Raw genomic sequence first — 121,896 nt, forward strand, 5'->3', positions numbered from 1 at the left:
CAAACCTAAAAATGCGGAAATCTCTTCATAAGTCGTTGCCTTGTATAACTCGTCGTGCTGGTGTGAGGTCCTTTCGTTATGATCTTCGGAAATGGCTTTGTTTGTATTTTTCACAATCATATTTATCATGGCTGGGGAGAAAAATAAATTCCATGCCTTCATTTCGTTATTAGCATGTTGAGAACATGATGTAACACTAGCACTTTTAACTGGTGAACAACACTTTCGATTATCTGGAGGATTTTTTGTCCAAAATACTTCACAGTTTTTCTTCGTGGCATCCTTTTTACTTTTAGGGAATTCCGATGCAAATTTACTCTTCTTGGACTTCGGGCTTCTACAGCCGGAATCGTCTCCGTGACGTTTTGATGGCCACAACTCTGACAAACAACTGTCTTCATCAAGCTTTTCTTTAATAATTTTTATTGGGGCAGTCATTTTATTTAAAATTCTTGTGGTTGAATAATTTTTCGAATATCATGGAATCAATTCCCTATTTATTCTGCAAACGAAAGAAACACTTGATTGACCACATTTGTGTTAAATTAAACGTGTATCACATGGCTATTTCATAGGCTATACCATATCGAAAAGCACTGAACAACAAAAGTAGACATGACACTCGAACTTGCAAATCGTCCCAGTGACCGTGCCTGTGAGTGGTGCAATGCCTTAAAAGGTATGTGAAAGTGCCAAGTCTAAGATGCACAAAAAGGCTCTTTCAGTTGGATAAAAGGCACTTGCTCAATCAACAATTTATTGGGTAATACTTCTCGTGCTAGCAGCCAACTATAAATATACAAATAACAAAAAAACTATGTGGAAATAAAATCGGCATGGCGCATAAAAATTGAAGCATTATTGCAGAAAGGCAGAAAATTTCATAATTCAGTCTTAATCTGCTAAAAAATTGGCAATACCAAACAATATTTAAACAAACGACGTTAAGCATTATTAAGTGGCATTAAAAATTTTGCAAGACCAATGTGTTAAAATGAAAAGCGGCATAATCTTCAATAAAATTTACAGAAGTGAGCAAGCCTTTGAAATAATAAGCCAGGATGTTTTATACAAAGTAATTGAATTGCTTAGTCTACATGAAGAACTTACAATGCAAAAATTAATCATTCAATTTCAAGGACTCAACATAAACAAACGTTTACAATTGTTTGTTAGACACAAATTTAATTTCTGGGTTTTGGGATCTGTCCTTGTTTTTCAAATTGACATGGACATTGGATAGGCCCCTTTCAAAATTCAACTGTGTTGAGTGAGTGTCAAAACGTAGTTTGTAAAGATTCCAAGGATAACTACGAAAAAAATTCGCAAACGAAAGAAAAGATGCTGGAATTTTATTCTTATTTCAATACAACCAGCATGACTAAACAGTAGAGATGTACCGATACCAATATCTTGGCCGATACCGATCCCGATATCACTTTTTTAGGCCGATACCGATATTTTGGCCGATACTTTGGTGTTACAAAAAGAAGCAATTTTGGTATTTGCAAGGAATTATATCAAATGCTAAGTTTTACCTTATTTGCATAAAACTATTAAAAAAAGCTTTCAATTGGCATAATTTATTAAAGATTCATGAATCAAGTCTCAACTGCATTGTTGTGTCATAATAGTAGGTTTTAGTAATGAAAGGCCAGCGTAATTGGGGTATAAGGGAAGAAACATTACATCACAATTGGGGTTTCTGAAAAATTAATAAAGTGTTTGCGCAAACTCTCCAAATAGGCTATCATATGATAATAAGATGTAAAATGTAAACCAAGTGATTTGTGTAGTCGTACAAAAACTATTCGACAAGTAATGTGCAACCTAAGGGCACTTGTCGTTTGGTTGAAAAGCTTTTTGCCAGGCCAAGACTACCCAGGTAGCAAAAATGCACAATTCTGCATCGCTCCCACCCCGCCAAACGCTCAAAAAACCCGTGCAACTCGGCTGCCCCCAGCAAGCCGGCTCCACCAGTCGGCAATTCAACTTCCACCCTTAGCCGCAACAAACTCACCAAGCCCAAAAAATGTCACGGCAGAATAAGTAGGCCCAAAAAGAAAGCAATGGGACCACGAATCCTCACTAAGCCAATCAAAATTGTCCCGTTGCGCCCAAGATGACAACCTCATTGCAAAAAAAGGAGCGTTCCCCCCGGCCACCAGCACAAGGCTGAGCACTCACCAGCACAGCGAGCTGCCGCGACCCGCCAACCACAACGGTGCAGCTTCCACACTAGCCATTTCAATTCTTGTCGATGTCAATTCTTGCTACAAAACGGCTGCCGAGAAACATATAGTTGATTGGATGATCTAAATGGCTAGCGTGGAAGCTACACCGTTATGGCCAGCGAATCGCAACAGCCCGCCGCACCAGTGAGCGCCCAGCCCCGTGCCAACAGCAGGGAAGGACACCCCCCACAATGAAGCCGCCATCCCAGGCGCAACAAGACCACTTATCGATTAGTTCAGTGAGGATTCGCAGTCTCACCGCCCCCACCCCGAGCCCACCCACTCCGCCACATCATTGTTCAAGCCTGGTGAGTCCACCACAACGAAAGGCGGAAACCAAATCACAAACTGACAGAACCAGCCCACAAAAAACAACCAAGCCACACGGGTCCCTCAAACGTCCAGCAACGCAAAAACGATGCAAAACTACACATTCCCGCTACCTGGGTAGTGTCTTGGCCTGGTTTTATCCTCTGCTGAGAGTAAAAAACACAAATGATAAATATTGGAGAAATTGAGTCTCCTTAACAACTTAAGAATCGAACAACGCAAAACTGCTGAAACAAAACGTTTTGTTTGAGTGAAAGAATCACTGTAAGCAAACAATGCCAAAAAGTGCGCGCATGAAGTCATGGGAGTGTGAGGTACGGTATCAAAAATTTGAACAGGTTGTTATTTTTCTACTTCAATGTGACGTTAGTTACTACTTTAAAAAATCTATATCTTTACTTCTGCAGAAAATTGGCAGCAAACACCTTTTTATTACATGTTTAGTATCGGCCACAGTATCGGCCAAATTTTACCGATACCGATACTCAAAAAATGGCCGATATCACCGATACCGATATATCGGTACATCTCTACACCAAAGTATCGGCCAAAATATCGGTATCAGTATCAGTATCGGTATCGGCCTAAAAAAGTAATATCGGTATCAGCATTCTCAGTAACCTTTATCAAAATCGGGAAATACGGTAGGGCAGTCGTTCTTGTAGTTTAAATGTAAAGATATTACTGGTCAACAGCAAGTTTTAATCAAAGACCCGATTAGGCGATTTTGAAGGGTTTTTGACGTGATAAGTGATATCAAAAATGTATTTTTTTTTCAGTACTCAAGGTTTTGAGATATTTGAATTTTTGTTGTTTAAATTTGACCTATAGCGACGCAAATGTGACGCAATTTGACATAAGAGTGACCATTTTGACCACAAGCTTGCTCAAAGCGAATTTCACTATGTATTATGACTACCAGTTGCACTTTAGAAACGTATTTTACATAACTAAATACGTAAAAATACTTAACATATTAAAATGCCAAACTGAGGTGTTTTAATTTGGCCTGTGATATCAAACTAACTTGCAAACAGATTACGAAACGTCAAACGAAACATTATTATCAACAAAGGTATATATCAACGCAGGCCCGCAACCAGCAAATATTTTCGGGGGGGGCATTTAATTTTTATCAAATAACAAACATTAAAATGATGCATTGTGACATTTTTATGTTAATGTCTACGCCTATTGATAAGGGACAAGAGTGTGTGGCACTACCATGTTACGGTTCAGTGGTCATAACTTATGTCAATCACGTTTTTGTTTAGTACAGCATTAAAGAAAACTAGCCTTTGTAACCTTTTCTCATTTAGCTATGACTACCCAAGGAAGAAAATTACGATATACAGTAATGTGTTCAGTCGATTACAAATAAAATACAACATCTGTAGGCTACGAACTGCATTGGCACGACTGGAGTCATAAATTTATCAATAACATATATTTACATCAAACAAACAGATAGCCTACATATGAATAAACTCAACACGGTAATTCCAAACTACAATCCTGAAACATTTTGTTGGCTCAACAAGTTTTTATGTTTGTAGGCCCAAAGAAGTTGACTTTGCAAATGCAATATGACATTTTAATTTAGAGCATAATGTCTAACTTTTTACTTGATTTGGCAAGTTCGTTTAACACCAATTCCGCGCTTGGAATTTGAGTACGATGGATTTGCATGAGAGCTAGTCCAGAAAGCCTGTCCTGCCCCATAGTGCTTCTAAGGTAACTTTTCAAGCGTCGTAGACAGCTAAATGTTCTTTCTGCAGAAGCGGTTGTGACTGGAAGTGTAGCCAAAATTATCAAGAGTTTGTAAATGTTTGGATAAAACTCTTTTTGGGATTCTATTGCTGACACCGCATCAATCGCACTTGCTGGCCTTTCACTTTCAAGAATTCGTTCCCACTTAATTTTCAACCTGGCAAGTTCATCTATCATGGCTTCGCAGTCAATGTCTCCTTTGTAAAATTGTACTGTATTGTCAATGTCACTATACCTCGTTGAAGCGACATTTCTAGTCACAATGAGTTGAATTTGGGCAGCTGTTTTAAAATGCTCATGAAATGTTCCTTGCAATTCTTGTAGAAGGCCATCTACATAGGCTACGGTATGTATACAGAGCTTATTCACCACGCTATCGCAGCTGCTTTTGATCTCGAATTATTTAGTTGTTTTTAAACGCTTTGTGTGGTGATGATGGATGCTGACATTATGTATACGCTAACGAAACAGATAATGAGGATGCCAGCCTAATTTATCGAACAAAATCGTTAGCATGGCTTCCAACCAGCGTAGCCTACTTTCGGTTTCGATAGTCTACACTCTACAGTATGGCTGTACCTGTGATAGGCTAGTACATTTCATACTGCATAGAACGCTTAACATTTTTTCAAAAAATTTCGGGGGGGGCAAATGCCCCCAATGCCCCCCCCTGGTTGCGGGCTTGTATCAACGTTATAAATGGTACTGTATATCGATCTTGAATTTTCAACAAAAAATTCATGGCCGCGTGTATTGGCAACATGGAACGCGTTGAATAGATGACATTTCTACATAGAAGCAGATCGATTTGAAGAACCGGGTAAACTAAACTGTTAAAATAATCGATATGCATCAGAAAAAACAAAATTTTTGAAAAATGATGCTCAACATCAAATGGAAATGAACATACACTCAAAATATTACTTTAAGGTCTACCATCACATCAATACCAATACAATAAGTAGTAAACCGCTCGTTGAGTTCGAGTTTACATCGGAAACTTATAAAGCAATCCAGGATTGCTTTGCATTTATGTTAAAGCAAAGGTTACCAAACTATTTTGAGAAAGGGCCCGATGACTGGAAAAAAATACTCTCGCGGGCCGGATTACCATCTTGTTCAACAGTCTGTAAGTTGTGGTAGTGATTCAATAGAGTAGGTGTGATTTATTCAGCTATATGCAAGAATTAACACGTTCGGTTGTCGCAGGCGAATAGGTTATGGAGAAAATAATGATTGTTATTACAAATTCCAAACTCACATATACCTAATCTTTCAGAAGCAGCCACTTTTAAGATGTTTTAACACAAAATAAGGACGAGAAACGGAAATTCATCACAAAAACACTTCCCACAGCGTCAACTCTTGATAGGATTTTTGTGTAGGCTTTAGCTTACCACATTCTTCGCACAGTGCGAGATGCCGGGTGGACGAACCTTGTGAGCAGGATTACGTGGGCCATAGTTTAATGACCCCTGTTTTAAAGCATCCTACAAAATATTCGATTAGTGTCAATGAATACCAAAAGTCAGGTTTATTCACATGAACAGCTGAAGCAGTGTTGTATGCAGTGCGAGGGGCAAGTAGGGTTGCCACATATTTGACATTGACTGCTAGTTTTAGGGATATTGTTACGTTTAAGCCGACAGTTGGGAGATGAGATGGCTTCTCGACATTGCAAACACCGCTTTCTGTGGGAACTTTTTTGTGAATGTGGCAACTGCATAGAACTAACAGGAGAGTTTTCATTGAACAGATTCAAAGGGTGCGAGCAAAATGATAAATCATCTGGTTGCCCATCCAAAATAATTGCAATCTTGTGTTTCAATCCAATACTTAATCCTTGTTTTGTTTTCTTTTTAACTTGGGGCGTTACCAGCTCCAGTGCCAACTTGTAACCGAAGTTAACAGCATATTCCATGGATGGCTCAGCATTTAACTGCAATGCTAACATAGTCGAAGCGTTGATTCGACATACGTCGAGAATATATGCTAAAAGCACTTGTGTCCAGTTTTGAGTCGGGTAACATGCCGAATAAAAATTTTCTCGTTGCATAACATCGTCATTTCTTCCTTTGGTACAATCGTATATGTTGTACAATGCTGGTTGCTTTGATGTTTCACAACCATCTGGATTTGAAATGTCGAATTTCGACTGCAGTGTGTCTAATAGAAACTTGTTGTATTCCAATTCACCGTCTTCTTCATTGTAAGAATTGAGAACCACTTTTTGATTGGTGGATTCGAAAAGACGTTTGTATGAATCTGCACGCCCACGTTTCAACGATTTCATTTCATCTGGTATGATCGGATCGCATTCTTGCACTGGTCCAATTGAAGTTATCTCTCGATCCAAAAGCCAGTTAGCAGTTGCAATACTTGTGCAAGACGCATTCAGCGTAATATTTCTACCTGTTAGGTCAACAATGTCCTTCATTGTTGTTACCAATGACATCACACTTGCATCAACGTCAAAGCTATCGTATGGAAGTGGTCTTATATAGTTTCCTTGAGAAGATTTTTCCACAGATGCTAAACTTACAAACGTATATGGGAATTCACTAGCGTTGAGAGACTTGAAAGTTAACCCTGGCCTCCCAACCATTTTCTCATCTACTTCCATCAGTTTTGCTGTATCTTTTATGCTAGCAGGATACAATGTTTGATTTAAAGATAAATATTGTCCAGGATTAAAATAACGAAGACAATTGTCATTAAAAACTTTTAAAAAATTTCCAACCCCACTCAGTTTTTCATTTCCAATTTTACTACTAATATCTTCTATATCACCGCATCTAAGCATTGTTTTAAGATAAGTAAATCGTTCGATCGACATTGTAGAAGAAAATACCGGATGACCAATCCTGGAACTGTACAAAGTTTTAATGTGAAACTGTGTCTGATTGAAAAATCCCCTGAAATACAGTAAACCTAAAACTGCTGAAATCTCTTCATAAGTGGTTTCTTTGTATAATGTGTTGTGTTTGCGATACGCCCATCGTTCATGATCTTTGGAAATGGCTTTGTTTGTATTTTCAACAAGCATGTTTATCATGGCTGGAGAAAAAAACATATTCCATGCCTTCATTTCGTTGTTTTCATGTTGTGCACATGATTTAACACTAGCATTTTGAACTTGTGAACAACACTTTGGGTTATCTGGAGAATTTTTTGTCCAAAATACTTGACAGTTTTGCTTTATGACATTCTTCTTACTTTTAGGAAATTCCCATGCTACTTTGCGCTTTTTTGAATTCGAGCTTGTACAGAACTCATCATCACGGCGTCTTGCTTGAAACAACTCTGAAAAACAGCTGTCTTCATCAAGCTCTTCTTTGATTGGTATCGGGGCAGTCATTTTGTTACCGATTCTTGTGGCTCAATGATATTTTAATTATCATTCTATCAACACTTTTTACGCTAATCTGTAAAAAACAAATAACACTTTTATTCGGCACATCTAACTACTGTACAATGCAACAGTTAAGAAATACTGTTTTTTAAAAAAGACACTCCAGTGTTGGATCCTGTGGAGGTGGGCGATTGGGGCTATGATTGTAAAGACGACAACATTTCGTGTACATTAGTAACATTATAACCACGCAGCTTGACACTTTGCACATATATTTCAAGGCTTTAAATTGAAAAACAAACAACTGTCATATCTTTTTTATTCGCACCCAAATAATGCAGTGCCGAAAGTAATTTTTATGTAGGGTGACGCAAAACAATGCGATCATGACATAATAGCATCTGCCTGGTACCAGGTAGTATCACACACCTGTGGTGCAACTCTGGTCTATCTCGAAGATATTTCTCTAAATTTCATTAAAAAAGATGAATGACCTCCTCCATCTCATGGATTATAGTATCTGGAATTAGCTTTCTGAGAAACTTTACAGAGAAAGGACTTCTGGATACAATTAAACTACCGTATAAAGAAAATTGTTAATTGTTAAGGTAAGCTTTTTTATGGTTGCAAACACTTCAAACTAGAGTGGTAAACAATTAGGACAAGCTGGTTTTTTTTTCGGTTATTGACCGTTTTTTAGCAAAATGTCCGAAAAAATATATAGTTAATTCGGTCAAAATGTCCGTTGTTGAACGTTGAAGCAACGTTTGTCTGTTCTAACTTTCTTAGATAAAACACGACAACGTTTCTCAGCGAAACTTAATGTTGTAGCTAGTCAGGAAATGCAAATTTTGGTTTGTATCAGCTACTTGAAAGGAAATGTTTTCATTAGAAAAAATGACCGAAATAAATAAAAAATGACCGAATTTTTTCAAGTCATTTCGGAAAAATGACCGAAAAGTCTCAGCGAAAAAAAAACCCAGAGGACAAGTCATACAAAAAATGGCATCAGAAATTCAGGTGTATTTTAAAGTGAATGGCGTAGTAAACAGCACCCTTTGTTACAGTATCGCTTTACAGTACCTAGTAAAATGACTTGTTTGTTCATAACGTATAATTTAGTTTAAATTTATGAATAGTGAGTACCTTATTAACGCATCGATCAAGTTGAATCACACCATGGGAACATACGCTAGTGCAGGGGTCACCAAACTACGGCCCGCGGGCCGGGCTTTGATAACAGCTGCTGCACTACAACTGTTAAGGAAAAAAGTTGCCCAACTTTTTGTAAAGGAGTGACGTTGCTGTTGAGCTACACGCAACCTGCTAATGATTTTTTCCATATTGTTTCTTCTAATCTTGTGACATCACAAACGTTGCTGTTCAAAACACCAATGTTTAATCAGCGCGATATCTCTGTTTAGCAGTGGTGCCACGGCTTGTGTTTCAGCACAAGATCTTGTGTTTTTTCTTTTGATCTTGTGCTCTTGTGCTTTCCGATCGATTTTTGGCTGAACCTTGTGTTTTTTAATCAAAGTCAAATTAATCCTTGCTGCCATGGTTTGAGTTTGGTAGAGAATTAAGGACTGGTACTAAAAGGTTTTGGTAACTAGGTTTCTGGTACCGTACTTAGACATATTGACGAATTTTACGCATTGAGTTATCAAGCCTGACAAGTTTAGCTAAAATATTGATCTGAAGAGAGTACGATATGTGCTCGTTGCCAGACTCAGAGGTTGAGTTGCTGGATAACAAGAGCAGCGAAAAGAGTACATCAGCATCAAACAATGACAATCATTCACCAAGTCCCAAAACAAAAAGTGGTATAAACAGCCTTTCAATCGTCAATGGTTGAGTGATCCTGATTTTAAAAGTTCGATACCAAAAGACAAAACTGATCGATATTTAGCCTTTTGTAAGATTTGTGATATTAAATTAAAGACCACGAATTGAAAGAGAACAGTAATTTAGTAAGCATGTACGGTATCTTCTCTAAACTGTTGATTTCAAAGTCATGTTATTCTTCAAATTGGCACAAAATGGGTCGCAAAGTTCAATTTTGCAATCTTGTGCTTTGTATCCAAATCTTGTCCTTTTTTTTTTCTTGAATCTTTTGCTTTTTCCAAATTTGCTGTGACAGCATTGCTGTTTAGGCAAATCATACCAGCCAGACTAGACATCAAAGGGGACAGACCACAAATGGGGACAGCCTAGGCCAAATTTGGAAAGATGTAATGTTTTTTCAAGAGCAGGATGCCCTGTAGTGTATCACAGCAGGGGATAACTTTTCCAGCAACCTTTCGATTTTCATCAAAACTTTGCTATTCCACCGCTGACTTTGTTATTTATTGTGTTCAATTCAAGTCAATGGAGATTCTAAATAGTTGTATATCTATTCGCAATTTGCATCCGGCCCGCAGCTGTTAATCTCGCAGCAATCCGGCCCTCAGAGAAAAAAGTTTGGCGACCCCTGCGCTAGTGTATGCTACCATTCGAACGCTTGGAAATTTGGTATGGGAGTTACGAATCACATCAAACAAATACAGTTGCGGCGTAAATTGTTAATCTCGTATCTAAGAAAAGATACAAGCATAAGCATGGTCACTTGCACATGCAAGAAATACAGTGTTGGATGGAGTGCTTTGAACATATATTTTTTCTGCATACTTGACACTGTTTCTTCAAGCGAGCTAGTGAACCTTTTTGTGATTTGCCAGCATTTAAATTGTTCAACCTACAATATACACATCTTCCCAGAGTACCAAACCTTGAGTAATTTGTTTGTGAATCACAAACAGGTTGACCTGGAAATCGCAAATCAGCAGGTTGTTTTCCTAAAATCACCACCATTTTGTGGTGAACATCTAATGGCAGCGATACCTTTTTTCTAGTCTCAATGTGCGGACACACTAGGTCCAAAGCCAGTTTCAAACCAAAATTTGCAGCGTATTCCAGGGATGGTTCTCGCTTTAAGTTTAAAGCTAAAATGGTGGAAGCGTTTACCCTGCAAACATCAAGCACTTGATTTAAAGCTGCAACTTTCCAACTTTTAGATGAAAAGTGACAAGTGAAACAGTCTGTTCGTTCATCAATGACATCACAATAGCCTTTTGATGAATAGTAAATGTCATAAACGACAGGTCGATGCTTACTTTTGCAATTTTCGCTCTTTGTAAGATTAGTAACAGGCTGTATGGTGTCGAGTAATAGAAGGTTAACTCTTCCTTGTTTGGTGTATTTTGGTACATAAGAATTGAGAACGTGATTTCCTTTTGATGCTTCGTATCTGCATTTATATGTAAAGATCTTTCTGTATTGCGGTGTCCTTATTTCGTGAGGTATCATCGGATCATCGGGATGTAATCGCCCAATAAAAGTAGCATCGTGGTCCAACAACCAATTGGCCATTGACATACTTGTACAAGATGAATCCAATATGAAGTTTCGTCCACTTGTTTCAGTAAACTTTCGAAGCTCCATCACCAGCTCTTTGACTACAGTTTCTGCTCCATCATCATGGTTCTGAAATTCAGTTGGTTGAAGTGATTGGTCGGCAGTCATGCGTGTCACATGCGTGTACGGATAGTTGCCCGCTGTAAGAGATTTGAAGATTAAGCCTCGCTTTTCTATCTGTTCAGACTTAATGCCAAGAAAATTATCCTTGTATATTTTGCTGCTGGGATACAAAGTTTGACTCAATGCTATGTGATGTCCAGGTATGACGGAGGATGCACAATTTTCATTAAAAAGCTCGTAAAAGTTTTTCATGCACGCAAAGTCCTTAGTTTGTGAGTCTGCATTTGAATCGCAACAAACATGACGTTGAAGAAATTGAAATCGTTCAGCATGCATCGTGGCGCCAAACACAGGATGTCCAATTATAGGATTAAATAAGCACTCAAGTGGAATTTGTGTTTGATTTAAAAGACCTCTCATGTATAATAAACCAAAGTAAGCAAGGAGTTCTTCACTTGTAGTTTCACCAAAATTGCTATGATCTTCAATGGTAGAGTTTGGTGGAACAAATTTCGCAATGGCTTTGTTTGTGCTACAAACAACACTTTCTGTCATAGCCGAAGAGAAAAATAGATTCCAAGCTTGTTTTTCCGTAGCCACGTGTTTGGCCGTGTGAGAAACTTCGACTTGGCTAAACAAAACAGTAGATTTCGGTTTGTCAAACGGAATTTCTGTCCATAAGCCTTCAGAACAGTTGTTGTGCTCAATGTCGTTAGATTTTCTTACACTACCAATAGATTTTCGCCTCTTGTTTTTCGGTTGCACGTCAGGATCGTACTCGTCATCATCGTCAGATTGGGGTTGGTATTGATCACTGCTTGCATCAGATTCTGAGGAATCCGAGAAAAGTACATCACAAATATCATTCAGCTCTTTTTCCGCGTCGTTGCTGTTTGCAGTTGAAACCGGGTCACTAGCCATTTTCACAGACACTTCTGTCACAACAAAAACGAATCTACAATTCGTTGCCAACAACAAAAACTTTGTACATAAAAACAAAGAGATAACCTAAGAGCTAGATAATGAGATAAAAATTGCCTGGTTACTATGCAAATATAGCTATTTAACAATATATTGTGTTGCAACAGAAAATGACAAACTTGAACTGACGAGTACATTCGTCAACTATCGTCTGCGAGACAATGTCTTTCCAAATTGCTCTCCTGATTGCTCAACTGACGAAACGTACAAAATCATAGTAAATAAAAACCTGACTTGGCCATTATACACGTTCTTTGTGTTTAACATGCTACCGTAAAACGAATTGGAATGAAGTTTGGCCCCATTGCGGTCTGATCACCATTCCGCGCGTGTTTTTTTCCGAGCTTTCAAAACGGAAATGGGCGTGAGCAGCGAAGCGTGCGATTATACAATCTAGGTCACCAGCGACTAGCAATCAGCTGATCGGGCAATAGTTTTTACTGCGGGCGATTTAATTGTTTGTGTTTTCTCATTAACCGTATTCAGTCTGGGTTCTCAAGGGATTTCTTGAGTTGGGAGGGAGGCATAAAGCGCCCGCGGTTTTTGAACGTTTGTTACACCTTTGATACGCATGCTGTCAGTTAGATCAGAAAATTTATCTGACTTTCCAACAAATTCAAACTTGTCTTCGTATCATGTGTATATCTATAGCTGCAATGGATTTATTAGACAGCAGTCAAATTGCCAAAGTTAGATGTAATATATAATAAAGAAACAAGGCTTGCTCTGCTTGAGATAATGACGTCACTGTAATCCCGCGTCACACTTTGCGTTCTGTCTCTCACACTAACAATCGTAACGGCTCATCAACTGACGAGAATCTATTTATTCTGTAATTATCCAGCCGGCAAAAGTGCGACATTATTATATCGACTCAACGTTTGACCACAGTGCTTAGACGTGAAAATTAATTATTTGACTTGAGTTTGTTTGGAAAGATGCGAAGATTGGAAACAACTGTTGCTTGAGATGTAGGCAGATTTCTGTCGATATTTGCTTCATTTCCCTAACTTCACATTAGAGGTACATCTAAAGACGAAAAACTGATATAGGCCAAGCAACCAAACTTTGAAGTAGCCAAAGTTACTGCAAGAAGAATATGTCCGCCGACAAAATCGGTTCTATTTAACGTAACTTCAACAACTGAGGACGTTGAAATCTGGCAATGTTGAGCATTACCAGCCACCTAGAATCAAGGCCCATTGAACTTGAATAATAAATTATATTTGCTTACAGCTTGACAATGCCACAATGCTTAGTCACTGATGATACCCGTCAGCCGATCTTCATGTTTTTACGCCTAATAGCTATCGCTAATCGTCGAATCGACAAAATAACAGCGCAGTTTTGTCGGCTAGAAAATTACTGAATAAAAATAGTTGCCGCTGCTGTATAAATTGTGGAAAAAAACATCAAAAATCGACTTATAAATATTCGACTTATAAAGTTGAACGATTGCAAAATGAAACAATTTTACTATCAAAAATGTCATCAATTTCGTCTATCCGGTTTTATCCATGTAAACTACTCTATTCCCAGCTTGTAATGCCACACTTTTCGCGTTGATTTATTGTGCAATGATGTTCCATCAGCGTAAAATAAATGGTTTTGTTTCAGTCTGAGACAGAAGCAAATCGGTAATTGATATCATGCAGTGTCTTCTTCAAGACTAATCAATTACACGCGCGATAAGCTCATTAGGCGACTGCGCTTGGCGGCTTGGCGCCTTTGGATAAACAATCATTGATCTGTCATTCTTTTTATAAAAGAAACCAACCAGGCGCGATCTGCTCTCACTCCAGGAGCAAATCAATGAAACTTTAAATACGTTTAGCCAAGTGATATTTAGAAAAAGTCAAAAAATTTCAGCTTAATAGCAGGTATGCTCATTAAACTACAATCGTTTGAAATTGGGGCGGGCACATTATACCAACCCCAGTCTTAATACGGTTAACCAGAGTTTCAAATGGAAGATTTTGTTCTTCAAATAGTAAATGAGCCTCTTTTACATGGATTCAACGTGTCCAGGCCTTGAATCAATGTGAAAATTTTTGGAACGCAACATGTCTAAACTTTCCAACCCAACGCGCAAAAAGACTTTTGATATTTCTACTGCTAGTCGCTGGTGACGTAATCTCGAGCAGTGTTTCCACTTTTTGGTCATTTTGCAAAAGTAAAAGAAACAATACAAGAAACATTGGTCATTTTGCAGGAAATAAAAGAAAACAATTTTTTTTCAGTAATTTTTGATGAAATGTATTCTTGAATGTTCAATTTACGCATTTTAATGCTTAATTCCCGTTTGAAATTTTCATTTAGTAAGCCATTAAAGCAGCGCTTGTTTAAAAAAAAACTTGTTTTGTGCTTGTGACGAACAACTAAAGCTTGCAAAGATTTCCCTGTGTTGATTTTAGCATCAAAACGGACGTTCTGGTTTGTCAAACCAGAAAAATGGCTGAATGATTGCAAGCTATTGGTAGTCGATCCATTTCATTTATAGCACCCATCCTCATTTATCAAATGGCTGAAAAAGAATGAAGTTACGTAGTTTGCTCTAAACCAACAATTTTTGTGTTGTGACGTAATCTATCAGCTAACAGTTTCTGTGTCGTTCAGTTTAGCGTACACTTGAATGACAAAAAATTGGCTTTTGTTGTAACCCCTCAAACCTGCACTTTTTGACTGCATATAAAGGGCGCTTTCAAACTCAAAAACGTTTTTGACGCGTGCGTGCAACTATTGCATAGCCAAGAAAATACGCCAAAACTATTCTTTGCATTGAACGTTTTGTTTTCTGATTTTATTTCTAACTGAATGATGCGGTTACTGGACTTTGAAATCGGTGCAACTGCAGCAACATTGCAGTTTTAGTAGCGTTGCAGTAATGTGCATTCATCAGGTTAGTGCAAAAACGCATATTTTACTTAGGAAAAATCTGCAGACGTTGAATCAATGCAAAAAGGACGAAATTTTAGCGGAGTACTGTTCGGCAAGTGTGTCTGGACTTCAAAACTTACATTTTCCTTCAGCATATTTTTTAATTTTCGTATTTCTGTAGAAACTTCGACATGTTACAATCTACCTTGTAACAAACGGTCCGATTCGATACAGTTTTTTAAAGTGAAACAAAACAACACAATAGAATGAAACTACATTTAAAGAACTTTGAATACAAAACAAGAATTTGGATTACAATTATGCAATATTGACTGCAAATCAAACCAAGCACTACAGTCGTTAAAATATTCAATAAAATCAAAAAAATTCTCCTTCTCGTGACTGGACAAAAACGATACAAAGGTTTTGATAAAAAAATGTTTGAGTGTCTTTAAGACTCGTTTCACTCGAACAGAACAACTTACTGTAGAGCAATTCAAAATTGTAAACCATACATAGATAAAACTGTTTCAATTATTTATTACACACATTCATCAACTACTTTAAAAAAAAGCAACTGTGAATTGTTTTCAGAAAAAAAAAAAAAAACAATTATCAACTGCATTACTCAAAATCGGGCTAACGTCCGGACTTTCTCAAATCAACAGCACTTTCTGGCTGTGCGTATAGACCGGGAGCCCGCGACGTCCACCCTAGGTGAAAAAGTTACCAATTTCTATTCATACAGCGATGTCCGGTGGTATGTGGGTACTCGTAATCTGGAAGTCTGCCGGGCCGCCGGTGGTGGGTATGGGAATGGGGGGCATTTTTCATGGCCCAAAAAATGCGCTAGGTCAGCTGAAATAGTTACCGCTTGAAACTTAGTTGGCTGTAAAGTAAATTGTTTCTAAATGATTGTCTGGTATGTGACAGACATTTTCGGTGGTGGGGGGGCTCTGACAGACAAGTTTTATACCCCCCAAAATTTGCGCTAGGTCAGCTGAAAAAGTTACCGGATAAAACCAACTGATTATTAATCGGTGAGTGTTAAGCTTCACAAAAATATATGTGACAGACAAATTTTCTGGTGGGTGTCCCCTGACAGACGACCTAAAGTAGGTGACCCCCCTAACTGAGCTAGGTCAGCTGAAATAGTTACCGGATAAAACCAATTGAAAATTAATGTGTGAGTGTTAAGCTTCACAAAAATATATGTGACAGACAAATTTGGTGGTGGGTGTCCCCTGACAGACGACCTGAAGTAGGTGACCCCCCTAACTTGAGCTAGGTCAGCTGAAATAGTTACCGGATAAAACCAATTGAAAATTAATGTGTGACTGTTAAGCTTCACAAAAATGTATGTGACAGACAAATTTGGTGGTGGGTGTCCCCTGACAGACGACCTGAAGTAAGCCTAGGTAACCCCCAGGTTTGCACTAAGTCAACTGATAGGAGGGATTTGTTAGCTGTGCTTTTGAAGTACGGTATACTAAGTAACAGAACGTGATTTATCTACTTCATTTGTCTACACAAATAAAAATAGTTTCAGTGCAAGGAACTATATCAAGCGTTTTTGCATCTGCTTGGCTCACTACAATCTCAGCCAGTAAATCAACCGTATTCTACATTGGTTTAAGGTCACCAGACGTTGAATCAATTTAAAAAAGGGTTGATTTGCTGTCTGAGATAGAGAAATGCGGTTGTCTTACTTTTAGCGAGTTTGGTGATTGGAATTTTACAGCCCTAGTGCAAGCTGTTAAATTAGTTTGAAAGGGATCATTTGCTTTTGTGTCACAGTGGGCAACGACACATTACTAACAATTCACTCCTTAAAGCGCTTGATCATTTGACTATTACCCTAACCATTTAGCTATGTGATAACACTTTTTTCGAAACTCCCTACAATAAGCTACTATATGACATTACAATGATAAATAATCATGTAGCCTACTCTACGTTTTTTATTCCTCCAGCTCCAAACCGTTATTCCATGAACAAGACTTTTCAAAGAGGCAGTCAGTGACAATTCAGTTTAAGCTACGCAACAAATCAGTGATCTAACGAGTATGGATAAATATTAGTAGGCTAAGTTGAAGAATATGATACAAAAACAGTGTAAAAAGCATCCTTTCGAAGAAAACATTAACAGCAAATCAACCGTTTTTTACATCAATTCAACGTCTGCACACGTTGAATCAATGAAAAAAACGGTTGTACTCCTAACTTTACAAGAGTTATCAGGTGGCTTGGCTACTTTATTATTTTCAAGCCAGTAATGTTTCGCTCGCCTATCACACCAAGGTTTCATTTACCCATAATTCTAGGAGTTACTCAAAAGATTGGCAAGATTTTTTGTAACAAGCATGTTGGAAAAGCAGCAGTAACTTAACTGGACAGACTTCAAAAGAGTGTCCGAATTTCGGAGTGATATTTTACAGACAAACAACTACCAAATGGAGGAGTGTGTCATTGATCAGTTGCCTACAATCATCGTAACTCCGCCAACCGATGAGGATGCGGCTAAGGTACCGTATAGAAGAGAGAGAAGAGAGAGAAGTTCTTTTATTTGCATCAACAGCACATGTGGAAAAAACAATACAAGATTACAATGTGAACTAGGTTGTTTTAATGTTTGCTGACGATGATGGGAGTGGCAGAAGGACCGAACTGGTCATCAAGTCTGCCACACCCGTGTGGTGTCATAGCTTATTTGACATGGAACGGTGTCGGAGTTGAACGCAAATATATATTGTATACATTACAAAATAAAAAACAATACACACACGAAATTTAACAGTACAATATAAAACAGGAATACAAGAAGCGATGCAGAAATACAAAATGGCATAGGCTATACATACAACACAGCATAGGATACTGGTAAGGAAAAAGCGAATATACAGTAATTAGCGAGATACGGTGAGAATAAGTAAAAACAGTTTGATGGCACTATATCAGTTACTTAATTTATACCCAGACATTAAGTGCAGTTTTAATTTTTTAGAAAACATACTAATTGTTTGAATTTTTCTTAGCTGTTCCGGTAATTTGTTCCAAGTGTTTGTTCCAAGAAATTTAATTGAGCGTTGACCAAGCTTTGTATGCATTCTTGGTTTAAAAAGTATATCTTTCTTAGCACCTCTGGTATTATAGTTATGAGTTTCATTACAAGGACGAAAGTACTCAGAAAAAATTGCTGGTAGATGTCCTTTGTTGCTTTTATAAACAAACTTACATACTTCTATTAAAAACATGTCTTCGACTTGTAGCAAGTTGCTTTTATTGAACAGAGATTTGGTGGGAATTCTGTCCTTAATCTTGGTGAAGTTTAAACAGCGAATTATGCGATTGTGTACCAGATTTAAAGGATACAGTTCCGTTTTAGAAGCACGACCCCAACAGATGATACCATACATTAGGTGGGAGTGAACTAGAGCATAGTAAACTGCTTTTAATGTCTGGGAATTTACGCACTTTCTTAATCGATATAGAGCACCACAGCTTTGAGAAAGTTTTGTTGAGATTATATTGATGTGCTGTTTCCATGATAACGACTCATCAAATGTTATTCCTAAGTATTTGTAGGTGTTTGTGCGTTGCAAACTGGTATTTTGAAAATTTATTTCTAGATTTAAATTTTCTCGAACAAACTTTGACCCAAACAACATGTATTTGGTTTTGCTTACATTAATTGTTAACTTGTTTGTATGCATCCAGTTTTGAATCATTAGGAGGTTAGAATTCACTTTTTCTTGCAATCTAGTAGGGCTTTTATCCTTAATACATAGTAGTGTATCATCAGCAAACAAACGAGTCTCAAATTCAGAAGCGTGATTAAGGTCATTAATGTAGATAATGAACAACAGTGGACCAAGAACTGAGCCTTGGGGTACACCACATTTGATTTCTTCATATTTAGAATTTGTAGTACCAATCTGCACAACTTATAGTAACTATCATCATAAAGAAAGGATGGTACTACGTACGCGACATGGAAGCGCTTGATTTGAGATTAACTCGTACACAATTATATCACGATTGGCAACGCAAAACTATAGATTAGTAACCAACATGTTGCTAATTTAACTTTACGTTGACATACGTCAAACTCTTTAGGCTCACACATATTTTTTTCAGGTCAACTATGAAAGACCTGGAGAACATCAACTATGTTTTATTTGCTGTAGCACGACTTCAGACGATGCAAAATGTAAAGTTGTGAATGTAACAATCTGGACTTCATGGAAAAACATTGCAAGCATTCGACTACAATTATTATCATCCGATTGCTTTTCTGTCACCACACGTAAAATCATTCAGACAAGTTCCTCTGCGTTATCCATAGGTGTCTATCATCAGTCATGTCACAAAAGTTTACCTGTACAGCAGTTAAAAGAACATTTCAACCTAAGGCAGTTGCTTTATCTTCTGCTAAAGTCGCTAAAGTTGAAACAAGATGCAGAAGCTCGCTCCCTAAGTCGGACAAAATAGGTTTATAGAAATGATCCTGCATATTTTGCTGTCGTAAGCGAAAGAAGTACAAAAACAAAGAAGAAAATACCGTTAAGGTCGCAATGATGGATGGATGCGAATCACTTAAGTCAAGAGCAGTGTTTTCTAAAAACGAAAGGAATAAATCACTAATTCGTAGTGGTGTGGACTTAATTGCCAAAGAAGCAGAGTATCACAAGTCTTGCCTGGTTCATTTTGATAGAGACTAAAAGCAATCCCCAAACCACCACAAACTGGAATATTCATCTCGCCAAACTCACAACCTTCCTTTCCTAACAATATGCGAATTTGTTGAGGAAGAGATGCAAAGGCCAATGCTATTTTCAATATTATTTAATCTTTACAAAGATGAGTATTTGGTAAATGGAAGATATGATGTTGAGCTATGGTCTAACACCACACAGAAATTTGCTCTGATAGGTGATTATAGTGCCAATCAAGATGATCAGATTACTTCTCTTACGATCAGGCACTTCTCTTACGAGGTGAAATATTGACTTGCTTACGAGCTACTCAAAACCAAAACCCCAAATCCAACAATCATAGAGAACTTGAAGGAAATGGCCCCAAGACTTCCCGAATGATTGCAACTCTTCTATACCACGCTATTATGCGGGTTGAAATCCACATTCAGTGATTCTCACACAGACACAATGGAAAGAAAAGTAGAATCAATGTCGTCAGATGCTGTGTATAACGTCAGTCGAGGTCATGTAAAGGCATGGAAGCACACAATACTTGGTTTAAGAGCAATGACAGGTTCCAAGTTAACTTTACAGATACCTAACAGGGAAGGCCACACAATTAACTACAATGATGTGAAAAGTTTAAAGCCGGAATTTGCATACTCCGCTTTAGCACAGGAAGAAAGTAAGAATCACGTTCTGTGGGAGAAGCATCTGATCATATTCAGGAAAGAATGGATAAAGAGTCCATCTTGACATGCAAAATGAAGCCGCTAGATATGTATTGGTTCAGCAAAAGTAGGGATTTTGCAACTCCACTCTATGCTGGTTTCATGAGCAATAACAGAGACAGAGTGGATTGTCTACCGCTACAGTGAATATGTTACATGTACCCAACAACAAGATTACCAACCAACAATGACGTTGTTAAAGGAACACTGATTAGAACGATGAAGGTTGCAACTGAAACTCACCAACAATATGCCGTGGTGACGTATGATGTAGCTGTTGCACACCCCTGGTTGCACAAAAAGCTTACTCCATTGAAGCTCCATTGAAGCCCCTCTTTTTGACAATCTCCTCATTATGCTTGGGAATTTCCACATGGATCTTGCATTTTTCGGAGCAGAAGGAACCTTCATAAATGATTGCGGGGTAGAGTCCATATTGTCGGAGTCAAAGATCCTTGCCGGGGGATCATTACAAGGGTTCATTATAGGAAATTTTACAACAGGTGTACTGTGCTCATGTGCACGAAATTGCAGCCAAGGTCATGGAAAGAAAGCTATACGATCGATTCTTGACAACTTTAGATGCAGATGAAATTGACAACTTCTAGCAAGTCATGTCCACTATTCCAACTGACCCTGATAAAGTAGAAGTATGCTTGGCCAATCCAGTCGTCACCGAACATCGGGAAAAGTATGAATAATGCTTTAACAGGTCCATGAATGGAGTGTTTGGTGAAACCTGTCAGTTCTGGACACTATACGTGTTCTTAATAAACCGACTCTATCGAGAAGTGCAGAGATGCGTCAGGATGAACGACGTAAGTGGTTACATGGCTATTGTACCAATACTTCTAGAAATATATTTCGCTCTAAATTGTCTAAATTATGCAAGATGAGGATCGTTGTTCTACAACAAACTAAAAAACGCGGATCCGAAACTGAGGGCTATATAGCCTACTGGATAATGGTGCTTTCTCAGTTAGGCGTAAGTTACCAAAAAGGATTACTCTAGGACGGCAGTCAACCTGTCTTTAGAGCAAACTGCGAATAGGGACGCTGCGTCGCAGGTAAAAGGAATAATTGGCTTTCGGAACTCAATAAGTGCCATAAAAAGATGTTGTGTCACAGTTACACAGAGACGTGCTTCTGCAACAGAGTTAAGATATCTTGCAGGTTTAGAACAAGCCGAAGATGCCGGCATGCCGCGAAACAATTACGCAATCACAGAATTGTTGAAGAAAACGAGCAAATGTCACTATTATGGCTGGTCGAAAACAAACGAAGTTATCATTCCAGGTTGGTTTGAAGGCGCAGCTATACCATCTGAGCTATTTAGTAAATCGGAGGAAAGAAGTGATGAGAATGAATTGAGAGTTGTGATGAACAGTGGAGCGGAGATTCCGACTCGAAAGATGAATCTGACTTGGAATTATTTTTTTAGTCAATGACTCACCACCATTGCCAAACATTTTTTCTTATATAGGCTAGACTGTTCAGTGTTGACGAAAAATTCGGACAAAAACTTTTCAAGTATTAATAGGCCTCCCTTAATTGTGATTGTTATTATTGATCTAACTAACCCTAACCCAAATTGGGTAATTGCTCAATTTGCATCATTTTTATTTTGGTATTCCATTAGTAGTTAAATTGTCTGTTATACGTAATACTTATTTTCTGTTGTGCACACATAAAACAAAACACTTTTTCAAGTTTTTTTGAGCGGCAACTCCTGTCATTGATTTAGCGCAAACCTGGGGGTTGCCTAGGCCTACTTCAGGTCGTCTGTCAGGGGACACCCACCATCAAATTTGTCTGTCACATACATTTTTGTGAAGCTTAACACTCACACATTAATTTTCAATTGGTTTTATCCGGTAACCATTTCAGCTGACCTAGCTCAGTTAGGGGGGTCACCTACTTCAGGTCGTCTGTCAGGGGACACCCACCACCAAATTTGTCTGTCACATACATTTTTGTGAAGCTTAACAGTCACACATTAATTTTCAATTGGTTTTATCCGGTAACTATTTCAGCTGACCTAGCTCAAGTTAGGGGGGTCACCTACTTCAGGTCGTCTGTCAGGGGACACCCACCACCAAATTTGTCTGTCACATATATTTTAGTGAAGCTTAACACTCACACATTAATTTTCAATTGGTTTTATCCGGTAACTATTTCAGCTGACCTAGCTCAAGTTAGGGGGGTCACCTACTTTAGGTCGTCTGTCAGGGGACACCCACCAGAAAATTTGTCTGTCACATATATTTTTGTGAAGCTTAACACTCACCGATTAATAATCAGTTGGTTTTATCCGGTAACTTTTTCAGCTGACCTAGCGCAAATTTTGGGGGTATAAAACTTGTCTGTCAGAGCCCCCCCACCACCAAAAATGTCTGTCACATACCAGACAATCATTTAGAAACAATTTACTTTACAGCCAACTAAGTTTCAAGCGGTAACTATTTCAGCTGACCTAGCGCATTTTTTGGGCCATGAAAAATGCCCCCCATTCCCATACCCACCACCGGCGGCCCGGCAGACTTCCAGATTATGAGTACCCACATACCACCGGACATCGCTGTATGAATAGAAATTGGTAACTTTTTCACCTAGGGTGGACGTCGCGGGCTCCCGGTCTAGTAGGGCGTGGGTTACTAACTAATTTACTAATAAGTTAGCATGAAAAACCGCAGACACTAAAATCAGAGGCGTAGTCAATGGGGGGGAGCAAAGAGGAAATTGTCCCGTCCCCTGAAATATTTCAAATAAAAATATTGCACTCTGTTACAGCAGTATTAAACAAAGTTTTACTATTGATTTAGGGTCAAACTACTCTCAGAATGCGCAATTTTAAGGTATTTTGTTTAAAATTTTCTGGGGGAGGTCCCCCAGACCCTCCTGCGAGTGTCCTCCTTTGGTGACTCGTTGCCGGGCCCAATCATATGTGCAGAAAATACTTATTTGCCCCTCAAAATGTTTTTTGGCTAAGCCTCTGACTGAAATCTAAAAATCATATAATAGCTTTCAACCTCCCGAGCCATAATTCCACACACACTGATGACATCAGAGTGAGAAAACAAACATCGCAAAGGTTTCTTCATTTTAAATATGTTAAAAAACACTGATTGTGTATTGCTTTAAATCAGGGCTTCTCAAACTATGGGTTGCGACCACAAATGGGGTCGAAAATTGTAATTTTAGGGTCGCCAAACAAAATAAAAATGGGCCTACAGTAAGCATAGTTTACAGTTACACTGTAACACCACTTGGGAATTCAGTTGAAATAATAACCGAGAGATGATGGGCCAAACAGCCGTCTGTTGCCATGGTTGATAGTTTTTATAAGATGTGGAAACTTGGTAGACGTGGGTCGCTTGCGGCCTGTATAATACCTCGTACAAGGCCGTGACAGTCTCGTTGTGTTGAGGAAGTCATGGCATAAACACAAGATAAATGGACGCATTATACAGTACGCGATATTACATCACAAATTATAAATATTTCTGTACAATTAGGCCTATTAGTGAATCGACTCAAGTTGAGGTTGATATAACAAATCATGGCTGAGTAGGGTTGTAGGTGGTTTTCTTTGTGTAGGGCCACGTGGAAGACTTATTGCGTATGGGAAGGAAATGGCATGGAGACATGAAAGGTTACCAAAGATACCGCAAGATTAGAGTTCAGATGTAAGCTTAATCAAAAGATGCCATGTCGCGGTGTCACAACACATACTAATCCCTTGTGAATCACTGCACATGTGCCGCGAAAACAAAACTCCTGACTGATACACTGGAAAACCTACCAACAGTGCTTCTTGGAAGTTTAGTAGTTTCAAAATAATTTTGACTTGAGTCAATTAAAAGATTCATTCATTCATACTTTGTCATGCTAGTGTGGGAGCCAGATAAGAGCATTGTCTGCAATGTTTTTTAGAGCATTGTCACACCAGGGACATTTGGTGAGGACGTGCTTCATCGTCTGACTGTCTAAACCACAATTACACAATTAAAATTAAAAGATTAATCGACAGAACGGAAAATTGGAGTTTGGAAACAAAAGACGTAATCGTTACGGTTGATGGCTTTGAAATGAAGCTAATCCATGAGCCAGTGAGCCACCCTTTCGCTGTTTGATGCTCATAATTCTGTTAGTTTTACGTCATTTGAAAACGACAAAAAAACTAGCAAAACCTCAACATATAATCTACACATGACGGCCACATTATTTAAACGCGATTTCCAGTGACGTTTTTTGGCCAGTTGACTTGCAGACTGGGGGATCGGTTCGACACTAGCACTTTGAGCTCGTTTAACTCCAAAACTACGCAAGATAGATCAATCAATTTTTCACTTGATGCGAATAATTTATCTGACAACACAGCATCGAAAATCCTTTGCAGTTTGTTCAACAACACAACTCGAAAAGTCAAATAATTTGATGGTTGGTCATATTGTTTTATTTGACTTGAGAAATCGCTTTTTAACTACCTGATAATTGAGTGTGACGGGTCAATTCTTTTGTGTTCAATGAAATCGTAATTGTCGTCCCACTAGTGTTTGCTTGTTGTTTTGCCGGAGGCATATGATTGTAAAAATCTTTTGCTTTGTTTTAACATTTGCAGAGAATGAGAAAATCATCGCAAAAAAATCTGTTTCAAGTTATTTTTGAAGTACATGTTATACTTTTTAGTCTACACTTTTTAAACGTACTGTCACCACTTGATATTAGACCTAAATCAAGCAATGAGCTTAGTAAACATTTCATTTGTGTCAATTGTGTTCAGTTCAGTTTTCTTTTCACACTCACACTGTCCAATTTGGTTATATATGATCAAGAAACACTTTGTATTTTGCATTACATCCCAGGGAGTGTCTGATTTGCTGTCTGGCTAGCGGTTGAATACAAAAAAGTAAGGTAGCCTAATGGTGTCACATGGCATTTGAACAACCTATCCAAAGGTAGTTAGTCAGTTACTTGCTTCGATAGGAGCTCGTTCCAACTTAGGCCTCCATGCACTCCAAAAATAAAAGCGTCTAAAACTCCTAACTGATAGACTATGTCACAATACATTACAAAAGTGATATGTTTCCATACCGACAATGATCACTTTGAATGAATTAATTTTGCAAACAGTTTTGATAAAGTGTAGTAATAATAATCGTTTAGTCAAATCGTATTGGTAGGCTATATTAGAAGAGGTCGTTTGTACATAGCCAAATGGAACTCCCGTTCTGCGTGACAAACTCAAAGTGTGGCATACCGATACGAAAAATAAATACATTTGGCAAGATATCAAATCTTGCAAAAAAAAATTCTTTTTTAGGCTGATTGCTATTGTCGTACAAAAAAAATAACTATATACAGTTTTGAGCTTTTCCATCGGCAAAACTGAAGGTCATTGATATTTTAAAAATGCACGTTTGTGTCTAAACCAGGGGTCACCAAACTTTTTTCTCTGAGGGCCGGACTGCTGCGAGATTAACGGCTGCGGGCCGGATGCAAATTGCGAAAAGATATACAACTATTTAGAATCTCCATTGACTTGAATTAAGCACAATAAATAACAAGGTCAGCGGTGGAATAGCAAAGTTGTGATGAAAATCGAAAGGTTGCTGGAAAAGTTATCCCCTGCTGTGATACACTACAGGGCATCGTGCTCTTGAAAAAACATTACATCTTTCCAAATTTGGCCTAGGCCCTAGGCTGTCCCCATTTGTGGTGGCCTAATGATAAAAACAGAACACCAACATGTAGGCTGCCTGGTGGAAAAATGTGCAAATTCAACATACAACAACGAACTATAAGAACGAACAATTTTAACAAATAAGTCTCTATTACACAAAAAGGCAAAACCAAAGACGGTTGCTAATGCCAAGGGAAGCACATTTCTTTTTTATAACTTTTTTTCTTAACAGTTGCAGCGCAGCTGCTTTTTCCCCAGCACGTGACGGGCCGGTTCCGGCCCGCGGGCCGTAGTTTGGTGACCCCTGGTCTAAACGATTGAAATGACTTTTTTCATGTTGTCAACTAGATTTGCAAGATAACGTTTTCTACATTTTGTGTCAAGCTATTTCTTACGCAATAGAAGATTTCTTTCTCTTCAAATTGTGAAATAGCATTTTAGATGCAGTTTGCGGTTGACGGCGTTACTGTAAAAGCCACCTTTTGTAATTGATACACACCCAAAAACAAAAGGCGCATAAAGTACTGCTGGCTGATAGACCAGTAGACCACGTCACAATACATCGTAATGATGTTTTTCCGAACCAAAGATTGTCACAGAACACACCAAAGAACCCAGTAAACTAATTTTGTTGTATACTGTATTAGTTCAGACGTCTGCAAACGTTGAAGCAATGTCAAAAAGTGATTTGCTGATTTGAAACAAAGTGATTGCTGTTCCCAATGTGCAAACATTTTTTTTTAAAAAGTAATCAAGTTTTGGCCACAGCTTTCTAATCCACTTATGCTACTCTGGTCAATCGACTCACGTTGCAAATAACTTATCGACATTACTGGGTAGGCTCACACTAAAGTTGTTTTGTCACTTTTTGAAAAGTCTTGCTTGTGAAAAAGTCGAAGTAATAACACAAAAGTGAAGTAGCCTAAGTTATAGGCTACTTATTACTTACAAAGTGTTATATTCTTGAATGAACTATAGTTTTAAAAAAAAACGGTTTGAACAGGTTTCATCTGATAGAAACTATAATAATTGATATCATTGCGAAGGATCAAATAACTGTGAAAATCACTTGGAGGAATTCTTTGTTGTGATTTTCATTTTTCTTTTCGCAAACCAAGGTGAACTTCAATATACAATATACATATTTTTACGCCAAACAATAAAAATCGTTTTTCCTTTTTTTAATTAGATTTATGAGACAAGGAAAACGATCCGTATAAAAAATATAGACGAGTCAATATACGGAAAAAAGGCACCTAACCCCAAAAAAATTGATACAAAAGGTTTTTCAACGGATTCTGTTACCAATGGGCATACTAAATAACATACTAAAAGTCTACCAAAATCGGACCCCCAGAAAGGGGTCATTTTCAAGGAAATGTACGGCATATTTCTAAATAATTTTGCGTATTGGGTAGATGGTGGTATTCAAGTTTTTATTGTTCTTGTGTTTGTGACATCATAATCACATGAATGCGTGCATAGTCGCATCACAATGCAAGCAAAGTTATCCTTGTTAAAGTCGAAAAGATTTATTCCACCAGCACTTATAAAAGAAGTACCGGTACTAGGGACTCTGAGGGTCTGTTCAATACCAAGACTGATTGCCTTTTCTGCGGAAATAATGTTCATGATGGAAGTGAAGACATAGTTATGTGAAAACTAATATCTTCGCAAAGGCAATATTGGATTGCAGTGAAAACCGCCATGATGAGTGGTCTTTGAAAGTCAAAGGTAGAATTGAATACTATTGTGGTGATCTACATGCTGCAGACTGCGTATATCACAAAATATGTAGCCGCCATTTCAGGTGTAGCCGTGATGTCCCCTTGCAGTTTCAGACTGATCGCGATTCAAAGCGTAGGAAAGCTGGAAGGCCAAAGAATGAGGATCAAGAGCAAGCCTTCACAAAGATGTGTGCGTACCTAGCCATGAATGATGAAGAACAGCTGACTGTTTCTGATTTAAGGTGTAAAATGACAGAGTATTTATCTGAGGACGGTTCCCTCCCTTATGGCAATCTTTTATTTGTTTTGTTTTGTTTGTTTATCTTTATCCTGCATTGCGGGAAAGCGGACTTGAGCGCTATGCATCGGTGTACGCCTTCCGACATACACCTGACCCACGCTGCAGCCGACGGCAATGTCTGTTTCCGGTTGTCTACTCTACTTATGACGTAAATTTGGTACTACCCATTACTCGAAATCGATCACTAGGTAGAGGCAATTATCGTAAAGTTTCTTGCCCAGAGAAACAACAGCAAGTGCGGGTGGCTGGAGTCGAACATGCAGGCTCTCGACTGCGAGCCCAACGCGCTAACCACTCGGCCACGGCTGCCGCGATCAATCAATACCTAAAAAGTCACCTGAAGAAACGGTATGGAAACTCCATAATTATTGCAGAAGGAAAAGGTTTAGAGGACATAGTGACGCTAAGAGAGAAAACGGGAAGCATTCTCAGGTCATACTTCGCAAGCACAAACCAAGAAGGTGATGAAGAGTCACAGAAGAGAGCATTACTTGAAGCAGCTGCCAGGCTCATAAAGAGTGACATCAAGACAAATGTGCCATCCGTTAACGATCAGTACCCGACTACAGAGACACTTAAAATCCAGGCGGCTCTTGATTATATTCCAAAATCACTCTACGTTGTGTTCAATGCCTTGTTTGTAGGTAAAGGCACACAGCGAAAAGTTGCTATTATTGGTCATGCAATCATACAGGCAGTCCGACCACGAGCTGTTATTGCCCCTTTGCAAATTGGCCTTTCAGTGCAACTGCACCATCTAAATCGATCGCGGTTTCTTTTGGATAGCTTGTGTCAGATGGGGTTCTGCTCTTCGTATGACGAAATGCAGAGGTTTGAAATGAATGCCGCAAATTGTTCTGCACCAAACATGCTTGGTAAGGATATTGATGTGTTGGACAACAACTTGCTATTCGCAGCAGACAATGTAGATCATAACATTCTCACAATTGATGGGAAAGGAACGTTTCACGGGATGGGCATGATAGCCGCCTTGACTCCAGGACAGGAAACAGGCCAGATTATCCCAAGGCACGAAACGTTAAAACTGAACATTGTAGAGACGTCCAAGGTTGCGATAATTGAGCATCGTTTTGCAAAACATATTCGACAAGACATCACATTCAGAGAACTTCCGATTCTCACTGCATGTGCCAACATGGTTGATCTGCTTTGGGAGTTGTCATTCAACTTCAAGCAGGCCACGCCAGGCTGGCAGGGGATGATTCACACTATTTATCAGGGAAAGGAACACCCAGGCCAGTCTTTAGTAAGGTATCTGCTAATGATAGACATGTACTCCGGGGACAAGACAGTATAAGGGCCTTTATTTCAGGTCAGACAAGTCCAAAGCTGATGGCAGTACCAAAGTATACAACATCAACCGTTTGAAAAAAATCTTTGGACATGACATGTGTTCTGAGTTGATATTTATCCATGCCATGACTGGTTGTGACACTACGTCTCGGATATTCGGTGTTTGCAAAAAGACTGCTTTTCGGAAACTTGTGCATGGAGATCCTGTTCTTCGGTCTTGTGCTAAAGCACTCACTGCCCCAAACCAGACCACAGAGATAATCGATGACCTTGGGTGCCAAGTTTCAATAAGTAATGGCTGTCTTCTTTGATGGCCAGAGCACAGATTCCCTTGCGACAATGCGATACAACACCTTCAGCAAGAAAGTTGTCTCTGCTTCATCATTTGTAACACCCGAGAGTCTGCCACCAACTGAATCTGCTACCCAATTTCACTGTCGTCGAGTTTACTACCAGATTATGGTCTGGATGGGAAAAGCAGAGAGTATGGATGTCATGAATTGGGGGTGGAACCTGCAAAAGAATCGGCTCATCCCACTTATGTCAAAAATGAAGGCTGCTCCAGACAGTCTCTTGAAGGTCATTCATTGCAACTGCTCCACTGCCTGTAAGACACTCCGCTGCTCCTGTAGAGGATACGGATTACCATGTACCGCTGCATGTGGACCATGCAAACTGCAAGAATGTGACAATCCACATAACAAGTTTCTTCTAGACGAGTCGGAAGATGATGAATAGAGACAGCCGTAGGCAATAAGACAACAAACCGGTAGATTACCCTGGTTTACGATTTACCTTTGTAGCCTACTGTTATAATTCCGATAATTTTCTGAATGTGTCTGTGTCCAGACTTTAATGGTACGCCATTCTTTAGAACAGATTAATCCCCTGTATTCATCTGCTGTAGGAGGCCAAGTATGAGCCTCCTGTTGGTTGCAGTTTTTCTTAGATGCCTGTATTGATAGTACCTGTTATGCCGCATGTGATATGCTGTTATGATAATTCCATCTTATTAGGGGAGATTGGGGATACTACGGACGGGTTTTCGAGTGTTTTGTTTTCGAAAAAACGTTTTATTTTAAAGTTTACTGGAAACCGTTTTGCACCAATACATATGGAATTTATTCAGATGAAAAGTGAGGAGTTGTCTCTGAAAATTTTACCACTATTCGGCTTATCAAGCTGCCAAAAGTATAGAAACTGGAATGTTGGAAAACCACTTTTCCCAAGCTTGTGTTACATAATGGAAGTCAAGATGATTTTGTTTGCGGTTTATCTCAAGCCTCAAGTGAATTTGCTAATATCGTGCTCTGCTCTGTCTGATGTTGGCTTATCGCTGCGTCCGAAATGTCCCCGGGCTCCTCCAGGCATAGGCGTAGCCAGGGGGGGGGGGCGAAAGGGGCCATGGCCCCCCCCAAATTTTCCAAGTTTAGATTCCAAAGTTGATTCCTTTGTTGAAAATATAATAAAATTTGTAGAAATTTATAACGTTTTCCAAGACATCTGGCTATTAACACCCCCAACGACTTGTTTTAGACACACAGAAAGACACCAATAAATTTTGCAAATCGTAAATCGCGCAAAATTTACGCGATTTACGTTTCTTTTAACTAATTTGTAAAAGCAATTTCAGAATGGCTTACTCTGTTGGGTTTTTTGTAGTTATTGAGTTTTTGTGTAGCTGAGTTTTGGTGCTCTCTAATTTTAGCCGCAGTTTTTGCCCGTTCGTGTGTAAGTTAACAAGTTTTTGCCCGTTCGTGTGTAAGTTTCTACCTTTAATAAGTTAATAGCTGTTTATCTGCTAATAAATTTCATACAAATATTACCTTAAAAGTGTTTTCAGAAAGCGCTATTAATCCATTATTTGAGTGTAATTTTGCAAAAATTTAACCTCTAACGGCACGCTCTAACCCCCACCAGCTTTATTGCTTTCCTTGCTCAACCCACCAGGATACACCACTGCACATCAGGTGGCGATGGCTCAAATTAAACACTTTGTCGTTCTCTTCAATTCATCAAATATTTGGCCCCCCCCAAAATTTTTTCCTGGCTACGCCACTGCCTCCAGGTCGTATATTATATACAAATCATACGTATCTCAGTAGATAATCAGTCTATCGTAATTTAACCTACTTAATTCGATTGATTGACCCCGAAAACCTAGGGATAGACACCTAAACCGCCTTTCTAGCTTAAATAACAATTGAGATATAGGCAATATAACATCTCGGCGGCCATCTTGGACGCCATCTTGAAAATTACCCCTTTCTGGAGGTCCGATTTTGGTAGACTTTTAGTATGTTATTTAGTAGGCCCATAGGTAACAGAATCCGTTGAAAAACCTTTTGTATCAATTTTTTTGGGGTTCAACCTTATATTGACTCGTCTAATAATTCAACAACATATTTCCCTTATTTTGTCAGATATGTATTTTGTGCAACAATACTTTAGAAAAATTGCTAAGTATCGTATAGCGTTTGCGATGCAGTCAGAGAATGCAAACTAAGTTATATGGTTGATGGCGTTTGTTACAAAAGCCAATCTTTTGTCACGGAAATGTATTCGAAAACAAAAACGCACAAAAGCGGTTGACTGATAGATTACGCTGCAATACGGTACAAAAACGAGGCATTGATTTCAGATTCTTTCAACCCAACAAACAACTCTGCTCCAAATGACATAAACGTCCAAATTTTTTGAGAAAAAGATATAGGCTTACATCGTTTTGAGGTGAGCTTTTGTGAAAATAAGCTAAGACCAACATTTGAATAAAAAGTTTGAATTTATTGAGTTGGTCCTAATAGTGTTTCTGCTGAGATCATCAGAACTTTTGAATCCTCGTAGGGAAAAAAATAATTTTGTAATCTCTCAAGCAACTGCAAAATTACCATTTAGGTAAAGATTCTGTGCTGATACAATATGTGCAATATTTGTCACAGCACCATAATTTAGCTGCGCTTGTTTTTCCACAAAAGCAGAGCATAGATGTCTAGTTCTTTTCAGTATCCTTCCATCTCTCGCTATTATAAAAAAATAACAACATCCATAAATATTTATGTGAATAATAAGTGTACCGGTACATGTAGGCTAGAAGTTTATTGGCGGGTCAAGAACTCACTCCTTGTTGCTTTTCGACAAGAAATCAACTAAAAAATTTACCAATCAGTCTGTTTGTTTTATCAGATAAACTGAGTTTTGTCAAGAATTATCCTACTGCTTCTTGTTATAACTTAGAAACAAAACGTATTGGCCACAGAAAACGATGTAAAATGACATCTTTTCAGCATGGCTTATCGTATGCTCTCTGATAATTTCAAAGAAACTGAGATGTAATTAAAAGATTAATCAAAGCAACTCAAAACTCTAGTTTGCAAACAAAAGGCGGGATCATTACGGTTGAATGCTTTACATTTTACAACAAAGCCAACTCATGAGATATCTGCGTCGCCGTTCCACACACGGCGGCGCTCAGTAATCCTATTAATCCGTATAAGTTGAAAACAAAAGGACTAGATTCTAGAAGTAGCAAGCTAAAATATCAGAGTGTGTTATGAAAATCATGTCATATCTCTAACACTATAGACAATAGTAGCGTCATTTAAAGCGAAATAAATACTTGAATAATTTTTAGGAAAAGTCAAGAAATTTCAAAAATGTGGATCGCGTAATTCTTTAGTGATATTGCTTTGAAAGCAACCAAGTCCCCACCGACCCCCCCACAGGACAAACGTTTAAACAACAATAAGTTTTTAAAAATTCATAAAATTTCAAAGAGTTAATTATTTATCCTATTTCAGTAATAAGCATTTTGAAACTACCTTTGTCAAACCAACTCCCACAGAATAAACGGTTTGGAAGGCAAACATGTTCCTTTACAGTAAATCTGGAAGCATTTGTCACCAAATCAACGGGTTGTGAAAAAGAACTAAACAGCATTCATTATACTGATGACGTCAGAAAAACACGTAAAATGAGTAGCTTATTTCTTCAACCCTATGTTGTTTGAGTGGCGCTGATTTAGCGTCTTTAAACTTTTAGACTTTAAAGTTTGATATTTCCAGTTACAATGACATTTACACTACTTGTTGTTGCTTTTTTACCTTTAGCTCCATAAATCCAGTTTTTTCTGACTTTTCCAAAATATTATAGAATTTAGTGGCTATAAATTTCGCCCCGCTTTCCTCATGGTTTATACTTTCCATGCAAACACAAGCACTTGCAAAACTTCGCTAAATCACTCTTTTTGGAGATTGTGTGTGTTCTTCAGTGATCCTTATGGAGCACATAACATGAAGCGCTAGAAATACTTTCTGACTATGTAACTTCACAATAAATTGTGTTACTTAAAATCAGACTGACGTCAAAGTTTCTGACTCAGTAGCTCTTTCTAACCTACAAACGTGTCAGCAAGAAAATCCGCAGACACTGAATTATCAAAATCATTTATCAACTTTCAATTCCCAAAAAGAAGATAGAAAACCACAAACGCTGATGAAGCAGAACAGTGAGGGGTCACCAAACTACAGCCTGCGGGCCGGTTCCAAAAAAAAAGAACAGTGAGACGAACTAAACAGTGTTCTTCATTTCAAACATCTCCACGGGTAACGGTTTAGAGAAATTTTTTTAAGCAATTAAATGAAGATTTTACATTTTTAAAAATCTTAGATAAATTTTGTACCTCTTGTCAAAACACGAAAATTGTACGAGTTATAGATGTTTAAATTTGACGCTCTAGTCTATAAGCACAACCTGAACATTCTGTTAGAATAAAACCCTTGGCATGATAGACTTTATTAACCCTTTACTGCCCAAGTGGTGATTTTTGACCATTAAGCAATTCATTAGTCTACTTGTCGCTGCTCAACTACTGACTCTACAAATCGCAAGTTCATTGACTTACCATATTAACTTTGTTGTGAAGAAACAGTTAATGGACTTCTGAGACAGTTAGCCGACTTAAAAACGATGTTTCATACTTATCTTGCTCTGAAAAATTCTATAAACTAATTCGTGATAGCCCTGCTAAAGCAAAACAATCCTTCATCAACTATGCAGCTATCACGTTTACTCACAGCACGAGCAGATTTATAAAAAAGAAACAATTTTTCTAGAGTTCTCGAATGCCGCTCGTTCCGCTCTACTAAACAACGTAAAAAGAAATAGCATTGTGTGTGTGAATGACTGAACATGTGATTGCGTCAATGGTCAATCTGCTTCCAGCACAGTGGCGACAAGGCAGTGAAAAAAGCACATTGCTATACCGATCGCATTTTGGTGCAAAACGCTACGAGGTTTCTTTTTTCGCGAGTTATTCAATTGACAAATTGGTCAAAATATTAAGTGGACACGCTGCGCATACTCTACCAGTTTTTTGTTATTACATTTTTACGAAAAGTAGTCAGTTTTTCTTTAAATTTGTCTGATGTCTCCGCCATAATTTCCTTGAAATCGCTTATGTCTGCGCTGATGGCACACACGGTCCAGTCATGCATGCAATTCGAAATGGTCAGTTGTCATAAATGTTTGCTACCTTGCTTGTACAAAGTGATAAAGTTTTCCAGAACACCAGCAAAAAAATTCTCACCAAACAAATATTATGATTCGAAAAACATCTGTTGTTTAGTATAAAAAATTAATTACTTAATTATTAACTACACTGCATTTACAAGTAATATTTTAACTTTCAGCATATGCACACACTGCACAGTTATTGGCTTTGGTTATTTATTTTCTTGTGACTTTGTAAGGGATAAGTTACCGTACTTGAAATGTAATTATTGTGGACTTGTGTTGAAACGTATAAACGTTGAAGAGTTGTCTTTGAAGAGTTGATTTTGAAGAGAAAGTACAGCGTAAACAAACATCTCGATAACTGTTTAACTTAAAAATATTATTTTGAATATAATTCATTTAGTTTCATAGTAAATTGCTCATTTTAGGGGATGCTGAAAGTAATTATCAGTTTTTGCTCTGCCTAAATCTGTTTTTGGAGAGTTCATGCTAAAATGCTCATTATTCCATTGTTTATGAGACTTGCGGAATGTGGCCATTACTGGCCAATCTGCTTTGCGAACAAAACAAAATGTCTCGAGCACATGCAAACAATCAGAGTGTTTCGGTTGACTGAATACTGTAGAAGGGTGCAATCTAAAATCACACAAAAGACTTTTCGAACAGTTTGGTTCAACTTCAATCCATGCTTCACAATGAAACTTACTTAAAATTTAAAGTGTAGATTAGTGTGGTAGCAAAAGCGCAATTATGTAAAATTCCTACAGCCTGAAGCAATCAGTATAACATCAGTTTGCGATGATCTTTCAACGTAAAACAATGTTTCTATGGCAAAAATATAAGCCAAAAAGAAATTGGTTTCATCGATACAAAGTTTTTTAGTTTTGAATCCAAATTTCTAATATTTTTCTGAATTATCGCTAAATTGCAAAAATAAATGTATTTACACGGCGTACTGCTTTATTGCATTTGTGTGTTTCATATTTAAATGTGCTCCAAATTATTCTGCAAACACAACTTCTAGCTTGATATATCAAATTTCAACTGCAGTTGTTTAGTTTAGGGGTATGCACTATGCAACCTTTATTAGGCTACAGGAGGGCCAGATATACTGTAAGTAACTGGGTGAAACCGTAGCACTGGATACTGCGCTCTTATCAACGTTATACAAAGAAAATGCAATAAAACAATCAAGATCAAAGTGTCATTCCATCCCTTGAGCAGCAAAGTCATTAAAAATTCGATTAATTCATCAACTCAATGTAGCCTATATTATGATGTACTGAGTGGTTTTGGCGCTGTGATGGTGGAATGACACTTTGATCCCGAGTTGCTACATTGGCGTTTTTATCCAACTAAAAAAAGATATGTGACAACTGCGTCCAACTACAGTAATATCAATGTATTTGTAATTTAAATTCTACTTTAGTTTGTGAAAACTTGGGTAGCTCTAATTCTAATCCTAGTCTAATTTGTAAAAGCTTAAATTACTCTAATTCTAATCTAATTTCAAAAGACTACAAAAATTGTAGTTGTCGAAGTCTGGTTCCAACGCAAATCCACAATTTCATTTCAAGTAACTTGTCCCTTACAAAGTCACAAGAAAATAAATAACCAAAGCCAATAACTATGCATATTGCATATGCTCTTATGCTGAAAGTTGAAATATTACCTGTAAATGCAGTGTAGTTAATAAATAAGTAATTAGTTTTTTTATACTAAACAACAGATGTTTTTCGAATCACAATATTTGTTTTGTGAAAATTTTTTTGCTGATTTTCTGGAAAACTTTATCACTTTGTACAAGCAAGGTAGTGCTGTCAGCGCAGACATAAGCGATTTCAAGGAAATTATGGCGGAGACATCAGACGAATCGTAGACAAAATGAAGACAAAATTCGATCGGTATAGCAATGTGCTTTTTTCACTGCCTTTTCAAAACTTCACTTCAGCACTCGCCACTGTGCTGGAAGCAGATTGACCATTGACGCAATCACAGTTCAGTCATTTACACACACAATGTTATTCCTTTATACATTGTTTAGTAGAGCGGAACGAGCGGCATTCGAGAACTCTAGAAAAATTGTTTCTTTTTTATAAATCTGCTCGTGCTGTGAGTAAACGTGATGGCTGCATAGTTGATAAAGGATTGTTTGGCTTTAGCAGTCAATTCCAGTCACCAGAAGGCTATCACGAATTAGTTTATAGAATTTTTCAGAGCAAGATAAGTATGAAACATCGTTTTTAAGTCGGCTAACCGTCTCAGGAGTCTATTAACTGTTTCTTCACAACAAAGTTAATAGATAAGTCAATGAACTTGCGATTTGTAGAGTCAGTAGTTGAGCAACGACAAGTAGACTAATGAATTGCTTAATGGTCAAAAATCACCACTTGGGCAGTAAAGGGTTAATAAAGTCTATCATGCCAAGGGTTTTATTTCAACAGAATATTCAGTTTGTGCTTGTAGACTAAAGCGTTAAATTTAAACATCTATAACTCGTACAATTTTCATGTTTTGACAAGAGGTACAAAATTTATCTGATTTTTTGAAATTTGAAAAGTCTTCATTTCATTGCTTAAAAAAATTTCTCTGAACCGTTACCCTTGGAGATATTGGAAATGAAGAACAGTGTTTAGTTCGTCTCACTGAGTCACTGTTCTGCTTCATCAGCGTTTGTGGTTTTTTATCTTCTTTTTGGGAAATGAAAGTTGATAAATGATTTTGATAATTCAGTGTCTGCGGTTTTTCTTGCTGACACGTTGCCAGCTCAGCCTATGAACAAGTTAGAAAGAGCTACTGAGTCAGAAACTTTGGCGTCTGAAGACGTCAGTCTGATTTTAAGTAACACTATTTATTGTGAAGTTACATAGTCAGAAAGTATTTCTAGCGCTTCATGTTATGTGCTCCATAAGGATCACTGAAGAACACACACAATCTCCAAAAAGAGTGATTTAGCGAAGTTTTGCAAGTGCTTGTGTTTGCATGGAAAGTATAAACCATGAGGGAAGTGGGGCGAAATTCATAGCCACTAAATTCTATAATATTTTGGAAAAGTCAGAAAAATCTGCATTTATTGAGCTAAAGGTAAAAAACCAACAACAAGTTTAAAGTGTAGGCCAAAATGCCATTGTAGCCTAACTGGAAATATCAAACTTTAAAGTCTATAAAGTTTAAAGACGCTAAATCAGCACCACTCAAACAACACAGGGTTGAAGAATATAGGCTACGGTACTGGTTTTGTGCGTTTTTCTGACGTCATCAGCATGATGAATGCTTTTTAGTTCTATTCGCTAACAACCCGTTGATTTGATGATAATTGCTTCCAGATTTACAATAAAGAAACATGTTTTCCTTCCAAACCGTTTATTCTGTGGGAGTTAGTTTGACAAAGGTACTTTCAAAAAGCTTATTATTGAAATAGGACAAATCAACTCTTTGAAATTTTATGACTTTTTAAACACTTATTGCTGTTTTAACGATGTGGCCATCGTATGTAGATTATATGTTGAGGTTTTGCTAGTTTTTTTTGTTGTTGTTTTCAAATGACGAAAAACTAGCAGAATCATGAACATCATACAGAGTGATTCACAAGGGATTAGTATGTGTTGTGACACCGCGACATGGCATCTTTTTGTTTACATCAGTTGTTTGCATCCCGCCTTGTTGCCAAGGAAGTATCTGCCCTGCGGCGAGTGGAAAGATCACAAGAAAAAACAATCTCTGGAGATTTCACTCCAGAGAAATTCGCCACCGCCCTCCGCCTAGTGAAACCACACAAGTCTCCAGGGCCGGATAAGATCTGCCCTGAGCTTGTGCTCCATACTGGCCATGCCCTAAAGTCCTGGTTACGTAGATTTCTCTCTTCCTGACTGCACCACCTCATAATCGCAAAAATCTGGAGAAGAGCTTTAGTAGTTGCGATCCCTAAGCCTCACAAGCCACCAGAGGACCCAAGGAGTTATCGTCCGATATCCCTCCTCCGTGTTCCTCTCAAGACCTCGAAAGACTGATCTATGCCCGCGTCAACCCAAATATCGACCGGCTCCTTCCAAAAGAGCAAGCTGGGTTTCGGCGCGGAAAATCCACCGTAAATCAGGTCACACTCTTAACCCAAGACATCGAGGATTGCTTTGAGGCAAAAAAGAAGGCCGGCGCTGTCTTTCTAGATCTCACAGCTGCCTATGACACCGTATGGCATCGCGGCCTTACTTGCAAGCTGCTTCGCCTGCTTCCTGACCGACATATGGTTCATATGATTATGGAACTAGTCAGGAATCGAAGCTTTACCAAACCAAAACCACTCGGAAGCAGTGGCCGAGTGGTTAGCGCGTTGGGCACGCAGTCGAGAGCCTGCATGTTCGACTCCAGCCAGCCGTACCTGCTGTTGTTTCTCTGGGCAAGAAACTTAACGATAATTGTCTCTACCCAGTGATCGATTTGGAGTAATGGGTAGTACCAAATTTAAGTCATAAGTAGAGTAGACAACCGGAAACAGACATTGCCGTCGGCTGCAGCGTGGGTCAGGTGTATGTCGGAAGGCGTACACCGATGCATAGCGCTAAAGTCCGCTTTCTCGCAATGCAGGATAAAGATAAACAAACAAACCACCGGTAGCTCACGGCGAAGCAGACTGAGACGCCTGAAAAACGGCGTCCCACAGGGATCGGTCCTGGCTCCACTTCTTTTCAACATCTACACCCACGAACTGCCAGCTACGGTCTCCGCAAAATACGCTTATGCGGACGACCTGGCAATTCTCCACTCCACAAAGTCGTGGGAAAATCTAGAAGACACCTTGAGCCAGGACATGAAAACTCTCTCAGCTTATCTCCAGAACTGGCGATTGAAACTCAGCGAAACCAAAACTGTGGCAGCAGTTTTCCACCTCCACAATCGGGAAGCTGATCGTGAGCTACACGTCCAGAATAACGGAAAATCTCTGTCCTTCTGCCCCGAACCAAGATATCTTGGGGTGACACTGGACAGATCGCTCACATACCGCCACCATTTGGTGTCACTGCGCAAGAAACTCACATCCCGCGCTGCGCTACTCAAGCGCCTGGCAGGCTCTAGCTGGGAGGCGAGGGCTGATACTTTGCGTATAGCAGCCTTATAGCCCTTGTCTACTCTTCAGCAGAGTACTATGTGCCTGTTTGGTGCCGCAGTACTCACTGCCATAACATCGACACTGCCATAAACAGCGCTCTGCGCACAGTGACCGGATGCCTGCGTCCCACACCATTGGACATTCTCGCTGGCATCCAACCCGCTGAGCTTCGTCTCGAAGAAGCCACTCTGTCCCTCTGTCGACGGTCACTGGAGCCTAACCACCTTTTCCACAACAAGATTTCTGCTCCAAACGAGCACCCCCGTCGACTGAAATCAAGACACCCATTCGTGCCAGCCGCTCAACTTCTGATCAACGAAGCTAATGAACAAGACATCTCTGCGGCTGCTTGGGCGGACCATAAATGGAGGTTTGAATGGAAGTCAACCGCCACCAGACTCTATTCGTTCATCCCGACGCCGACACACGCCCCATCGGCCTGCCACTACCAAGACAGGCATGAGTGCCCCTCAATCGTCTCCGTACGGGCGTCGGGCTTTTCCGCTCAACCCTGCACCAATGGGGAATGGCCTCTTCTTCTTTCTGTAAATGTGGTGCCAAGGAACAGACCGCAGACCACATCACATGCCGTAGCCAGCCGGGGGCCAGAGGAGCCTCGCCCCCCCTGAAAAAAATTTTGCCTCCCCTGGCAAAATCTCAACATTCTCGAGCAACAGCTACAATTATAATGATTTTGCCCATCTTTCCCGTTGCAGAGCTCCAACCTAGGCCCAATTAACTACAATTGTTTTGTTTAGTTAACAGCTAAGATGATTAAACAATTTCGCCCCCCCCTACCCCCTCATCCTTTGGCAACTTCAACATGTTCAATTCAACCAAGGCCAACACGTGTTAGGTTGGTAGAAAAATTGTCAGAAACTGTGCAAAATGAAAATGTTTTGGAAAAGAATGATAACCTAACAAAGAGGGAATGGTTTTCCAGCAGGCCTACAAATAAATAGAAATTAGGCTATTTGATATCAGCTGTCGCTATTCTCGGTACCATACCTAATTCTAAGGGTCAGTGATAACCAATTTGTGCAGTGATAAACCAAATTTGTGCAGTGATAAATCGCAAAATATGCAGTGGTAAAGCACGTGGTTTTTGAAGACAACGCATACAAAATATAAACCCTTAATCTTTTAAGCAGTGTTTATTTTTTCTCTTCAATTCAATCAGTGTAAATAAATTTTGTTTCTAGTTTTCTGATCTGTGAAGTGTTCAACCTTGCAGCAGATATTGCTACATTTGGATCTAGCACTGCCGTTTGTGAGTGTGATTCTCAGTGTTAACAAGGGTTGACGCTCCCACTAGGGGTGACAAACCTTTTTGCGGTCGCGGGCCACTTTGTCAATTACACATGAGTTATCGGGCCACACAACTTTTTAATCGTAACCTACTATGAAATCTTCTATAAGCGACTCAAGATATTATTCATGAAAACTAACGAACGACAGATGAAAGTAATAAAACCCACACAGTTGAAATTATTTTACGCAGAATCGAAACATAAAACAGTAAAAAATAAAAACAAATCAACTTGAGCAAAAAGGATAGAGCAACAGTAGCCTACTTGCACTGATAATGAAGACAGTTTAATTTTCGAAGCGTTTGCTTTCATATGAGTATGATTTCCTCTTTTTTTGGCTCTATCCTTTTTGCTCAAGTTGACTAAATGTTTCGACCATTATGCTCCGAAACAACAAATCAGTTAATGAAATTTCTTTTTCAAACAACAAACAAAAGCCCATCCGAATCATACAGCTGAAGCTATCTAATGCAGCATTGAAGCATAAAATATTAAAAAATAACGTTATAGCATTGAATTTTTTTGCTTAGTGGAATTTTTGGAAAGATTTTTTGCTTGACTAAGCGTTCAATATTAGGTCGAATAGGTGATGTGGTAACTCGCAACTGCATACTAAGATTTTCATCTGTCAGCCTCGACCTGTAACGACTTTTTGTAAAGTGCATTTTAGAAAAGAATTGCTCGCATAGGTAGCCTACGTGCTGCCGAAAACAGATGACTATTTGAGAGCGTGAGCGGCAAGAAAATAGCAAAGGAAAGGTGTACCAGTGAAGGCATAAAACAGCTTTGAGATGTCTTTTGTCTTGCATGAGAGATTGTCAAATTGTTTTGCGGGCCGCACAAATTTTTTTGACGGGCCGCAGGTTCGTCACCTCTGCACTAGACGGAGCATGTTACGACCAAGACAGGCAAACTTGGTGCTTATGGCCTTTGAACATTCTGTATCGAAATCTATCGATTTAGACTTGTTTGTGAGACGGTTTGCATCCAAACATCCGCCACTGCAATTGCAATAGACTAGCTCACGGGTGTATAGGCGGAATGTAATCATATATATCAAAATCCTCGGCACTAGCATCTTCGAGCCAGTTAAAGCTTCTGCTCATAACAAGTAGGCTACCGCTATTTATACAACAAGTCAACAATTGCTGTGTTATGTTGATCATTGTAATGGTTGCCGTGATTTAACTAGCGGATAAAATAAGAGACCAGTGTTGGTCTTAACACTAATCTGATATATTGCATTTCTGTGGATACCGGTATTTAAGAGGTTAAAATGCCAAAATCGTTTAAATTTTTTCGGCCTCCCCCCCTAACAAAAAGTTGCCCCCCCTTGCTCTGCGGTCTGGCTACGGCCCTGCCACATCATCAATGACTGTTCCATCTTCAAGCCACCCAACGGAGTGGAAGGTCTGCGTGTCATGGATAATGAAACCAAAGACTGGCTGCTCTCTAGTAGCCTTCCGGTGTAGCCCGGGAACATCGTGAATCTGGGGTGGTAAATGGATAAACCCTCGGCCCCAGAGGCTCACACGACGACGATGAGGAATGTAGTTGATAAATTGTTTTTTTTCCTGAAAACATTTCACAGTTGCTTTTTTATGGTACCGTAGTTAATGAACGTATGTAATAAATAGGGCCATTTAAAGTCATATTTTTTTCTATGCATCAGTAAGTCGTGAAACCAATTTTAACGCAAAAACCGCATCCCTATGAGGTATATTAAGAAAGTTATGAAGTCATATAAAGTCATATTTTCCTGGTTAGGTCATGTCACAATCAATGTGCGAGGTCTTGCGACGGGCTGCTTGTATCTCGATCGAGCGTGCTGTTTTGATTGTAAAATTCTTATGCTATAGGTTATCATCGGTCATTATCCTGAGGTAACCTCTGATTACGAAATCTGTATTATGTAACGTGTATTCTAGGTTATTCAATTGCTACGTGCAGATCTAGAGTTTTCTTTAAACTTGCTTGTTTACGCCGCTCAGTGCAACGTGACCGAACGATGAGTTCGTGTGATGCAACATTACGTAACCTTCTCGAAGTTACTAGACCGAACAAATCTTTTATAAATAGTGGTGTAATTTGCGTAATGATTATTATGGAGTTGTATTATTGATGATGATGATTATGAGTTGATTATGAGAGTTGTGTTATGAGTTGTGGATTGGTAGTTGGTGCAGAAATTATTGTTGATTGAGAGTTGAAGAAATCGAATACAAGTAGATGAGAATTGGTGCTGATATAAATTGTGTTCGAAATTAGAGTTATTTGAGAAGCCGTTCGTTAAAGTCCTTCAAGAAGTTAGATTATCATTTCACTAGTAGAACCATTCGACATTTAATTGACTGCTTTTCGGTTACAACCCATTAAACTACGTCATTGAACCTTTCCAAGTCTTTTTCCTGGTAAGAGATAGAAAGAAATCGTGACAGGTCACAGGTGATAAATCTGCTTTTTAAGTTATATAGTCATATTTTTGAGTTATAAAGTCATACTGTTGTATACTTTAAATCAGGGGTGTGCGGCCCGCGGGCCAAATGTGGCCCGCAAAGAAAAATTATGTGGCCCGCGAAGATGTGCCAATTTTGAATTGTGTGCGGCCCGCAAAACATGTTTATACAATAACTTAGTTTAGTCTGGTACGTTTGAACAATTCATTGTGGAGTGGAATATTGTAAATTTCGCACCTTCTGTTAACCATTTTAGAAGTCTCCCACCGGCCACCGCCAATCCATTGTATTTAATTTTCTATTCTGATGTCTCTGGATTTATTAATATTCAATTGAACACTGAGAATATGTCCTTATAATGTTTGTAATGTATTGTATTGAGTTTAAAGTTAACCGCTGTTATTGCGTTCATAAACGTAGTTGCACTGATGAGAATTTAATATTCGAAAACGCGTTCTGCAACACTGTTTTTTGCACTCTGTAATGCCAGATGCAGATTTATCTGTAGCTTTCCATCACGCATTGAAGCGGTGATCTGATCATGAAATTTTCTACGGTTCGAGAAAAAGTTTTCTCTGCCTATAAAACATTGAATGGTAGTTTAATCAATTATTTCTAAAAATGTATGGTCACATAAAAGGCATTATGAACAAAGTATGACTTTGGAAAGCTCACATACAGACAGGACATCTTTTCCACTTTCCAACTTTAAGAGACTATGGAATGCATCCGGAGAAGAAAACTAAATTTGAAAAATTGTTGTATGAATTTTTGGCTCGTTTCAAGGACTTCAAATCTCATGAACATTTGTTTGATATATTCTCTTCGCCATTTAACACGGACATTGACAAAGCACCAGCTGATATCCAACTTGAACTGATTGATCTTCAAGAGAAAACGGATTTGAAAGCAAAGTATTTAAAAATGAATCTTGGCGATTTTTACCGAAAACATTTCAACTAAGATGACTTTCCACATTTCAAAAATCCATGGCTTCAAAAATGGCACTTTTTGGCTCAACGTATTTGTGCGAACATTTTTTTCTTAAACGGGCGTCATGAAATCTCTCTATTGATCGGTTCTGACAGACCAACACTTGGAAAATGGACTTCGAATTGCGATCACTTCCATTAAAGTAAATTTGGAAAAAGCCGTCAGGAAAAGAAGCCAGCTGCAAACTTCTCACTGAGCTCGTTTAAAGACAGTGTGACAATAAATTTGAATAGCAGTTTTCTTCAAAAATTTATGCGTCCTAACTTATTATTTCTGGAAAGAGATAACCCCTAATATAAGAATAACACGAATAACAAGAAAAACTACTCTTTTGTGCCAGCAACTACTAGAAATCATATGTTAAATAAACGTGCGGCCCGCGGTTTCACCCAATTATTTATGTCTGGCCCTCCTGTAACAAAGGTTGCACACCCCTGCTTTAAATAAAAAGTACCAATTTAAGCGATGAAGCAATTAAGCACTAAGAAAGTAAGGCAATTTCTGATTGAACGAAGGCAAACTGTAGGATTAGCCTACATAACACTTGCAATCACAGACCTGTATTTTATGAGGACAAGCCTGAATCTTGTTTTCTGGTTACCGTAAATCAGGGGTCGGCAACCTTTTTGAGCCGCGGGCCAATTTGATAAAATAAAATATACTGGCGGGCCGTAACTGCCGGGACAGCTTTTCTGAAACGCGAATATCTTATCCTTAAATTGCACGGCGTTTTACACTCCTATTCATGCTTATATGAACATTGATATGATAAAAGGAATTTATTACTTTGAAACCGATTATTAAAAGAACAAATGTGTGTAACAATTTAATGTGAATGTTGATGTTGTTTGCATTTTTTTGCCAAATTGCCAAAGTCAGTTTTGATATTGGAACAAGAAATTTGTAAAACATCATTAACATGTTCATCAGATAAACGTGATCGAAGTTTATTTTGTGCAAAGTTCATCTTGGAAAATAATTGTTCACAAAGATAAGTGTTCCCAAACATGGATGCAATTTTTTTCGCATTATCTCGTAATTTTGGAAATAGGGTTGCAGATACATGTTCTTTGTAAAACACTTCCGGAGAAGTAACGTGAAACTTCGACTTTAACGTTGTATTATTCTGAAGTTCAATCAGTGCCATCTGCACGCTATTGTCCGCATCGGCTGGATCCACATCAAAAGGTGTTGCCAGTATCGCGAATTCGTGTTTGTGCCTTCGCATGTCCTGGAACCGCGAAGCAAACTGCTGTTTGATGTCAACAATAAATTCCACATATTTCAACGTACTTGATGGACTGTTGTTACCAAGATTGGAAAAATGTGCAAAATTAGAATTACGAAGTTGGTGTTCCCAAAGTCGCAGCTTACATTCAAATGCAGCAATAGAATCATAAAGAGAACTTATCAGGTGTCCGTGCGTTTTGCCATTGTTACTCCTACGTCCTACCAACTGTTGGAAGCTAAATTTTGAAATATATCAAACCAGTTGCAATCACAGTCGTGTGATTCCCTTTTTCTTTTTCTTGATTTCCAGCAAAAATTTCCTTTTTCTTGATTACCAGCATTGTGATGTCATCTGGCTGGTTCAAAATTGCATCGTCTTATTGAATCAGTCTAGTTAAACTTTTGCACAAAAATGAAACGTGTGCAATGAAGCATATAATTTGTAGCACGAGGTAGTATCCGTGGTTTTGTTGCACTATGATTTTAGCATAGATATCTTACATTATAGATATGCAACTCAGCAATCGTGGAATTATCGTCACGCTCGACTGACTTTATGGACACAATCAACAATCAAGGTTGCCAGCTTGGCTAGCGTATCTATGGTAGGCTATTATTGTACGGTTTGGGCTTGGCGAGTGGTGGCTTTTGAGCTCCTTTGGAATATTTTGTTTGGCGTATATTTCAAGTTTTCACAGAATAGCCTACTATGAAAAATCAAGACAATAATCTTTCTTCACGTAGGTTATGCAACTTCTGTTTCATGATCGTTGGAACTTTCATTTAAGCTTATTTCCAGTGACTCATTAAAGCTTGTTGTAGGCAGTTTACAAACCTGAGATAGAGGGGCGCCGGAACAATTTTAGGACGAGAGTTTTAGAATGAGATATAGCGATAATGCTGGGCAACTCATTCGTTTTCCCGCTATTAGTCATGAAAGTCGAAATGTGAGACAGATGAATAATTGCAATAGCTTGAACAAGAAACGAAAGGTAAATTTCACATTCATAGCATCACAATCTGCTGCAAAGTATAAAATGTGTCCACGGGATAATTTGTGTGGGCCTACTGTAGGCTATAGGCCCTATAATTTGGCTATTTGCAGTAGCTTACATGACCTTAAAAGGGCACCATTGCCCCCATCCAGAGAAAATTTGAGGGCAGGAGGGCATCCTCCCCCCTGCTGAGACAGCTTCATTAGCATCACGGATCCAACCACCAAACCAAGACAATTTTAATGTTTGGTACACACCATAACTAGGCTACCAAATGCTGTAGCACAGCTTTCAGTAGCCAGCAGTAACTTTCATTTTGGTAACACTCAGTAGATTAATTGAATAAAACTTCAGCTTGTCCTGGAACTACAGCTCCAAAAAAGGTCTTTACTTACTTATCAATGGTTGACAGCCTTTTTGTTAGGCATTGTCGGAAATTTTCAGGGGTTGTCAGGCATTGTAGAGTAGCTACTTTCAGGCATTGTCTAGGATTTCCAGGCATTGTCGAACATTATCAGTGGTTGACGGGGTTATTAGGCATTATAGAACATTTTCAGGCATTGCCAAACATTTTCAAGGGTTGTCGAGAATTTTCAGGGGTTGTCAGGCATTGTAGAGTAGCTACTTTCAGGCATTGTTGGGAATTTCCAGGCATTGTCTAGGATTTCCAGGCATTGTCGATCAATATCAGTGGTTGACAGGTTTGGTAGTCATTATGGAACATTTTCAGGCATTGTCGAACATTTTCAGGGATTGTCGAACATTTTCAGGGGTTGTCGAGCATTTTCAGGGATTGTCAGGCATTGTCGGTAATTTCAAGGCATTGTTTAGGATTTCCAGGCATTGTCAATGCTAGACAACCCCTGAAAATGTTCGACAATGCCTGACAAACCCGTCAACCACTAATAATGATCAACAATGCCTGGAAATCCTAAACAATGCCTGGAAATTCCCAAAAATGCCTGAAAGTAGCTACTCTACAATGCCTGACAACCCCTGAAAATGCTCGACAATCTCTGAAAATGCTCGACAATGCCTAAAAATGTTCCATAATGACTACCAAACCTGTCAAACACTGATATTGATCGACAATGCCTGGAAGTCTTAGACAATGCCTGGAAATTCCCAACAAATGTCTGAAAGTAGCTACTCTACAATGCCTGACAACCCCTGAAAATGCTCGACAATCCCTGAAAATGTTCCATAATGACTACCAAACCTGTCAAACACTGATATTGATCGACAATGCCTGGAAATCCTAGACAATGCCTGGAAATTCCCAACAAATGTCTGAAAGTAGCTACTCTACAATGCCTGACAACCCCTGAAAATGCTCGACAATCCCTGAAAATGTTCGACAATTTCTGAAAATGTTCCATAATGACTACGTACCAAACCTGTCAAACACTGATATTGATCGACAATGCCTGGAAATCCTAGACAATGCCTGGAAATTCCCAACAATGCCTGAAAGTAGCTACTCTACAATGCCCGACAACCCCTGAAAATGCTCGACAACCCCTGAATATGTTCGATAATGCCTGAAAATGTTCGACAATGCCTCACAAGCCTGTAAACCACTGATAATGATCGACAATGCCTGGAAATCCTACACAATGCCTAGAAATTCCCAACAATGCCTGAAAGTAGTTAGCCTACTCTACAATACCTGAAACCCCTGAAAATGTTCGACAACCCCTGAAAATGCTCCACAACCCCCCAAAAATCCGACAATGCCCGACAATGCCTGACAATGCCCGACAATGCCTGACAATGGGTATTTAGAGGTACCCTCTGTGACTGTGATTTGTTTTCAATCGCCAGAATCTCCATAAAGCAGTCCATGCGGAACGAGAATGTGACGTCATCACAAGCAATCCATACGTCAACTTGAAAACGAAGAAAGTTTTATTTAAACAAAAACCAAAAAAATATATTAAAAATAAAGTTGTTTTGCTGTGCCAAGTTTGAAGTCAATGCATACAGCCATAGCTACGCTGTTAGCCTTCAAACATCGTTACGCACCACTGAGTTGCATATCTATATATCTATGATTTTAGCATGCGAAAAACAACTTATTTATCGTCGCGGGCCGAATTGCGTGCTTTTGCTTGGAACTGCTCGCGGGCCGGAACGAAGCGCCTGGCGGGCCGAACCTGGCCCGCGGGCCGTAGGTTGCCGACCCCTGCCGTAAATGCTCTGTGCTAGACAGATCTCCAAATAGTCAGAAGATAATACATGAACTTGACGATGTGGTGAAAGAACTCAAAATTAACAGAGAGCAAGTAAATTTATTGATATCTGACGCAGCAGCTTATATGTGCTGCGCTGGAAAAGTCTTAAAAGAGGTATATCCTAAACTGCTGCATGTAACATGTGTTGCGCATCTACTGCACAATTGCGCCTTGAAAATAAAAGCCTCCTATCCCGAAGTAGACAATTTGATTGCAAAAGTGAAAGCAAATATCTCCAAGAACAGAAGCAGAGCTGCCGATTTCCATTCATGTGGCATACCACCACAGCCCATAGTTACTCGTTGGGGTAGCTGGTTGAATGCTGCTCAATATTATGCCGAGAGACTTCCACAAGTGAAAGAAATAGTCAATGCATGGGAAGGTGAAGGAGTTATTGTAAAGAGCGTCAAAAATTCAGTCAACGATCCAAAGTTGACTGGTCAGTTAACAGAAATATGCCTCCACTACAACAATATTTCAAACTTAATACTCAAAATGGAAAGTTGTACGTACACCATCAAAGAGGCCCATGCTGATCTAAATGCCCTTGATTTCGAAAAAGATCCGCTTGAGCTCAAAAATTACATTAAGAAGCGATTGGACAAAAACGATGTGAAACAAATTATGGAACTACAAAGAAGACATTTCACCAGCGCTTTATGCAAAACTGCAGAAGTGTCACCCCACATCAGCGTCTGTGGAGCGTTCATTTTCCTTACTAAAGTCATTTTTACGTCCAAATCGTAACTTCAAAGACTCTAACATTCCACACTACAATCACTACATGAAACTGTACTACAACAGTGGTTTAAAATAAAAATGAATGTGTATTACTGTTATGTTGCGTATGTTTTACTCTTTAGTTCCGTGAGTAACGTTGTTCGCATGTAAAAATAAACGATTTACACATAAAGTCATATTTTCCAAAAAATAAAGTCATATTATTGATTTTTTCAGGTCATATAAAAATGGCCCTAGTAATAAATAATTGAAACAGTTTTGTCAATGTATGGTTCACAATTTTGTATCGCTCTAAACTTCTAAAGTGTGTTGTTCTGTTCGCGTGAAACGAGTCTTCAAGACACTCAAACACTTTTTTATCAAAACCTTTGTATCGTTTTTGTCCAGTCACCAGAATTTTTTTGAATATTTTAACGACTGTAGTGCTTGGTCTGATTTGCAGTCAATATTGCATAATTGCAATCCAAATTCTCGTTTTGTGTTCAAAATTCTTTATATGTAGTTTCATTCTATTGTGTTGTTTTGTTTCACTTTAAAAAACTGTATTGAATCGGACCGTTTGTTACAAAGTAGATTGTAAAATGTTGAAGCTTCTACAGAAACACGAAAATTAGAAAAGTTACATACCGGTAAGGAAAACATTATAAGTTTTGAAGTCCAGACACACTTGCCGAACAATACCCCGCTAAAATTTCGTCGTTTTTGCATTTATTCAACGTCTGCAGATTTTTCTTCATAAAATATGCGTTTTTTGCACTAACTTGATGAATGCACATTACTGCAACGCTACTAAAACGCTAAAACTGCAATGTTACTGCTGTTGCACCGATTTCAAAGTCCAGTAAAATCAGAAAACAAAACGTTCAATGCAAAGAATAGTTTTGGCGTATTTTCTTGGCTATGCAATAGTTTGCAAGCACGCGTCAAAAACGTTTTTGAGTTTGAAAGCGCCCATTATATGCAGTCAAAAAGTGCAGGTTTGAGGGGTTACAACAAAAGCCAATCTTTTGTCATTCAAGTGTGCGCTAAACTGAACGACACAGAAACTGTTAGCTGATAGATTACGTCACAACACAAAAATTGTTGGTTTAGTGCAAACTACGTAACTTCATTCTTTTTCAGCCATTTGATAAATGAGGATGGGTGCTATAAATGAAATGACTACCAATAGATTGCAATCATTCAGCCATTTTTCTGGTTTGACAAACCAGAACGTCCGTTTCAATGCTAAAATCAACACAGGGAAATCTTCGCAAGCTTTAATTGTTCGTAACAAGCACGGCTTGTACGTTTCTTCAACATTGTCAGGTTTCGTCGGTTGAGCAATCAGGAGAGCAATTTGGAAAGACATTGTTTCGCAGACGATAGTTGACGAATGTACTCGTCATTTCAAGTTTGTCATCTTCTGTTGCAATACAATATATTGTTAAATGGCTATATTTGCATAGTAACCAGGCAATTTTTATCTCATTATATACCTCTTAGGTTATCTCTTTGTTTTTATGTACCAAGTTTTTGTTGTTGGCAGCGAATTGTAGATTCGTTTTTGTTGTGACAGAAGAGTCTGTGAAAATGGCTAGTGACCCGGTTTTAACTGCAAACAGCAACGACGCGGAAAAACAGCTGAATGACATTTGTGACATACTTTTCTCGGATTCCTCAGAATCTGATGCAAGCAGTGATCAATACCAACACCAATCTGAAGATTTATGGACAGAAATTCCGTTTGACAAACCGAAATCTACTGTTTTGTTCAGCCAAGTCGAAGTTTCTCACACGGCCAAACACGTGGCTACGGAAAAACAAGCTTGGAATCTATTTTTCTCTTCGGCTATGGCAGAAAGTGTTGTGTGTAGCACAAACAAAGCCATTGCGAAATTTGTTCCACCAAACTCTACCATTGAAGATCATAGCAATTTCGGTGAAACTACAAGTGAAGAACTCCTTGCTTACTTTGGTTTATTATACATGAGAGGTCTTTTAAATCAAACACAAATTCCACTTGAGTGCTTGTTTAATCCTATAATTGGACATCCAGTGTTTGGCGCCACGATGCATGCTGAACGATTTCAATTTCTTCAACGTCATGTATGTTGCGATTCAAATGCAGACTCACAAACGAAGGACTTTGCGTGCATGAAAAACTTTTACGAGCTTTTTAATGAAAATTGTGCATCCTCCGTCATACCTGGACATCACATAGCATTGAGTCAAACTTTGTATCCCAGCAGCAAAATATACAAGGATAATTTTCTTGGCATAAAGTCTGAACAGATAGAAAAGCGAGGCTTAATCTTCAAATCTCTTACAGCGGGCAAGTATCCGTACACGCATGTGACACGCATGACTGCCGACCAATCACTTCAACCAACTGAATGTCAGAACCATGATGATGGAGCAGAAGCTTTAGTCAAAGAGCTGGTGATGGAGCTTCGAAAGTTTACTGAAACAAGTGGACGAAACTTCATATTCGATTCATCTTGTACAAGTATGTTAATGGCCAATTGGTTGTTGGACCACGATGCTACTTTTATTGGGCGATTGCATCCCGATGATCCGATGATACCTCACGAAATAAGGACACCGCAATACAGAAAGATCTTTACATACAAATGCAGATACGAAGCATCAAAAGGAAATCACGTTCTCAATTCTTATGTACCAAAATACACCAAACAAGGAAGAGTTAACCTTCTATTACTCGACACCATACAGCCTGTTACTAACCTTTCAAAGAGCGAGAATTGCAAAAGTAAGCATCAGCCTGTCGTTTATGATATTTACTATTCATCAAAAGGCCATTGTGATGTCATTGATGAACGAACAGACTTCTTCACTTGTCACTTTTCATCTAAAAGTTGGAAAGTTGCAGCTTTAAATCAAGTGCTTGATGTTTGCAGGGTAAACGCTTCCACCATTTTAGCTTTAAACTTAAAGCGAGAACCATCCCTGGAATACGCTGCAAATTTTGGTTTGAAACTGGCTTTGGACCTAGTGTGTCCGCACATTGAGACTAGAAAAAAGGCATCGCTGCCATTAGATGTTCACCACAAAATGGTGGTGATATTAGGAAAACAACCTGCTGATTTGCGATTTCCAGGTCAAGCTGTTCGTGATTCACAAACAAATTACCCAAGGTTTGGCACTCGGGGAAGATGTGTATATTGTAGGTTGAACAATTTAAATGCTGGTAAATCACAAAAAAGTTCAATAGCTCGCTTGAAGAAACAGTGCCAAGTATGCGGAAAATATATATGTCCAAAGCACTCGATCCAACACTGTATTTCTTGCATGTGCAAGTGAGTCAAGTGACCAAACTGACCATACTTGTATCTTTTCCTAGATACGAGATTTACAATTTACGCCGCAACTGTATTTGTTTGATGTGATTCGCAACTTTCATACCAAATTTCCAAGCGCTCGAATGGTAGGATACACTACAGAGGTCACCAAACTTTTTTCTCTGAGGGCCGGATTGCTGCGAGATTAACAGCTGCGGGCCGGATGCAAATTGAAATTGCCCGAGGGCCGTAGTTTGGTGACTCCTGCACTAGCGTGTGTCCCCATGGTGTGTTTCAACCTGATGGATGCGTTAATAAGGTATTCACTATTCATAAAGTTTAACTAAATTGTACGTTATGAAGAAACAAATCACTTTATTAGATACTGTAAAGCGATACTGTAACAAAGGGTGCTGTTTACTACGCCATTCACTTTAAAATACACCTGAATTTCTGATGTCATTTTCTTGTATAACCTGTCCTAATTGTGTACTACTCTAGTTTGAAGTGTTTGCAACCATGGAAAAGCATACCTTAACATACATGCCGACTAGCAAAATTGTTGGTGAATGTTGTGTTTTGATCAAGACTCTTTTGCAAGTTGTCTGAAAATTTTAACGTTTTAAATAAAAACACAAACGAACGCCATGATTTTAAAAATCAATAGCCAAAAATTGCAATGCTACAGTGGCATACGTAATTTGTAAATCCAATGATAATTTTTACTCAGAAGGTGTTCGATATGAGTGCCGAATTCACTGCAAGAGCTTTTTTATCATTTTCTTTTATCGGCTTCGGAACTTTAGCTCGAGGTATTTCTCTTTATACGGTAGTGTAGCCTAATTGTATCCAGTGGTCCTTTCTCTGTAAAGTTTCTCAGAAAGCTAATTCCAGATATTATGATCCATGAGATGGAGGAGGTGTTTTTTTTAATGAAATTTAGAGAAATATCTTCGAGATAGACCAGAGTTGCACCATAGGTGTGTGATACTACCTGGTACCAGGCAGACGCTATTATGTCATGATCGCATTGTTTTGCGTCACCGTACATAAAAATTACTTTCGGCACTGCATTATTTGGGTGTGAATAAACAAAATATGACAGTTGTTTGTTTTTCAATTTAAAGCCTTGAAATATATGTGCAAAGTGTCAAGCTGCGTAGTTATAATGTACACGAAATGTTACAATCATTGTGTTTGTAGTCTTTACAATCATAGCCCCAATCGCCCACCTCCACAGGAGCCAACACTGGAGTGTCTTTTTTAAAAAACAGTATTCCTTAACTGTTGCATTGTACAGTAGTTAGATGTGCCGAATAAAACTGTTATTTGTTTTTTACAGATTAGCGTAAAAAGTGTTGATAGAATGATAATAATTAAGAAATCATTGAGCCACAAGAATCGGTAACAAAATGACTGCCCCGATACCAATCAAAGAAGAGCTTGATGAAGACAGCTGTTTTTCAGAGTTGTTTCAAGCAAGACGCCGTGATGATGAGTTCTGTACAAGCTCGAATTCAAAAAAGCGCAAAGTAGCATGGGAATTTCCTAAAAGTAAAAAGAATGCTATGAAACAAAACTGTGAAGTATTTTGGACAAAAAATTCTCCAGATAACCCAAAGTGTTGTTCACAAGTTCAAAATGCTAGTGTTAAATCATGTGCACAACATGCAAACAACGAAATGAAGGCATGGAATATGTTTTTTTCTCCAGCCATGATGAACATGCTTGTTGAAAATACAAACAAAGCCATTTCCAAAGATCATGAGCGATGGGCGTCACGCAAACACAACACGTTATATAAAGAAACCACTTATGAAGAGATTTCAGCAGTTTTAGGTTTGCTGTATTTCAGGGGATTTTTCAATCAAACACAGTTTCACATAAGAACTTTATACAGTTCCAGGATTGGTCATCCGGTATTTTCTTCTACAATGTCGATCGACCGATTTACTTATCTTAAAACAATGCTTAGATGCGGTGACATAGAAGATATTAGTAGTAAAATTGGAAGTGAAAAACTGAGTGGGGTTGGAAATTTTTTAAAAGTTTTTAATGACAATTGTCTTCGTTATTTTAATCCTGGACAATATTTATCTTTAAATGAAACATTGTATCCTGCTAGCGTAAGAGAAACAGCTGAACTGATGGAAGTAGATGAGAAAATGGTTGGAAGGCCAGGATTAACTTTCAAGTCTCTCAACGCTAGTGAATTCCCATATACGTTTGTAAGTTTAGCATCTGTGGAAAAATCTTCTCAAGGAAACTATATAAGACCGCTTCCATACGATAGCTTTGACGTTGATGCAAGTGTGATGTCATTGGTAACAACAATGAAAGACAATGTTGACATCACAGGTAGAAATATTACGCTGAATGCGTCTTGCACAAGTATTGCAACGGCTAACTGGCTTTTGGATGGAGAGATAACTTCAATTGGACCAGTGCAAGAATGCGATCCGATCATACCAGATGAAATGAAATTGTTGAAACGTGGGCCTACTGATCCGTACAAATGTCTTTTTGAATCCACCAATCAAAAAGTGGTTCTCAATTCTTACAATGAAGAAGACAGTGGATTGGAATGCGTTAACAAGTTTCTATTAGATACACTACAGCCAATGTACGACATTTCAAATCCTGGTGGTTGTAAAACATCAAAGCAACCAGCATTGTACAACATATACGATTGTACCAAAGGAAGAAATGACGATGTTATGCAACGAGAAAATTTTTATTCGGCATGTTACCCGACTCAAAACTGGACACAAGTGCTTTTAGCATATATTCTCGACGTATGTCGAATCAACGCTTCGACTATTTTAGCATTGCAGTTAGATGCTGAGCCATCCATGGAATATGCTGTTACCTTTGGTTACAAGTTGGCACTGGAACTGGTAACGCCCCAAGTTAAAAAGAAAAAAAAACAAGGATTAAGTATTGGATTGAAACACAAGATTGCAATTGTTTTGGATGGGCAACCAAATGATTTGACATTTTGCTCTCACCCTTTAAATCTGTTTAACCAAATGTCTCCTGTTATTTCTATGCAGTTGCCTCATTCACAAAAAAGTTCCCACAAAAAGCGGTGTTTGCAATGTCGAGAAGCCATCTCATCTCCCAACTGTCGGCTTAAACGTGACAATATCCCTATAACTAGCAGTCAATGCCAAATATGTGGCAACCCTACTTGCCCCTCGCACTGCATACGACACTGCTTCAGCTGTTCATGTGAATAAACCTGACTTTTGGTATTCATTGACACTAATGGAATATTTTTTTAGGATGCTTTAAAACAGGGGTCATTAATCTACGGCCCACGGGCGTAATCCTGCTCACAAAGTTGGTTCATCCGGCATCTCGCACTGTACGAAGATGTGGTAAGATAAAGCCTATGCAAAAATTCTATCAAGAGTTGACGCTGTGGGAAGTGTTTTTGTGATGAATTTATGTTTCTCGTCCTTATTTTGTGTTAAAACATCTTAAAAGTGGCTGCTTCTGAAAGATTAGGTGTATGTGAGTTTGGAATTTGTAATAACAATCATTTTTTTCTCCATAACCTATTCGCCTGCGACAACCGAACGTGTTAATTCTTGCATATACCTTAATAAATCATACCCATTCTATTGAATCATAACCCCAACTTGCAGACTGTTGAGCAAGATGGTAATCCGGCCCGCGAGAGTATTTTTTTCCAGTCACCGGGCCCTTTCTCAAAACAGTTTGGTAACCTTTGCTTTAACATAAATGCAAAGCAATCCTGGATTGCTTTATAAGTTTCCGATGTAAACTCGAACTCAACGAGCGGCTTACTACTTATTGTATTGGTATTGATGTGATGGTAGACCCTAAAGTAATATTTTGAGTGTATGTTCATTTCCATTTGATGTTGAGCATCATTTTTCAAAAACTTTGTTTTTTCTGATGCGTATCGACTATTTCAACAATTTAGGTTACCCGGTTCTTGAAATCGATCTGCATTTACAGAATGTAGAAATGTTATCTATTCGAAGGGTTCCATGTAGACTTAGTACGCGTTCCATGTTGCCAATACACGCGGCCATGAATTGTTTGTTGTTGATAAATTTAAGATCGATATATATACAATTAATAAAGTTGATATATACCTTTGTTGATAATAATGTTTCGTTTGACGTTTCGTAATCTGTTTGTAAGTTAATTTGATATCACAGGCCAAATTACAACATAACTCAGTTTGGCATTTTCATATGTTAAGTATTTTTACGTATTTAGTTATGTAAAATACGTTTCTAAAGTGCAACTGGTAATCGCAATACATAGTGAATCCGCTTTGAGCAAGCTTGAGGTCAAAATTGTCACTATTATGTCAAAATTGCGTCACATTTGCGTCGCTATAGCTCAAATTTAAACAACAAAAGTTCAAATATCTCAAAAACCTGGTGTGCTGGAAAAAAAACACATTTTTGGAATCACTTATCACGTCAAAAACCCTCAAAATCGCCTAATCGGGTCTTTGACTAAAACTTGCTGTTGACCAGTAATATCTTTACATTTAAACTACAAGAACGACTGCCCTACCGTATTTTCCGATTTTGATAAAGGTGACTGAGAATGCTGTAGTGTTTAGTCATGCTGGTTGTATTGAAATAAGAATAAAATTCCAGCATCTTTTCTTTCGTTTGCAAGTTTTTTTTCGTAGTTACCTTCGGAATCTTTACATTAAACTACGTTTTGACACTCACTCAACACAGTTGAACTTTGAAAGGTTCCTATCCAATGTCCATGTCAATTTGAAAAACAAGGACAGATCCCAAAACCCAGAAACTAACTTTGTGTCTGACAAACAATTGTAAACGTTTGTTTATCTTCATTGCTTGAAATTGAATGATTAATTTTTGCATTGTAAGTTCTTTATTAATTTTTGCATTGATTAGTTTTTGCATTGTAACTAAGCAATTCAGTTATTTTGTATAAAACATCCTGGATTATCATTTCAAAGGCTTGGTCACTTCTGTAGATTTTATTGAAGATTATGCCGCTTTTCATTTTAACACATTGGCCTTGCAAAATTTTTAATGCCACTTAATAATGCTTAACGTCGTTTGTTTAAATATTGTTTGGTTATGTCAGTTTTTCAGCAGATTAAGACTGTATTATGAAAGTTTTGCTTTTCTGCAATAATGCTTCAATTTTTATTCGCCATGCCGACTTTATTTCCCCATAGTTTTTTGTGATTTTTATATTTATAGTTGACTGCCAGCACGAGAAATATTACCCAATAAATTGTTGATTAAGCAAGTGTCTTTTAGCCAACTGAAAGAGCCTTTTTGTACATCTTAAACTTACCACTTTCACATACCTTTTAAGGCATTGCAGCACTCACAGGCCCGGTCACTGGATCGATTTGAAACATTAGACCAGGGTTTCCCAAACTTTTTTAGCCCACGGACCACTATTTGTGAATCTGTTTATTTGCGGACCCCCAATACAAAGGTAAAAGTGAATAAAACCGAATTTTGTTTATTAAAAAAACTGACAACATCAATAGGACGGATGGGATTGCTTCTTATTGCATAAGTCATCAATTATTATCGGAGTTATTTGTGAAAGGCAAACTCGTAGCCTAAGTCAGGGTCCACGGAAAGTCTTGACCTGTATTTTGTCTTCATGTTGGTATAAGAGCTGAAAATGCTGTCTCACACATGTAGGTGTGGAAAAAGGCAATAAGTTAAAATTTTAGTTGCCTTTTGAGATAGCAATGGGTATTCCTCCACTACACTCAACCAGAAAGATGCAATAGCTGTTTGATTGAAACTAAGCATTAAAGTTCGATCAGATGATAATTCGGCTAATTCTTCTTCTTCGCGTCCAGACAGATCAGTCTTTGTAACAACAAAAGGGTTTAAAATCCAGTCAAAATTCTCATATGTCTCTTTTAAAAAGTACTTCTTGAAATGTGTAGAAAGCAATTTCAAGTGTTGTGTAACGTCAGAGAAAATTAACTCAGTATTAATTAAGGATTTGTTGGTAATGTAGTCACACAGAACAGGAAACATATCCACAACATTATCATTTATCCTTGTTTTCCATATGTTGAGTTTCTTTATGAATGCTGTTATTTTGTATTTTTTTGAGTAAGTAAAATTTTCGCATCTCATCCCTGAAGTGACAAGTTCAATTGGTTTAGTTAGAAGGTTAAAAATGCCTGCCAGGTATGCAAGTTTCCTCTCTTGTCAAGCCCACCTTGCTGCTTTCCTCCTCAACTTGCCTTTTCCACGTTTTCTTGGGTCTTCCTTGTTTTATAACACCCTCCACTCGCAACTCCAGCGCTCTTCTCAAAACATCATCTTCATCCCTTCTCAAAACATGCCCATACCACCTCACTCTAACAAGTTAAATGAGAATGTTAAATACGAGAATTTTTCGTAACCAGCTTTTTAACTAAAGGTGCAACAAATAAGATTTACGATAGGCCTACTGGATAGCAAAAGCTTTCGAAATTATATAAGTTGTAAAGAACTGCGGCAATTATCTTTCACAAAGTACGTACTGTACAATGTATATGTGTGACTTTCTAATTTCTAGTCATATCGCCACGGACCACCTGTGCAGTCGTCGCTGACCACCAGTGGTCCGCGGGCCACAGTTTGGGAATCTGCATTAGATAACATCATTAGACAACATCAGAGGAACTGGATATTCCAAAAAAAGAAATAATCTGGCAAAGTTTCTCGTCGTTGTTCCAAATGCAATATGTCTTTGTGCACAAAGCACATGTTGAAACTATGTAGATTATGTCATGCCATTCATGACATGACGTGTTTGTCAGAAAATGCTTGTAAACTGAATTTTTCATAATTTCACGATCATTCGATGTGTGTTGATCCAGAATTGTGGTACATTTCATTTTGAATCTTGAAAAGTAAAATTAACTATTTTTACATTGTTTCGACATTGCCAGACTCAAGTTAAACAAATTTAGCAAAAAGCAGCAGCCCAGGTAGCAAAAGTTGGCTTTCATATTGTTTCAACGTTTAGCTACATTGAAAAGTATCAAAAAGAAATTTTTTCCCTGATTTTAAAACATTTTGGCAGGTTGAAATGTAAGCTACACTCTATGAAACGTCAGACAAAACAGCTGACTGGAAATCGGTTTACATACACTTCTAACCCAGCCAGCAAATCAACCACTTTCAACAATGATTTGACGTCTGCAGACGTTGAATCAATGTAAAAAAGACCAATTTTGCCTGCTCGGAAAGAATGTGATAAACTAGAGTTTTTTTTCACCAGAAAGTCAATTTGTAAACGTTGAATCAATGTAAAAAAACTGATTTGCTGGCTGGGATCGCGACAGCTACTTTATGTTTTGATTCATCTTGATTTGTCCTGAGAGATACCACAATTACCACAATGCTTAGCAGCTATAACCGCCCGAGGAGAACCTATGCTATTCATCACAATAACCTCAAAACCGCTTGATGTAGTGATAGTATGAATATGAAAAATACTGTATTTATTGTAGGAAAAAACAATTTGTTTCAAAATATTGTTTTTGAATGTTCGCAAATCATTAAAATTCGAACGAACAAAATCGAACATAAAATGACTAAATGCCAGCAAAATGCGTGTTTTGACTTTGTACTGTAATTGTAACGACACTCCAGACTGAAAAGCACAAACTGAACGAGTGACAAAGGAATGATTACAAGTAAATTATACCGTGAAAAACAGATCACATGAGGTGTAAACTACAGGCATTTGACAAACAATTAGAACACACACAAGAGGAACGATGAGCCACAGGCGAATAACTACCGGTTGAGAGATGGATTATTACGTTTGATTCAAGGCTTCCATGATCTTAGTCTGACATTCAGATCTGCCTCGAGAGATGATTTTAAATTGGTCGATCGAGACGTTGTCAGTGCACGTTTCACAAGAGGCGATGTGCTCTTTAATTGCACTTTTGGTTGTTAAGTTTGGGTTTAAGTGCTCCCCGGCCGCGAAAATTTTTTTCCCACCAGATTTCTGTCTTATTTACATATTTTGGTAAAAGTTTGTATTAAAACCGTGTGAATGCAACATTTTCTCGTTGGCACGGTTGGGTCAGTGGTTTCATCCTCTGCTTACTGATCGAGAGAACGGGGGTTCGACGCCCGTCGTAGTCAAACTTTTTTTTTCTTTAAATTAATTTTTGCGGTGCACAAGAGCTTTTCAAAAAAGTAGAGTTAGGGAAAGCTTATATTTTATTATCATTGCACAATTTCATTGGCAAATAGTTATTTCGCAATCTGAATCAACTAATCTCTCAAAACACTTTCGGAAAATCTTGCTTTTAGAGTGACTAGAATCAATGAGACAAAAATCTCGTGGGAAAAAAAATTTCGCTCCCCGGCCCTTATCAACAAATGTTTGGTTGACATACGGTACCAATGTATGTCTGGTTTGCGTCACGCAAACAACTAAATTTATACACAACATTCGAAGAAAGAGCAAAGGGGGTAGGCGACTTCAGTTGAAGATATTGGTGCACTTTAAATGTTTTATATACAGGATGAATGTCACATGAAAATTTATTTTTATTTATTTATTATAGTTATATTTGTGTATGTAATACATCATGTGAAACCCGCTGAAGTTACTTTGTTTTATTTCCCTATGGTTCAACAAAGCAAACTCTCTACCAAAGCTTTAAAATAAAAGCATTTGACTATGTGCATGTCGTTGTGGTTGATATAGAGCCACAACCCTCTTGTTGTAGCTCTATGAACCATCGGTTGGCTACTGCTTGGTGTCATCGTGAAACAATGGTTCCCAACCGGCAGTGGTGCCGAAGTTAGTTGAGGATTGGGGGGGATAAATCAAAATTTTATCAAATTTTAGACAATTTTAAACATTGGGGGGGATGCATACTTTTATACACAATTTTAGTAATTGTGGCAGGCCTATTAGGTTTATTAAACAATCACCGGACCTCGGTAAATTAGCTGCTAACAGCATAATACACAGACAAGAAATAGTGGAGATAAAAGCGCTACCTGTGCTCTTGTGAATGACTGCTGCAAGATTAAGAAACAAGCAAAGAAAAATTGGTACCTCCAGCTGGATTCGAAGCTATGACCTTCCAATGAATACTTAGTTTTTCCAAAAAAAACAACAGAAGTTATAGGCTACTTTTCTTTTTACCCTCTCCTTCACTAGAATCACTACACTTAGTGCGCTGTAGGACAAAGTCACTAGTCAGGAGACTGAAAACAATCGAAGCTACAGAAGAACATTTGCAAATTTATGACAAAAATGCTAACTTTCAAACACATCACAAGAACTTGTTACAACCAAATTGCGTTTTACGGTAGTGCTCATTGAAAATACATTAGCACTGTCATTTATACTGATGTCATTAAGAATATTTTGGTCAATGTTGCAAACAATGCTAGCATTTAACCTTTCCTGTCCCAAAGTATTTCTCAGTCAGGTTTTCAATCTACGAAGATTGGAAAACGACCTCTCACAAGCAGCAAAGCTTACCGGGCAAAAAGAGGTTCTTAATCAGCTGGAGTATTTGAGAATAGAGAGGTTTTTTTCAACTCGGACAATGCCTGGTAAGCTCTTTTGGCATCGTACAGAGATTTTGGTGCTGTTGCCTTGCTGAATGAATCAATTTGATAACTCATCGATTGTCTATTCAGCTCTGGATAATTTTTGACCATTTCAGGAACTAAGCCGGTCTTGAAAATTCGTGCAAGTTCTTTATACTTTGCCAAATCAGAATTCAGGCTACTTTTAAACCTCTCGGTCAGTTCAGACATAACTCTGTCCATGAACTGATTGTAAAGTATTTTATAACTTAATGCAGTTGAGTGTCTGCAGTAGCTGCCATCGAGCCTCCACCCAATCTTTCAGGGACTCTTCTTTGCCGTGGTGCTTGCAAATAAAATTAGCAGCAAATTTTTCCGGAATACCTTCAATGAAGGTCCTTAATTCATTATCTAGCGTCAAATCCAAGACAATTAGAACTGTGATTAAACATCAATAAAAGAAAAACAACAGCAATTCGAGATGCTTACAAACAACTAAATCGAAGTACAACTTCATAGCAACTAATTTTTTCTGAATTATTGGGAGGGATGCTGCCAAAATATTGGGGGGGATATATCCCCCCCATCCCCCCCTACTTCGGCACCACTGCCAACCGGGCTACCGCGGCACCCTGGAGTGCCATTTACAATACTGTGGCATAGACTGCTTCATAGAGATTCATTATTATTCATTAGCATGACTGGATGTATGAACATGACTTCATTAGCATGACTGGACGTAAAACGCGGGAAATATTGCAGGTTATTCCCAGTTGTAACGCGTCCCAATCAGGGGTGTATTCCTAGCATTTTATTTGGGGGGCTCTATTAACACCTAGCTATGTTGTTATAGACAAAGTATAAGTAACCGGTGTAGCCTAGGTGAGCCAACAATCTTTACCTGTTTTAAAAAGAAACACTGTTCAGTTTGTTTTTAGTTCTAAACATCATATCGAAAAACAACCCACCCTAAAACATAGCTTGAAGTGCAGAAAAAAGTAGAAGTAGCAAAAAGTGAAAAAGTGGTTGAATCCAAAATAAAATTATAAGTTTGAACTTTGGATTGGTTGCTACACTGCAATCTCCTTTGCTTTTTCTTTAGCCTACTGCGTAGGCTTACACTTAAAACTCGCTTTGCATGAGCTAATTTCAATCTCTTAACTCAATCGTAGGCTGCTTATTTGAATGGGCCAATTCTAAGCAAACTTGCAAAAAAATTGACTGGAAGAAAGTGATGAAATGCATCTCCTGAAATGAGCGCTTGTGTTTTGCAGCTTTGCGAGTAAGAACCAATCAGCTGCCAATGTGACAGTTAGTTCACACTAAAATCTCATTTAGCTACGAACAGTAGCCTACAACTCCAAATACAGCAAAAGCATATTCCTAGTTGGTGCAAACGAGATTACAGGCTACAAAACAAATAGCCTGTCTGCCAGGTCTTTGATTTTATGGGCTAAGTCAGTGATTCTCAACCTTTTTTGGCCCATGAACCATGTTTTTTAAAAAAATATCCTATGGACCACTTTTGCTATGTTGACGCCTCATGAACGCCACTAGTCGAAACTGTATAGCACATAGGTCAGAAAACTCAAGGGCGCGTTCAATCCTAGTCCTTTATAAAATAATACTTAGCCTAATAAACTAATTAAGCAAACCCTCTTAATTTGCACACTTAAGCTTAACTACTTGAATACACATAATTTTAATTTCAAATTTTATTCTAACAAAACATCATGCATAATTGCACATATTGTTTCAATAAAATGGTAATGTCTCAGTTTTGCCTTCTTAGCAACATGAGCTTCTGACATTTTGTTAATTTGAAAGCACTGCAGAATAGCCTACAATACTTATTTAGCGTCTGAAAAAATATAACGTGTGGCATTCATAAAATAATTTAATTAACATTCAGTCAAACAGCGAATACCTCTACTCTCCTTATAGAAACTTTGTATCATGAAGAAGCGCAATCTTCGTGCAACACCACAACAATTACAGCAACATATGATTTATTGATTAGGCCTGCCAGCACTTCATTTACGCCTTAAACAGTTCTATATAGCTTACTTGTCAACTGGTAAAATAAGTTCAAAAACTGCTGAGCTTATGCTAGTCTAGCACTTTCAAAAAAATCGATCATAAATCTCGAATTGAACATGATTATCATGTCACGCTGACATACAATCATACATGCTAGCCTACATAATTTCTTACACCTGTTTGCAGTCTAGTAAATGATACAATTTTGAAGAATGTTAAATATAAAGGATTTATAGAACTCTCTGTGGACCAACAGAAATTTCTGGTGGACCACCAGTGGTCCACCTGGACCACGTTGAGAATTACTGGGCTAAATTATAAGCACCACGACAGTCTTTGATTTTAGCCAGCAAACAGTTTTTCCTCACATCTGAGTTCATTCAATGTGGGCAGCTTAGAATGCTTAACCTGAGTATCCACAGCCGATCAATGAGTCCGCAACCACTTCTGAGTTGCCGCAGTGCCATTCCATATTTGAGGAGGTGGTCCATTGATGCTGATGAACAACATTACTGAAACAAGTGATTTGGTCAGCTATGATCGTAGTGGTGTGATGACCAAGTTCATTTGCGAAAATCCACGTTCGGCTTCAGCAGAACTTATAGCAATCATGTTTAGTACAATAGTAACTTACTACATTCTTGAACAACTTTATCGTATCTGGTACATGGCAAGGATTGTCAACGTACAATCGAAAACCGGAAATAAGAGTCGTGACATGAAATATCTCCTCTATTTTCCGTAATATCTGCTCTCCTTTTTGCAATGAAACTTCGATTAGCCTACAGCGGGCCATAACTCTGGTGACTGGTACCATAATTTCCAAGCTCTTCACAGAATTTTCATTGTTGGTGTCCACCATCCTGCTTCCTATGTTGTCAACTGAAGCTTCAATAAACCGATAACGACCAAAAGAAGAATAGTCTCTGCGTCGAGCTTTGAACTGATCCAACGTTATGCCTTTAAAGGAGTGGTTTTTGTAGCCTACTTCCAGGACTCAACAACTTCATCAAATGAATACTTTCCTTCTTAAACTTTTTTTTATTTGAAATAGAGAATTAACAGTCCATTTGACATTCTCAGTCTGAAGAGTTTCTGACAAAAGCGATAATTGCCGAAGACAATCTTTTAAAAGCGCCAGATCTTCTACGAATACCTTGGTGGTCATTTTGATGCAGAGACCTCTGAGGCTCTGAGCATGGCCCGATCTGTTTCTCTAATATTCTTCCTTTCTGCGAGAGCTGTGAAGTGTTTATACAATGCTGGGAAACTATTCCACAGAGCATTGATACCACGATGTGAGGACGCAACACAACGCACACCGACAATTTTAACCACTTTCCTAAAGTTTAAGGCACATGGGTGGGAAAAGCTATTCAATGCAAGAGTCACATCACACGCAGACATCTAGAAAGTCAAAAGAGCCACAAAATTTTTATGTCTTTCTTTATTGCCCTATTTGCAAAAAGTTTGATTTACTATGTAGATTGCAAGATAGAATAAAGCTAACTATACGGGCAGGCGCGGATCTATGGGGGGGCCCAAGGGGCCCGGGCCCCCCCGAAATTTTGTGAGAAATTGTTGAATGGTTTGATATGCTTCTAAACAGCTGATATTAGTCCCACAGCGGACTTACAACCCCCCCCTTGGCACGCGTGTGACGTCATGATATTGAGAATGATGCTTTCAGTCTTTATGTCTCTAAAACAAAGTTTGCCTAATTTTAAGCGAAACTGCACTAAAAGAACGAGTTTTGCCAATACCAAACATTCAAACATCTCAGCCGATCTCAGCCAGGAATTAGCAACAAGAAAACATAGAAACTTAACTTTATTTCCGAAAAATGTCGAAGAAAACATGACCTTATCCTTTTACTATGCCACCTGACAGCACCATTTTACAGGAATATTTATATCCACATTTTTGTTGAAAATGCTCTCAGAATGCACCAAATTTAAAGTAATTTTTCAAATTTTTCTGGGGGAGGCCCCCCAGACTCCCCGCCGCTGGGTGTCGGTTGTCAAAACCCTTCCCTTTCAAAATTCCTGGCTACGCCACTGGCAATGGCTCCCCCCTTGAGAAAATCCTGCGTACGCCACCGGGTAGGCCTATAGGGTTCACCGTTCAGGGTTACTCAACTAACCTTAACAAAGGTCTACTTTGACAAGTTGAATAATTTTAGCGGGCCCGTGAATAAGTTATTTCACAAGCAACCACGAAAGTTAAACTATTCGCACCAAACCACTTTTTTAGGTAAAATGAAACTCGAATTGGATTTCTGAGAGAGTGTTGGGGAGTCTGGGAATCGAAGCCTCCCAGTAGCTATAGGATAATCAGTTAATCACAGTAAAAATTGCTTCCTCCCAGTAAAAAATTGTTTAAAGAAGCCATGAAACGTGGCAATGAGGTCATTCTTCCTAAAGCTCAAGGTCCACCATCAACACCCAGAAGGTCCGATTCGGACCGCGGTCCGCCAGTTGAGTAGCCCTGGTAGTCAGTAGATATAGTATAGTCCCTTTTTCCTATAACTATCTTGATTTGAAGCCCAAAGATTTCAATGACACCGGAGCCAAACTATCTTTTCAACGGTCCTGAATATTTGTGTCGAATCTGTTCATCGTTAGATGTCAGTATTTCGTGTTGCCATGGATGGTCAAAAACAAAAAGACTTCATTGCGCTGATCGAATGACAACTCACGCGTGACTGATCACAAACCAAGAACTGTATAAAGCAGCCAGCCTAGACAAATTTCAAAATTTGTTTTCTCCTAATCCACGTGATTAGCTAGTGTAAGCACTTTTTAAATTAGTTTGTCTCAGTTCAGTTTATTGTTTTGCTGGCAATAAACAAACAAAAAGTACATACAAATTGAGTGTTAGACCTCCCTCCCCGGACCCCCCCGTCCTCTCCACACTGCAACCCCCCTGCATGGGCCCCCAATGCTGATCTCAAACACATGCATAAAACCCCTTTCCGATCAATGTCCCGGAAGCCACTCGCCGCCGCCCAGCAATAACTTCTCACAAAAATCAGAAAAATTCCCCCAAACCCCCTTGTCTATTTTATTGTTGTATTTTAAATGTAGACATAGTAGGCCTATACCGTTAGATATGGCTGTCCATACTCAGTTTAAAAATACAGGCCTGTTTGGAAAATGTTGTAATCTATAAAATGTCAGCAGTTTGTTCAAATTTTGAGAAATTGTTTTTTGCTTTTCTTAATTTTCGTATTTACGTAACAAGCAGACCAGACTGCAAGAAGAGGTTGCCTACCGGTACCTTGTAAAGTTTTATGTGACAGCCAAGTGCTGTTTTGTAAAAGTAAGTAATTTAGGCCTGTAATATTTTAATTGGATGCTTGCCTTCTGGTATTGTAAATAGATGGAGAAGTTGTCAAAAAGTCGTCATCCACGCAATCATAGCAGAGGTAAGTGTTATTACAATTTACACGATGCAGTAGGCTATATACATATTGGTTTTAGAATAAAATTTGACTGGATACCATTGCTCGGCTGAAGTAAGCGTTGAAAAAGAGTGGTAGCCTACAGTAGGCTCGCCTATGCCAGTAGTAGCAGAGCTACAAAAAAAATGGGGCACCATAGTTCTAATCGGTTCCTAGAAAACAAAAATTCTAAGAGAATGAAGAACCTTCCCCTCTCTATGATATAGAAGACCTACTTCACTTCATCATTTGTTTGTTAGTGCAGCAAATGTTTTTCATTTTGGAATATTGCATTTTTTTGCAGTTTTTAAAAAACGCCCATACAATTTTTTTTTACATTTTTTGATGATTTGAGAAACGTTTCTGCCCTATGCTGCTGGCTTCCTGGCTTGGTTAGTGCAGAAATGGAGAAAACTTACATGCTTTTTCTTGAGTTCAGAGAGCATGTGACCAAATGCAGTCCTAAATCTGCTACTTTAGTATGAGGAGGTGAGGTAGGTCACAAGGGGTGAGCTCTTTTTGGTAGAAAAAAAATTAAAAAACTGGCATCATTTGAAATGCTGTTTATAAATAGGCTTGTGTACATATAGCCTATTTTTGTTTTGCAGTAGATGGTCGTGGTGAAGATAACATTGCATACGAGGATGAATCAGACTTTCAAAATTTACCTGGAGGAGTTTTTAATGTACGTATTGATAAACCATTATCATCAGCCAGTCATGCCACTGCTGGTAGATGACCTCCACATATTTGTAGATGTCCACACTATTCTGTCTTTCACTGTTTTCACCCAGGGGATACCAATCTTTTCTGCAATGTCATCCCACCATTTGGCTGGGCCAAAAAAAACAAGTTGTTCAGAATTTAATGTAAGTTTCCTAAAAGTTGTGAGTGAGTGTCAGAAACATAAAAAAGTAAATTTGATGAAAAAAAAATAATGTCTTACGGTAAGACAGTCTGTTACCGTGGAAACCATTACCGACAATTACATAAAATGCCTGAAATAATGATTTATCACGCTTTGAATGATCCTCAGAGATGCTGCTGGTACCAAACTATGCAGAATTGAAAGCCAAAGATGATATGACAACTAGACAGTGGGTGTGATACAATTTAATAAAAAATATTTGCAAAAAAGTCATTTTTGCTTCGGATTTTGTGTATAAAATTCAAACTTTCTGTAATAATAGGCATATTTGTTTTTTAATTGCTGGGCCTCATTTCTAAAGGCATGAATACCGAAACCAAGACCTTGTTGTGGCTCTTTGACAAGTGTCCCCTCATCTTCAGTTTACCAGGAAGTAGAGCTTGACGGATATCACTTTTTCAGGCCGATATCGATATGATATACATCTACGAAAAATTTGTTACTAAAGTTATTAAGCAACAAACCAGTCCGAGAAAGTTTATGCATTGGTTGCTTCAATAGAAAAACCATTCTTAACATTAATCACAAAAAACGCCAAACAAACACAAAACAGAAACAACCAAATGCAATACTGTTTTGTGTTCAATTCAATAATCAAAGTTCAACAGTTTCAAATTGTAGTTCAAAGACATAGTTTCTCAGCATTAATGCCAAGAAGAGAACATCTTTTGTCATCGTAAATCAGTCCAACACGACAGGAGTTTCTGCTAAGATTCGCACAAAGACCGGTGTCACCGCCACTAGCCCGATAAACAGAAGCACAAATACAGCAATTGGAGCGGGAACTCTAACCAGGCAGCACCAACTAAATAGGCAGCTAGAAGAGCGTCCTTCCACGTGCACAAAACATTCGAAAGCATACCCACGTGCTGCGTGCGCAAATGGATTGTGTGCAGCCGCGTGCATATAATTAAAACAAGAGAGTTTATTAAATCGGCGAAAAATAGCCGATACAATATATCGGTCGAGCTCTACCAGGAAACCATGGATTCACTGGCCTTTATCCACTAAACTGGGAAACAGGTTCTTCTTCGGTACCATGGGTATAATAAACAACTGTACCAAGCCAGCCATCTTCAGTCTAGTGCATTGGATACCGCCAGACTTGTAACAAAGGACTTGCAGAACTGGTGAGCAAATACTGGTATTACCCTAAAATCGTGGCAAGCGATAGAGCAGATGATGATGATCCTTACAGTTATTGAAGAATACAAAGTAAGTAAGAGGAATAGGTCAACAGATACAGAGACCAAAAAAAGGGAGAAGTTTTTGGCAAACACGAGGCAGACATTTTGGACTGGAGACAGAGTTTGGTAGAAGTCTTCTGCAACTGACATGTAGACACCACATCCATGAGTTGATTGGGGGGCATCTTGCTCAATTGTGTATGGCCCAACCACAGGACCCGATGAACAGCTGTTCAAGCAACTGGTCAACAATTGGAGCAAATTGAACCACAACAACTACACATTGGTCGAGGTGACTGCTCCACAAAGAGAGTTGACAGGCTATATACATTACATAACACCATCACCTTCCTTCAGACATGGATTGAGAACAGCACCAAGGAGACACTTCGACATGACTACCTGGAGCTGGCAGAACTGACACTGCTATTTTTTGGAGGGACCGTCCCTGTCAGTCGGAGGTCCATCACCATCAAAGCGCTTGAGGTATTCCACCACTCCGTTGGATTAGCAAGACTTTGTACACGTTCAAGGGGCACTTTTCCGATACCAGCTTGGGGATGTATATGCACCCGAAGAATTGGAAGAAATCACCATCGAATGACCTGGCATTAATGAACCTTCTCAAGGCAGAGGCCAGTATCAGCAAGGACCTAATGAAGTGGCCTGCCAAATTTCTCTTCTTTGTTGTTCTGGCCAGGCAGAAGCTACAAAACCATATGTGGTATCTCTCAGAGAGATTGGTCTCTTTGGCACTCTTCTCGGAACGAACATGATCTGACAAACAGACGATGAGAAAGGCTATGCTGATTGCTGAGGTACCATGACGCGACAGACAGTACACAGACAAGAAAACAGGAAATGCCAGCCTCACATCAATTGGGCACAAAAGCCCTATAAGACTTCATTAGACATGACTCCTGGAGCATGTTTGAGCTCTTGAATATTGACTCCAGCTTTGTCAAGCTCCCCATTGCACAATGGACCGCCTCAGACAACTATCGTGATGGCAAGAAAGTTGTGGCCAACCTCCGTGTTGTCAATGACGCAGCAGTGCGGGCATTAGGACTTGCCACAGATTTGAACACAAACAAGGCCCCCAAATCTGAAGAGCAGCTCCGCTCCAGGCACTATACAGAGTTGTGAAGGGTGTCCGAGAGAAGGTGCATAGACAGGCAACGTCAACTGAGGTTGTGACTAAAAAGTCTCTGACCTCCGTTGTGTACGGGACTAATAATATGAGTGTTTATTGTATGAGTGTGTATTGTGTACTGATGTTACTTGGAAGTAATTGACTTCCATTGGTAGATTTTGGGATAACTAATTTTCATTTTGTTCAATAATTGACAATAAATGTGAAGAAATTTTTTTATTTATAAGTGGAATTAATTGTTTCATAGACATCGTGTATATGTTCCATGCTCTTTGGCTTTCTTTTCTGCATATTTTGGTACCAAAATGAGCCCTGACAGTCATTCACAGCCTGAAAAATCACCAATTTAGTCAATTTGTTGTCTTGCCGGAAACAGTTGTTATGGTAACGGACTGTCTGACCGTAAGATGTCATTAGAAAATAAAAATTTTATCATGGGTTTGCTCCTGATACCCATTCACAACTTTTAAGTGACTTACAACCTCGTAGAATAAATTCTTAAAAATAACCCCTTTTTTGGCCCAGCCTACGGGCCACCATCTTCTTTTTGATCTCCTTCTATGTTTTTAGCGCATACCTTGGACTGGTGTCCATTGTGGGGTCCCAGAAATTACCCACAAGTACACATAACATATGCCCCATAAGTTGTGTCAAATTACCCATAAGTCACGTAGAATGACCCATATGCCCCATAAGTCGCGTCAAATTACCCATAATTCATGTCGAATTACCCATAAGCCCCATAAGTCGCGTTGAATTACCCATAAGCACCATAAGTTGCGTTGAATTACCCATAAGCCCCATAAGTTGCGTCAAATTACCCATAAGGGGCCATAAGCCTCTTATGGGTAATTCTACGCGACTTATGGATACTTATGGGACATGGGTACTTATAGGTAATTCGTGGGACTGTCCATTCTGTGGTTATTTTAGCCCATCTGTTGTCAGTCATTGTTGCTACATGTCCACCCATCGCCACCTCAGATCAGTTTTTATTTCAATAACATCTTTAATATGTGTTTTCCTTATCATTATTATCTAAATTTGTTTTTTTCTACCAGTGACGGTGGCTGATGCTTTCCTTTCAGCTGTTGTCTTTTCTCTATCTCATCTTTATGATGTGTCAAATGCAATGCAAATGCCAGCATTTGATGAATGCAAAATAGCAGTATCATCTTTATGATTTCATCTTTCACTTGTTCTTTTCGTGATTTTTGTAGGTATCCCTGTTTCCTCCTTTTTTCCTATTCAAAAAAATTCCCCTTCTGAAAAATATCTTTCCTCATTCTCAATCTACTTGCTCTTGCAAGTTGTTCTTTAGTCTCCCTCATCTTTAGCGTATCCATTTATTCTTCAGTCTTTTTTCCTTCATTGCTTTAACCTTACACATTGCTTACACCACTGCCCTTTCTGGCATTCCCAGGATTACTAGTTAACTCTCTCTTAGTGTCTGCATCTCACTATTGTACGATATTGAAGGATAGGATATGTACTGTATGGTATATACTATGTTTTTGTTTCTGACAAATAAACCATTGATTGTTTCATTGATATTGTAGGTTGTACAATTTCGATAGGCTTTTTCCATCATCTTTATTGAAATTTTTAGCCACGCAACATTTCCTGAACCTTATTTATGAAACCCTTGCCCCTTGGCCCCAACAACATGCAATTACACATTTTGTTCAGAAAATTTGAGTCAAAATTGTAGCCTTGAGGCCAATTTTGTAAAACACCAAAGTCTACAATGGCGTCACTAGTGGCAAAAATCCAAATTTTCAATACGCAAAAATATATCTTTAAACATTTCTTTGTATGTTTAAAATATCCAAAAATAAAGAAAATCTCTGCGATGAAGGTTTTTAATTTTTTTTTTAAATTGGTTGATTTATAATGGAATGACCCCTGAACCGATCACAGCTGCTTTGCGTCCACTGCTTGTATTCATCTAATCATGATTGAAGAAACCGGTCATTATTTCAATGCCATGGTAGAACCTTCATCGTGCCTTCACTAAATCACGTCGTTTAATTTATTTCTCGCAAATAAAATACTTTGTCAATCTGTTGTTATTCTGCAAGTCTATTGGCTTTGCCTTAAAAGTTTTTCCAAGTAAATTCCTGTTTATTTATTCCAAACAAAAGTTAGCCATCGACGATTTTATAAGTTTTGATGGCCGTATCCATGCAGGTAAGCTTCAATGCTCCTGGGAATGTTGGGTCTCCAGGATTGGCCGATACTAATTGGGAGCATTTTGTGAAGAAGAAGCGTGTTTCTAGACAATCATCTTTTGGCCGTAAGTAGTGTATATATTATATTTATTATAGGCTACCGTATACAGGCCATGAGAAGGAGTGATGCAACTTTTGTTATTCTACTTGCACAAACTTATTTAACTTGTGAAAGCTCAGTTAATTGTCCTGCATTAAACCCATAAGAAGACATGATCTGTCAAGGCGATTTGGAATGAATTTTTATTTTGACAAACTAAGGTTTTAAACTATGAAACACAGAAATTAAACTTTTAAATGATTATTATTTGAATACTTTTAGTGAGCTACTGCATCTATAAAGCGTACTTTCATTTATTTATTGACTTATTATGGTTGGAATAGACATTTATCATGATTATTTATTGGATTTCCTTTTTTCAGCAAGAGAAAACCACACTTTAGGACTGGATGAAGATGGGGAAGAAATATCAGCAAAGACACCGCGTGAGTTGCACTATGTCCTCATTGCCAGTGTTCCAGAACGTTCCAAAATGAGTGATTGCTGTACAATTGAAAATTGTTTTGAAAATATCGATATGTACAAATTTCAGATGATTCAAAAAAATCCAGACTCAACAAAAAGTTGATATCACACTTTTCTAGTCTTGCAAAGCGTAACAAAGATGATGATGAGGTATGGCTTGATGCAAAAGGCAACATTTCAAAATATTCTGTTGTTTTTCTGATTGTGTTGGTGGTTTATACAATAATTTACCTCATGATGGTATAACAACTGTAGGCTATTGTATTATCATTTACAAACTCACAAAAACACAAGCTTATGTAAAAGCATGTGTGAAAGGCTACTAGCCTACCACCCATACATTTTCGTGGATTGTAGATTTCTTTTAGTGTCATGGTTTGTGTTGTTTTTGCCTGCACTGCTTTTTTGTGCAATACAGCATTTTTGAACAAGAAATGGGATGGAGCGAAGTATACAGTGAGTCACACAAATTCTTATTTACCAATTTATTAATGCTCATTGACATTGCTTTTTAACCATTGCATACAACTTCACAGGTAAATTTAGATTTCATTGAAGATTTATTGAAACAAGGCGCTGATATTAATTGCAAAGATAAGCATGGACAAGGACTAGTTCATGAGGTAAGATTAGAGATTGTTAAAAACGGTTTCTTTTTAGCCGTATTTTTACGTTCTTTTTGTTTTTAATACTATTTTTACTGGCTTCATACATTTTGCAAGTCACAACTGTTTTAATTAATCATATTACTGTACAGAAATGCAAAAGAAACTGTACAATAGGTGCTGAATAACTCATTATAATTTAGTTTACTGTAGTTTTGACTTGGTGTTGTAACATAGAACAGAAGTGCAAGCGCATGCCCAGCTACTGGTTAACTTTTGCATGATGAATATGATATAGGAAATATACTTACTACTTAGTTGAGATATCACTTGGCCCAAGCCAGCACGAAGTTTGCACCATACCTGGAAATGTCACATCTTTGCAAAGGAGTAACTGCATTACAGCTGGAAATATTACATCATTGAAGCATTGCACCACAATTATGAAAAAATTGAGACTGTAACAGATGCTTATGGAAATGTAAGATAAGCATAAGCTCATAGTTTAGTTAAACATGTGGCCACCTGCAGCCAAAACCAAACTTTATTTAACAGCAAGATCTGGAGTTAGTTTGAAATTAACTTCCATTATAAGTTAGGTATATTTTAGGTTTGCCTTACAATTAACCTGTCTAGAAGGAAAAAAGTAGTGGTAGCTCATTTGTTTGATGATGTGAAAGACTCATTTTTCAAAGGAGCAAGGGTCAAGTGCAAGTTTTGTTAAACTTCAATTGCAAAAACTGGGTTGCGATTGAGTGAACACATTCAAAAATGTTGTTCATGTCCAGAAGATGTCAAATCAACATGCAACATGCAAAAAGATGCTGACATGCGGATGCTTGCTGCATCATGCAGTACTCCGAGAGCAAGTGAGGATTTAGCTATGAGTGGCAACGATGATTGTGATATTGCCAAAGTTGACCAGCCACCAAGGAAAAACATTCTATGTAAGAAAGCAATGAATATAAAAAGTTTTGCAGATAAAATGCAAGGTAACAAAAAACAAATTTTAGATAGGCTTCTAGCCCGGGCTATTTATGCAAGTGGTACACTTTCAATTGTTGAAAACAAGTATTGGACTGATATCCTAAAAGGGCTCAGACTTTCTTACGCCATACCATCAAGATACAAGATCGCCACCAGTTGTTTATCAGCACAATATGCCACTGTTTAACACTGAAATTCTCGAAAAAATATCAGCTTCTAATTGTGTTTCTCTTAAGTGTGATGGTTAAAGCAATATCAGAAATCAATTTTGGTAAAGAGGTAACTTTCTTCCACCATAAACAGACAAAACCAAGCAACCACACGGCATTTAACATAATATATTAAACTGAACATAAACTATAAACTACGAACATTTTCGGCCATACACATGTTAGCTACACATGTTAGCCATCATATCACATGTTTGTATATTTTTACTTGAAAAGGGCTAACATGTGTATGACCGAAAACGTTCGTAGTTTATAGTTTATGTTCAGTTTAATATATTATGTTGAATGCTGTGTGGTTGCTTGGTTTTATCTGTTTATGGTTGAAGAAATCAATTAATCATACGCTTCATTGCAAATATACCAGAACCAATATTTTGGAAAGCTGTGCATACTGACATGGAAGGTCAGACTCTAGAATACATAGCCCAAAAAGTAAGAAAGGCAATTTTAGAAATTAAGGAACAATGTAGGAACAAAATAATAACTGGTTTAGTGAGTGATAATGAAGCTAATATGAAAAAAGGCATGGAGAATTCTTGAAGAAAATCATTCGCAACTAACTTGCTATGGATGTATGGCACATGGGCTGAACTTGATATTTACTAACTTTCTAAAAATCAGTACTTTAAGGAGACATATCACAAATGCAACCTGCGTTGTAAAGCTTTTCAAAGCTAATCTCATTGTGGATGATCTGTTGAGAAAAACTCATCAAAAGGAAGGTGTCGATACTTCTTTGAAGCTGCTAGTCAAAACAAGATGGGCGTCTATTGTTTCCTGTTAACAAAGCTTAAGAGAAAACAAACACTCCTTGCGCAAAATTGTTGTTTCCTGAGATGTCGACGAACAAACTGTTAGTGTGCCATGTGATGTGAAGACCACAATCCTGGATGAAAGCTTTTGGAATGCAAACGATGGCTTTCTTCAGCTTCTAATACCAATTGCTCTTGCTATCAGTGGAGTAGAAGATGATAAGCCAAATATTTCTGCTGTGATAGGAATCTTGAAGAAGATAGAAAACCAAATACTGCAAAACATTGGAGCAAGTCCTTTTTCGCATAGTGAAGAGCGATCGATACTTGATCTGTTTGTAGCAAGAAAATAGTTTTGCATCAAAGTTATACACAAAACCGCTAACTTATTAGATGCAAGATACCATGGTAAAGATGTGACAAGTGATGAAAAGATAGAGGCAGTCGAATTTGTGTGTGAACTCGCAGCAAGGTAGGTATGTACCCGCAACAACAAGGAATAAAAATTAATGACAATGCTGTACTACGAAACATTGCTTTATATGTGGCAAAGAACGGTCATTACTCAAAGCCGTTCGTCTGGTAAGGTGGACATATGATTACGCCGACTGCTTGGTGGAATGGGTTTAGCGAAAACCAAGATTTGAGCAAGCTGGCAGTGAAAGTCTTTATTTTTGTTTTCGTTTTTTTTTTTTTAAACGACTCACATCTGTAAGATGTTGACTCAATGATCACTGAGCTGCTGACCCCCGGCTTCCAAGTTAGTCTTTCACTTTGACTTAAGATATGCAGGCTGCGTCTGCTGATGTTTCTATGCAGCGTGAAATTCACCTGTTTATTTGTTCTGATGTATATTATCAACAGGCAGCAAGAGCATGGCACACGGACATTATGTTGTTTCTACTTCAATATAAAGCTGATGTCAATATGACGGACAGGTTTGTTGTGATGGCTATTTCAGGCAAAGTTATGAATTTAGACTGAGCTTTGTTACACTCATTTAATTTCAGACCAACAATAATAGTGTTTACTGCTCCGGCTCCGCGATTTTTCCCGCTGTTTTAGATTGAATATAAGGCTTCTTGCTAATTGTTTCTTTTAACGGTTATGGTATGACACTTATATTGTCGCTCAACAACGGCTGAGGTTTTGTGTGGCTGTGTTGTTTTCAACATTGCGTATCATCACAATGTTATGATACAGTATTAACCCGACTTATCTACACTCCTTTACTTAAGAAAAAAAAACATAATATTTGCGAAACAGCAAAATCTGTCATTTTTAGCTGCAGACGTTGAATCAATGTAACAACTCATTGTAACAACGACCGACCGACCAACAACGAACAAACATCAATGTAACAACGAGCGACTTCGCTGTTTGGGTTGTATAATCCGATCTGCAAAAGCCTGCTACGTCATCCACGCGCAATGGACGCTAATCCAGTTGCCACTGAGCTATGAGCTACTTAAAATTTTACGATTAAACTTACATTTAGCAATTTACGTAAACGAATTAGTTTTTCGAAACTGTAAAGCCGTAAGATACGCTGAAAATAAGATACGGTTAAACTTCAGCCAAGTATTTCGGAAATAAATCACACAGCTAGCTGTCAAATAGGCTGGTACAAAAACCGGAATGGCCCGTTTCGGTGAGTCCGATTCTGTGAGTCCGATCCCTATTCGATAATTTTTTCAATTTTTTTTTTAAATTATTGGGTACCATAGCCTAATTATCATTGCCGTTTTAGGGTTAGGGGTTAGGATTAGGGGTTAGAGGTTAGGAACTCACCGAATCGGACTCACCGAATAGTAGCAGACCCACAAAAACACCGTCAGGAATGAATCTTGAATCACACTGCTAAATAACCACAGTCGCATTTCCGTTTTAAAAACCCTTTGCATAGTCTCATAAATGTGTTCTTCGTCGTTGAAGGTTTGGAATTTGATCATAGTTTACAAGCTGCTGTTGCCCAGGCAACAAATAACTTCTTTTTGCGTTGATTCAACGTTTACAGATATTGAAAGAATATGAAAAGGGACTGATTTTCTGTCTGTGATACTAGAGACAAGCACGTTTTTAGACTTAATGTCTTTCACGTTATTTTGCGTTTAAACTACAATCAATAAACGCTAGTTTTTCTTTGTTTTGTTTAGTTTTGGTCGAACTGCTCTTCATATCGCTGCTGCTGTGGATTATCCAGAAATGGTGCAGCTTCTCTATGAGAGCGGAGGTAGGCTGTATTGCTATATTAGGGGGTATTTTATTAGCACTGCCTCTTTTATCATTTAAAGCTTGTTTCTAGCAATTTCTTATACTGATGAAGAGTTTGAACCACTGATGCAAGCTTGGGCGCCTAGGTTAATAGTTTGAATTTGTTTTTTTCTCTTCTAGCCTATGCTAAGTCTGCTTTAGCGTTTTGCGTGCAAACTACTCCCAACACTATTTTATGAAACGTCGTCATTGAAACTGAAAAAAAAACTGTCAGAGCGAAAACCGATAAAACAAAATTTTGCATTTTGAAACTCTCGATTACTGAAACGTTTTGGACAATATTTTTTAATGTTACCATTATAAATCACGTTTGCTGGTTTTGCTAAATTGAAGCATCACACATTTTTGTTTCTACGATTTCTTTTAGCTCGTATTGAAGCCCAAACGAAAAGAGAAAATCAAACTCCTTTGCATTTTGCTGCAAGAAACGATGCAGTGGGCTCTATGAAAGCTCTCATCAAGCTTGGAGCTGAAGTAGAAGCAAAGGATTACAAAGGAAGGACTCCCGTCTTTGTTGCCGCCGAACTTGGTATGCTGCTGAGATTATAACACAAAACCAAGATGAGTGTGTCAAACTTTCAAAACTAACACTTTTTGTCACAATGAAAGCACAGATGCGACACCTCACGAAAATGGTGAAGTGAAATGGTACTCAACATCAAACGGTTTAATATACATTGGGTTTCTGCAATCTTTTGTAGATTCTAACCTACATCAACTATTTAAATTAGAATGCCAGTGAGCCTTTACTCATCCATGTGCTTACCCACCTACAAATCCATATCTTTCCTCATTCCAGATAGAAGCGAAACAGCAAAGTTTTTGGTTGATATCAACGCTGACGTGACAGTGATTGATAGAGATGGGCAGATTTGTATGACGCACATGATCACCAAGATGGGGCCTGTGGTAAGCGGAATTTTGAAAATTACGTTGGCTACTCTCTGCAGGCGATGAGACTTTGATTTGGTAATTGAACAATACATTAATACGATTTGTTAACATCAGTTTCAGTGACAGCACTATCTATACAGTAATAAGAAAAACTATCTTAATATTTCAAAATGTCAAAGTTTGGTGTAACGGGTTTTAACTTTTCGTTGTACGTCACACAATATTATCTCATCTTCCATTTCGCTTCAAAGAAGCCTGGTCTTCATCCCGAAGCATTAGGGTCGATCAGTTGTCTACAGGGACTCTTCCATCTCTTTGTATTGTTGGCATCTTCAATTTTCAGGGTTTTTTTGTCATGTCATCTTTGCTGTGTCATCCCACGTTTTCTTTGTTCTTCCTTTCCTCATTTTTCTTGTCACTACCTTATTCCAATCTCACTTTTGTCAAATTGTTCTCATCCATTTGTTCAATATGTCCAATCCATCTCAGACGATGACCACACAAGTACTCTTCAATATTCTCAACATCAGTCCACTCTCTCAAGACATAATTTTTACTTTTGTCGAAAAGTGTCTTAACACACATCCTACGAACCATCCTCATCTCTGTCGTTTGCATTCGCCTAATACACGTCATACAATGTTATCTGTGCTTTATAAAATGGTACACACTTTTTGCTGAAGAAAACTAGATTTGATTGAATGGAAAACGTGATTCACCTTCTATATTGATGCATTGACGCACCTGTTATAGTCTTGTTCAAGATCTCGCTGACAAAGTCATTGGGTCTCGTATTTGACATGTTTGGAAGCGAATTTGTCACTAAAGGATTACTTGTAATACGTGTAATTATAAGTTATCACTTTAACATGATCATTTACTAAAACACGATGACTTTTCTAAGTAATACAGAGATGTACACAGGCTTACGGATAGTAATTCATTTGCAGGCTCGTACGGCCTTGGACCAGTTCCACAGAAAGGAGCGCGCCAACAGAAAGCAATATTACTACCTCAACCTACTGGAAAGCACCACGACATCAAGTCAGTGAAATAAAAATTTTAACTATGAGCATTTTCCTGATGTGAGAAATCTTTCCTTTTTATTAGATTTTTTGTTCAGTTTGTTTCAATTTTTGTTTTCGCCGTCAATTGAAATGTTACCAACGTTCAAGGTTTGCTTTGCTCTGTTTTTCAGAATATTCGGGTGATTCTTTGGCAAAAACTCCAGTGAGTATCCATGGTGAACTGAACAGTGCTGCTATTTTTGCCTTAAGTTTGTCAGTTACGTATTTATTATGATCTTTCAAGAGCCCAACGACTAACGTATGTTATTTATGCTCACTTGCCTTTGATGTCAATTATTTTATTGCAAAACAGCCTTCAGTTGCAATCGTTCCCAGCACATTTCAAGCCTTGTTTGTCGCAACTTTATATTTTCTTTTAGCTGGAAGTGATCGTCAAGTACAGGCAATTGGACTTGATCATGCATCCTGTCATTACAAGGCTTATTGAGATTAAATGGAAGCAGTTTGGGAGGTATGCGTTGTGCCCCGAAGTCAACTGACCCTATTTAATGCAACGTCAACTTGTGTAATGTTTTGTAGAAAGGAGTGATCTTCCTAGCAGTCAGCACAAGGCTGAATACTCGCGAGAACAGCGAGCAATTGCGATTCGCTAACCATAACGTTGTCACTTCCATGCCAGCCATTAAGACTATCCAATCAACAACACGTATTTTGGCAGCTGATTATAAAGTAACAAGAATCGACAGCGATTGACTGCGATGGGCGAAACACGTGTCTATCGCTGTCAATTCTTGCTACTTTGCAATCGGCTGCCAAAATGCGTATTGTGTAATGTTTCTTGATTTTTGAAATCTACATAAACCTAGGTCAATCTGAATAAAAAGTACAGAGCCCTAAAACCTGAGACTGCACTCATGTTAACAGCTTAGTTCCTGCTTTTCGTTTTATGTATTTTTTTTTATTTGCATTGAGCAAGCATTCCAACTATTTTGTTCATAAATGTCGTTTTTAAGTTATCAAACGTCGCTGTGTGTTGTGTAACTTCATTCTTCATTGCTGCTAAACTGAAGCGAACGGAATAGGTTTACGCAGTTCAGGGTGAAAGTATAACGTATAAAAAGTATAAAAGTATAAAGTATAAAAAGAAAACGTGTAGAAATTGTTGGTTTGCAAGCTTTATCTCACAATATTGATCTTCCCTCTTCGCTTTCACAGGAAGGTCGCCTTTCGCACATTGTTCACAAACATTATTTTTGTTTTGATATGGACCATACTTGGAGTTGGGTATCCCTGGCAGTTCCGATACAGCTACACATTTCCACAGGTTTATCTTTGTTATTTAGAAACAAAATAAAGTGTTACAGCCTGTAGCAGTGTAGTAGTAGCCTACTATAGTTGTAAATCCATCAAATTTTCAAATTGTGGCTTAACATTTTCAATTGCGACGTTTAACGTATACATCATCATCATCATAATCCATCGTCGGTTTGTTCCCCACTAGTGGGGGTGGCCGATTGTTTCCGCGCAGCAATTGTTCTAATCCCTTCTCTCCATTTCACCCTGTCCCTTGCATCTTCCTCCTTCAGTCCGACTTTTTTAAATTCATCCTTCACTTGTTGTTTCCACGTTCTTCTTGGACGACCGCGTTTCCTCTTCCCATCCACCTTTAGATCTAGTGCCTTTCTAAGAAAACTTCCTTCCTCCCTCCTTATCACATGTCCATACCATCTTACTCCATTTGCCCTTGCCAGTTGGTCTATGGTCTCTCTCATCTCTAGCATATCCAACAATTCTTCAGTCCTTTTTTCCCTTCTCGTTTTCACCCCACACATTGCTCTCACCATTGACCTTTCCGTTCTTCTCAGTATTGCCAGTTCACTCTCTCTCAATACCCATGTCTCGCTACCATATAGCATTGCAGGCCGCACACAGCTCCGATATATTTTTCCTTTCATCCTTAGTGAAAATTTTCTGCCATACAACATTTCCCCACATTCCCTGAACTTTGCCCATCCCAATCTTGCCCTTGTTGTCACCGCTGCTTCACATCCCCCACTTCCATTTATCCGATCACCCAGATAACAGAAGTCTGTCACTGTTTCGATGCCATGGCAGAACTCATCATCATGACCTTCCACTTCATTCTCTCCTTTTCTGCATTTCCCACAAACAAAACACTTCGCCAATCTTGTTGCGGCTCTCTTGACATTAGCACATCTTGCATGTACCCACTTTCCACATTCCTTGCATTGCATTGAATTTCTCATCACTCTCTTGCCACATATTCCACAGGGATCTACTTTGTCCTCAACAACTGTTCCTTCTGCTCCACTCACCATCACTTTTGTTTTTTCAAGATTCACCTTCATACCCTTGGTTTCAAATGCTTCTTTCCATTTCTCAAACTTTCTCTCCAGTCCCTCCATACTATTACTTGTCAAGACCAGGTCGTCTGCATACAAAATTTCACTCAATAAGCCCTCCCTCACTCCTTCAGTTACAACGTCAACCACAATAGCAAATATCAGAGGTGACAAAACTGATCCTTGGTGTACACCAACTTTCACCGAAAACTCGTTTGAATAATTTGATCCAACTCTCACTTTTGTTCTTGCATCCTCATACATAGACATCACAGCTCTCACTAATACCTCCGGTATACCTCTTTTCCTCATTGCCCACTCCATCACTTTCCTTGGTACTCTGTCAAATGCCTTTTCTAAGTCGACGAAACACATATATAGTTTTCTCTGCTTCTCTCGGTATTCCTCCTGCATTCTTCTCAATATAAACAGAGCATCCACTGTACCTTTTCCTGGCATAAATCCAAACTGCATATCATTTAATTTCACCAATGTTCTCAACCTCTTTTCTAGTATTCGCTCCACAATTTTCATTCCATGCTCTAGTAGTTTTACACCTCTATATGCACTGCAACTTCTCACGTCCCCTTTTCTCTTGAACAGTGGAACAACAGTACTATGCTTCCACTCCTCCGGCATTCCCTCTCCATCTAATACCCTTTGGCTAAGTTGTAGCATTACTTCAATTCCCAACTCTCCACTTGCTTTTATCATCTCTACGTTCACTTCTGATGGACCGGCTGCTTTATGCAGTTTCATTTGCCCCATTGCCTCCACCACTTCATCACGAGTAACCTTTCCCACTGGACCCTCCACCAGATCAACCTCTGTCATATGATCCCATACATTCTCCTTATTCATAACATTTTCCATATGTTCCTTCCACACTTCTCCTCTGCTTTCCGGGCTGAAATGCAACTTCCCATCTCCACTCCTTATACATCTTCCCCCTACAATATCTTTCCCATCCTTTTTCATTTGCTTTATGAGTCTGAATACTTTGTTTTGGCCTTCCCCCATTTTATTAAGTTCCTCCTCAGCACCATTCTTCATAGCTCTTGCAACAACCCTCTTTGCCTTCTTTTTCATACTCTTATACTTCTTTTTATTTTCTTCTGACCCATTTTTGCGCCACTGCTTGTATGCATCTCTTTTCTGTGAAATCGCATGCTTCACCTCTTCATCCCACCACCATGTGTCTCCACGATCCCTCCTCACTTTCTTTTTCCCACATACTTCATCACATGCTGCTAGGACACCTTTCTGAAATGAAGCCCACAAGTCCTGCGCACTCATGTTTACCAGCTCTTTTGCTCTTTTCACAAACTTAATTCTCGTTTCTTTTTCCTCCAGTTTCCACACATTTCTCACAAAAACTCGTTCTTTCTTCACAATTTTCTTCACTTTTTTCATATTTAAGTCTCCTACTACTAGTCTATGCTGCAACTCCCACGGAATTACTTTCACATTCTTCAAGTACTTTCTCTGTTCCTGCCCAACCACAATAAAATCAATTTCCGACTCATGTCCTCCTGAGCTGTAAGTCACCTTTCTTTTCTCTTTCTTTTTAAACCATGTGTTGGCAATACAAAGTTTCCTTTCATCACAAAATTCAAGTAGCATTCTTCCTTCCATGTTTCTCTCCCCAAAACCATACCCTCCATGAATGCCCTCGAACCCATTGGCTTGTTTTCCAACATGTCCATTAAAATCTCCTAATCCAAACACCAACTCTTTTGAACTCCGTAAATCCCATTCCTCTGCCAAAACATCATAAAAACTTTCCTTTTCTAAGTAATCCCTACCACTTTGAGGTGCATATGCACAGATTAGCCTCACTACCTCCTCTTCAAAAGCAAGTACCATTGTCATCACTCTGTCACTCCTTCTTCTAACTTCTATTACTTTCTCACATAATTCCTCTTTTACCAAGAAACCAACACCACCGATTCCTGTGTTATTTCCTGACCACCATAACTTATATCTCCTCCCATTGGCACCTAAAAACCGCGCTGACTGTCCCCTCCATCTTACTTCCTCTAGGCAACATATATCCACCCTTCTTTTTCTTAGTTCTTCACATATTTCAGTTCCATTACCACACAAACTTCCCACATTCCAGCTTTGTCTTAGCTTCCAATGCGCATTATATGCAGTTTTTTACTAAAGTTAAAGTTTTTCAAAATCCTTATGCGAAAAAGTGCTGCAAATTGGAATTTGTCATTATTGTTGTCAATGCTGTGGCATTTTCACAATATTGTAATCTAATATGTTTATTACTTCATAGTTGATTTTGTTATGATGACAGCCTCTTCTGTCAGCACGTGTGAACTACATCATCGTTAGACACAAAGCAAAACATTAAGCGGCTAACAATTACTTTTGAAACATTGCTACTAATTCTCGTATCAAATCGCTGCACGACTGCACGTGCGTCAGATTTACTTCTCCACGTGTAGTCAAAACGCTGCACAACTTTTAAACTGAATACTCTAACATGAAAAAATAAAATGCTCAGGACTGGTGGAGAGTGCTTTTATTGCTCCTGGGTTGCATGGCAACGATTTATTACGTCGTTGGCGAGGTAATGGAAATTGTGATGTCACGAAAAAAATTCCACACGTGGAAGAAGTGGAGAGAAGAGTTGATAGATAAAGATATGGAATTTTGTCATCCAAAATGGCCAGCGGTAATATAAGTTGTGCTTTAAGTTTTTGTACGTAAAACACATCTTTCGTGAATTATCATTTCCGCTTGCTGGTTCAGGCAATTAACGAATTTCTGCTGTAGCATTTAAAATAATCAACGTTATTGTCGCAATGTCGCTGGTTTATCAAAAAAGTTTTTTTTTTGGCAGTAGGCTAATATTAATTTCCCATTTTGAAATCAACTTTTACTTCTGTGTCTACTTGTCCTTGAAACGTTGAAATTATACAAAATTTAAATTCTATTAACAGGAAAAGAAATACTTGAAACGAGAAAGAGACACCTTGGACGACATGCTTCCGTATTACTTTCAAGATTTTTGGAATTACTTTGACTGGGCAGTGTACTTCTTTATATTTTTTGTTGTGGTAAGCAAGGATAATGTATGACATGGTTTTTAGTGTTTGTTGATTACACTCATATTGCTTCGGGTTTTTTTCAATTCAATTTCTAATTGGCTTGTTTCTAGTGGAAAGATTTTTAGAATAAAAGGAAAATCTGAATCGAGTCATAGCCACAAAAACAGGAGCTGGGCCTTGATTTTTGAGCGAAGTTTGAACGAATATTTTAACATCGTGCTACTTTTATTATTGTACTGTACATATACATGTTATTTTTACGTTATATATGATATGAAATTTTACGTTTCAGACTCTCCATATCATTGATGTCGCCCTCACGAATCGTGTGCCCCCCTGTTGCAGTTTCTCTGCCCCTTGCAATAATTTTTCTGCAGAAGTTTGCGATGACGGTTTTGTTAACAATGCCAGCCTCAGCGTCTGGAATAATCGAGTATTTGTGATCACCATCATCTTCTTGTGGCTGAGGCTCATGAAGTTTACCAGGGCTTTTAGGTGAGTGCACATTAACATTAGAGATGTTCGAAACAAAATTTTATTTTACGATAGCGGTTCGAATTGAAACGAAACGAAATTTTCTACGAAAAAATATATTCGAAATAAAATTAATGCAAAAGTAGGCCCTAATGTTGTGTCGAAACGGATTTTTGTTTTGACAGAGTCTCGAAAATTCTTCGAACTGCATCGACCACGTCTTTCCACTTTTTGTTTCGAATGTATTGTGCAACAAAACTAAATGGTTTTAATTGACCTTTTCTATGAAACTACTGTAAACTAGAAACCAAATCAAGGCAAAAAGGAGTTTTCCGTTTCTTTTTTTAAAGACATAAATGTAATTTTGTGTAGTTTAATAAAAACACCAGCGTCAAATTTTAACAATAGTCTATCGTGGATACGTTCAGGAAACAACATTCTGAAATTTATTGATTTATTTTTTTAGATTTTTCGGTCCATTTATTGTCATGCTCGGTAACCTGGTCTGGGATATCATTCGATTCCTCTATTTGTACTCAGAATTCTATATTCCGTACGCGTGTGCTTTCTGGATGATATTCGGTAAGTCTGTGGGGTTGAGCCAGCTGTTTTTGTTTCTTTTGAAGCATGCAACCTTGCAGACTCCAGCTGCATAAAAAAGTAGCTCGGAAACTGAGATTTCTATTGAAATTACTCCTGCTTCATGTGACTAGTTACTACTCCGTTATTTTGACTTTCAAAGCTACATGTTTTGCTTTTTTCGTATCCCAACGTATGTGGTTTGTAGTTGAAGATTGCTCTGTGGTTGACGATTTGTTGTATATTAAGTGGGCGGAAAGACAATCCACCTTCGTGCAAGCTTAAGTTTTTTGATACAATCACGTGCTTTCCGTAGTTGTCGAACCAGCGTCCTTTGAACATTGAGCATTTAGACAACACGACGACGTAGCCGACGTAATAGATTTTATCCCTGAAAGTATAAATTAGTGAAACTTTACTTGATAAGAACAAAGAAGATTTCTGCTTATTTTCGACCCATTTAACGCAAAACTGAATTACAACTTTCTTCGTTTACAGGAAAAGTAGGAACCATATCCACCATGTCAACAGTGGACCAGTTGTTGTTTGCCCTTTTTCGCATCACCCTTGTAGACGAATACGAGTTTCCGGAGATGCAGGCCTATGATGTGGTCATGGCTTACATTCTAGTTGGCACCTTCCTTGGCGTTTCTGCAATTCTTTGCCTCAACTTGTTTATTGCTTTGCTATCCGACACTTTTCAAAGGTAAAGAGTTTTTTTAAGCACTTAAATTTATTTTTGTTTTTTTCCACTTATCTGCGAAGTTATACGTTTTAATTTACAAGCGTATTTTTTGTTCCTTATCTTGTCACTGTAAAGGTATGGATACGGACTTTAACCTTCGGTTTATTTAAAACTTTCTCTGCTAACGATCTATCTCGTATTTACAAATCAGCTTTATTTCAGAGTATACGACAATGCAAAGGCCAACGCAGTGATGCAGCAGGCAGCACTCATGCTCAATTTCGAAGATAATTTGAGCAAAAGGAGCAGAAAACGATTTAAAAAGTAACTTGAATTGAATATACTAAAAATGATTACTTGCATATTTTACAAGGTCTGCTTTGCGTATTGGGTTGTATTTCCGCAACCTGTAAATAATTTCCTACACTACAGTAGCCTAAAATAAATATTTACAATTTTTTTATATTTGAAAAACACTGCTGAATGGCGCAGCAAAATCAACTTCATTCTGCCAAACTCGGTGACCGATATTCAAAGCCTCTGCAAGTATCTGCAAAACTGCCAGAATTGAGCTGTCAAAGAAGCTTTTTCAGTCCGAGGGTAAAAATTCCCACAATCAATGAAACTATTGAAAAAAATGTAGTACTGAAAATTTATTACTACCGGTATATGATTTATTTCTAATATTTTGACTGTTCTAGTATTGTAAGTTGAACGGCATGTATTTTTTGCATGGATCTCAAACACGCGGGCTGCTTGGAACCCGCGAGGACGTTTTGGTGCGGCTCGCGATGCATTTTTGAAATTTCAAATATTTAACAAGATAAAATTCACTCTAAAATTGCTCAAACTTCATCCGACTTTTAACCGCTCATCTGCTGTCGCGTAATTTTATTGTTTGCGCAAAAGCCGTATTGTTACGTCACAATCATTGCGTCGTTGTTTCTTGTGCCGTTATAACTATAGAAACCTTGGTAGCCTATTTGCGGCACTCAGTTCTTCAAGGATTTCGTTTTTTTTGCGTTTTTTGAGTCGGCTGTAAGATATTTGCTTTCCAGGACCAAGTCGTTACGTTTGCATTTTTTTTTCTTTTTGTTTTACAGTGTTTTTCTATCTCACTGTTCTTACTGTTGTTTCTTTTTTTTGCGATTTTACGTTCTAACCACGGTACTTCTTTTATTGCGTTCTTACTGTATTATTTTGTTTATTGAACGGTGATGAAAATGAGCTGTTTTACCAGCATCGACAACGCACGGGTGAAAATAATTGACACGACGAAACGAGCCCAATAAATACAGCCAGATTAGAGACTTCAAAGAACTGGCCCGCCACACCCGCGGTGGCGGGGAGCGGCGTGTGTTTGGAGTGGCGTAAAACGTATTGCGGCCAGGTTAATTACAAGTATTTATTTTTTTTGACCCTTAGAGCCATTTTAGTTTGACCCTTGGCTTAAGCGGTCTCGTTTCAAGGCATGTTTTGTATTATAAAAGATACATTGACGACAAGTGCAGCCCTGAATCTCTGTACTATGACGACGACTTGACTGTGGCACAAGATGCTGATTTGAAGAAGGTCACAATCCAAATCAAGGAGCAGATGGACGAACTACTGGAGTATGTCCATCAAGCTGAAACTGAGAAGAGCCTGAGTGTAAGTAGCTTTATTGTAATCAATGTGAACTTGATTCATCATTCATTTTTGATATTTGTGTTTTAGTTAAGGGGTTATACGGCTGGCTGAGCTCTATTTTACTCAGCGTTTTTTTTCTGATTTCACAATTACAACACACATGTATAGTTGTATACCCGGAGGCTTTTGCCAAAAGGTCCAGAGCTTTATGTAGTCTACTGGGTTTCGAGCAATTACCGTATTTTGCTGAATGATATAGTGCCATATTTCGGACCGAAAGTACAGTACAACGAGAGACTTGGTTTTTACATTCAGCAAGCAAGTTCTCGTGGGAGTTTCTTCTCTTAGTCGTACCCCTTGTAAAGAGCATGTAAATTTGAGGATCTCCACTGGTGCAAAACAAAAAAGGAAAAAAGAGGGAAATTCTTGGTTTGGGTAATGTTTGGAATGCAGTTAAAAAGCACAAGCGTTTTTAACGATTTGACTTCACAGTTAGATCACTATCATGAAGACCCGCATTCGACGCCTGTGAAAGACGCGAAACGTCGCTATGGTCTTCGAAAAACAGTGGTATAATACTCATCACGTTTTTTTAAACCCTCTAACTACGTAGTTTGATATTGAAGTTTAGCCTTGAAGTGAACTAACAGTTTTTGCTAACAAGTTCGTCCTTTCAAACACTTTTAGGATGCATTGACTTGTTCGCGCATCTGTTGTCGACATGCAAAAGCTATATTGTGCACACGCTGTATACACTATACAGTGTACACTGTACAGCATACGTTTTATGACCATGCTTTTATTACTTCTTTACAGCTTTTCATTGGTTTGTGGTTTGACGGTGAGAGCTTTTTTGTTGCTAATGCGCTTTGCAGATTTTTTTACCACATTTTCCAACTTGCCAAAGACACATCATGACCACACAGGTCACGGCTGCATCAACGTAATTTGTCTTTGCTTCGCTTCTCTCAGCAACGCATTTTCTTTCGTTTTTATTTTGCAGCACACTGGTCGCTTTGCTTTATTGCCCGGATTTCTTTGCGTCTAACAAAACCAGTTTTTTGATTCAATGTCTGGAAACATTGAATTAATGCAAAGAAAGCCTGATTTTATTAGCAAGGTTTCAAGTGCACGACATGCGCTGTTTTGTTCAATACAGTACTCCAAAGAATGCATGGGATTTGTACTTTACACACTGAATTTGCGTACAATTTGAACCTACAGTTTCAACGATTTTAAGCAACGAGAATGGTGCTGTTGAAAGATTATTAGGGTTTGAAACGAAGGGTCTGATGTTTCATTCCCTGTGCAAACCCTCACTGAAGTGCCTTTCATCGCTCATAAAGCACGGGTTCTGCAGTTTGGAGACGGACAATTATTGAATTGCGTTTGCACATACAGTATATGCAAATCTTTAATTAATTTGTCTAATTTTTTACAATGCTTTCTTCTACATTAACAGTAACTGCTGTTCGAAATTTTAGATGACTTTATTTTGAGTTGATATCAATAATTTTCCATTTCGATTGGTATTTTATGTCTTGTAATGTTAGTTTAGCCACTTTTCGATGTGTGACGTCACACTGATTTGTGTTCTGTTTTGACGGTTTTAAAAACTTTCACTAGAAACAAAGACTGCCTGTGTTTATTTACACTGCGTTATCACTAATGTTTGCAGCGTGCGGAAAACTAAGTTTCGGAATTGTTTACTTGAAGTTTGTGTCACGAGTCCGTGAACATGAAATTTGAAGAGGGCCACTAGTTTGTGCCTTTGCAGTTGCTTGCATTGTATTTATTTTTTAAGTTGTGTAATTTTATTGCATTGGATAATCAAAGGTGTGAGGTACAGATCCATGAGCTCGCTTTTACGCAGAAGTATTGTTCTCATTAGGACGCAGGCGATTTCCGTTCGCCGCGAGATGGCAGTCTCAAGTCAAGACCATCGTCACGTTTGACTGACGTCATGGGACTTTCCACTAGATCTTCTGCTTCCAAGTCTCGCGACGAAGGTCCCTCGAGTGAGTCATCGCGCGTCTCATTCAAACTGTCAGACGTCACATCCAGGCTTCAGAAGTTGCAGGTTTGTGATTGGTTTAAAACTTAAAAAAAACACTAGTTAAACCTGTGAAATTATATGTACACTGTACAGTGTACACTAGTGAACACATGTTCTGAAGAAGTATTCCATTAGTGTACGTGCACTGTAGATATTAGTGGTACGATACTGGTGAGCCCAGCCTCATATGCGAAACACGTGTCTATTGCTGTCAATTCATGCTACACTTGATTTCCGAGAAATTTCGCATAGTTTGCATCAGCATCTCCAGTCTACGTGCTTGGCTGAGTTAATCGTCGCCGTTAACCAATTGCCTCCACGTCATTTCTCAGCCAGCAAACAGCAAATAAATCCGTTTTAAAATTTATTTAAAGTCTGCAATGTAAAATAGAACTGATTTTCTGTCAGGTCAGTGTTGAGAAAGCGCCCGTTCGTTTATGAAGAACACTTTCGAGAACAATGTAACGCTGCCGCGGTCAGGCAAGAGATTCTATTCATGCTGCTTGCTGATCCGCATTAAATGATCAGAATGAACATAATTCACGATTGACAAGATGCCCATGGCTTCTTCAGGTATCACAAGCAGCCCAAGAAGATTCTTACAAGCGACTACGCCGCGACATGAACGAGATGAAGGAAATGCTTTCCATGCTTGTGCATGGGAATATTGTACAGGTTGATGGGACGGAAGGCCATCCATCCAGCCCACCAAAACAAAAGTAGGTTTTAATGGCATGCAAACGCCTCAATATTTGTAACACAAAATTCTTTTCAGTTGTAAATTTTAAGGGCCGTGTACGTTTGTGTGACGATAATTTGTGTTGTTTTTGTATTTTTTTATAGCTTGCACCAACAACAACCATTGGCAACAAGCCCTGGTTTGAGACAACTTGGTGGTAGGCCATTGTCACCTCTTGACGAAACAGACAGAATTACCTCAGGAGTGTTGCCGAGAATTCCCAATAAAAAGTAAGTTAAAATTTACCCCACTTGCTTTGTATCCTGACAATGCTGTAATGTTTTAGAATGTTTAATTTAATCGTTTCTATATCTGAGTTGAACTAAAGCAGCTTACCATTGGCTATATGGAATAAAATGTTATAGTTTATTTACTGTCGCTCTGCAATTATGTTTTCTTAGGGACTTCGCTTTTTGCAGTTACGTCACATATTACGATGACTTATGCAAGTTCACTTCTTTGTCTTACAAGTAAAATTATTAATCTTCACTGCTTTATGCAAGAAAGACCAGTTTCGCTTTCAAAACCTATGATATAACCTGACCTTGAATCGAAACGAGGTCCACCAGGCGAAGACAATAACCACACCGCCACTGATTTTGCTTATGTTTGGTTTGAAGCAAAATAAGAAATGACTGTTTTAATCTCTTGCAGCAATTCAAGGGCTCAACGACTTGATCGCTCCGGCACGTCTCCTATATTTGTGTCAACTTCAACAAATCAAGCAGAGCAACTTAGGTACGTAATACAATGATGTAATAAGGCTTTTTGAAGAAATATATTATGCTTACAGCCTAAACCAATTTACCAGAACATTGTCATGATCTTGTGATGTATGCAGTCCGATTGATTTTCTTTACTCAGTTGCTGATCTAGAGAGGGGAATTGAGGCGATCCATCCCCCCCTAAAATACGAAAAAGTAGCTTTATTTACGGTGTATTAACACGGTCAGATTAATGTAGACCTACACATCATTGTGTTTAGTTGAAACCGCCCACCCTCCTAAGGCCCATTGTTGAATTCGCCCCTACATTCACTGCAGGTGCGCACAAACTGAACATGTTTTACAAGTTTATTTATGGGTGTCGTGAAAATTATTTAATTTATTATAATCGATAAGTTTCTGGGCAGCCGATTGTAGCATCGAATAGACAGCGATAGACACGTGTTTCGCCCATGAGGCTGGGCTCATCAGTATCGCACCGTATTCTTGCCACTTGGGTAATCGAACACCCCTTCTTCACTTATTATAATCGTTTGATCTTGGAGCATCTACCGCCACCAGCAATTTAATTAACAATGCCTCATGCGTTGCATAGAATTTCTACAAATTTTGCTGCGTGGTGTTAATCAAAAACTTTCAAAAGCATACCAAAAGCAAAACCATGTTTTAAAAATGTTATCTCAGTAAAAGTAGTTCTTTTTGCTGCGTTTCTTTTTACAAACGATGTGAAAAAACAACTTTTGCTGGCTTGGAGTGATGACCTACGTTCAATTCGTATATTTCGTTTCCAGTGCCAAGCCATCCTTTTCTGCTCCTAGTCCCAGAATTGAGCTCTTTCCTCTTCCTGGATCTGCAGCCGCTCCTGCTCAAAGAGATTTTGCTCAAGAATTTGAACTTCCTTCTTTTCCTGATTCCAATGCCACTGTCGCTAGTGGGCGCAACGCGGAAGTCGTGATATCCGATCCCAGCGAACACTCCTCAACAAGCTCTTCCGATTCATCCAGCGTCTAGGATCGTACATGAGAGACAATTTTTTTACGCAATGATTCACAACCTTTGATGTGCCATCGTCAAGGAGTCACACCTTTAAAATTTGCTCGTTTTTAAAAGTGCCGCGTTATGGATTCCGTCTCCTGATCTGGTTTCCACTTCATACTCCTTTTGTTCCCTGAGACTGAAACATAAAACTTTTTTTTTCTTGTTCCACTTGCTAGGAACTTCTCGCAAGAACCAAAGAAATGACTTTATTGGTTTTTATGAATTTCATATAAAGTTTATATGAATTTTATGAGTTTTATTATATTAATTTTTGTACTCATAAATATATTTTTTGTATAAAACAACACATCAAGTGTAGAAAGCAAAAGAAATATGCATATCGCACTTTCCTTCCGATAATAGTTTTTATTGCTTTATCCTCCGTACTTCAAACAATGATTTTCTTTTTAACACAGTGCTGTGTATCTTTGTTTCAAAAGTTATTTGCAAGTCAATATTATTGCGTTAGTAGATGCCGCACTTGCTTTGTTCCTATTTTACTGTTTCAGTGCACATTAGCGTAGAATTGTTATAGGCTACTGCGTTTAACATTTACAATGGGTGAGACATCTACTTTTACCATAGTGCCTCCAACTAATGCATTGAACCGTCCATACAGCTCAGTTAGGCATGCACTGTATTTTCAAAGCTATCATGTATGTAATCTCTTGCAGTTGTAGGATCAGGTTTTTGTTTTAGATTATGTTCTTTTTTGCCTGAAACTTTTTTATTCTAAAATTCCATCATGAAATCTTGCTAGGCGTTGTGCACTGAAAATAATCTTACCAAGGTTCTATACACGTAGAAATATAATTTTTGGGACACAGAGTTACTGTGAAAGAATGTTGACGCGTGTTCTGAATATTTCCTGAGGGAAACCTTTCAATACGAAAATCTTGACTCGAGAAAAAAGTTATGAATTTCTGCAATAAATTATCTGACAATTGCACCAAATCTTTATCCGTACCAGCTTGATGAAACCATTTGTTTAATGTTTTCTTTATATTATAACTTGTTATTCAATGTTGTGTGGGCTGCATTTTAAAACACTTTTCGATCCCGTCGTTATGACATGCAGTAAGCTGGCACCTGTCATCGTCGATCCTGAAGAGAACTTCTCTTATGGTTGAAAGTTTTACAGCAGCCTAAGCGAGGATTCCAACGGTTTTGGTAACCATACGACGGAATTTTATGACTTCCAAGCTTAATAGGGGCGTTCAAGTTACCACATAACCAGTCGATGTAAGGTAACTTTCTTATATGGCCTAAGCTTTGTTTAGGATGTTACTAGGCTCAGCCTAACTTTTCGGTGGAGATCAAATGTTTTATGATTTTTTAAAAGATCATCAAGCAGATGACTGGATTTGTGATAAGCATAATAAATGGGGGCAACTAAACTAAAGGACTTAATTGTTTTGCCACAAAGCCTACCAGAGAAATGTTAAGTTATGATTTTGTAGTTTAGTCTCTATAGTGTAACCGAACATTTTTGCCAGAGTTACTGTAACAATAGTATAAATCCAAAGTTGTGATCCTGCTTTTCTGAGAAATTGAACATCCGGTTCTGACCCAAATCATGTTTAGTGACTCTGCAGGCTCAAACGTTCTCATTGTAGCCTACTAAGCCTTCGGCACTAAGGAGAACAGGGTGGTCACTGGTTCGTTCCTTTCTCTCGACCGCCTTTCAGCAATTATGCCCACCCAATTTATTATACCCTAGGTAGAGGTAAGCGGTGTTTTCAATAACCAGTCAAAGCCGGGTTTCGAACCAGGTTTGCATTATCGGAAAGCCTTATCCGGTGCTCCATCCCACCGTTGTGTTTTTATTATATATCGTATATAAAAAAGTGCAAACATAGCCTACAAAAGAAAAACGATACCAGAATAGGTTATTATTAGGATGATTTTTTTGTAACCTAAAAAATTCAAAAAATTTGACTTTATTTTTGCGAAAAAGTAACTTTATTCAACGAAAACAAGAAAGCGAAAGAAAAAGCAGCAATTCAACATAAAAAAACAACATTTAAATTAGCTTCAATTTGTGCTCAAATTATAGTTGCACATTCAAATTACACATGCGCAATGTTTTACATTCTCTGGCAGAAAGTTTCTGTCAATCAAACTATGATCAAACACATTAGCTGTTGCAAGTGGTAAAATATAGGCTAGTTAAAGGCATACTAATAAATGAAATTTTCAAACGGGAATTAAGCATTAAAATGCGTAAACTGAACATTCAAGAATACATTTCAAAAAAAATTACCGAAAAAAATTTGTTTTCACTGGCGCTGGCAAGGCCCAAAGTCCAATGTTTCATTTATTTTCTTTTTTTTTAAATGACCAAAAAGTGCAAACACTGCTCGAGAATACGTCACAAAAGACAGCAATAACAAAAGCCACTTTACCACATCTGATGTTTTAACGTCAGATCTGAGGTTTTGAGCAAATTGTCTGATGTTTTGATGTTGAAAGTTAAATTGCCGGCAGTAACAACTGTTGCGTGATCAGCTGATTGCTCGTCTTTTGTGACGTAGACTGTACAGTCGCACGCTTCGCTGCTCAGGCCCATTCTGGTTTTGAAAGCTCTGACAAAAGTACGCGCGGAATGCTGATCAGACCGCAATGGGGCAAAATTTTATTGAAAATGGTTTTATGGTAGCAAGTTAAACACATAGAACGTGGAAAATCGCCAAGTCAGGTTTTTCCTTTAGTATCCCTTTAACACAATTTGTTTCATCAAAAAATTACTTTACGAGTTTTCGGGAATACACGCGATACGAACAAGCATGGGCTCGTGCTAACTTAAAATCCGTAGCCTACCATAGTAGAAGATATTATATTAAAAGTTTTGGCATTAGGCCTACATAGAATGTAAATTCATAAATGTAGCCTAAATACATAAATGTAAATACAATAGCAATAAAAAATCAATAAACAGGGAATTAGGCAAAAAAGGTATGCAAAATAAAGTGACCTAACAAATGAAAAGTAACCTAAAAACACAAAAAGTGACTTTTGGTAACTTTATAACTTCTTAAATATTGACCCCATAACCATGAAATTTTGGTTCTACATTTCTTTTGTTAATTGGTACAACTAAAAAAAAGTAATTTTAGTAACAAAAAATCGCCCTAGTTATTATGTAATTGAGAGGTCGACCAACCCTATAGACTAGAGAAATAAAAAACAATGGTGTTTATTCTTTTGAACGGTTGGGCTACGGTATTCAAAAAATGGTGCAGTCAATTAAAAAGCAAAAGCGCTATTTGTCACCCACAAAAAGATACGATAACTTAAGTTTACTTGACTTTACTAGTGTGTGTTTAACCGGTGAAAACGTCAAGCTTACAAACATATAACTCAGAAACTATTTGGCGACTATTTTTTGGAAAATTCTAGAACTTTTTTTTATATGTTTACAGACAGTCCTGTGTGTAGGCTACCTTATGAAGGCATAAGCAATTTTAAAACATCAATCGTTTTCTCCTATTGGTGGGATACGTTTTGTATATAGCCTACCTATAGGCTACTTAAGTTACAGTCGAGAGGCGCTTTTCTTCAATGCTAGAGTATTGTTGACAAGCGTCAAACAAACAAAAGGACTGAAATGTTGCTACATCATTTATCAAGTTGATAGGCATATCTCTTTGCTTGCTTGTGGTTCTGGTTTCAATGTTTCAAAAATTAATCAACTGAATAGACCTACTTGTTGGCTACAAGAAATATTATTTGATAAGTAGGCTAGGCTGCTGTAAGCCAATGCCATTCCTTACGTAAAAAGTATCAAGTGTTTGCAATGGATCTAAATCCAACAAGATGTTATGTGAAAAGCTCAACGAAGGTAGGCTAGGTCATATGTAAAGCGTAGCTTGTTGCATTAGCAGTGGCGGCTCGTGACTTTTGACCATGGGGGTGCTGTAAATGATGATGTTAAGTATGACGTCATGAGGTGACAGGAACGGACGAGCGCCGAAGGCGCGAGCCTCCTAGGGGGGTCTGGGGGCATGCCCCCCCAGAAAATTTTGCACTTTTATATGCTCTAAAATGCCATTCCTGGTGTTTTCAGGACAAAAAATAAAAATTTTAAGCAGTTGAAAATGTGGATTTTTAGAACTTTGAAACAAAAAAAATGTTTTTTCGTAATACTTTAGCTGCCAGCGTTTTGAAAAAGTGAGAGGAGTTTTCCTCTTCCTCTTGTTGCCATGGTATTGAAAAAATAGGTTGCCAAACTATTGAAACGCACTTTGAAATTTCGGAGCAAATCGGTGTTGCAATTGATCGGCGAAATGACAATTGCATTTACAAGCGCCGCGCCAGTCAGCAAATCAGTTTTTTTTACATTGAATCAACTTGTTAGGCCAATTGGTTGATTCAACGTATTCAGACGTTGAACCAATGTAAATACGAACTGTTAGGCTAATTGGGTTCTTTGAACAAATCCAATGGCTTTAGTAAATGTTTCTCAATTAAAACCTGTACCTAGTCAGCAAAGTTCCCTTTTGTACATGATTTCAACGTCTGGCGATGTGAAATGATACAAAAATGAAAAAATTTGCAGGCCAAGTGCCAGGGACGTTGCACTTGGCCTGTTGCACCTATAGGCTACCATGTTTGGTTTGCCTCTACATGACATACATTCAAAAGTTTTGTTGACATCAAAAATTCTTTGACTGTTTTGAGTTACAGCATCTTTTTGTGAAAAAGGTTGTTTTGATATAAAGCAATTATTTTGAAGAGTCTGTTCAAACTACTAACTTACAGGCTGAAGGCACTCAAAAGCAAACAGTGGATGAGATATATTTCAAATATCATATTTTTATTACTATTTATTTGCTTCAGACAAAGCTGTCCATATCCAAAACAACAAAATAATACACAAAATGCAAATGCACAAAGGTCACAGAGAGCCACTTTGGATGCAGTCGGTTTAAAAGCTCACTAAATAGCCTATCTACTGTTACAAATTTACATATATACAATGAGCGTTGGAAGAATTGAAAGTATTCAGAACGATAAAAACAATCAGATGACATCAGGCCTGATATAAAGCAATTTGAGGAGTGAATACAACGGAGTGAATGCAATGCATAAAATCATCAAATAACTTATTTAAAAAATGAACATATTATTACCATAAAAATGTAGGACTAGCAGTAAAAATTGCCTTTGAACATTGATTTTGTTGTGATTTGCAGTAAGCAACTACCCTGACAGCAAAATCTGCCATTTTTACATTGATTCAACATCTGCAGACGTTGAATCAATGTAAAAATGGTGGATTTTGCTGTCTGGGCAGTCATTAAACATTGAGAGCTATAAGCCTTATTGTTACTTAACGCAAAAAGAAAGTTTACTAGCTGGACGCATATTGGACATATGTGTCTAAATGCCACTTGTACTATGAGACAACTTTTCTTCCTCCTGATCAAGACATCTTTCCCAACAGCTTTTCCTCTGACTGTTTATGTCAAATACCGTGATATCTTCTTCAGCTCTCTTCTTTTATTCCCGCATCTACATGAGTTTAAGATATACTATTGTCTTAGGGAACGTTCAAATATTACGTAACGCTTTTTTTCCGAATTTTTGACCCCCCCCTCCCCCATGTAACGCCAACGTAACGCTTTTTTCAATCCCCCCCTCCCCCATGTAACGCTTTTTCACTACGAATTCAGCACAAAAAACTACCATTCCGTACTCGAAAGCGTTACGTAACGTTTTGCTTGAACCCCCTCCCCCCCGATGTGACGCTAACGTAACGCTTTGCATAAACCCCCCCTCCCCCTCGAAGGCGTTACGTAATATTTGAACGTTCCCTTATTTCATTTTTAGGTAAAAATTTTCACAAAAGTTGCAGTACTTGTTTGCATAAATACGAGCAGTTTCCTTTACAGTACAGTAGGCTATGCTATTATCAGGTACTCGTACCATGTAAAACATTGTAATCTTAATGTTAAGCAACAGAAAGCAAGGTTGTTAAAACTAACATTTAAATTGGGTGATCATTTATTTTTTCTCACCTCATATTCCACTTGACTTTCACTTTCATATCCAAAATTACTTGTCTCTGCCAAAATACTTATATATGGTTTGACAAAGCAATGTTGGACAACACATTTTATAGATTGGAAAGTCTCAAATTAACTTATTTACAACCTAATTCAATAACGCAAATCTGCAATTTATATATACCATTAAGGTTTGATCTGGCATTATGGATTTGATGTTTCATACAGTAGGCTATGCAGTTTAAAGATTCATAGCCTATTCACTGTTGGCATATACCGGTAGTTCAGTTTATTTTTCATCATTAACGTGTCTGGAATGAAAATGGTTGTGAAAGCTACAATATAGACCTAACATCAATACGGTATACGAACATGCCAATAAACAGGAAAAGGTACCGGTAACCAGTTAATGCTATGCATAGTTCTATCTATACTGAGAAATGTTAAAAAAAATAAATGTAGCCTATGCTGTAAGCATCTGTTCTTAGTCCAACATCATAATTGTCTAAAACACTAACGTCTAGGTCTAACTCTACAAAAATACTTAATTTACATTAGTCTAACTCTAAACAGCTCAAAAAGCAACTGCAAGTTAGTGAGGGAGAACACACATTTAGCTGCCTGACTAGCTTCGACTGACAGGGTTGCCAATAGTAATACCACTGGCTTACAGTCCAGCAGTTTCTGTCGTAAGAGAAATTTCAAGACTACAACATGGCAACTCTGGTACTGCAAAAAACGCAGTCCCTCTCCCAGCTAAAATCGTCGCTTGTGAGAAATTCGCGCATGCGCAATACCGCACAAACTAGCCGAAACTGGGACTGCAGTACCAGAGTTTCCGTACCAGAATTTGTTTAATGCGGTGATTTGTGCTATTGTTTTCTAGATATGACGATAGGTTTGAGAAGATTTTCAAGAAATACACGTATAATAGGTTCTTCAATAAAGGTTAGGTTATACATTAAGTTATATGTGTAACCAGTGAAATTACGCTAGGGGGTGCTGCAGTACCGCAGCACCTTCTGACGAGCCGCCACTGTGCATTAGACATGGTAATGGTATATGCAACGTGTAACGTAGCCTACAGACAACATCCATAAAATTGTTTGAATTAAACGAGCTTATGTTGCCCAAACGTTGTTGGTGTGGCATTTTGGCATTATTCAACGGTTAAAATGAACTTTAATGTTCCAATGATATCTATATTCATTGTAGCTGAGGCTACGTAGTCTACTGGATTTACTGTAGATACAGGATTTGTCGTCATGTATAGGCTAAGTAGGCTGCAATTCTGCAAATGATTTAGAATTTTAAATAAAATAGCCTATCAGCGTACGTAGTGGTCTAGCATAAGTTTATGTCAGGGAGAAAACTTTGAGAACCATTTTTTTAACGGATGTAGGTTACAAAAAATAGGTTACCAATCGTTGTTCATTTGGTCTTAGCAAATTGTAATTTCGCCAAGACACGTTTACTTTGGGATAAGCTTGGGTCATAGCTGCTTAAGATATCACGCGGCTTTCTTAACGTGTCGTTAGAACAGTCACTCAATATTGGCTGACGGCAAACGTCTTGTGGAGGAACATGAAGAAAGCAAGAATGTGCGTCATGGAATGGCCCACTTGAAGCATTGCAACTTTCAAATTTGTGCTAAATGAACTGCAAAATCCAAAGACACCGTTACGAAGCATGTGCGATTGTGCGTAGTAGCTTATAGGTCACAATATAGCCTACTGCTGGCTCACAGCTCAGCCACAAGATATGAAGTTAAAGTAGCTTAGTCTACCAAACCTTCCACAACTTTATTTTGACAAGTTTCAGTTATTAGACCTACTTTTATTTCAGCAAAAACAAAAGACCCTCGTTGTCGAAAAAAAAATTGTGCCTGCAAAAAACAACGAATTGCAATGCAGGCCTAGGCCGACAAGAGAAGATCTAAGCAGACCATACCAAGACCTTATCAAGTTGTTCAATTCTAATCACAAAATGTAAGTAGGTTACGCATGATTGAATTTCTATATTTGTATCTTATTTTGTACAACAGAAAGTTACACAGTTTGAACTTGTTAACCTCACTTGTATTTCATGAGAAGCGACATAAGCCTATTTTGGTAACTTGACAATATAAATGTGCACGGGGATGTTCAAGTATTATATGGCTCCTATTTGTGCGTGTGTTGCCAAGCTATACCCTACTGTACAAAGTAGGCTACTATAACGGTTCTGATAAGTCTTGTATAAAGGGAGTTAGCACAGGGTCTGGTCAACAGCCTATTTGAACAGCTTCAAATGTAGGCTAAGCCACTGTTTGTGCCGGGTTTGTCAACCATTATTATCGAGTTGAAACAACAATCGTTCATCAACACAGAACTGTGAAACCTGTGCAAGCTTCCGGTAATAGGCTGCAGCATGGAACTGTCATCACGCCATCCGCGAATCCACCTCCTCTTCCTAAACCGCTGGGATACTTCAACGATCCGCGATCACTTTCTTAAATGTAACTTTCTCTTGTTGACGTTTTTGTATTTTTGTAGCAGTTGGAAAATGCATTTGGCTTCATGTATTAAAAGCAGAGTTGTGCAACAGTGGAAAGGCCTAGTTGTTCGTTTGAGAAGTGATCTCAGTTCCTACCTCAAAAGGTGAATGATAATTCACAAAAACGCAAAGAAAGTTTTGCAGAGGTCTAAATTTAAAACCGTATCCTATTTCAAAATTTAGTCCTATGCGTAGATTAACACTGATTCTGAAGAAACAAATGGATTAGTAAGATCTGACTCAAGAACAATTGGTGGAGGTAAAAAAATGAAAAGCTCAGGGTTTAAATCTAGATTTTGAGAAACACACCCTACTTTCAACTGCAGTACTAAGAAGCTTCCTTCAGAAAAATTGATTGCTTAACTTTTCTACTCCGCGAAAATAAAACAGCAAATAAAACAATCAAGTTTAAAAAAAACAGGCTTCAAAGTGTTCAGTCAGAAGAGACAACTATAGCCTATCATCTGTTTTCTGGTATCCTTTATTTACAAACAAAACTCAAATAAAATGCACAAGTGTAAAAACTGTCAAATATAAATCAGGTCAGTTAAAACTAAGTTTAAAAAGCAAGTCTTCTGTATTGAGTTTCGCATAAACAATGCGATTTCCTGATTCATAAGAGATAATCAATGATTTCTTTTTAAAAATCAAAAAATTGTTATATCATCGTAACATCATAATTTATAGACTTTTATCTTTAAGGGCATAAAATAACTTCATGATATAAGATCTCAGACAGCGAATCAATGTAAAAAACGACTGATTTGCTGTCTGGGATTTGAGGCCGTCATGTCTTAAAATTTCCTCATGTCATCTTATATAAAATAACACACACGCGCGCGCACTGATCATTTTTCCCACCACACCGTTTCACAAATTATTATGATTGCAAGTCCCAATTACGTTGGTTCCACAACTTTCGTGTACGTAAAAGTGGTCAAATCTTCTGGCTGTTTTCCTCTTCTATAACTTCAATAATTTGCGTCAGCGTTTTTTCACCTTTCCCGCTCATTCCGGCCTGTTTGATGAATTTTGATTTGTTATATTGTGTTTTGACAAAAAATAAATATTCTACAAACCTGATTCTTTGAGCAATCAAACATGGTTATTACCCAGCTTTTTTGTTTTTGAGACGCAGAAAGACCTTTATCGTTGAAATACATACTGTCGTTTTATTTTGATATAACGCATGAGCTATTAATTCGGCACTGGTTGCTTATCTTTCTGCGTCATATTGTTTTTACCTTCTGTGTTGGCACATTACAATGATGTTTGTTGGCACATTACAATGATGTTTGTTGGCACATTACAATGATGTTTGCGAGATTTATTAACTCAATGCCACCAACCTGACTACTACTGTGTTAAGCTTGTCAACTTGAAAGAGGTTGAAGCTGAAATTGTTACAAAAATGCAACGTTGTATCCGATTGAAAAAGCGTTACTGTTCAGCACAACAAACAAGATTATCAGCGTGGTGCAAAAAGCGAAATGAGCCACATCTCTCACCGTTAAGCTCATGAAGGAAAGGAATTTCTTGAGCATGTTGACCATGGGTTTGAATCCGTCCTCACTGTTCAGGAAGCCACGAATCACGGAGGAGTTGGCTCGGTTACCGTGGATGAGGCATCCCAGCACAAGAGCGGCGTAGGCAGCAACGATGGAATGTTCCATGTGTTCATTTGCCTTGTCCAGAGCTGCGAAAGTGAAAATCTTGTAATGAAACTTTTCAAAATCAATCACACTACATTCAGGCTCTAAGAGACTCTATGGATCACTATCCTCCACTCATCCTGTGATTTCATTCCATCGTTCCTAATGATACTTTTGGTGAGCAAAAAGGTCCTTTTCTGCGTTTAGATGTTTGCTGTCAACTGGTTAAAACGAAGTCGAAACAATAACAGTTGTACGTTGATAAAGGATAAACCATCAAATCCAGAAGAAAAAAAAATCCGAAGAGTAACAAAACCAGAGTTGCCAGCTTACTTTCTTTCATTTCGTTCTTTTCTTCCGCGGTCAAAGCACTCTCTGGATTTTTGCTTGACGAGATGTTGGAGCGATGAGATTCCTGGCTGCTGGGAGTCGCCTCATCCGTGTTCTCCGCTGGCACCCACTCCATCCCATCCTCCGTCTCTTCCCAATGTCCATCATGCTCTGTGGCACGCATGCTTCCAGATGGCTGGGATCTGAAGAGTTTTATTACAAATGAAACGTGTCGGGAGCTTCTAAACAATAAATTCTACAATTGCCGAAAAAAGTTAGCAGCATTTTGTCAGATGTAGAGCTTGAAGCCATTTGTTATTTCCAGCAAATGCTCAGTGTCAAAAACATTTTACATACAATCAGTAAATTATTCACACACCCTGACAAATCAGACGAGTCACTTGAGGTAGCTTTCTTCGCTTCCGCTGCTTTCTTGACTCCTTCCTCTCCCAAAACCTCATTATCCCGTGCGGCAGCCTCGCGTTGGAGGAAAAGCTGGAAACACACAAGTCACTTTGAAGCCATATATAGCTGAGGTTCTGTGGCAAAAATTAAATCAAAAATAACATGTACAAGTCAATCTATCCATGTTAACTAGATTTTTGATCTCTTACCTGAACTAACGATTGAACAACCGGTGTCTGAGAGATAGAGTCAGCGTCACCGGCTCCAACACGGGATCCTGTTGTCATCTTCATGATCTCCATACGATTTTTAGCGCTGCTCTCAACAAGGTTCACAAGCAAGCTGAGACTCTATAAAGCAGGCGATATTTTAATCAAGGAGTCATGAAAAACATTATAGTTACAAAGTTTTTTCTGCTGAACCGGACAAACCAAGAGCTGGTCATCACTCCTAGCACACAGGTAAAGCGCATTTTAGCAATTTCTTGAGAAATTTCCTATTTAAATGACACAAAACTTCACAAAAGTGTGTCGCAAGTGTGTAAGAATAAAAACTGTGTTAAAAAAAAACATAACAAAAACACTAATTCAAAGCATTCATAATATCTTTATGTTATCATATAGAATTTCAGCTGAATTTATTTACCAGCAGCGTGAGTTCGTATTTGTGTGGCTCTTCAAGTTGGGTCGGTATTAAAAGCACACAATCCACAATGCTATGCAGCATCCCGTCTTGTTCTCCTACTCTTGTACTGACCCACTCTGCAAAAGGATAAGAGACGTTCTCAAGCATATCATTGATGCCTTGTATGCAAGAACCTAGACAGCAAATCAGTTGCTTTTCACATTCGCAAGTTGCAACGTCTGCAGACGTTGAATCAAATACAATCAAAATCTAGCCAAAGTCAACGAAAAAGTGTTCCTCAAACCCAAACGCAACGGTATGTACTAAAATTGGCTGGCAACGTGAATTATCTTATATAGTTATCATTATTAAATTATCTTGTATGGCCATCAAGCAGAGTATACAATCAAACCCTAACAAGTGTGAAGAAATAAGGCAACAAATTAAATGCCCTTATCCTTACACAATACACACGTCCCTTCGCTGTCACATTATAAAGTGGACGAGCAGTTATGCACCTACCATTGTCATTGCTGATGTTGACAAGGAGTTTAATCACTTGGAGAATGGCGTTTCGAAGGATCACGTAAGGATCGTTGTTGGCTGGAGAAGCATCTCCTCTTCCTTCGAGAGGAGGACGGTAAGGATGTTGAAATAACCATGACTTGCATAGATTCATCAACCTGGATAAACAGAAGAGAGTAATACAAGAACAATTCAACAAAGATTTATGTTCTTGACTCCTCTAGGCTTATCGTAAGCGTGTGAGCAATCCAAGGCAACCAAACATACCAATACAAACTACAAGAACGGCAAAGACAAAATTAATTGCTCGTCTTTCAAAGATATCTTAATTACGATACAAAACTGCATACACAAGAAAATAGAAATCTAAACTTTTGCTGTGGTTAAACATTAAACAAACGTGCGAAGGGTGCGGAATGTTCTTAGATGTCAAGAAAGACATGCAAAACAAGTGAGTAGTATGTGGCATTCTGCGCGACGTTTCACCTCCGACACCACAGCGCCAGGTAGTCCAAGCATCGCAACAACACTCGGTTTCTCAAGCGAATATACGCAACATCGAACAATGATTGGTTATCATCGGCTTGTGCAGATGAGCGTGCATTTTAAAGATGGCTCTCTAGTCAGTGAAACCAAGTGGATAGAATCAGTCACAGGCAACGCTTCAAAAACGAGAACTCCTCAATCAATCTACGTCATCGGTCCTTTACAAGCTTTCAACCATCTACTACAGGGCTCCAACTCTTCGAATAAGCGAAACTGTCAGGATCAAGATTCGGAAGAGAGTTTTTCAATTCGAAGATAAACATAACCTCAATTACAAAAGTCATTTTCATGGCAGAGTTTTACATATTAATTTAATTAACGTCTGTACTTTGACAGTTTCTTGAGCAGCACCGCTCGCTGGTGGGTGATCAGGTACATTGCGTTCCGTGGAGAATTGACGATCGCGTTCTCCAACACCTTCAAGAAGCGCTCCAGTGTGCAAAGCGTGTACTTCGCCTCAAACTTATCATCGTCATGCCTGATTTTGAACATGGCTTCCGAAGTTTCCACATGGGATTTAACTAAAAATATCAAGTGGCTGTGTAAGATTTATCCATGATAGGAAAAATGAAGCAAAAGTACTGTCTGCAAAGAAATAGATAAAGTTAGCGATAATTGCAACTGAAACTATAATTTCGACAAAAGTTCGATAGCTTACAGTCTCCTATGCTGAGGCAAAGGTAGTCCCACACTTAATTCTAAACGTTGGTAAGGTCATCATAAGGTTCTTATTAGGCTTACGTAATTGATTATGAAAAGACGTGGTCTCTTATGATATGACTAATATAATAAACATTTATGACATTGCTTGGTATCTTCTTCAGGAGAATATTGAAGTATAGATCTTCATAAGTGATGAAAATCGAAAAAACAAAAATTCTTACTTAAAGAAATGATGTGGTCGAGCCCTCCTTTGATTCTGACTTCCTCGCGGAACCAAGCCACGGTCCTCCTGGCGGTGAACCGGAGCAAAGCCTCACTTGATAATCTTTTCACCTGAGCAAGACAACATCATCTTTACGTCCTTGTTGCTGAGTTTGGTGCAGTTTTAACAGGAAATAACTGCAATTTACTCGGAAGCAGAGAATCTAACCAAAATTCAATCTATGAAAGGCATTTTGGCATCATTTAAAGTTGTAACATTAGGCAGAAAAGCAACCTACCTATAACCAACACGTAAAAACAAAAAAGATCAGCAACTTCTCGTGCACATGTAGCTCCATACAAAGTGAAAATTACATGACTTAAAACTCTTTTTTATGATCTGAAAGAAAATGCCTTATAATGCCGGAGTTGTTGATCCTATATGAATCATGAATTCTTTGTACATCCTTCTCTTGCATCATGGCCCAATCCGACAGATGTTTCTTGATACACCCACTCTTTTTCTTACAATTTTTTACTCATAATCAGTTGGTATATTCATTGGAAATCGAAGAAATTCGCAATTGAACCTTCTTACCGAGACATCGTCAGCAGAAAGGAGATGATCCCCACAGGATTCAACCATGTTTTTGATCTTGCTGATAGTCTCGCAGCTGGTGCCGGTCTCGTTTTCTTTCACCTCTTTGTCCTTAGTTTTGAAGAACTTGTATTTGCGGCCGCTGGCATTCTCTTTACAGTTGTTGGCTGGTGTAGATGTTTAGAATTATGAGTTGTCAAAAAATTAGATTTAAAAAAAAATCGCACGACAAAAAACTGCAAGATTTAAAATGTTACAAGTTTTGAAATCGAGATTTTGTTCTAAACACGCTTTGTGTAAACACAACTGGTTCCGCCAATACCAATCGATTTCACAAAACAGCAACCTACCGGATTTGACCGGGTTGGAAACGGAGTCATTCTTGTCGAAAGGGTCGACAAGCCGCAGCAGAAGTTGCAAAGTAGTTTTGCTGATTTCCATTTGTCGGTCCCGACTCAACATGAAGAGCAAGGCGGCAGTCGACAAAGCTAAATCCTGAACACGATGCGATCACATAATTACTCAAAGCGACTCTATAAATAGCTTTCGGCTAAATGTTAATGAAACTAGAATATACTTAGCTAGCAAAATTGTTCTTTTTTACATTGGTTCAACGTCGTACACGTCGAATCAATGTACATAACAATTTTGCTTGCTTGGTATATCCAAACACGAGTTGTTGTTGTTGATAAATCATTTGAAAAGCAACTAATTCAGCACCAGTATTACAAAACCAATGAGAAACCTCGGTTCTTGAGATGTCGAAATAATAAACATCCATGACTTTTGCTGCATAAAAAGTCCACACTATCGCAGTTCAATCACCTGGTTATCTTTGGCGTCTTGTAAGTGAGAGAATACTTTGTCAGAAATATTGTGAGCCCGGAGATAAAGGCGGAAGTTATGTTGTTGACATTTGCTTGCTAAGTTGGTCACAGACAGACATCTGCAAGCGTTTTCATGGTTAGAAACTGATTGCGACTAAGCAAGACCGAGTTTCAGAAGTTTGAAGCAATCTTCAACAGTGTGCGGGCTTAAGTTTTCTTATGTTTGAGCAGTGAGCACTAAAGGAAAAAACACATTTTGGTGTAGGAGTAAAAGTTCAAACACGCTCTCTCATCCGCAGTAACATGAAAGTTACACATGCACAGTTGCGCACGAAACTATTAAACCTTTTATTTGTGCGATTATTATTTACTACGCGTGCCACAACTTTTAAACATTGAGCAGTAAATACACTTGAAATTGATGGTAACGCGGCAAGACAATACAACAGGCGGGTGTGGCACGCTGCAATTAGTGACGCAAAAGCAATTATGTTCTGTTGGAAATAATTTCTTTACCAACCTGACTGAGATGGGTTGCGAAGGCTGGAGTCCCTCCAGCAAGTAGTCGACTTCGTCTTCAAACTCCTGCGCCTCTCCTTCTTCGAGACAATTTTGATAATTTTTAACATGCTTCACAACGGTGAAGTACTGAAACGAAAAGTGATCACATTATGTAGCAAATAAGAGAATAGGACTGACGTCGAAATCACTGGTTCTGATGGGCCTGGATTTGATTCCAGGTCGGGCCAATTTTAAAATGGCACCAATTGTGTTCTTCCGTAAAGTTGTGAGGATAAGTCAGGGAATTAACATGGTCACGTCGTCAGAATGATCCGGATGGAAAAGCAAGTTAGCCGATGAAAAGGTACATGACAGTGCAGCATAGCGGTAGTCAGACGATGAGACAACGAAGCTGTAGACAGCGTCGTTTCGGAATATATGGGCCTCACCACCGTGTTATTATCAAACTACGCCTGTACCAGTTTATTGCCTTTGTGAAAAAAAAAAATTGGCTTGCTGCCCGAAGCCGAAAAAACAAGCACTCAGGCCGATGCTGAAAGCTGGGAAGAATCACGACATGACAAAACGACGTTATTTATGATATAAAATATTGCTCATTATTATACCAAACTATCTTCGCATCGTTTGAACACTAGGGTGGCCAAAAAAAATTGAAATTTTTTATTTTTGTTTGCACACCCTCTCATTTGAGGAGGATTCATGAAAAAATGACACTGTGAAAATTTGAAGTGAATCCGACAAGAGGAAGTGCTCTCCCACCGACCTCAAAGTTTGGTTTTATTGGCATAATTTGTCAAAATTCCTTGAATATGTGACGTAATTCTTTTTTGATTTATCTACATTGCAGTTGCAGCATTTTTGTTTTAACCATTGTTTTACTCTGAATTTATGATACAATAAGTGTTTCCACATGCAGAAAAACATAAATAATGCACAAAATAGATCACATTAACAAGCGTTTGGTATGAAATTAAATGCACTAAACTTTAGCGAAAATCGCATAAAAGTACGTTCACTAGTCACGATCGCAACGCTTTAGGTGACAACACATTGCCCAGAAATTGCAAGAGAAATGTTTGTAAAGAGTCAAACCATTGGTTGACTTTATTGCACTTGTTGGAAGCAGCTTTCTGTGGTGTTCAACCACTTTATAGAGAAGCTGGCGCTGTTATTCATTTTTTGTAAGAACTTCATTGAAGTCAGTAGCTAATTTGACTGCCAGTGCCCGCTCTGCACAATCATTGACGGCTTTGAGATGACGCCAAACTTTGCAGGCTTCTTTATAATCATCACAATCACGCCATGTGTCGACAGTGCAGTGACTCGAAAAGGTTAAGGGAATGCTGTGTTACAAACTGTGCCAAAGAGAGACGTTGAAACTTGACAATTTTGTTTGGGGCAACACGACGATCGACGAACATCTTCGGGAAATGGGTCTTTCTTAAGAGCATTAACGATTGCTTTCTTTTCATCATCTGTGTTATTATCATTGAATAAAGGTAGTGCAGCAAGATCCTTACTGATGTACCACAAGCGCAACCTCAACTTTTTTCTGCCACTTGAGAAATTGCATTGTCAAACTCTTTATAATCCTCTGTGAGCTGTAACATTGCTAGGTCATTTGTAGGGGCAGATATTGATGAAGGTGCTGCAAACCAAAAAGTGGCATAGATGGTAGTAGTTAATATTACTTCATCTGCAACTGTACTGCACGCAAGTGGCAGTGTAATCTTATTGATCTTCATCTCGTAGAGACGGCGAAGAACCACACCACATACAGGCAGCTGACATGGCCCCTCAAGACAGTCAACAAACGGACACCCACTCTCTAGTGTTGACTCTCTTGAGGGGCCATGTCAGCTGCCTGTATGGGGTGTGGTTCTTCACCACCTCTGCTACGAGATGAAGATCAATAAGGTTACACTGCCACTTGCTTGCAGTGCAGTTCTTGTGGGTGAAGGCTAATATCGCTACCACTGCAAAGACTCACGTTGTTACCAAACTAAAACACATCCATCAAGAGCATATAGGAAAATCAAAGCACAAAGGGAGGCGAAATTCAGCTTCCTAGCTGACCTCAGAAGCTGACTTCACCCAGAGCTTAAGTGCATTATTTGATACTGCATATGCTAACTGGGAATGCCGCACAACAATACCAGAAGACTGCCAGTTTTTGATAGACCAATGTGGTGCATGACAGATACTGATGACAACAGAGGACCCAATGCATTGCAAAGCTGCTGCAAAGTATAAAAAGCGCAAAGATGATGAACAGAGACGCAACAGAAATCGCATTGATCCAGTACCATCAAGTGCTGCTTCTTTCTCATATGAAAATGATCAGCAGATGATGAAGATTCTTCCAGTGACCCACTATTTGCACCACAAATCCAAATAACAGCAAAACAAAAAAAAACTCAGTAGGAGCAGCCATTACCAAAACACTGCATTATTGATAATCCACTGTTTAATGCAGCACTGAACAGAACTATAACATCAAGTCGTCAAGCAATGATGATCATCACTCCTGATCTTGCTGCAGCTGGAATTGATATAAATGAATTGACAGTGTCACATTCCTCTGTCATGAATGCTCAAAACACCTCACGTGAAAGCCTGGCAGCTGCAGTGCGGAAAAAATTTAAACCAACAGTTCCACTTGTTGCTCATTTTCATGGTACCATTTGACTAATGCCACTGGCACAAAGCGCGACTCTTTGGCCATTGTAGTTTCTGGTATGCATGTTGAAATACTGCTTGGCATTCCAAAGCTGCCTATTGGAACGGGATCACTAATGGGCCAAAAAGTAGTGGAATTCATACACGAGTTGTAGCAGAGCATTTAGCTGCACTTTGTTTTGACACAACATCAAGCAATATGAGAATCCACACTAGAGCTATCACTGTCGTGCAGCAGGCATTTAATTGAAGGCTGCTACTTCTTGCATGCCGTCGTCTCAAAGCCGTCAATGATTGTGCAGAGCGGGCACTGGGCAGTCAAATTAGCTACTCACTTCAATGAAGTCCTTACGGAAAATAAACAGCAGCGCCAGCTCCTCTGTCAGGTGGTCGAGCACCACAGAAAGCTGCTTCCAACAAGTGCAAGTAAAAGCCAACAGCTCCATTAAATAAAATCAATGGCTTGACTTTTTACAAACGTTTCGTTTGCTTTTTCTGGGCAATGTGTTATCACCTAAAGCGTTGCGATCGTGACTGGTGAACGTACTTTTATGCGGTTTTCGCTAAAGTTTAGTGCATTTAATTTCATACCAAACGCTTGTTAATGTGATCTATTTTGTGCATTATTTATGTTTTGCTGCATGTGGAAACACTTATTGTATCATAAATTCAGAGTAAAACAATGGTTAAAACAAAAATGCTGCAACTGCAATGTATATAAGTCAAAAAAGAATTATGTCACATATTCAAGGAATTTTGACGAATTATGCCAATAAAACCAAACTTTGAGGTCGGTGGGAGAGCACTTCCTCTTGTCAGATTCACTTCAAATTTTCACAGTGTCATTTTTTCATGAATCCTCCTCAAATGAGAGGGTGTGCAAACAAAAATAAAAAATTTCAATTTTTTTTGGCCACCCTATTGAACACACAAAATATAATTTCATTCACTTGTATTCGAAAAGTTAATTAAGCGACATTTTTTGGTCTAACTATACAAGCACACAATAAACATTCACCGTTTTTTCGTTTTAAAAAAGAAAAACTATCAACGCTAAAAGAAACCTCGATGTTGAAACGTTTACTTACTGATTTGGCTGCCTTGTCGCATTTCAATGAGGTAACAATACTTTCACCGACTTGCTCGGGCCAAGTCACTGATCGAGTCAGCTGTGGTGTGATGTTCGTGCTGGATTGCAACGAGTCGGGTTGTGACGAAGTTTGAGAGTCAGCATCCTTGAAACAACATTTGTAAACGTCAAAACCAAGTTTGTGCTAGTTGTTAATGGAATACGACAACTTGCTAAAGACTGATTGGTGGCTGCATTTTTTCCACTTGCAAACAGTTTGTTCAAATTTGACAACAAAGCAGCCTGCTAGAGCTGGTTAAGTTTTATGTTAAAGAGTTTTGCCAACAATTTCAGTAAAGCTGCTTTATCGCCAGATTTGTGGGAGTAATCACAGGTGTTTCAAACACATCTATCGTCCACCTGTGGTTGGCTATTAACTCTCAGAGAACCTTGGTTCAAACCGCACGCTCAAAAATGCTTTTTACAAAAGAAAAAAGTCATTTCGAGCAATACTCCATGCTTTGTGATTGGGCAATCTCTATCATACAGATCATAACAACCTATAATTTACAAATGTACCAAAGTCAATCCTTAATGCAAAAGACAATAAGATACCCAAGAGAACGAAGTGAGTTATTTAATGAAAACGACCTTCAACAGACAGTAGTTACAGTGACGAAATTTTGTGATGCATTCCATTAGTGTGCTGGCATGTTGTGTTCTACTTTCTTTTTTCGTCTGGGGCATGACAATGACACAAATATAAAAAAATTATTAGAAGAATCATGAAGCTCACTCACAGCGTTTAAGGTGCTGTCTTCAGAGTCAGCCATCCATGGACGCGAGTTGTATGAAACTTTTGAAGCAGTCATCTGAAATGGGTTTTCACAAACATTAGATTGTAAAGATACATTTAGAGGTCTCAGATAGTTATAGTTTGAGGAAATACATGCAGACGCTTTCTAGTGCTACATATCATCAGCGCACTAACTAACTGTAACCCAGCTTACTAAACTGATTGATAAGTAATTTTTTAACAAACAACACTGCAACACACATCATAAATCATGCTCTTCTTCCGTTGTATAAAGAATTAACGTTAAATGTAAATAAATGACCCTGAAAAATGGGGTCTGCTACTATTCGGTGAGTCCGATTCGGTGAGTTCCTAACTTCTAACCCTTAACCCTAAAACGGCAATGATAATTTGGCTACGGTACCCAATAATTTAAAAAAAAAATGAAAAAATCACCGAATAGGGATCGGACTCACCGAATCGGACTCACTGAAACGGGCCATTCCGTAAAAATGATAGCCCATTGGATTATTTTATTGGCATACGGCTTAAGTAAAAATACTTTATGCAATCAAAATCATAGCGAGGTGTGGAGGGAAAGACTTCGTTCTCGACAGACAGGCCACACCCTCGACATGAGGATTAATTCATGGCCTGTATAATCAAAATTGGTTGATGATGATGATGAAGTTAGACACACTCTGCAACTGCATCTGGATAGAGGTCTCAGAAGGTGTGATTTTTATTGTGCCAGTACCATACACAAAATAATCCGACCAGGAAATCAAGCCATGTAACAAGCATGCTCCAGCAAAATAATTAAGGGAATTGAAGCAAAAAGCTTGAGATAGCAATATTTTGTTAACATAGGCTATTGTTCAATGCAATTGACTCTGTTTTATTTGCATTATGCACAATGCGCATGGATGATGCATTGATGCTATACCATTACACCAATGTTAAGTCCTGCAGTTTTTATAGTTTGTATGACAAAACCAATTAACAGCTTAGTGCAGTGATCCCCAATCTTTTTAAGAAGCAACCCGAATTTGAAAAAAAAATGAAACTAGCGTTTACATGTGACCCTATTTTCTTTTGTGGTACGGTATGGAAAAAAATATTTCAAGTTTAAGTACACATAAATTTTATTAAAACCACAACCATAAATAGTGAGTTATGGATGGAAATAATTCAAGCGACCCCACATGGGGTCACAATCCCGGAATGGCCCGTTTCGGTGAGTCCGATTCGGTGAGTTCCCTATTCGGTGAGAGCCCGTTTCGGTGAGTCCAATTCGGTGATTTTTTTAATTTTTTTTTTAATTATTGGGTACTGTAGCCTAATTATCATTGCCGTTTTAGGGGTTAGGGTCTTATTTCAACGTTTAGCGACGTTAAAACGATGTAAAAGCGGCAATGATAATTAGGCTACGGTACCCAATAATTTAAAAAAAATCACCGAATTGGACTCACCGAAACGGGCTCTCACCGAATAGTAGCAGACCCCGCAATCCACAGGTTGGATACCCAGAACTTAGTGTATTGGTGCACACCGGTAGTTCAATTGTAAACAATGTTAAAAAATATACAAACTCTGCATGTACCATTACCTGCTTAAGTGGAGGGGAAACTTTGGATATGACTTTTCTTTTAACACCTCTAGATGAAAATGAGACCTGCTTGTTTGGTGAAACGGATATAGTTTTCTGACTTGGTGGCTGCAATACAATCAATGCATACATGATTTAAATCCAAAGATCATATTCTTTTCAAGTTAGCATAAGGTGTTGAAAGTAATTTTTAGAACACTGTTATCATCTGCCAGCTTTGGCACATTAACAGCAAAATGGCCCGTTTTGAAGACTCCAATTCAGAGATAGCCTTTTTCGTAGATTTTGGACAAATGACCAAAAAGTTTCAGCAAAAAAATACGCTGTCAAACAGCGTTTCATGATTAACCTGCTGTCAATTACGGAATGGCCCGTTTCGGCGAGTCCGATTCTGCTAATCCGATTCGGCTAGTCCGATTCGGCGAGTTCCCTATTCGGCGAGAGCCCTATTCAGCGAGTGCCCTATTTGGCGAGTTTTTGAAATTTTATTTTTGAAAGGGAATTATCGGGTACCGTAGCCTAACTGTTTTCACATCGCTGAATGTGCAGAAAGGAATAAAAATAAAAGGTTTGAACTATTAAATTAAAATTCGTCATGTCAGTTCAGTTGTTTTTATTTCTGACCATCATATCAAAAACAATACACGTCAACATAGCAAAGGTAGAATCGACAAAACGCGAACGCTAAAACGTGCTTGAATTCGTCATGTCCGTTCAGTTGTTTTTAAGGTAGAAGCGACAAAACGCGCACGTTGAAACGTGACCGAAGTAAGTTATCGAGTTGAAAGAAATTTGGCACGGTCGCAACACCTTCAGAAAAATTTAGGATGTGAAGGGAAAATAAAAAAAATAAAATGTTACAAAAAAAAATCATGTTTATACTGTATTTATAAGTTAGTACTTTTGAATAGTTAAAACAATTAGTTTGGATCAACAAATGTGTGGCCTACAGCTTGGATTGAAAGGAAATTATCGGGTACCGTAGCCTAGTTATCCCTACCAGCAAAAATTTGTTTCAAGAACCCAGTTAGCCTAACAGTTCATTTTTACATTGTAGTAACAGAATGAAAAGGCTAACCAAATGTGTGGCCTATCGTTTTAACATCGCTCAACGTTGAAATCGTGTAGAAAAGAGAGCATTGATGACTAGGATACGTTGCAAGCCTTAAAGCAGCCGGCGGCCATGGCCGCTAAGTAGTGCTTGAATGACCGCCTGTGCTACCTCCTCCGTCGGCCAAGTTTGGCCGCCGGTTTCTTCTAGCCAATTATTTAATTTCGCAATAAAATGATCGCGGATTAAATGTCGAAAATATGTAGTATCAAAAAGTGACGCAGAATGAGGTCAGCGCATCATAGTCACTACTGTTGTATTGAATGCATCCAGCTGCGATCACCAGCGCTGTAAGTCTTGTTTGCAATTCCCGATGTTTATTTTAACGAAGTGTTAATCCGAAGTGCTAATTTACATCGGCTGGCAATATTGTCGTTTTTATATCGATTCAATGTTGTCGGACATTGAATCGTTGTTGAAAAGGAGAACTAGGTTAGTTGACATCCGTGGGTAAAACATGTGTCTTCATAGTTGAGAACGCTGTGGGTTAGTGACTTCACAGTTCACACCCTCAATGGTGACATCATAACGGAATAAATGGTCAAGTTTTATGAAAGGCGGTATGCAGTTGAAACAATTAACTGAGCTGCGAGCAGTTAAAACAATTTAGGGTCAGATGGTCCCGCTATACCGGATTACAATCCCGATAAAGCATTTAATGCGTGGTACAACGATTCTATTGCAGGACGTCGCCCAGACTTCAACAACGCTAAGTGATCATTTTAACATTGTTGCAAGTTTAATGCTATTTACTTGTGCTATCGTTATTGTATTTTGGCCTCCAAGCACGCAGATTTGGCCGCCGAGAAGGAGCTCTCGGTAGGCCACGATGGCTGCCGGAAAATAACACGAGTTTTAAGGCCTGCGTTGAAACTGAGAAACATTCACAGAAGCCCTTCGATACGTTGCATTTTTAAGATTATGCATTTTTAAGATAATGTATTCAGACATTGAATCAATGTACAAATGAACTGTTAGGCTAAATGGGTTCTTGGAACAAATCGAAGGGCTTCTGTGAATGTTTCCCAGTTTCAACGTATCCTAGTCAGCAGAGTTCTCTTTTCTACACGATTTCAACGTTTAGCGACGTTAAAACGATGTAAAAACGGCTATTTCTACTGGTCGGGATAACTAGGCTACGGTACCCGATAACTTCCTTTCAATCCAAGCTGTAGGCCACACATTTGTTGATCCAAACTAATCATTTTAACTATTCAAAAGTTACTAACTTATAGACATTAAACATGATTTTTTTTTGTAACATTTTATTTTTTTATTTTCCCTTTATTTCTTAAATTTTTCTGAAGGTGTTGCGACCGTGCCAAATTTCTTTCAACTCAATAACTTACTTTGGTCACAAGCACGTTTTAACGTTCGCGTTTTGTCGCTTCTACCTTTTTCTACACCTTTGCTATGTTGACGTGAATTGTTTTTGATATCATGATCAAAAATAAAAACAACTGAACTGACATGACGAATTAAAGCACGTTTTAACGTTCGCGTTTTGTCGCTTCTACCTTTGCTATGTTGACGTGTATTGTTTTTGATATGATGGTCAGAAATAAAAACAACTCAACTGAACTGACATAACGAATTTTAATTTAATAGTTCAAACATTTTATTTTTATTCCTTTCTGCACGATTTCAACGTTTAGCGATGTAAAAACGGCAATTATAATTAGGCTACGGTACCCGATAATTCCCTTTCAGAAATAAAATTTCAAAAACTAGCCGAATAGGGCACTCGCCGAATAAGGAACTCGTCGAATCGGACTCGCCGAATAGTAGCAGACCCGTCAATTAAAACACAAAAGGAAAAGGTAGCAAAACCGTAATGGTTTAAGACGTGCATGCAAAGATCTAATTCCAAATTGCCCATCCATACTTGATATGCATCAATCATTACCATGGTCGACACATTAGTGGCGAATCTGACAATCACTTCCTTAAAACGCAATGAACTGTATATATATAATAAATTAATCTGTAGGCCAACTACTTTTATTTGTGAAATGTACGAAATCACTCAGCTCTGTTCAACGTTACTAGCATGATTCACCATTGTGACATCAACGATTATAAGTTAGGTTAACTGGCTAAGCTATAAATTAATCAGTGCTAGACATATCTGCAAGATATCATCTAATTACATCTACCTTACACTCACAGTGAAATAATTATAACATAAACCATTTCGTTTGCATGGTGTGGGAAGGTAAACACAAAAACTGCCTACCAAAATGAGGGAGCAAGTCTTATAACCACGCACACTGTGGCGTCAGGATATTTAGGTACGGAGCTCTGTGGCGCCCTTTCATTTAGGTGCTATTCCTAGTGGTGCCTATTTGAGCGGCGCCTAACTGTCTACGCCTAAAAGATGTGGGGACCCCAAAATAATTCCTACAAATTGTCTAAATAAACAGAGCTGTCGCTGAATTTAATAATAATAATAAATATTTGATGTTGTAAGCACCGAGGTGCTTTTTCATCATTCTGATATACATAACGCATTTGCTGTTAATTATGTTAATTTTAGAGAAAGCACAGAATCAGTCGTCTCCAAATCATCCCAGACCGCATTAACAGTTCTTAGCTTTGGTCTTACTCGCATGAGATTCGTGTTTCATTGTAAAGGATAAGCTTAGCTGTTGGAGTGTTGGTAGGCAATGAAATGCAGAAAGTGCAACTCCAACTTAAACTATTAATATTTTTGTCGCTTTACGGTACTATTGATCAAAAACTAGACTCTTCCATTGAATGTAATAAGTACTTTTAAAACCATTATAGGCTAAAACATTTGCTGCCACCTCTCAAAGAACAGTTAGAACATGTCACATACACACCATCTTTTGTGTTGCTTAAAATAGTTAGATTTTTACATGGACTAGCTGATAATATGGTTGTCACAATTTGCATAAAATCTAACGTGTGTCATTTAACCAAATTAGTCAAGCAAAAAACTATTTTGTACGAAGTAGGATATACATATCGCATTGCCTGCATTTTCAAAAATATTAGCTGACAATGAGTAGCACTTTAAAATTTCAATCCACCAATCTCAGTTACGAAACAGCAAGAAACAATTTCATACCAAACCTACATATTAGAAGTCAAAAATTGAAAAAAAATCATGTTTGTCAGAAGCCTAGCCGAAGATTAACAAAAGCAAGTGACATAACATTCTTCTAAGCATATAAATACATGCAAAATACCTTGATTGACACCAATGAAATTTTATCATGCTTCAGTTTATTGTCTACTGTGGAAGATGTAGTAACAGGCGTACTGGATTTACTCCTTGACATGACTGGGTTAGCTAAATGACGTAGTTGTTTTACTTCAGACTTTTTCTGGACTTCTTCAGTATCAAAATGAAATGCGTCTGTTGAAGAAGATATAGAGTTTTTTTCATGAGCAGGGCTGTCCTCTTTTGAAGACATATTCTCTTTTCGGCTTTCAGGAGGCATTATAGTGATCATTTTCTTGGGAGATTTAATTCTTTTATGAATATTTAAAACCACTTTTCCACCAACAGTTTTCATGGCTGCTCCAGTAATTCCAAATCCTTTATTTAAAGATTTGGTAGGAGAAAGTTTAGAAATTTCTAAGTGGGTTTGTTTTTTATTTGGAGAGTCATTTCTCTGAGTATTCCTTTGGATTGTTGCATCATCCGGATCAGCAAAACCAAATAAATTATTAAAATCTGGAGATTTTATATTAGGCTCCTTGGGCTTAGTGACTGGTGACTTTGTCTGAATGCCTTCAATCTCGTCACCAAAAAGTGCATCAAACTTATCAGAAGCATTCTTCTCATTTTTCTTAAACAGGAGGTCGTATTTTGATTTGTTCTGAGTATTATTTGGCATTGCATTTATTCTATCCAATTTGACATCTCTGCTGTGACAAATATTCTTTGATTCAATAAGAGAAATATTTGGTGATGCTTGAGGTTTTTCATCAGTAAATTGAACAAATGAATTTGACACTTCAACCTGGTTAGAAACAAGAGAAGCATTTAACTTTACACATCTGTCAATACCATTTCCTGAAGGTTGTTTCTTTGGGGAAAAACTTTTTCGTGCTGTCTTGTTACTATTTTTCAATCCACCAATTTCTACAGTAATCCGCCTTTTTACTGACTCTGTGCCAAAGATAGCATCAAACTTGTCCTCGGCACCGTCTTTTCTTTTTCGACCATACGTTCGTTGGTTAGAAGACATTTTTCAACATATCACCTCAAGTAAATGACAGTGCAAAATTGTTTAGTTGAAAGGCATTCAGATGTACTTATAAAATATACCACAGTTATGACTGTCTACACTGAAAAGAAACCATTTTTAAAAGCTATTCAACGATAATTTCAAAATGTAGGTCATTCTTTATAATTGTCATGTATTTGTAAGTTTTAAATAAATTAATTTAAAAAAGATAGTTACATGAAAAGGTACAGTAACCTTTCCTTTTTAGGCTACAATGACAGAGTTGTTCGAGCTTGAAATTTAGCTCACTTAGTTAAGAATGTAGTTTTGCAATTGAGTTAATGCAGTATGATGACTTGAGGCTTTATTGTTCAGTATGTTGGCACTAGAACACTATTTAATAAATGCAAAACAAATTGAGCCAGTTGGATAA

At 38.3% G+C, this 121,896-nt stretch overlaps 3 protein-coding genes across 5 annotated transcripts; 2 read left to right on the forward strand and 1 right to left on the reverse strand.

Moving 5' to 3' along the window:
• The first annotated feature begins 68,227 nt into the window (after positions 1-68,227).
• On the forward strand, positions 68,228-95,581 carry LOC145777102 (uncharacterized). 3 transcript variants are annotated; one of them, XM_082588391.1, is made up of 27 exons: positions 68,228-68,401; positions 69,025-69,101; positions 73,875-73,980; positions 74,339-74,401; positions 74,509-74,591; positions 74,978-75,064; positions 77,880-77,953; positions 79,172-79,248; positions 79,657-79,818; positions 80,089-80,198; positions 81,134-81,227; positions 81,382-81,413; positions 81,631-81,722; positions 82,427-82,535; positions 86,093-86,263; positions 86,532-86,648; positions 86,932-87,134; positions 87,580-87,695; positions 88,191-88,398; positions 88,600-88,701; positions 89,868-90,027; positions 90,499-90,576; positions 91,898-92,086; positions 92,636-92,781; positions 92,906-93,031; positions 93,456-93,539; positions 94,318-95,581. In XM_082588391.1, the coding sequence occupies exons 1-27, from the start codon at positions 68,356-68,358 to the stop codon at positions 94,535-94,537; spliced, it is 3,132 nt and encodes a 1,043-aa protein (XP_082444517.1). In that variant the 5' UTR covers positions 68,228-68,355; the 3' UTR covers positions 94,538-95,581. The 3 variants fall into 3 exon arrangements, with proteins under 3 accessions (XP_082444517.1, XP_082444518.1, XP_082444519.1); XM_082588392.1 differs by having other exon boundaries at positions 69,028-69,101; XM_082588393.1 differs by lacking the exon at positions 90,499-90,576.
• A 2,601-nt stretch (positions 95,582-98,182) lies between these two features.
• On the forward strand, positions 98,183-103,156 carry LOC145776604 (uncharacterized). The gene is made up of 3 exons (XM_082587834.1): positions 98,183-98,405; positions 102,418-102,560; positions 102,941-103,156. The coding sequence occupies exons 1-3, from the start codon at positions 98,361-98,363 to the stop codon at positions 103,065-103,067; spliced, it is 315 nt and encodes a 104-aa protein (XP_082443960.1). The 5' UTR covers positions 98,183-98,360; the 3' UTR covers positions 103,068-103,156.
• Positions 103,157-103,577: 421 nt separating this feature from the next.
• LOC145777190 (wings apart-like protein homolog) lies at positions 103,578-121,541 on the reverse strand. The gene is made up of 17 exons (XM_082588511.1): positions 120,477-121,541; positions 116,154-116,261; positions 114,549-114,620; positions 113,768-113,914; positions 109,999-110,126; positions 109,477-109,597; positions 109,002-109,146; positions 108,652-108,818; positions 108,074-108,185; positions 107,518-107,710; positions 106,641-106,801; positions 106,140-106,255; positions 105,704-105,844; positions 105,469-105,584; positions 105,093-105,292; positions 104,616-104,803; positions 103,578-104,125 (listed from the first exon to the last, which is right to left on the reverse strand). The coding sequence occupies exons 1-17, from the start codon at positions 121,482-121,484 to the stop codon at positions 104,045-104,047; spliced, it is 3,204 nt and encodes a 1,067-aa protein (XP_082444637.1). The 5' UTR covers positions 121,485-121,541; the 3' UTR covers positions 103,578-104,044.
• Positions 121,542-121,896: the final 355 nt, after the last annotated feature.

Source organism: Aplidium turbinatum, chromosome 9, assembly GCF_918807975.1.
Source record: "Aplidium turbinatum chromosome 9, kaAplTurb1.1, whole genome shotgun sequence".
Taxonomy (NCBI): Eukaryota; Metazoa; Chordata; class Ascidiacea; order Aplousobranchia; family Polyclinidae; genus Aplidium; species Aplidium turbinatum.

Coding starts and splice junctions, on each gene's coding strand:
- LOC145777102 (XM_082588391.1), top strand. CDS start 68,356: ATGGAGAAGTTGTCAAAAAGTCGTCATCCACGCAATCATAGCAGAG. Junction 73,981..74,338: donor TAGACAATCATCTTTTGGCC/GTAAGTAGTGTA, acceptor TCCTTTTTTCAG/CAAGAGAAAACCACACTTTA. Junction 80,199..81,133: donor TCACCAAGATGGGGCCTGTG/GTAAGCGGAATT, acceptor ATTCATTTGCAG/GCTCGTACGGCCTTGGACCA.
- LOC145776604 (XM_082587834.1), top strand. CDS start 98,361: ATGGATCTAAATCCAACAAGATGTTATGTGAAAAGCTCAACGAAG. Junction 98,406..102,417: donor ATGTGAAAAGCTCAACGAAG/GTAGGCTAGGTC, acceptor CTTTTATTTCAG/CAAAAACAAAAGACCCTCGT. Junction 102,561..102,940: donor TTCAATTCTAATCACAAAAT/GTAAGTAGGTTA, acceptor TCATCAACACAG/AACTGTGAAACCTGTGCAAG.
- LOC145777190 (XM_082588511.1), bottom strand. CDS start 121,484: ATGTCTTCTAACCAACGAACGTATGGTCGAAAAAGAAAAGACGGTGCC. Junction 110,127..113,767: donor GCGACAAGGCAGCCAAATCA/GTAAGTAAACGT, acceptor TTTTCGTTTCAG/TACTTCACCGTTGTGAAGCA. Junction 104,804..105,092: donor AAAGAACGAAATGAAAGAAA/GTAAGCTGGCAA, acceptor TCACTTTCGCAG/CTCTGGACAAGGCAAATGAA.